The sequence below is a fragment of the Camarhynchus parvulus genome, chromosome 1A (assembly GCF_901933205.1).
Source record: "Camarhynchus parvulus chromosome 1A, STF_HiC, whole genome shotgun sequence".
Taxonomy (NCBI): Eukaryota; Metazoa; Chordata; class Aves; order Passeriformes; family Thraupidae; genus Camarhynchus; species Camarhynchus parvulus.
In genome coordinates this window covers 23,453,790-23,596,432 of record NC_044586.1, presented here as the reverse complement: position 1 = coordinate 23,596,432, position 142,643 = coordinate 23,453,790, and the positions used below count along the sequence as shown (strand labels likewise).

At 43.6% G+C, this 142,643-nt stretch overlaps 4 protein-coding genes across 7 annotated transcripts in view; 2 read left to right on the top strand and 2 right to left on the bottom strand.

Annotated features, from left to right (window-relative positions):
- Positions 1-19,788, top strand: part of RANGAP1 (Ran GTPase activating protein 1) — a 23,199-nt gene extending 3,411 nt beyond the window's left edge. For both annotated transcript variants that reach the window (XM_030960730.1, XM_030960729.1), the window contains 14 exons: positions 671-798; positions 1,717-1,776; positions 2,436-2,615; positions 3,454-3,588; positions 4,783-4,941; positions 5,115-5,228; positions 6,717-6,816; positions 7,530-7,614; positions 8,007-8,154; positions 8,625-8,738; positions 9,060-9,162; positions 10,769-10,857; positions 12,680-12,801; positions 18,715-19,788. In XM_030960730.1, the coding sequence (XP_030816590.1) occupies positions 671-798; positions 1,717-1,776; positions 2,436-2,615; positions 3,454-3,588; positions 4,783-4,941; positions 5,115-5,228; positions 6,717-6,816; positions 7,530-7,614; positions 8,007-8,154; positions 8,625-8,738; positions 9,060-9,162; positions 10,769-10,857; positions 12,680-12,801; positions 18,715-18,784 (1,607 nt within the window). In that variant the 3' untranslated portion in view covers positions 18,785-19,788. The remainder of the gene's footprint in view (positions 1-670; positions 799-1,716; positions 1,777-2,435; positions 2,616-3,453; positions 3,589-4,782; positions 4,942-5,114; positions 5,229-6,716; positions 6,817-7,529; positions 7,615-8,006; positions 8,155-8,624; positions 8,739-9,059; positions 9,163-10,768; positions 10,858-12,679; positions 12,802-18,714) is intronic.
- Positions 19,789-41,630: 21,842 nt separating this feature from the next.
- On the top strand, positions 41,631-46,124 carry CHADL (chondroadherin like). The gene is made up of 5 exons (XM_030960676.1): positions 41,631-41,824; positions 42,807-42,977; positions 43,069-44,730; positions 45,394-45,560; positions 45,899-46,124. Exons 2-5 carry the CDS (start codon positions 42,825-42,827, stop codon positions 46,122-46,124), a joined length of 2,208 nt encoding a protein of 735 aa, XP_030816536.1. The 5' UTR covers positions 41,631-41,824; positions 42,807-42,824.
- A 2,131-nt stretch (positions 46,125-48,255) lies between these two features.
- Positions 48,256-66,333, bottom strand: L3MBTL2 (L3MBTL histone methyl-lysine binding protein 2). 3 transcript variants are annotated; one of them, XM_030960677.1, is made up of 17 exons: positions 66,261-66,333; positions 64,573-64,840; positions 64,229-64,362; positions 63,394-63,517; positions 62,363-62,442; positions 60,993-61,110; positions 60,529-60,663; positions 59,770-59,858; positions 57,955-58,186; positions 57,170-57,249; positions 56,484-56,588; positions 54,528-54,675; positions 53,630-53,712; positions 51,729-51,963; positions 50,969-51,034; positions 49,917-50,039; positions 48,256-49,098 (listed from the first exon to the last, which is right to left on the bottom strand). In XM_030960677.1, the coding sequence occupies exons 1-17, from the start codon at positions 66,309-66,311 to the stop codon at positions 48,989-48,991; spliced, it is 2,181 nt and encodes a 726-aa protein (XP_030816537.1). In that variant the 5' UTR covers positions 66,312-66,333; the 3' UTR covers positions 48,256-48,988. The 3 variants fall into 3 exon arrangements, with proteins under 3 accessions (XP_030816537.1, XP_030816538.1, XP_030816539.1); XM_030960678.1 differs by having other exon boundaries at positions 63,403-63,517; XM_030960679.1 differs by lacking the exon at positions 50,969-51,034.
- Positions 66,334-73,940: 7,607 nt separating this feature from the next.
- EP300 (E1A binding protein p300) lies at positions 73,941-135,450 on the bottom strand. Its single transcript, XM_030961078.1, has 31 exons — positions 133,555-135,450; positions 119,119-119,774; positions 110,240-110,416; positions 107,826-108,087; positions 106,957-107,070; positions 105,806-106,042; positions 103,257-103,350; positions 102,793-102,927; positions 102,274-102,391; positions 101,598-101,772; positions 101,124-101,201; positions 100,195-100,304; positions 99,488-99,643; positions 97,982-98,425; positions 97,300-97,488; positions 96,247-96,403; positions 95,585-95,703; positions 94,137-94,376; positions 93,499-93,587; positions 90,962-91,042; positions 88,786-88,842; positions 87,282-87,359; positions 86,203-86,270; positions 85,391-85,541; positions 84,719-84,865; positions 84,173-84,286; positions 82,385-82,550; positions 81,616-81,780; positions 79,386-79,547; positions 78,646-78,927; positions 73,941-77,328 (listed from the first exon to the last, which is right to left on the bottom strand). Exons 1-31 carry the CDS (start codon positions 133,646-133,648, stop codon positions 75,103-75,105), a joined length of 7,341 nt encoding a protein of 2,446 aa, XP_030816938.1. The 5' UTR covers positions 133,649-135,450; the 3' UTR covers positions 73,941-75,102.
- Between the last annotated feature and the right edge of the window lie 7,193 nt (positions 135,451-142,643).

The following is a 142,643-nucleotide window of genomic DNA, read 5'->3' as shown; positions in this document are numbered from 1 at the left end:
TATAGCAAATAATGTATATAGCATATATACTATATAGTTTTTAGTTTTTTGGGTTTTTTTGCTAATGCCAAAGGTGGAGCTTTTTTGTAGATTGGTTTAGTAGTTCAAAGGCACTGAACTATGGGGAAAGGCCTTGGAGCTTGGGAACAATAGCAAATGCCCATTGGCAGGAGAGGCTGCAGCTTGCTCCTTTGCCTTGCATAGGATTACTGCAGAGCTAAATTGTTCCACTCTGACATGTTTGCTAAACAGACATTACTTCTACCAGTCAGTGGAAGCTTTATCCTGTTGATGTGACACCAATGCTCATCAGCTTTTAACTTAGTCTCTGCACTTCTACAGGGACATTCACTCTAGCTTTTAAAGCATGTGCTGAATGGCAGAAGAATTTTATTTGGGAAGTAAAGAAACTGACTTTTGCAAATTGGAGGATGGCTATCAGGATAGAACATAGAATGTAATAGAACAGTAGAATTATGAAAAGGCAGGGTAGGGAGTGGAGAGTGTCCTTTCTGGTGAGCTGACACTTCAGCTCTATTCCCATTGCTGTTTCAGGTGTTGTTTTAGCTGTTTTTGCTAGAGGTTGAGCAAGTTTTACTGGATTTCAGAGGGTTACTGTGGTAACCAAGACAATGGTTAAAAGACCAACTAGATTATCTGCTTCTTGCAGCTGAAGAAGTGATCAAGCAAATTGAGGAATTTGATGGCCTGGAAGCCTTGCGCCTGGAAGGCAACACAGTGGGAGTGGAGGCAGCAAAAGTTATTGCCAAGGCCTTGGAGAAGAAAAGTGAGCTCAAGGTGAGATTCTTAAGTTGGGGGGTAGTCAAGGGGAAGAAATAATGTGGAAATACTGAAGGCCTGTCTAGGCTCTTCTTGCAGAAACCTGCCTTGAGTTACCTCTGAAGCTTGCTTGGTGGCTCTTCCAGGAAGAAAAGCAATCTTAGGAAAATACAGCCTAACTTGGAGACTTTAGGATAATGGGAATACCTTTGGCATCCTTAACCTCCTGTGGAGAAGGCTTCCAATCTTAAAGCTGGGAAGCTGTGTGAGGAAGGGTCTCTATTGAAGGCAGCATCTGTAAACAAAGCCATGGCAACAAAATACTCAGTTCAAAGGAAGTTCTCTGAAAAACTGAGTAGAATCTTCTGGAGAGTGAGTCTTCAGGGAATGTCTGAGTAGGGGGGAAATAATGGAGGAAATGCAGCAGGAGGATCATCTTTGCTCAAGCTGTTTTCCTACTGTTGCTCTAGCCTAATGTTAAGGAGATGCTGTGCTACTAGAGGCACTGCACTATCCCCTGAAGGAGAGTGGTATGAGACATTGATAGGCATTAATCACCCAAATGTGGTTTTTCAAGTAAGTTCAGATTGTTGTGCTTCATACCTTAGTAAAATCTGCATTGCTAATGTATTCTGTTTCCTGTTGGTTTTTTCAGTGGCAAATTTTCTCAGCAGAAAATAATTGAAGCTTGAACACAAACAAGAATTCTTGTATAATGTTTGTAGTGTGAATTTCAGTTACTTTGTCCTTGCAAGTGAAGTGATTGTAACAGTGATTCTTGCAGCTCTTTAGTACAATCAAATGACAACCCAAGGGAAGAGAAACAGCATTAAGCTGTCTCCAGTAATGTAAAGCATCTTGTATGTGTAAATGTTTATTACAGCTGAGTTGACCTAAATATTTTAGTGGGTTTTATCTGTATGCTTCTTATTTTAGAGGTGTCATTGGAGTGACATGTTCACAGGCAGGCTAAGGTCTGAGATCCCTCCTGCTTTGGTAAGTAAAAACTAGATCTGAGACTTCTAACCAATATAACCTCTTTTCTCACCTGTCATGCTTTTTGTGGGAGTCTATGTTTTGGTACAGAGCTGATCCTTCTCTGTGCTGGTAGTGCTAAATGTCTCAGAATAGGTGAGTGGTTCTCTTCTGCTCTTTCTGTATGAGATAGAGAGGAGTCAATTAAAGCTTAAATGTGAGTCCATTCTGGTGAAGGAGCTTTTCACTGGGAAAAACCATCTTCGTGACCCAACAGATAAAGTGAGAGCTAAGCTTTCTAAGTAAATCATATGGCTGTGTCTTCTAAGACTATTACAGAGCTTCTTGTCTCCTTGGGTCCTGTGAAACCAGAACATAGCTCAACATGGATGAAAACAGTATTTCTTTCAGCAGTGTAGAGCAGGAAATTCACTTTGAAAAGTATTTGACCTAAAGGGATGGGATAGTGTCTTGGTAACTGCTTAATGGTTATCTTTAGCTTAATTTGTGCACCTTCCTGTCTGGATTTAGCAGTAAACTTTTATTTCCCCATGCAGCTTTGCAGAATGTCTTCAAAGGGGAATTTTTTTTTGCAGCATCACTGTCATACCTAGCCACTGCAGTGATGCTGTCACTGTTAATCCATTCCCTCCCTCCCACTGCCATCTGTTTCCTTACAGATCTCTCTGGGGGATGCACTCATTGCTGCTGGAGCCCAGCTGGTGGAGCTGGACCTGAGTGACAATGCCTTTGGGCCCGACGGTGTGCGGGGCTTTGAGGCTCTGCTGAAGAGCCCTGCCTGCTACACCCTGCAGGAACTCAAGCTCAATAACTGTGGCATGGGCATTGGTGGTGGCAAGGTAAGGGTTATCTCCTCTTTGGGAATGAAGTTGGAAGCAATCTTTGGTGATGGCCAACTCCCCTGCTTAAGGCACCTACAAGTACACCAGGTTCTTCAAGCTTGGTCTAGTCAGGTTTTGAATATGGAGACTTCACAAGCTCTGTGAATAGCCTAGCCCAGTTATTGAACAACCCTCACAGTAAAAAAGGGGAGTTTATGTTAAAATGGTGTTTTCCCTGCACTTTGTGTGCAGTTATCTGATTCTGCCTTCTTTATACCGCCTTCTCTCCTTATCTTGTTGTTCTGGCTATTTTTACACATGGTTAATATGTCCCCCACAGCCTTTTCTTCTTCAGCATTAATCTCAGGGGTCAGTATTATCCTAGTGAGTAAAATTCTCCAGTTCTTCAATTGTCCTTGGCACCCTTTGCTGGACTTGCCCCAGTAAATCAATGTAGGAGCCTGGACACTGTGCTTGGATGCATTTCACAGGGCTAAGTAGAGAAGGATCTCTACTACTCTCTGAGAGTGCTTTTTCCGAGGGCAATCCAGTAGAATTCCTTTGCTTCAAGTGTGTATTGGTAGCTCATGGTCAACTTCCTACCCATATACACTTGCCTGATTAGAAGCAAAATGTTCTTGATGGCTCACTGTGTTTGTATTGCAAAATTATCATTTCTTGCCTGAGACCAGGGTGCAAGTGTTGCAGGCAGAGAGTTTTATTGTATACCTGTTGTAGAAACAGGTACCTGTCAGTGATGTCCAGAGTACGTCTCAAGAGGTGGGTCTATGAAACACAGTAGGATTCCTGTAGAGTGATATGCTGGGGGAGTGTAAGCTGCTTGTTTTATCTTTAGATATTGGCAGCTGCTCTGAAAGAGTGTCACAGGAAATCAAGTGCCCAGGGCAAGCCTCTTGCTTTAAAAATATTTGTGGCTGGCAGAAATCGTCTGGAGAATGATGGTGCCACTGCCCTGGCTGAAGCCTTCGGGGTGAGTATCCAACCAGAGCTGCTTTGACAGCAAATTGGAGCAAGGTATGATTCAGTGCTGGTGTTAAAGATGATGCACAGAGCATTTTCCTCAGCTAGGAGGCAGGAGCTGCTGGTCTGTTCACTAAAGTCACCACGTTTTTTGCTGCTGAAACTGGAGTCTTCAAGTGGAATTAGAGTTGCTGACTGAGTGTTTTTGTGACCTGAATTTCCAAACACATAGCTAGTTGCTGTGTAAAGTAGTTACCTGAGGGAGAAATAGTCATCTCCTGGGTAATTTAATAGTCCTGTTCCTTTTCCTCTCTCTGTGCTAATGGTTGTTGACTGGCACTGGGGTGGGTATCCCAGCATGTTCTCATGAGTGCTGCTTTGCTCAGTCCTCTGGCAAAAGCAGCCTGGTGTTTTTGCTAAGATCATCTGGTCAGAGCTTGAAGTGTTGTCTGGATTTCTCCAGCTGTCACTGGTCCGCTTGCACTTTTGTGGGAGGAAGACAATTCACTGTGATTGAGGCTACCTAATTCCCTCTTCATACCTCAGTTGTTGCTAGAAGTGATTCTGAATTACAATGCATATTGTCAGGTATACTAACAATGATATTGCAGGTTAAAGGTTGACTTTTTTCATAAAGAACTGCCTAGATGTGATTTTGATTAATCAGTAGTCATGGCAAAAATAAGACTTTTTGAATACTAGAGTTGTATAACAATGTGATTTGTGAGATTCAAGATTGAATGGCACTACCAAAATGGGGTTAATTACTGTGTTATGTGACATGCTGTTTAGTCCATAAACAATATTTGTACTAGGTTTCTTACATGTTTGCTTCTGTCGTCAGGGCAAAATGTAGATTGTAATTAGAAAATTAAAGTGGTGTGTGGTCTATTTCAGTGTTCTTGAACCACAGGTGAAGAACTCTAAGTTATTTAGAGTAGGCATATAGGACAATGATACTTGTGTCTCTTTGAATCAGGGCTTTTTATTTATCTGACACTTGCCATGTGTCTGTGATTTCACTTAGATTTGTGACAGAATTGCTGGTAAATAATTCACTGTAGAAGAACCAATGGAGTTTTGAAACTCAAAACAATTTTAAGTAAATCTAAGAGTGGAGCAGCATACTCTTGAGCTGAAGTTGAATTGAAGCTGAATGCTTTCTAAAAGCTTTTTTTTTTTTTTTGTCTGCATCCTTTCCCAGATCATTGGGACTCTAGAAGAGGTTCATATGCCACAGAATGGAATCAACCATCCTGGCATAACAGCACTGGCACAGGCCTTTGCTATCAACCCACTGCTTAAGGTTATAAACTTGAATGACAACACCTTCACAGAGAAAGGAGCGGTGGCCATGGCAGACGTGAGTTGTTTGAAGCAGTTGTTTCGGGTTTTGTCTCGAGTCTGGCTGGCATGAGCACCTTTGGGTTGGTGGAACCATGTCATGTTGCAGTAGGAAAGATGACATTTCAGAAGGAATAGGATGTTCACTTACTCGCATGTCCACTTTCACATCTGTGCTGTTTTGCTCTGCAGACTCTGAAGGCACTCCGTCAGATTGAGGTGATCAACTTTGGGGACTGCCTGGTGCGTTCCAAGGGCGCTGTTGCTATTGCTGATGCTGTTAAAGAAGGGCTGCATAAATTAAAGGTATTATCTGCTTGCTCTTCTGCTCTTTGCAAAAGTGCCAAGTTTTCCATTTCATGTTTCTCTGTTCATTCTCCTACTGCTACTGATTACTTTAAGATAGGATTCAGTCCCATTCAGGCTGTGTGCTCACAGCTGAAACCAACAGGCTGTGCTATGGGTCAGTGGCATCCCACCATCCAGTGAGGGCCGTGCTATGTGGAGGTGTACCAGTGAACTCTTCAGGCTTTGCTTGATCTTTTTGCTGCTGTTGGCTCAACTCAGTGAGTGCTACTCAAGAAATCTGATCATAGAAGTACCTGCTATTAGAACTTCCCAGAGCTTCAAGAGTGGGGACTGACATGAAGGGGACTTCATGAGCAGCTTGTCTTTTCAGCATTTCATAGCTCATGCAGTTAATGCTTTTTCTTTGTTAGAGCATCAATCAAGGGTCCGAGTATTTTTAGTTTTTTGGTGATGCCACAGCCTCCTACATCAGTATTTGCACAGGACTTGAATCTGACAACATTCTGGATAGACTGAAGTCAAATTTGATAACATAAGCAAACTAGGATCTTTAGAAACACCTGCCATGAGTCATAACTACCCTGAGACAGGTGTTGAACATGTGATTTCCTAATCTTGCAGTCAAAGACAAAAATTAACCTAATACCTACTTGTGTGTATGAACCTGGTATAGAAAGAAGTAGGTTCTTTGTGGTATGTGATCCCTTGCTTGGGCTTCTGCTGGTTCTATTGGAACTTGTCTGAATCTCTCAAGCAAACTTAAATAATGGGGTATTGAAATGAACAGACAGAAGTTAAGTCATTTTTCCCAGAGCAGAAATGGTTAAGGGAAGGTAGCATGAAGCAATTGCAGCTGATTCATTCTGTTCAAGGACTGCTTCCCTTCTCCTGTTAATATTCAATCCCTTCTCAGGAAGGGATTGATTGAGCACAATGTGGAATGGTGGGGGATGGTGTCTGGCTGTTGAATTCCTTTACTCTTACTAGTCCACATGGTTTCTCTGCTGGCTGGCTCTGTCAGAAGTAGTACCACTCATGGCTTTTTTTTTGAAGGCCTTAACTTGCAACTGAGGTGTCAAAGGAAATGTGCAATCTGTTTAGTACAGCAGCTGCCCTTCTTCTGTTAGGCTTACCAGAGTGGGAGTTTTGGAGTGCTCTTGAGACCCTTGATAAGTGAAGATCTCCATTCAGCTGACTGCTAAGGACTGAAATGTCTGCTACCTTTTAGGTGAGCAGTGATTTGTAGGTATTTTAAAATTGCCACCTTTAATAGTGCTGCTCTTAGCCACCAGTATGTTTCAAAATTCCCCTTTCAAGTATATGAGGTAGGAATATGTCAGGCTTTATTTTCAATTAATAACACTTTTTTTTTCTGGGAGCCTTTTCAGTTGAGTCTTTATAGGACACTTGTGAGGACATGAAATTTATGGATACGATAAATCTTCATAGGAATTCTGCAGACAAAATGTTCTTTTGCATTTTTAGGAACTGAATTTGTCTTTCTGTGAGATCAAGCGAGATGCTGCTCTGACTGTTGCTGAAGCTATTGAAGATAAGACAGAGTTGGAGAAGTTGGATCTCAATGGTATGTAGGTTTGCTGGATCAAAGTATGTATAGTTTGATTCTGATCAGAAGCCACTAGGAAGAATGTTGACAGAACCATATATTCTATTCTTGGAATCGTCAGCATATAAAAAACAATACTCAGTAGCTGAACTTGCATGACCTTGGGACAGGAAATGGTTAGATCTTGAAAATTTTCTTAAACCATGAACTCAGTTAATTGGTAAGCACTTTTGGTACACCTGATAAGGTGGAGAGATTAGGCTCGTACCTATACCTGTTTTCAGTAAAGCTTAATTATTCAGTTCTAGCTCAGATATGTCATACCTGTAAACAAAAACCTTTGTGTGCAGCTCTGCAGAAGATGTGAGAACTTTGACTTTGTTGGCTTTTGCTGTTCATACCTTGGGTCACCGCATTTCACTGGTGCTGTGTGTCCTTGTTTTAGAATCACTAAGAACAAGACCTGTTTAGAGAAATAACAAACTTCTCAAACTCTGAAGCATTAGGGGATTTTCATCTCCAGCCATTGTGTAATGCTGCTGAAATTTGTTTAACTGTTTGATTCTGTCTGAGAAGTGCAGTTTGTGTTGCTGCCTCTAAGGTGTTGTGCAGAAATGGCATGTAACTGTTTGATTTCAGAAACAAGAGATAGACAAGAATATACAGCTAAGTCCTCAAGAACAAACTTGTGTGCATCTGTCAAGTCCACTCCCTTTCCTCTGTCAACCTAGGTAACTGTCTGGGAGAAGAGGTGTGTGAGCAGCTCCATGAGATCCTTGAAGGCTTCAATATGGCGTCAGTACTGGGATCTTTGAGGTAGGCATGGTACCAGAGTTGAAATCAGAAGTTTTCTGACTATTTTCATCAACTCTTTCATTGACCTATCTCATTTTAAAATAAGAACTCTCTCATTGCTGGTGGATGTTGATCTGAGTGTGGAGCACAGCCAAGGATGTGTCTTAAACTTGTCTTGTTTTCATTGATGGACTTACCTCAACATAAGTAACTGATGGTGTTTGTTGATCTTTTCTTGCTGTTCTCAGCTGGGTGACTGATGGCTGAGTGTCCTCTTGGTGTGTTGTAGGTGAGATGTGCCTCTTGCAGTAGGACTTTGAGGAGAGGCTCTTTTGTTCTGGAAAAGTTTTGAGTTCCAGTGTACAGGAATTCCAGGTGTGTAATTAATGGAATGTGTAACATTCTAACCTTAGTGATGATGAAGGGGAGGAGGATGATGATGAGGAGGAGGAGGAAGATGAAGATGAGGAGGAGGAAGAGGAGGAGGAACAGCAACAGCTGAAGGAGAGAGGAGCAGAAGAGCAGGAGTCACTGACTCCTAAGAAGATAATTGATTCACAGGTAAGCTTACTGCCAGATGGATTTTGGTTTCATCAGCTGGAGAAGAGTAAAGAAGGAAATGAGATTGTGGAGTCTGAACTTGAAGTGCTGACAGGCAATCACATTCCTGCATGGGCTGGCACTGTTGTACCAGGGAGATAACATTCAGGAAATAAAATGGATTAGTTGAAAAATGTGTTTTGTTAAGGTGGGCATGTTGTACGTATGCGTGGAGGGAAAGGCTGAGTAGTGGTTGTAGTAAAAGTCTTCCATGTTCAGGAGGTGGTGGGGACCTTGTACATGCTGTGCCATGCCCTCGTGCTAGCACATCCTGGCCACTGCAGCTCTGGGCTTAGGTCAGCCTCAGGCTGTTTTCAAACAGAACAGGTTCTGGCCTGGTATAGCTGTGCCCTGAGCTGTCCCATCTGCTCTTGCTGAACCAATTTATTTACTTCCAAGAATAAACTTGAGATGGATTCCACCTGTTTCAGGCTTCAACTCCAGTGCCATCTCCTCCTGTGGATGTTGCCACATTCCTTGCTTTCCCATCACCAGAGAAGCTGCTGCGACTAGGACCAAAGTGCTCTGTGCTCATAGCTCAGCAGGTGGGTGAGCTGGTGTTTGTCTGGGCTTGATTTTTTTCTCAAACTTGTTTAATTGCCAGAGGTGATAACTTGACCTAGATTTGCATCTTTTCTCCAGTGATCCCAAAGAACCTTATGGAAGCAGATGATGCAGCTAATGCTTAAACTGGCATCAGAGCTTCTACATAAAATAATTGTGTTTGTGTTGCTGTGCCTTGTGATATGGCCAAGGCAAAGCTGATGTCAGTCAGCTGAAGAGTAATTCTTTCCACAGCCCTAGCAGAGACCCATGTTGTGTAGCTGTCTAGCAGTTAACTGATCTCTATTTTTCTCCTCTTTCAGACAGATACATCTGATGTAGAGAAAGTAGTTACAACCCTCCTAAGGATATCCTCCGTCTTCAAAGATGAGGCCCCAGTGAAAACAGCGGTGCATGAAACAACAGGTGATTGGGCCTTTCTTCACTTTGTTGTGTGAGCTGGTTCAGTGCCACAGACACCCCTTCAAGGTGGACAAGGCCCCTGTGAGCCAGGCCATTGGGCCTTTTTGTCCCTGGCAGATAACAAAGTGCCAAGCTGTGCCCTCCTGTTGTGTAGAGTGGAAGATTCATTCTGAACCTGGCATATTTTGTGGTGCCAAAGCCTGTCTCTGTTGTAGTGGCCCAATGCTGCCCTTACTGCATCTTCTTGATGCTGGGCTGTCCATAGCCAGTAGTTCTGTGTTTTAAGGCCAGTTACCTTTACAAGGCTGTTTGTTTAAAAAGTGTTTTGCAGGAAGTGCCTCCCTAGTGTAGTGTTACAAGATTGTGAAGAGAGAACTCCTAGTTGATGTCTCTTTTCTTTAATTTCTTCAGGAAGCAGAGATTTCCAGCACAGGGCAAGACACAGAAACCAACCTTCAAAGGGACCATTTCTCACACTATATTGGAGTAGTAGTTTGGGTTAGGTCTGATTAGTCTGTGGACTACTACTGTATCCCTTCATGGTTTTGTTTGGAAATAGGAATTTCCAAACAGTCCTGGGCATCTGGCCATTGCCTTTCATCTTTTTCCAATTCCCTAGCAGTTCAATTCTCCTACACCATATTGTGCAAAGGAATTGGATCAATTATTTTGAAGACCACTTAAAGTGGTGTACTGTGCATTTCCCTAGTTTGGAATTCACAGACATGGTGAAACTGTTTTACAAACAGTAACACAACAGCTCTCTGCAGTTGCTTAAGGGTTGAATCAGTGAAAAATACCTTGGCTCATACCTGTTATGAGTTGTCTCCAGTAAAAAGTGGAACAAAGGCTATTACCATCATCTCAAGTGTTTGTTTACCTATTTATTCCTGCTTCTTCAGGAAAGGTAGAACCTGGCAATTACTTCCCTTCCATAAAAGCAGCCATCAGCTGACAGTGAGGGCCCTGGTTAATGTCTGGTGCTGTTCTACAGCCACTCTAGTGAATTCTGCCCATTCTAAGAAAACAGAATTGTCAGAGGTCAGAAATGGGTTGCCACCTTGTACACATGAGAGATTAAAGCACTGGTTTGCCCATTGTTTGTGGCATAGTATTGGTCCTGAGGGAGCCCAGAAAACAGCTGAACAAACTCTCATTGTGTTCTCTCATTGTTTGTGGTTTCAAATGAAAGGTGAATTGTTGCTGGCCTTAAAGAAGTCAATGCTCTGCCTCTTGATGAGCTCTAGCTCATCTGCTTATGTTTGTATGCATGTATACACAGCATGCATGCTCAAATGCACTGAGCAGGGCAGCTGGTGGTGCATAGGACTGGGGGTATTGCATATGAAACTTGGCAGTGTGGGAATTCTCATGTGGCCTTTGTGGTTTTGCTGGATGTTTTAAAATGTTTTTCCTCCTTTATACTTAAGGGGTTTTACCTGTCTTAATGTTTCAGAGCTTATAGCTACAGAGACAAATGAAATCTTAACAGATACCGTGTCACAAAACCCATTTAACAGCTGAGTTTCTGTATGATCCATTTTAATCTTAAAATCCATAAATGTCCTTTTTCTGTGTTGATTAAACTAATGTGCTTATCTCTTTTTAGATGCCTTGATGAAAAAAGCCTTCAGTTCTGCCACATTTAATTCAGATGCATTCATCTCAAACCTCTTGGTCCACATGGGACTACTGAAGGTGAGGAACCAGGAAAGAGTTAAGTCATGGTCTGTTTAGGCTGTTGAAGGCCAGACTGGCAGGATTTTGGGTCATTATGTTGCCATGGAAGCAGCTGGGTGCCTCTGCATGCCTGATGTCCAGGGACAATGGAAGTCTGCAATTTGCAGTTTCTGCTGGACCTGCAAGGTTGCATTAGGATGAAAGATGTGTCTCCTTTTTGTACATGTCCTGCTTAATGTGCTCTGCATTCTCAGTCATTCCCTGAAGGTAGGCAGGCTCAGGTAGGGCAGTAATGCTGCTGCTGGGCTGTGGTGTCTACAAAAGCTGTGCCAATGTTAGTAGTTATTGGGGTCCTTTAGGGCATTTCTTGAGAGCGTGTTCCCAAAAATGTGTATCATCTGCTTATGCCAGATCAATGGCATTCAACTTCCATGCTTTGGGGACTCTTTGTCAAATGCTAGTGTTAAGTAATTAGTTGCAAGGAATAAACTTACTGTGAGAAGATGGAGGGTCAGTAGGAAGCCTGTGATTTTCATAGAATTAGTGGCTTTATTTTCAGTGAGGTGACTGTGGAGGGCTTCTGTCTGCAAAGCCTTAAATGCCTTTGCCTGCTTGTACTGCAAGGGTTAGTGTTTCTCACTGCCTCAAGACCTGGAAGCTGAGAATGTAAACTTGGACTAAGACTATTCTAACCTACAGAAAAGCCATAATCTGTTATAGCAGCCTGCAGGTTTATGAATGTCCTTCTGGTAGTATCCACCTTGGCATTCAGACCGTCATTGGCATGTGTGGATATGACTTCATTTCCTAAAAATCAGTTTTGCCTCTCCCTGCATTCATTGTATACTGGACCAGCACTGAGCTTCCCACTTCGCAGAAAGGTCAGTGGAACCCAAGGTGGTATTCAGTTCTGCAGAATGTCGGTTTTGGGGACTGCCATCTACCTCTTGCCCATATGGAAAATAGCAATATGCATGAGGCACAAAGCACAAAGCTGTGCTCCTGAAGAATTCTTTCAGGCCAGGAAGTGGCACTGATGATAAAGCCCAGGAGGATCAGCTTGCTGATTCACATCTGTGATGTGCCCAGTTCATCCCCAGTCCCCTGCCTGTGGAGAAGGGGCATACTCCATTTTCAGTCCTGTGTAGTAGGAAGCATGTGAGCAACAGATACGCTTAATGCTGTGAACTCCTAGGTCATACAGCAGGAACACAGGTCTGGGTCCTGTCTGCAGAGTGAAGAGTTTTGTTGAAATGCCAGTAGAGAAATAAATGAAAACAATGTAAGAGTTGGGATATGCAGGATAGCATCACATTAGGAGTAAGAATAACTTACGCATCATGTAAGTAAGGAAGTGACTGTTGGCCTTACCTTGCACGTAACTGTGAGACCAGTTCTGGGAACACTGCATCAGGTTCTGGAGGGAGCCTGTCAAAGAGCTGGAGGTGGTATAAAAATGAGCTACAGAATAATACAATAAAAATTGTTAAGGCAACTGAATTAGTTATGGACTGAAGGCTGGTGAAATTCCTCAGGAGAACACTTAGACACAGAGCCTCTGAGAAGATTTGGCTGTTTCACTTGCAGGTTCACTACTTCCCTTTCCCTGTTAGTACTACTGTCAGTTGATGTTGATAAGTACTAGAATGTTCTTGATGCATTATTTCAGGTGCTGGGAGACTATGGAATTGGCTACCTTTGTCTTGTACTTAATCTAGTGACCTTCTCTCCTTCGTTGTGTGGGAGCACCTCATTCAGCAGAGAATTCCTTGTCTGTGAATTGCAGTGGGTTAAATCAAATCCCAGTTGTCTGATGTCTGATTTCTTGTCCATTTCTCAGAGTGAAGAGAAGATCAAAACTGTACCAAGCCTCTATGGAATTCTTATGACCTTGAACCATATGGTCCAGCAGGATTATTTCCCTAAATCCCTGGCCCCAGTTCTCTCAGCTTTTGTTACAAAGTGAGTATTGTATTTGCCATGCAGTCTTCTCTGTGGGAGCTTGTGCAACTGTTTGAGGGTTAATAGCTACATGTAAGCTGTTGTGAAAGCCCACTGAATGTCTGTTCTGAAAGTGAGAATTAACAGCTTAATAGGCCTCTATTTTATCTTGTTTACTGCACTATGTGAGGTTCAGAGTTTAAAAAGTCCTAAAGAGGGAAAAGTGGAAAGTTGGCTTTGCAAGGAAGTGGCTCTGAAGGAGAGACTGCTAATGCCTCTCACAGAAGAGCTGTTTTGAGCTTAAGGAAACCTGCTGGGTTTCTGGCCACTGCATGAGTGAACTGTGCATACACTGGATCTAACTATGCCCTCCAAGTCTTCCTTCAGAGTTCAGTGGGTCAGCAGAGCTCTGCCAGAGTTGTCATGCTGTGTGACACTGAACACCAGCAGATGAAAACTGCAAAACACAAAGACTGAATTTACTTTTAAATTAAACTTCCAACTGTGACAGCAACAAAGTTAGTGATTTTTCTGAGAACTGAATGGGGAGCATAAGTACTGAAGAAGCTGCTTTTACTGACTGCCTGTACTGAATGTTGTTACTTCCACAATAGGTATAGAACCAACCCCTGCCCCCACCAGCTTTAGCTTTTTTAATATCTTAAATGGCTATGGAAACCATATCTCTACTGAATTAAATCAGTGTCAACTTCAGCATTGATGAGATTTAGGGGGGAAAACCCCACCAAATAGATTTACAATAGGATTGCATACTACTGTTCAACAGTCAGAGGAGAAGCAGTCCAAAAATGTCACTCCAGGCAAAACAGCAGAGGCCTGAAATCTGTTTGGAGCTTGGTGGCTGGCTCAGCATGGACCATGTGCTGTGTAGGGTGAGAGCAGCTTTTTAGCAGGCTCCAGAATGAGGTTTAAGCCTTCCTGAATTTCATGGTATAAGGGTTGGCAGCAGCTGCTTAGGATCCCTTGCTGGTGAAAGGTGGAGGCATTAGATAGTTGTGGTCAGTATGAAACATTGTCTTGGTTTGGAAAGACAGGAGTCTGCTAAGGAAGGCAGGAGCCTCCCCTGAAATGGAGAATGTAAACCCTCCCCACCCCTCCGAATTGCTATAATTTTAAGTTAAGGGTCTCTCAGGCAAAAATATGGGAGCAGGAAATAACAGTTCTTTAATAGGGAAGAAATAAAAAGAATAAAATAAACAATGCAGTACACTAAAACAACACTGACAGAGTCAGAACCCAACCTGACACCCTGTTGGTCAGGGTGTGGGTGGTAGTCGGATTGAAAATGTGGCTGCAGTCCTCTGAAGTATCAGGTGTGGTTCTGTTGGAGCAAGGAGGATCTGCAGAGAAGGATGTATTCTTTCCTCTGAAGATCCAGTGGAGGAAGAGGCAGCTGCTGTTCCTCTGGGGAATCTTGTGGAGAAAACCCGCTGGAGTTTTAGAATCTCAGACTATATCGGGGTAGCAGTGCTTGGCTCCTCCCTCTGGGTGGAGCATCTCACAATGGGATGTTATAGTTCTTATCAGTCATGCACTGATATTCAATAGTCTGTTATCAGCAGAGGTCCCCTCCCAGGGAGGTGTGAATGTGGTCACTCAAAGAGAGAGATAAGGCAAACTGCCCACTTGACAAGGTAATCAGCCATACAGATGGTAATGGAAAACATCTTGCATTGCAATCTTCAACAAACATGGACAGTAGGAATGCAGTCAGATACTGCTAGTCTGTCTTGGTCCTACTGGGCTTGGAAGCTGGCCAGCTGTGATGGGGGGAAGGAATTTTTCCAAGCATTGGTGTGGCTGAAGCTGTCAAAACTGATATGGACACAAACCATACTAATGTCAGTTTTGGAAAATAAAGCATCTTGTTTACACATGTGCTAACTGGAGGCCCTTCTTGTGGATCACTTTGCCTGCTGCCTTCTCTCTATGTGTTGATCAGGTTAAGGCACTTACAAGCCAGTGACCATGTGCTTTACCAACTGAACAAATATTCCTCCAACTCAATCAATATAGGTTTAAGCAAGAAGTACCAGGACTTGCCATATCACTGAATTTCTGCTGTTTCCTACACTGCTGCCTTGCTCTTATTGGTCAAGTCCCAGCCCTCAAAATGGAATTTAATTGCTGGAAGCTGAGAGTACAGGAGAAAGACTTTAGTTCAGGGCATTTGACTGTCCTAATTGTTTATGTCAAGTAGCAATGCCCAGAGTAGCCTCTTAATTCTAAGTGTCCTAGCACATTTTGTTCAGAAAAGACACTTGTCTCCCCTCTTCCTGTACATGTGCATGTAGACTTTTCTCAAAAAATGTTTTTAAGCTGTAGCTGATAAAATAAATAGTAAAATTTTGGTCTTCATGAATTCATCAACAACAACCCTATTGAAGCCAGAGCCAGCATTTCACTACAAGAATAAGAGGGGGAGAGTCTTGTTGGAAGTATGGGACTGTTCATAGGCTCTGTAGAAGCTGAGTGAGAGCCGAGAGCCTCCCTTAGTGGAAGGCAGATCTTCCTGCATTCCTATGGTATGGGCCAGTGCCAATCTAAGCCTCCACTGGCCCTGATGCTATGAAATGCTCGGAGCTGAAGTCTTCTGCTTTACAAACTTGTTGCAAGCTGTGATTTTGTCCTGTGCTGCATAATGAAGTCTATACTAGATACAAGCAATCTAGCTCTGTTAGACCTTTCTTACAATTCTCTTTCCCTTAAGGGAACAATGGCAGCAGCTCTTAAATCTGTGCCTGGGTAAATGTAAACAGTTCAAGAACCCCCCCAGTCCAGTTAAAACAGCCTGGTGTGGTTTCACCCCAGCTGCCACCAAAGCCCCACACAGCCATTTACTCTCAACCCAGTGGGCTGGGGAAGAGCAGGGGAAGACTGAAAGTGAGCAAACTTGGGGGTTGATGTGAAGGTGGGTTAATAGGTAAAGCAAAAACTGCATCTGCAAGCAAGACAAAACAAGGAATTAATTTACCACTTCCACCATTTCCAGGAAAGCTCCATCATAGGTTCTTCCTTCTGCTTTATCTGATGAGCATGATGCCATGTGCTATGGACTATCCCTTTGGACAGCTGGGGTCAGCTGTCCTGGCTGTGTCCCCTCTGCCTTCTTGTGCACCCCGGGCCTACTTGCTGCTGGGGGAGGTGAGAAACAAAGTGCCTTGATGCTGTGAGCCCTGCTCAGCAGCAACTGAAACATCCCTGTGTTAGCAGCACTGCTTCCAGCACAAATCCAAAACAGCCCCTCCTGTGAAGAAAATTATCCCAGCCAACACCAACACACAGCTTCTCAATTAACCTCTATCCCTTGTCTCTACTTGGAATTCAGTCAGAGTAAAATTGCAATCTCAAAATTAAACCTTTGCCTGGTTAACCTAATAACATTCAGAACTCATCTGGCTTCCATTTCTGCAACAAATCCAATTCTACTCTGTCAAACCTGTGATTCTTTCACTTGCAGAAAACTAATATGCATTTTTGTGATATTTTCTTCTTTTTTTCTCCTTTTGGTTTGCAGTTAGCTCTTCTGGGCTTTTAGAGCTGTAAAGTTCTTGTAGCTGCCTAGGCCAGAGCTCTGCTGTGTTTCACTGCAAGGGGCTTCTGGAACAGGTGCTTACCTCCTTCCTTTTGTGACAATTTGTTGTTGTAGGCAGTGTTCTCTGTTCAATAATAATTGCAGAATTTTGGATACAGACTGTAAACAGCATCCATCTTACTCTGCTTGCTGTCAAGCCTTATTTGGGTTTTTTGGACGCAAGAGGGTGCTGTGAATCCACATGTGCTTTTCCATAATTTTTTAAGTGGAAATACTGAAAGTATGTGGATGTCTGCCTGCCCACCTGTGACTTGCTGGAGGTGATGGGTTTGTGTTTGGTTGGTTTTTTGGGGTATTTTTTTTAATATTGCTCTTTGCTGTTGAATTGCATCACATTGCTGGTCTCTTCCAACAGTCTGTAGCCTAGAGGGGCAGGCAGGTAACTCCACAGCAAATAAGGAGAATTTTATGGCTAGAGGAGGCTTAGTGTCAGGAGAGGGGGCTGAGGGATCTTGTCTGTGATCAACATCAGTGGTCCAGGTTCTCCAGTTCCAAAAATGGGCAGCTGCCTGGATGGAACCAGCTCCCTCATTGCAAACAGGGCTGGGTCTTCCAGAGATGAGGGCTGAAATATATCTCCAGCACTTGGAAGATCAGCTCCAAGCTGTGGTTCTGTGACACTGTGTGTTCAGTATGAGGCATTGAATGGTCTTGGGGGGAATAAAATTAAGCCTTCTCCAGGATGTGCTTCTATTAAACAGCAGCTGCCATGGAGTGAAGTACCAAACAACCTCTGCAGCTCTTGGTCTGTGCTCTACACCTGGAGGTGAATTCCTTGCTCCTTCCTAGAAATTCCTCTCTTTATTTCAGCTCACCCCTTACCCCAGATTGAGTAGGCTTCACAGCTGTGCATTGTTAAAGGTTATTTTGCTGAGGTGAAGTGGGAGAGAGGTAAAATTAATGATTTCTATTCTCAGAACAGTGGAAAATATTGGATTAAAGTTCTTTGGAGGAAGTTCCCTAATGGATGGATTGAGACTGGTAAAAGTTTCAGTGATGCTGAGCCAGCAATTAGCCTGCAGAAACAGAAATATACATTACTGGGAGGCAATGGGAACGTTACAGAAATTTAGCCTCGTGTTAACCCTGCTGTGAGTGTATTTCCATGGTTTAATTTCAGGGAACAGGTTATTTTGTGTAAATCTGACTTAGCTATTGCAACCTCTGTCTTGGGCACTTTCAGGTGATGTTCTGCATGTTCTGTGGGCTGTGTGTAAGGCACCCTGAAAGGTGACCCTGTTGCATTTTTCCCAACCTAGAAATGAAACTTGAGATAATTTTAGTAAGGAGGTAATAGAAAAGGGGATCTTTATTTGAAGACCTCCAGAGGCAGTTATGGAAAGATGTCCACAAAAGTCCACCCCCCCCAAGGGTGAGTACATTTTATAGGTTTTAGAAAACTAGCATATTTGATAAGAAGCACCAATTAGGAGGACAAGTGGTGCTGCAATTCCCCCCAGGTTAAGCTCCTTCTCTGGAGCCTCCCCCTTCAGCACTAGCTGTACTTTGTCCATGAAAATGTATCTTGGTTCCCAGGAAGAACCAAGGTAGTATGGAGCCTTGTACCTCCTGAGGCTTGGAGCTCTGGAATTTGTTTTGTCTTTCTGCTTAAGGAAAGGCTATGGAAAAGTATTGGGGAAACCAGTCACTAATACAGTAGACTACAGAGCTGCAAATGCATGTGTGAAGATTACAGAGAACATTAAAAGAAAAAAAGGCAGAACCTAAACGGTGTCAGCCCAGCAAAGCCAGTCAGGTGTTACTTGACATCAGGGAAGAGTAACAGGAGGTTATGCTGCCTCTTTTAAAGACTTTTAAAAGTCCTGAGACCAAACTCGTCGTCTGATAGCTAGCAGATGACTTGGTGAGAAAAGATTGGAGTGCTCACAGGATCATCTCCTGTGTTTTGGGGCTCTAAACAGTGAAACTTTATGGGAAAACCCTTTGCCGGAAGACAGGGAAGGGGGTTTCCACCTCGATCATTCTACCCAGAATGAGACACTGGGCTGCAGAGATAAAAGTCAGTAGCAGATTGTTTATAGTTATGGAAATAAATGGTCTAATTCTTGGCCATTGTCTTCCTGACTTGGGCTCTCAGGAGAGAGTTTTCCACAGCAGACTCTGAATGGGAAGCAGCGATCTGGGCAGCAGTGATGGAATGGTATTGGAAAAGATAACTGAGGGCAAAATCTGTAGGTTTTGGGGCATACACATCCAATGCATTGGAAACAGTCTTTATTTGCTTAGTCAAAGGCAGACCCAAAGCCATTCTTAAATTTGGTATTTTAAATCTCTGTCTCTCTCCCTTCTTTCCACAGACCCAACCGTGCTCTTGACTCCTGTTCATTTGCTCGCCACATGCTCTTACAGACCCTCCACCAGCTGTAGGAGATCAGAGCTGCCCTTCCTTCCTTCCTTCCCCATGGGACTGCCATCAGCAGAGAACTCGGAGCTGCATAGTGGGAGAGGATCCCAGAGCCCATACAGACATGCTGTCCTTTTTTTCCCCCTGTAGGAAATCTGTCCTTCCTTCTGCTTTCATAAACTTGAACAAATCCTGCTGAATTGTCTTCCTACTCCTCTTGAAGTGATTCCCTGGTCTGTAGGGCAGGTGCTTACGCTAAAATAAGTCTGTACTGCTGTGAGCTCAGCATGAATTGAAGAGTTCTCCATTTTGGTTGCATTGCCAAGGATGCCAAGACTAACATGGGGCCCAGAAGAGCTCTCATCTGGATCAACCCAGTTGGGCATTCTGTTTTACTGGACTTGGACTCCTGCCTTATAGCATTTAGCACTGTGCCAGAGAGAGGCTGTGCTGCTGCTGCTGCCCTGCTTCTCTGAGCCAGAGGGGTGAGGTGTGATCCCCTTTGGTTCTTCTTTCAAGTCTGTTGTCAAAGGCAGTGTGTGGCTGATTTTTATTTTAATATTCCCCTTCTGCTGTGGCTTGGAGTATTTGTGTAGTGTGGCTGATCCTGGTGGCCATTGCTTAAAGGAGTGAACATATTTTATTGTAAATTTTTTTTGCCATTGCCTGTGTTGTTTATTCTTCCTGCCCTTTTCCTTCTCACCCTAATTAAATAGGCTTGGTTTGGAAATGAATACAATCCATGAAATCCCTGTGGAATGTGTCCCTTTCTCTTCCCTTTGACAAAACACTGGGTCTGTGTGCACTGTTCACATGTTTGAAAGCCAAGCACATGTAAAAATATGGAGAGAGAAGGTTGTGCTTTTCTCTTGCACTGAACAAGTAGCAGCAGATGTCCCTAAATCTGTCTGGAGGATTGTCCATGTGTCCATACAGCCCTTTGAGCCACCATGCCATTCCTCCATACAACTTAGAAATGTTTATGTCAATTGCCTGAAATGTTAGGTAAATAAAAATTAACTCCACAGCCTTATCATAATTTATGAAACCTACCCTGGGATTTGGAAGCCTGTTTTGCAGCTTTATGTGATTGCAGAGTTTGCAGTGGAACACAGAATGGGACTGGAATGGAGCCTGGTTTGTGTGAGGAGAGAGGCGCCAGTAAAGTGACCAGCCAAGCTATGGAGTCACAAACCTTGTTTGTGCAGCACCCCGTCTCTTTTCTTGGTGGTCTCCTGCTCCTGTCCAAAACAGGAACGTGGCAGAGGAGCACATTTTCCTCCAGGCATCTTCAAATTCCTATTTAGCACAGTCTAAATAGGAAAAGCAGTGCCAACACTTATTAGCCGTAGCCTGTTACTTGGCTGTAAGTAGTGTGAGGCAAACACTGAGCTTGTTACTGTCCCACATTCCCAGGATGAGGTAAATTTAAGCACTTCATCTCATTGGCTAAAAAACCAGGCTGTAATTCACAGGAATTTGGAAGTGTTGAGAATGACTGGGTTAAAAACTCCAGCACAAGTCTTTCTGGTGTGACCTCATGCATAGCCAAGATTTAGCCAGCCCATGTCTTGCTGGATTTCCTTCTGGAAAACTGTGACTTGATGCTCTGACCATTTGAATGCTGATTTTTTTCTCTGCCTCTTATCAAATTGCATGGTGTAGTTCTTGAATTTTGCAGTGGTTGTGAGAAAATACCTGTAATCAAAGGGCCACATCTGTTAGGCAGAGCTCCGTGGGCTTGCTAAGGTTGTACTGCCCCTGCATTCATAGAGGTCAGATGCTTGCAGACTCATGAGAGCAACATGACATTTAGGGCTTTGGCCAGACTCCAAATTGGTGTGGTCAGTATTGCTTTTCTTCAGAATTTGGGGCTTATTAGCTTATATCTACTAGCCCTTTGTAAATATGCAAAATAATATTTTAAATGTAGCCTACCTTGCAGACCAGAACACATGGCCTGCCAAAATGTGTCTGTGCTTTGCTCTTACAGCACAGTGGCTTTGTATGGAGTCCTCCCTCAGTGATTTTGCACATCTACAACTTTTATAATGTACTGTGGTTCTGGGTGCAAAGCTCACAAGCAGGTGAGGAAAATGGAAGCTCCAGCTCAGATTCTCAGCCACAGTTCTCAGACTGCAGATAAGGATTTCTCTCCAAACAAATAGTTAGGATGTTGTGATGTGTTCTATAGGACAGCAACACCTCTCTTACGGGCCTCATTTTCTTGAAGATGAGAAGAAAATCATTTTAGATTAATTTTGGCTTGTTAGAACTGTCAGAGTCCCTCACTCTTCCACAATTTCACCTTCCTGAGGAAAGAAGCCTTTGGATCCAGCAGCTGACAAGAAACACAACTAATGATGATTATTTGTATAATCTAGAAGTACTTTCTCTTCCTTTCATTTGGGAGCACTTGCACTCTCTCCCTGTGTCCCTGAGTTCAGCTGAGCAGCAGCCAAATGACATCACTCAGTTACTTCAATAGTCTTTTAGAAGAGCAAGACAAGCAAGAGAGCAAGGATGAAGTAAGAAGGACTTCTCTGTGATAGAGTTGGAAAACCTGAATTTCAAATTAATCTAAGAAATACAAGAAAAAAAATATTTAATCTTCCTGACTGTAGGATGAGCAGGAGCAAAAGAAGAAAAAAAATATGCATAGAATTCTTTAAGCTCATTAATACCTTTGGAGGAAAGTTTGCTGTAAAACATCATCTCTGACTTCTTGCAGCCTGTGAAACTAACAGGTTCCGGGTCCTAAAATACAACAAATGCTGAAGAGAAGGCATAAATGGGAAATCCAATTTCATCAAACTTTCTAAAATCATGCTCTCAGTTAATTATTCAGTCTTTTCATTAAATCTCAGAATCCCAGCGTGGTTTGGGTGGAAGGGACATTAAAGCTCATCTCATTCCCCTCATGGGCAGGGGCACCTTCCACTATCCCAGGCTGCTCCAAGAGCCATCCAGCCTGGCCTTGGACACTTCCAGGGATCCAGGGGCAGCCACAGCTTCTCCAAGCAACCTGTGCCAGGGCCTCACCACCCTCACAGGGAAGGAACTTTTTCTTCAAGAAAAATTACATGGCTGATCAAAGTTTTTCACAATTCCCCTTTTTAAAGCAACAGGAAAAAGCTCACCTAGGAAATTAAAAATGTATCAATTTATACTTTCCAAGTGAATGGAGGATCTGTGACAATGCCACACTTCTTTTCACAAATGACTGATTTTTTTATTTTCAGGGAAAGATTCCTATATGTGATCCCCCCTAAAAGAAATAGAAAATTAGATAACAAAAATATGCAGTTATAAATCAGTTAGGGTTATTCTACCTAAAATTTATATTCATGAGCTATGAAATAATGAACTTGAACATCATCCTATACTCATCTACCCCCCAAAAAGTTATTTACCATTAGCAGCCATCAAATCCCATCTCAGAGTTCTGCTGGGAGGGATGCCCCTTCTTCAGAAGTCTGCTGCAATCCAGAACTGCCCACATGGTGTGATTCAGCTTTTAAAGGTAATAACAACCTGGTTTTGTCTGTCTTCAAAGAAAAGATCTTTTTTGGGGGGATGTGGTGTTGGTAGTATTTGGATTTTTCTGATGGGTGGCAGTGACAGATTTTTTATATTGATTGTGGGTGCTGATTCTCATTGTTTCTGAAGAAAAAACCCCATATTCTAGATCTCCCATTTAGATCTCAAAGTGCTGAACAAAGGTTGATTCCACTTTGGTTTAGATCTGGCTTTGCCTGTTGCTTTCAGGGAACATAAAATGTTTCTCATTTTAGGTTTTACTAACTCCTTCCAGAGCTGATTTATGTAAATAAAATGTATTTCTCCTTCCCTGGACTTGCTGGCTGCCTCTGTTTTGCTGCTGGTTTTAATTCAGGGTGTTAACTCTTCAATTCAAGAGCCTGTTTGCTTGAGGGTCAGTAGAGCTCCCCATGAGCACAATCACCCTTAAACTTTGCCTCTTGGCACTCCTGTAATCTGGGGATAAAGGCGAGTAAAGTTCTGATTTGAGACCTTGGATTCTTTAAATTGCTAATACATACTCCCAGGTACAGCCTGAAAGGCTGGGTTTATGAGTTCTCTTTGCTCCTTGTATTTGTTGGGATTGAAATTTGTTCCTTGCATTTGTTGGGCCTTTGAAAAGGCTGGATAAACTCCTGAAGTGGGCACTGTGGAATTTTTGTCAACATCAGCTCCTCTGATCTCAAACTGATGAGATTTGGGGTTTTTCCAAGCTCAGCTAAACCTGTTCAATAACTGCTGCCACAAGCTGCTACTCCAGTGGGCTCTGGGAATGCAGGGATTGCTCAGACTTCTGGTGGGATAGCAAAGGCCAGAAATGACAGTGGCTCCATCCCCTGAGGCAAATTCAAGCCTAGATTCCTCTGATACCAATGGGGTAACTCCTTTGCTTATGTAAAATGTCTGTGAAAGTTAATACACTTTTGCCCATCATGAAATTTATCCTGCATTTTTCCAAAATGTAATTATTTACCAAAGTGGGCTGTCCTGGTGTTGGATTTTTTGAGCCTCTGTGCCTTAAGTCCTGAAATATTTGGAGTTTATTTTACTGAAAAGAATACTGATGGTGTATGGTGAAAGCATTGGCTTCTGCCAGCTCTCATTCCACCAGTTCAATCATGAGGTGGTTAAGGGTTATTTATAGCTCTTAGACATTCCTTAGGGATGAACTCATCCACTGAAAAAGCAAGCAGCCATGGCGTTCATGGGTAATTTGTAGCAATTTTTAAGTTGGGAGAAAACTGTGATCTCATACCTCAGGCTGAAAACACGGCATGGCAATGGGATTTGGTTGGGATGCTGACATACTCTGAGGAAACTGAGATCCACAGCATGCAGGTACCTCTGAGCTGGGAAAGGCTGAGCTACCTGCACCTGTCTTAAGGAATTATGTAACTTTTTCTTCTCTCATCCTCTAATAGCACAGACACAAACTGAGTCAAAAATAATTTTTTTCCAGTACTCTCCACTTGTTCTTGAATTTAATTAAAATAATTAATTCCACCAGGGTTGGAATACATCATTTTGCAGGAAGCAGAAACTCAGGGTCTACTTTCAGCAAGATGTTTCTAAATTTTAAATCAAATATTTGAATTAGATGGGTTTTTTATATATACCACACTTTGTTGCCTTTAATTAAAGTGCACATTTACCTCACTCTGGGTGTACAGTGAAATGCAGCCTGGGTGTGATGTCACTACAAGACAGAGAACCCATCACCTGTCCTGTGAAGTTGTGTGACTGCTGAGATCTTCCTTGGCCTCAGGATCAGTGCTGGGTTCAGTACATGTCTACTAATTTTAAATAGACCTTTCCTCACATAAAACTGAGTCCTGCCACTGTAGGTTATAGAGAATGGGAGTGAACCTCTGTGAGCAGCCTGTCTGGCTCTAGATATGTACTGCTATGCCATCCAAGAGCCATAGATTTGCAGGGGAGGCAAGGGACACACCTTTATGGACCTCATGGAAATACCTTTATGACCTCATATAGTCCATTTATACTCTGGTCATTAAAATGGTTTCTTCTTATAACTGTTATCTTTGCTAGCAGAGGAATATTTGGGCAAATGCTCCCTCTGACAATCAGTGTGCTTTGGATCAGACTTAAACCACACATATTATTCCAACTTAACTTTCCTTGACTCCTACTGAATGATTTGCCCCCAAAAGAAATAATCTGACTCTCCATAAAACTGCAAGTGATGGTGAAATTCCTGTGAAGCACTGGAGGTCCAGTGTGCTCCTCAGCTTCATTGTAAATTACTCTGGAACCTGCTATGCAAAAATGAGATTTTGTTCCACCTGTGGCCCACCAGTGCATTTGGAACAAGAATCTACTGCCAGTAGATCAGATTTATTGCACAGTGTCCTTCCCATCAATGGAAAAAGTTAGGGGATCTATAAATCAAAAAAAGATTTGACAACACTGCACTGTGTCCAAACATTCAACATCTAAACAAGTTGGCTTTCAATTTGTCAGTTTTCGTTATAGAGTAACTTAGAGTTGGCTGTAAGGCATTTTCTGTGAGTGTTAAGGGACTTACTGAAGGAAAATGAGGAGCAATGGAAGGGCAGAATGAGGACAGATGAATTTCATAAAGCTGTGGTTCAACTCATGCACACTTGTTTAGCTTTTCTTTCAATGGAAGTGAAGTTACAGGAGGGGATGATTCAGAGCAGATCTCGCTCTGATGTGGCAGTAAGGACTGAAGTCCCAGATCAAGGAAGTAGGAATTGCTCTTAGGTCCTGCAGTTTAAATTAGAATAAAATGTATCTTGCTGTAGCAGTTAAGACAGCAAACTCCACCAGTTCCTCCAGTTAAATCCACTTTTGCTCAAGCATCCTGGAGGCTAATGCAATTCAGACCGTGTGTCATTGTTTTTCTCAATCATTTTATTTCATTTAGCCACATTTTGCTAGTCAGCATTTGTTTTTGCAACCATAGTGATGAAATGTATTTGTTGGCTACATAGCAGGTGCCTGGCTTGGTCAAATTTCAATAATTAGAACATCTCCTGTCCATAATACTAATAATTGAAATTTAAACAAATTTTGTTCTGTAATCAAATCTCTAAATTTGGGATTCACTAAGAAGATATGAGACTATTTATCCACAGTTCAATATTTCTGCCAGTATCTTGCTAATAATTTTGTCTGATTTTTTAGGTTATTGTCATTTGGTAACTAGTTCACATTTCCATTGTGTTTGCATCTTCTGCTGTAGAACAATGCAAGTTTAATCTGTTTTTTATATTGTTATGACAGTGATACCACATACTTATTGCACTGACAATTGATATTTAGAATATATTTATTGGCTAATCTTTAAGCTGGCATTGTCCTTCAGTGCTGTAGGAAATATCCTTGTAACCAAAGAATTCTCAGATTCAGAGCAAGTTGTTTTCATTACAAAATCCAATCACCCTGTATCTTTTATTGTAGGAGACATCAAATCTTATTTGGTTTTTATCTCTGGGTTTAAATTCTTTTTCATCATTATTTTATTATTTTTTTTAATTCCCTTCACTTTTTTACAAATAATCACAGACTCATGAAAACTCACTAAATTTTACATTTGTCTCAGCTATTTCAGTGTTGCAAAATGCTGTATAAAATATACTCTTAAAAACCCTGATAAGGAACTTTAATACTTTTAAACTGTGTTGCAGCAGACAGAACATTTTATCCTCTGTTCTTCATACAACTTAATTCCCTTTTAATCCATAAACAATTACAGACAATTACAAATGTCTTCAACTACCTCAAGGGAAAATGTCCATATGATCAAAATTCAGGATATTTAAAATCAGTAGCCTTATGATGACAGAAATGTATCCAGAAATAGATGCTGAATTCTCAGGAGGAAATTGGTATTAAAAAGGAAGAAGTTTTGCTGATATATTTATGTATTGATGTAATTTTAATATATTATCAGTCTGAAAATGCCACGATCCTAAGAACATGTTTGAAAAGAGAGATGTGCTTGATCACACCAATATTAATATTGATTAATTATTTGATATGGCTGAATATTCAGCCATAGAAATGACACAGTGGAAATCAAAATGGCAATAATTTGTAGGACTGTCTGATATGTCAGTGGCAAAAGGAAGATTTTTAACCAGGTGGGAAGAAGTGAGAGGTAGTCTCTAGTTTTTGTCTAAGTATTTTTGCAGTGGGTACCCACAGCTGGCACTCTTGAGTCTTCTCAGGTCCTTCACCTTCCTCCCTCCAGCTCTGTTTGCAGCTGTTTTATTTGTCCTTTCCTAAGGAGATATTTAAATGGAGTCAGACTTGGAAGAGGGCCTGAATATAATTTCAGCTTGGTTTCAGTTTTTGGCAGCTGAACCTGAAGACTTCTGGAAACCTTGGAAAATATATATGCAAGGGAGGTTACTAAAGCCATTAGTCAATTGGGAAACTCCCCCTTTTCCCAACCACACAGAGTGGAATAATGAATAATATGGACACAGCTACTAGTGATGTCAATTGTTGTCACTGCATTGAAGTTGGTGATGAGACAATTATTCAAATTTATTATCTGAACTCTTGTTCCTTTCCATTTCCCATAAGCAGATGTATTAAAAATCTTAGTAGAGGACATGGAATTTAAAACAGGAATGACATGTGCCCATGGAATTAACTGAAGCACATTGAAGGAACTCCATTTGTTATTAAAATTTAATTGGAAAGATAAGATGCCAGCAAAATGACTGGAAAAATGTAATGTTTTTTCTCCCCAGAAATGTTATTAAATACTAACAGCATAACAGTGTCCATGTGCCAGATTCCTAAAGGATAATTTCCTTTCTCTGCCTCCCTATAGCTTCTTCCATTCTAAGTACTGGAGGTATCTTTTATTTATTTTCCTTTTATACCATAAAACTCCCCTGTCACTCACTATATTTTGTTAAGATACAAAACAGCCCACTCAGCAATTGTTTTGCATTCACACCTTAAATTTGAAAAGAGGAAAAAAAAAGGTGCAGTACAAAGTGCAGCTGAGGACAGGCAATATAATCGGCCTTACTGGTGTTTCACTCTAAGAAAAATAACTGGCACTATTAATGAAGTCAACTGCACTTCATCCTAAGCAAAGATGGAAGAGCTCAAGTGCTTTTAAGGAAGAGAGAAAAGAAACTGTATAGATTTTAATTGTGAACACAGGAAAAGGTTAAAGAAGAATTTTTCCCTCTAGTTTTGAAAAATGTTTAGCCTGGAAAGTACAATAGACACAAGACTGCCTGTCTCAGGGAGTGCCACCCTTAAGGCTTTTATGTCCCTGGATCATGAAGATGTCATTGTATAAGAATATAAGAATATTTCAGCTTAGACATCAAAATGAGGAGATTGCCATCATCCCTATGTACCTTTTATCTAAAGCAGATCTTACACACCTTTTTCATTTTCTACTGAGCAGTTACCAAGAAATCATTGATTATATTGTTCTGAAGGACTAATAGTGATGTCTTTATAGAGAACTTCTTACTGACTGTTGCCTGTTTTCTGAAATCACTGACCTTTGCAGCTGAAAATACAAAGTGTAGAAATGATAGAAATGATGCAGATTGATGGGGGGATATGGGACACTGACCATTGCCACCTGTGATTCCATAGCTCTCAGAACCTCTGGAAAGTCACTGGAGAGCCTAAATTAGTGCCAAAGTGACAAACCCAGGCAGAGAGGCCCAGAACTGCTCTGTTCTTCCCCATATAATTCTCCTCTAATTCTTTATGGGAATTCTCCTTCTCATAGAAGTCTTTTTTTCATCCTTGAACAAAGAATGCTCTGTAATGTCCTTCTTTAAGTTTGGAGCACCTTCCATCCATCCTGCTCTGAGTTGCAGCTATGTTTTGGCATTGTTTAAAATGATACCAATCTATTGTTGTGATCCTTGGCAGGGCCAGCTGTTCTTTATTACACAGAGAGAAGCAGCAATTCAAATGGTTATTCTGTCATTGATCTGTAGCTTAGTTTTAGAGGTGTTTCATTCACCTCACCAGTTCACTTACTCCTTAATTAGTTAGCTCAAACCATCAACAAAGGATTTAGCTTATTAATAATTTCATAGGTGAGATTTATGGCCAATGTTGCTATCACAGCCATGGAGATAAAGGTTAAATCTGTCTTCTATGGATGTTTTGCTTCATCCATTTTACTACAGCTTTTATTTTTTCATGGTATTTTTGTTCCCCACATTTGATATAATTATATCAGCATCAACTCATATTGCAGTAAAACAAGAGAATTAGCTTTAACCAATAGAGTGTCCACAATTAAAAATTAAATACTACATTAAAAAACACAAATAGTGAATTGAAATAGGGGAGGAAAAGAGGCCTGAAATAGAGGCTGGATGTGAGAGATGATGTATTCTTCTATCAGCTTCGGGAGATCTGCCCAGTGTGGAAGGCTCTTCTATTTAAATGCCAGGTTTATTTTATACATTGTGACCAAGTATTTTGAAAACGGAAGTGAAATAACAGCTTCAATCACAGATCAGAATTCAGGAAGTCCCACTCTTGTGCTTGGTCTCTTTCCATCTTGGCGTCTCTTGGCCTCTGTGGATTTAAATGAGATGGTACAAGATTGGAGCTTGCCTGGGAGTTAGGATAAGATTCAGATAAAAACCCATTTTTAGTTATTTGTTCTAACAGAAGTGATAGGTTACCAGTTCACCAATTGCTGAAATGCTTTATGTGAAGATCAAAAAATAAACATTTCCTTCGTGGGTGGGGGAAATCTTTCTGTGTGAATATCTGGGGCTTTTTTCTGATGTAAAATGATATATTTTTAAAATGGAATTTCTAGAACTCTCTTCTGAATGAACCAATATCTCTTATATTTTTTTAATGTTTCAGAAATGAAAGACAAGCCAGGTTGTTATGCTGGCTCTGTGTTTGCCCTCTGTTTATAAACAGTGTTGGGGATCATCCCTCATCTGCCCTGGACTTCAAATGGATGACAACTGAGCTTCATCCTCACAATGCTCTAGCACTGAGACTTCAAACAAACTCAGAAAATGCTACAAAGAAGAGCACTACTTACAACCATTCCACAGGCATAATATCTGTATGCAAGCAAAAAGCTAAAAGACTTGTTTTGCTGGAAATAATTAAAGTTTCAGGGTTTTCTTGGTATTGATTTGGGGTTTTCCCCTCTCTTCCTGGCTTCCCCCTTTTCCTGGCTTTAACTTATTGAACTTTTTAGTTAAGGCAGCCCTAAGGCACAAAATTACAGATGGTGCTCACTCACCCTAAAGTTGAAAACTTCCTCTTTCCAAAGGTAATTTTTTCCAGTTGGTACTTGCCACTTGAAGGGGCAATCATTTCTAGAATGAAAATAGTTCTTATATTCCTGAGAAGGGAAATTCCCTGAAAAGGTCTGTCCTTGGAAAAGAGATTGCATGTTCCTTCCTTCACCTGTGATCTAACTTTAAGTGTCAAATCCCCACACAGAAGCTTTGGCAGAAACAGGTAAAAGTTGCAAGAGTTCCTTGCTATTAATAGTCTATGAGTTCAAAAAGAAAAAGTAGAAAAAGTAGAATATATATTTGAAAATACTCAATATTTCAAAACTTACAAAGGCCAGTGTTACAAATTTAGATTCTGTAGCCTTTTTGAGATTTGGAGCATTTTGAACAGCAGATCATGGAATAACTGCAAGAATATGTCAGAATATACCATTTACAGTGTGCTTGGTTATGTATCTAATGCAGACTGAAAAAAAATCCTGAATAATAATATCTATTTAGATAAACACTTTTATAGTCAGAAATATAAATTAGTTTTTTTTCTGTGGCTTTTGATAAGCTTCTTGAGGGCATGCTTGCTAATAAGGTTGTTCTAATTATTTAGCAGCTCCATATCTGGAGTAGGAATCTCTGGTTTTTGTCTTTACTGCTCAGCACAGATGTGAGCCCAGAGCTTAGAGGGAAATGAACTGTGCCTTTTCTCACTGGGTTTAATAAATACATACAGACAGTAAAGGGCTGCTGAATTTTAGGATTCAAGCACTTATTTCAGCTCTGAAGAATATTTCCTTTAGGGTTACAAATGCCTTTTCCTCTGAAAAATCCCCTTTTCAGTTTCCTCTCACTACCTTTTTCTCCCAGCCTCTTCTCTCTGACCGTTACCCCAGGCTTGTATTGTCCCTGTTTGCCCTCTTGTAAACAAACAAACAAATGAACAATGGACAACTTCTAATTGTGTCTTTCGAACACAAATTTGACAGCTTTTACTTGTGTCTTTGAGCAACCTCTGAGCTATTTCTCTCTTCTGACACGCAGAAAACTGCCATAAATGCTTATTTGTAAGTGATACATGCAGCTTTGCATGCAAGCTCTCAGAAAAGTTTCTGTTACTGAGATCTGAACATCAAGACCTGAATCTTGTGCTTAATTCAAGTCATCACAGTGGGCTGGACTTAGTCAATAGTTGCCTTTGCTTATGCAGGAACAAACACACTCCAGGTTATCCCTGTTCCTGTCAAAACAAGGCTATTGCCTACTGTCTGTCTGCACCTTGATTTACTTCAGCTGAATCTGATAAGGGTTGCATTTTAGGACGTGAAATTAGCAGCAGCTACCTGAAATTTGTGTTTTCTCAGGGAAAAATTTGTGTTTTCTCTGGGTGCTTGTATGTCCTACTTATGACTCATTTTTTTAAGGCGAGCCAGGAGGAATTAGTTATGATATGAGTTGGGCCCAAAGTACAGATTTGTAAAATTATTATAAAATGTTCAAGGGAAGGCATAAGAGCTGTCTTTCTAGTAAAAGGGAGGGAGAGAATAGGAAAAAACCACCCAAAACATAGGAAAAAATCCAATCTTGCACCACCTCATTTAAATCCACACAGGCCAAGAGATGCCAGTGGGAAAGACACCAAGCACAAGAGTGGGACTTTATGAATTCTCATCTGTGATTGAACTGCAGGACTTGCTCCAGTAATGTGGGAGAGAAGGACTGAAGCTCCTGTACACACAAAATCTCCAGGTCCATGGAACATCCTGGGGCTCCCAAGGTATTACAAGATCTGTCTCAACGCTTGGTGCAGTAAAACTCAACTGAAAAACTCCTTGTGCTCATCAGAACTTCTGTGTTGGAATTGAGGAAGGGTTTGCAGGCTGGAAATCTTTACCATGTTTTCTTTCTCCCACTGTGCCAGCTGCTCTAGGAAAAGTCGTGATCTCCTGAAAATCTTTCTCCTCAAAAAAAAAAAAAAAAGGTTTTTTATGTTGTTTGTTTTGCTTGGGTTTTTTTCTACCTTCAGGACAAGTAAAAGTCTCATTTCTGTTTTTATAGAACTCCGAGGGATATAAAACCATTTGTAAATCCCTGTACTTTCTGGAAAAGGAGTTAGGGGCTAACAAAGTTAAAGAGGCCACTTTAAAAAGAAAATAAAAGATAAAGAACAGCATGTGCCTAAGCATTTTGCTGATTATGATGAAATTAGGCATATTGTTAAGTGAAACAGGGCCAAAACATTCTCGTTCTCCCTGCTGAAAGGTTCAGGGGGGATGGCGGTGCCAAAGGAAGGCTTTTAAACAAAGCTGTGTTAAATGAGTAATTCCAGTTTCCAGTCACAGTCTATTTATGAGAGAGGGAGGCTGGCCCATGATAAACACACTGCAGAGGAACCCTTTGGAATTATTTCAGGCTTCCATTGCAAACTTTGTGAAGAATATAAATTAAAACCATCCTGCCCTATAGATCCCCTGTGCCCCAAGGATTCTGTCTGCCCCAGAGATCCTGAAATCTGAGTGTTAAGAAATTACACGTAGCCATCATTATCTTCATAATATAATTTTAAGTGTTCTTTTAATTAAAGTTTCTTGATGCTGAAACTAAAAGCATAAAGTTTAACATTATTTAAGTTCAAAGCTGAAGACAAAAACCTGAGAGTTTTATCTTTTGTGCCTCCAGTTCTGCTCTCCATCCCACCCAGGGTGGTTTTACTGGGAGCACTAAATTGGAGAATATCATTCCTAAACCATGATAAAACTAAAAAAGAGATGACTAAAATATTGTTTTTTCTGTCTGTGGTTGAAGACAGAAAAAGAAGCAGAACTGAATTACCTGAGCAGAGACTCTTTGTTCTTTGTGGAAATTGGTGGTTTCAAAAGCATACAAGGAGTAGGTAGGCAGTGGAATTAAGCAATATATAGAAAATTTGCCCATGAATCACGGAATATTTGCAAAGGGATTCAAAATCCGTTTCAAAGAATCAAATTTAAACAGTTGTGGTAATGAGCACCTTGGCACTGAGCATCTGTGGAAAGCAGATCTTTCTCACCACATAGCTTTATTTAGTCATTGTTCTTATGCTGAGAAAGAGAAAATTAACAGTAAAAATGGCACTAAAATCAGTCTGGCAGCTTAAAAAAGCAGCCCAGTTCAAGGCAGCGAGGGTGGTGAGTGGAGAGAAGGTGATCTCATTAACAAAACAAAACCTGGAGTGTCTTTACAGAAGGATGAATTATGTTGACAATCAAGTGAAGGATGCACTTGAAAGGCAAAGGTGCACTGGGATATTCCACCGTGGTGCTCTGAGACAAAACTTGATTAAAAAACTGAGAGAACAGTCAATCCTTCAGAAATGCAGGACTGTGTCCTGCTGCTGCCCACACAATGGCTCCTTTATGGGCTGCCTCCTGCTCTCTGTGCTGAGCCCCAGCTCTGACAGGACAGGTATGTCTTGGACACTTGAATATTTGAAATGTTGGGTTGTTTGGTTTTTTAAACACACTTGAGATCTCCTGAGCAACACAAAAGCTCAGCTTGTTCTAAACCCAGGATTTTAAAATTCCCCTCAAGTATACAGAGGAAAAATTAGTAGTTTACTACCTGATATACAAATAAAGCATCCTTTGACTACAATTATTGAGCCCTGGCAAAATATTAAGATGGGTAATCTGATGCTATTTCCATGCTAAACAGCACTCAAGCCCTACTACAGTAATGTGGAAAACTGTGGGCTGAAGCAGGGGGTGTGTGAGGGGGAATTACTGCTCAGGATAAAAGCAAAGGAGTGCAGTCAAGCAGCAAAACAGGAAAACATGAAATTAATGCATTTCCCTTTTTGTTTTAACAAAGCCTGTTTACTGTGGAAGAAGGAAGGTCTTCATATTAGAAAATCTCACTTCTGGATTAGGAAACAGCCTCCATCACATCCAGCAGCTTTTGCCAAGATATATTGTTAGATTTTGCCTGAATTCTTCTCTTCTGTTATGAAAGAACTGCTGTCTTAAATGAAAAAATACTACAATGTTTCAGTTTCCAAGGTACAGAAGTTTTATTGTTTCTGTGACATTGTTGCTTTGGTCTCTGCCAGACACTTGAGTTGTCTGCACACCTGATGCCTGCACTTGCAGTGTCTCTCCCTTCAGACATCTGGCAGAGCTCCCTCGTCAGCTGAAGCCACCAGAGTTCCACACTGTTAGGAAAATTAATCCACAAACATCAGAGGTTAATGTCCAAAAAGGAGACAGAGGAGTCCTTTTACTTTATTAGATTAAAGGGACATGCCATGGGGCGTTCCCCTGGGATTTTGGAGGATGCAGCTTCCCTTTTTATCCTAATTTCCTGGCTGCATTTCTCTTCTTTCTTTCCCCATTGGCTGAGGTACTTGAGAGGTACAGACTTCCCAATACGCCTGATACCAAAGATTTCCCTGGATATGTAAAACAGGGATTGGAAACCTGTGGGGTGGGAATGAAAGAACTATAAGAAATGTCACATTGGGGAGAAATGGTTGTGAACAATTGAAAAACCAAGAACGGGATTTTATGGTAAAAAATGAATGGACCTGCACCATCACAGGATTGCACGGTGTTTCAGTTTGTGAGGGGAAACACAGGTAACTCAGAGGCGACAGCAAGAACTTCAGAGGGAAGGAATGCTGCAATTCCCTAGCATCACCTGGACGGTGTGGAATGAACATTTTGGGGGTAAAGTTGAGGAGTTTTATTCCCACTGGACTGTGGCAACAAAATATGCAGTAATCTGTGCAGGACATCTTTGGCGGGAAAATTTGAGGCAATCTCTAGAGGGGAAAATCGTTTGTGGGAAACGGCGGGAATAGTCTGAGGTAACTTGGGGAAGACAGGCAGAAGAAATTTTGTGATAAAACCCGAGGAAATTTTTAAGGGCCTGAAAGAAATTTTTGAGATAAAATCTCAGGTAATCTGCAAGGGACTGAATGAATATTTTTGAGGCAAAATCCAAGGTAATCTGTACAGGAAACATAGGGAAAATTTGTGAGGGAAAATCTGAGGGAAATCAGTAGGGGACAAAAAGGACATTTTGGAGGTAAAATCGGAGATAATCAGTAGATGGCATTTTGGGGCTTAAATGAGAGGTAATGTATAGGTGCAGATGGGGACATTATGAAGGGAAAATCTGAGGTAATCTCAATGGAATAGAACATTTTGGAAGGAAAATCTGAGGTAATCTGTAGGGACCACAATAAACATTGAGGGAGAGGTGGGTGCTCCAAGTGATGCTGAGGAGATGTGAGGGTCAGTGAGGGAATATGAGTGTCACTGAGGGGACAGACAGGTGTCCCTGTGTGAGTGGCAGGTGCCCCGTGTGTCACTGAGGGCATAACAGGTCACGGAAGGAATGGCCGATTCCCCGTGTGCTGCCAAGGGGCCATGGAGGTCCCTGAAGGGAGGTGCCATTTGTGTTGCTGAGTGGCACCGCAGGGGCGCGTTTCCCGCCCAGGCGTGGCGGCCCTGCCCCACCGCTCCCCTCAGCCGCGGCGGCGGCGGCAACTCGGACCCGCCGTGTCCGCCTCTCTCGGCGAGGCGCCGGCCGGGCTCTGTGGGCGGGCTGGGAGCCACCCAGAGGCACTCCCTGCGCTGAGACACTGAGGAGGAACGGACAGCGCCCGTCACAGGACTGCGCGGTATTCCAGTTTGTGAGAGAAAATGTTCACGTAAGTCAAAGGGGACGGTAAGGTCTTCATAGGGGAGGAATGCTGGAGTTTCCTGGTGTCACCTGTGGGGCAAAGAATGAACATTTTGGGTTAAAATTGAGCAGTGTGGGATCAAAAGCTGCGGTAATGTGTGGAGGACACGCAGCGGGCATTTTTGGCGGGAAAATCTGAGGCGGTTTCTAAGGGAGAAAATTGTTTTTGGGGAAAAGTCTGAGGTAATTTGGTGAAGAGAGGTGGAGAAAATTTTGTGATAAAGCCTGAGGTAATTTTAAAGGGCCAGAAGGAGCATTTTTTGGGAGGTAAAATCTAAGGTAATCTGCAGGGGACTGAATGAATTTTTTAAAAGAAGAATATGAGGTAATATGTAAGGACCGGAATGAACCCTGAGGGAGAGGTGGGCGCCCTAAGTGATGCTGAGGCGATGTGAGTGTCACTCAGGGAATATGAGTGTCACTGAGGGGACAGGTGTCCCTAAGTGAGTGGCAGTGTCACTGAGAGTCTAATAGGTCATGGAAGGAATAGCCAATTTCCCATGTGTTGCTGAGGGGCGGTAAATGCGAAGATCAAAACTGGGCAAGAAAATAACTGTTGTCAGACAGCTACAGAGCAGGTATTTGTTTATTCAGTGCTGGGAGTGAGGTGGATCTCTCCACCAAAACCTCACTCAATCTTCTTTAGCCTTCAGTTACATTTTAAAAGTCCTTCCATGCAACATCACAATTTCACAATATCATTAATAAATTCATATTTGCATAAAGCTGTGTCATCAGTTTGTTGCTTTTGTACATGTGTCAGTTCCTTCTGTGGTGGACGTCAGTCTTCTGGTAGACTCTTGATGAAAACTTCTGTAGTCTTCCTCGCGTTTGAACCTTTTACCTCTACAGTGCATGCCTGGTGCTTCTTTTTGGTCAGTGTAATTTGTTTTTTGCTAATTTTGCCTTTTGGAAGTTCAGTTAGGACTTGCTATCTTGCTCTTGAGGGCGCTTGGTGTCCCACTGGCTTTGCTATTTTGCTTGTTTTACCTGCATATCTTGTTACAATATTACTGATGGTTAACCTTTTGTTACATACCACTTAGGATTCAGATACCACTTGCGTTCCTCTGAGGAGGAATATGAGGGTCAATTGAGGGGAGGCAAGTGCCCCGTGTTCCCCTGAGGAGGCATGAGGGTCACTGAAGGGGTGGCAAAAGCTCTGTGTGCTGCTGAGAGGCCACGAGGGTCACTGAAGGAATGGTGTGTGCCCTGCGTGTTGCTGAGGGGACACAATGGTCATTTGAGGGGGAGGTGCCCCGAGTCTCTCTCTGTGGAACAGTGAGGGTGTCTGAGTGGCTTACCGGCACCCTGCATGTAACTGAGGGGGTGGCAGATGCCCTGCGTGCCACTGAGGGCAATGTGGCTTTGCCTTGTGTCGCTGAGGCTCGCTGAGGGGGATGCGGGTGCACCCTGAGGGGCACGGGAGGGACGGGCGGGTTTGCCGAGGGTCGCTGATGGCAGGCGAGGCTCGCTGAGGGGGATGCGAGTGCTCCCTGAGGGACACGGGAGGGACGGGCGGGCTTTGCCGTCGTGAGGCCGCCGCCTCCTGACAGGCAGCGCAGGGCCGCGTTTCCCGCCCGGCTGCGGCGGCCCCGCCCCGCCGCTCCCCTCAGCCGCGGCGGCGGCGGGAACGCCAACCCCTTGCGTCCGCCTCTCTTGGCGAGGCGCCGGGCAGGGCTCCGTGAGCGGGCTGGGAGCCACCCAGAGGCACTCCCTGGGCTGAGACACGGAGGAGGTAATTTGGGGCGGACAGGCAGAGGAAATGTTGTGATAAAACATGAGGTACTTTTAAAAGGCCTGAAGGAATATCACTGGGCTGAAATCTCAGGAAATCTGCAAGGAATGAATGAAAGTAAAATGTGAAGTAATCTCTATGGTATAGAACATTTTAGGAGCAAAACCTGAGGTAGTCTGTAGGAGATATTTTGGAGGGGAAATCTAAAGAAATCTGTGGGGGACAGGATGGATCTTTTGGGAGCAGAATCTGAGGCAACCTGTAGGGGACATTTTGGAGGGAAAACCTGAGATAATCTATATGGGACAGGAAAAATATTTTTGAGATAGGTGACTTATAGGATACAGCTAGGGGATGTATTTTTTTGGAGGGAAAATCAGAGGTAATCTTTTGAGGTGTCCGAAATAACTTTCTTGTCAAAAAACTTGAGATAAATTATATTAAACAAATCAGTGCATTTTTGACGGGTGAATTTGGGGTAATTTAGGGAGGAAAAAGGGGCATTTCTGAGGGGGAGAGTCTGTTTTAACGCAGCATTCCAATGCAGCATCTTTGACAGAAAATCTGAGATACCTTAGGAGGGAAAGAATTGACATTTTTAGCTGAAAACCTGTGATACTTTAGAAGGGTACTGTCACAGGCAGAATGGGAGCTGCAGAAAAAATCTGTCAGAAAAACCCTCCTGCTCAGTCATGAGATGCAGAAACGATCCCCTTGCTTTCTAAATTCCTCACAGAGGAACCTGGGTGTGGCATAATCCAGTCTCAGCCCCAGATCTGTCAATGGTTTATGCCTAAAAGATTTTATAGAAGTGAACCTTTATACAATTTTGTCCTTCAGGATAAAGGATTGCAAACCAAATATATTCATATAAATTTATATGATTTATTATTATAATAACTAGACAGAAGTATCTTAGTCAAAATTGTTTACACAATAAAGGCACTATAGAAACCAGTGTGGTGTAATGCACTGTTCTGAACAAAGACTGAAGTGATTATATTAAAACTAGCAAAAAAAAAGTTATTCTATTAATGTTAGTTTAACTTAGCCATGCAAAAAATAGTGGCAAATATCATTTGGAACTGGGTGGCTGGAGGCTCAGCCTGTGGGGCTACTAGTTTAGGGCAAATTTGGGAGAGAACTTCTGAAGGTTGTTTTTTTTTAAAATAGATTTAAGTGGCTTTTTTAAAATTGGTTTGGGAAAATATTTGTTTGGTGTAAAGTGGCAAAATTATTTAATTGGCAAAGCATTTACTAGTATAAAAAATGAATAATAATAAACAATAAAAAATTTTGTTACTCTAAAAGAGATGACAAATTTAGAGAGTCTTTTTTGTGGGTTGTAGTTAAGTTTACTCAGTCCCTTATTAGTTTCTCTGGTGCTGAAAATGCTGCGGACCAGGCCTGGCCGGGTGGGCTACAGGTGTGAGCTGCTGGTGCTCTTCTGGGTGCTCAGTCTAGAACAGATCTAAGGAAAAGAAAAACTACAGTCTAGGGAAGTTGTCTGCCTTAAATAGCTAAAAACTAACTAAAAGCGAAGCAGAGTCTTGTTTTGCTGTTTGTCTGTCTGCAGACAACACAGTCTAGGAGTAGGAAGGTGGAGGAGCGAGTGCAGTTTCTGAAAGCAAACTGCGAGCTTCTTTTTCTGTTCTCTTTGCTCTTAGAACTAGTCTTAAAGATGTAAAATTTATTCTGGGCTAAAGAGATAAATGGGGATATGAGCATTATAAAGTCGCTCTAAGAACCTGGCATGGCCAGAGCACCTTCCTGGTGCCGTGGCTGCCTCTGCGCTGGGCGACCTCCCTGGAAGCAGGGCTGGATCTTTGCTGTCCTTGGTCTTCTGCCGCTGTGCTCCTTTGGCTGCCCAGACAGAGGGGCAACTCTGTAAGGAGGGTGAGAGCCCCTTTTCCCCCTCTGAGGTGGGAAATGGAGCGCTCCCGGTCCCCAGCCCAGCCACCCACCCTGTCAGCAGGGTGGGGCCTTTTGCCCAGCCCCGGCACATTCTGCCAGCCGCTGGGCCCTGGCCAGCGTGACCTCCTGTACTCGGGCCGCGTCACAGCCTTTGTCCCTGTGCCACCCCTGAAGCGACGCAGCGCGTCGAGGCCCCCGTGCCCTCCCTGCAGTGCTGCAAGGGCAGGTCTGGTGCTTTCCTCTCCCACTCAGTGGTAGGGATGGCTCCCTAGAGCAGGTTGGCCACACAGAACTTGCTCCCTCTTCTGGGAGTGTCTTCCCCTCCCTCGGTGTGAGTGAGCAAGTGCATTTGTCCCGCATTTAGCCCCCCTTTAGAAATAGAGCAGGGTAGCTTGGACTTCCCAGGAGGGAAAGAGGAGCTCTGTGTGGTCACAGGGAGGTCCCTAAAAATGCACGGGTGGGGAATGTGTCCGGCCTTACCCCTGCCATCTGAGGACAGTGCAGAGCCCCTTAGCGGTAGCGTGGGCACTGTGACCCACCTGTAGCCAGGGCCTGGGTCTGTGCCTCAGCTGCCGGTCCTGCTGGTGACTGCCAGCACGCGGGCCCTGTACCCGGGGCATGTGTCACAACCTTGTGGAACCATTTGTCCCCAGGAGCAGCCCCAGATCCCTGTAAGCAGGGCTGGGGAGTCTGCTTTAGCCAGGTGACAGGAATGAGCATTCCCGGGCCCTTGTGAGAGCACAGGTTGAAGAAGTGCTGTGCCTTTGGCGCTGCTTTGGGCTGGTGTCTTCGGTGCTGGTGCCCGGGCTGGTGAGGAGGCTCCCGGGGCTCCTGCAGACGGCTGTGTTGCTGTGCTGCCCTGCAGCCAGGCTCCTACCGGCCCCTAAGTTGGGTGCAGGCCAGAGCCTGTGCTCCATGGTGCTTGTTGGGGGGTGCCAGGCTGCGGAGGTGCAGGGTGCCAGCCCTGTAAATGACGTTGTGTGTGTCCCCTGCCCTCAGCAGGCGGTTGGAGGGATCCTCTGTAACCTGGTGGGTGTCCCTGGCCCCAGCCTTTCAGAGGTGTGGGGTCAGGAGTCATGGGGCCAGGCGCGTGCCCTCGCTGTCATCGGGGCTGGGCCCCGGCCCCTCGGCTTCAGGCCGTGAGCCTGACTGTAGTCTTGTTCCTGTTGTCCTGGGGATAGGCTGAGCTCTGTGGCTCCCTGGGTGTGGACCAGCCTGTAAGCAGGCTGTGGGTCTGGGAGCCTTTGTGCTCCCTTCCACTGGCAGCCAGCATAGGGCGGCCACCCCGTTAGTGGGGAGTGCTCCGGAATTGGAGAGAAGGAGCCTGCATAGGCCTTGGGGACCAGGGCCACCCTGTAAGTCAGGGCCAGTGCTCTGGGATCCCAGGCACTTTTCAGTCCAGACAGCAGCTTGAGCCCCCTGTAAGCAGGGGTGCAGCCTCTTGGCCCCAGCTTTGCATGCCCAGCTTCATTTGCCCAGAGGGCCTGTCTCCTGGCACCGCATGGGACTTCACCAGACGAGCTCCTTAGTAGAATGGGAAGATAAGAGCAGCAGCTTGGAGCTGAAGTTGGAGGATTTCGGGCAGCTGGGGGTCTGTGGGTGGCTGCTTGAGGGTCTGGCTGTGGGGCTGTCGGGTCACGGTTCCCTTCAGGAGCTGGAGCTTCTCAGGCCCGACTGTATCGTCGTCCATTGGCAGAAGCTGTGGGACAACGAGGTTGAGTGAGCAGGAGCAGGTGCGGCTTCAAAGTGCAGCATTGATTGATCGGTGAGGTAAGAGCAGCAGGGATGTGTGGCAGGTTTTAGAAGATGCCAGCGTTTCTATTGGGACAACTGGTTCTGGCAGCTGAGATTGCTGCTGGGAGACAGCCACTCTTTGCCCTCCCTGATGGGGCACGGGACATGAAGGTAGCACACCTGAATTTCCACTCTGGCTGCTGTCCAGCCTACCCTGCTGCCCTCCACCTGGCCTTTCCATCATCTACTGTGTCCAGGAGCCCCCTTCCCTGGCTTTTCAACAGCCTGTAGAGCAAAACCTCCCTGGTGGTGGCCTGGCCTCTGCTGGAGAACCATAGAGAGGGTAAGGTCTTGTTCCAGACACTGAATGTCACATCTGGCCCTTCCTCAGCCTCACCCCAGCCTTATTTTGCTCATTTACCCAGCAATGATCTCAGCTGCTTCAGCTTCTACCAAGGCTGCTGCATAGGAAAAGGGCTTGAAGTAGAATGAGATACTAATATCAAATCTTCCAATATTTTTGTAAGGCTGCAGATCTATTCCTATTCCCTGGGAGAGTAAAACAACAGTCTGGGAGGAAAATGAACACCTTCATGTCCTTCTGTAAGCTAATGATATGTCATGCAGGCAATGCCAATCCAGCCTCTTCTAAACAAGCTAAAAAGCAAAATCAGGAGAGTGGAGGGCAGTAAACGTGGCAGGACTGGTCAGCTGCCTCTCCCTTTGCTCAGGCTTATGACTGCCATTGCAATTCATCTTTGAATTTGGCTGGATGTCATCTTTCTGCCCTGCAGCTCTGTAGCTCCTGTGACTAACAGAGCCTGGAAAATGAAGGCAGAGCTCTGGAAACAGTGAATGCAAGCCCCACATGGGCTTTGCCGGGTTGGTGCTCTCAGCCCCCGGTGAATCGAGGGGGAGGTAATGTCTGGGTTGCTGCCCTCTCTCCAGGGGTGGCTTACCCTTCCTCCCCCCGTCCTTTTCCTCCTCCCACGTTTGTGGCTCTGCCTGGTGAGAGCTGCTGGGAAAGCAACACAACGGGGCCCATTCAGTTCTCACTTCTGCAAGGAGAGCAAACAGCAGTGCCGGAGCTCAGCAGCTGCTAGACAGGGCAGGGGACACTTTCCTCTCTTCGACACATCTTGAAGTCCAGGTACTCCAAATTCCAGGTGTGTGAACTCTCCAGGTGTGAGGGAGGGGAGTGATGGCACGATGTCTGGCATGTGGCAGTGCTCCAGGCACAGCATGGGGACTGAGTTTAGGGACATTACACTGGTGGCACTGGGCAGTGGGTGTGCAGGAGAGGGCTGTCCCAGTGTGTGTGTGTGTGTGCTGCAGCAGGACTAGATGGGTTGACAGCAGGAGAGCAGTGTTGGTGTATGGGATCACAGGGGACAATGAGCTACAGTGGGCATGAGGCTGTGCACTACAGTGGCTCCACAAATTTAAGCCTTGCAGACCCCACTGATGCTGTCTCAGAGCTTAGCAGGATGCATTGGTCATATCTGCAGCCTGCTGCCTCCTCTGTGTTTCTCCCAGCCTTGGCCTCTCTCTGATACCTTCACCCCAGGGGCTCACTCCTGCCCAGCCAAAACCAACCTTTCCTTCCTGCAGCTAAACAGTGGAGTTCTATTCCAAACACTGCTATGAATAGCTTAGGAGGGAAGCAGGGAGCTTGCAGGGAGAGAGGCAGATGACCAGGATGGTGGAGACATGGGGCATTTGCCATTTAAAGAAGGGTAGCAGCTCAGAAGCCTGTGTGATCACTTTCTCTGGATGGCTACACCTGCTTCTCTTACAAAAATAATTGTAGGAGAGATATTGATAGCTTGCACTATCCAAGGCAATCTTAAGTTAGTGATATTTGAAGAAAATGCAGGGCTGGGGTAGGTGTCTGTTTAAAGCCAGCTCCTTGTGAGTGACCTGCTAGCTGTGACCTTCACTTTCATTGCAAGAATTCCTCCTCTTTTTTTCTACTCATCTTCATTTATAACTTGTGAAATCATAGTGTGAGAGCAAGAGAAAGTGAGCCCTGACCCACTAGGTGACAGCAGCAGCCCTCTTGGCACATGGGGTTCCAAGCAGGCAATGCTGTTTGGGGATGCATGTGAGCCTCGCCTCTCCCCTGGCCTTACATCTGTCTCTCCCCAGCCACAGGTGCCCTCCAATATGGGGCCATCCTGGGGGCTCCTCCTGCTTGCAGCGGCCTTGGGGGTGACGGCTGCTGCCCGCTGCCCCGCACCCTGTGTCTGCGATAACCTCCGTGCCCATGTCCTGTGTCTCAATGGGAGCCTGACTGCCATCCCTGACACCATCCCAGAGGTGGGAAGGGGAAGAAAGGTCAAGGGATGGGGAGAGAAGATAGGTATGGCAGCTCTGGGGTAATTCAGTTTTTTATTTGTGTGACTGACAGCTCACCAGAAAACTAGACCTTCGGGGCAACAGTTTCATGGTCATCCCAGCGGGAGCCTTCCTTGCTACCCCCTACCTGACACACTTAGACCTGCAGCATTGCAAGGTGGAGAGGCTGGAGGAAGGGGCTTTCCGGGGTCTGGGGAGGCTTGTCTACCTCAACCTGGCCTCCAACGGCATAGCCCTCCTCTACCAGGAGTCCCTGGATGGGCTCTTCTCCCTCCAGCAGCTCATTCTGGAGGGGAATCGCATTGAGGAGATACAGCCGGGTGCTTTTGGCCATCTGGCATCCCTCACTGTCCTCGACCTGAGAGCAAATGCTTTGGTCTACCTCCCAGACATGATCTTCCAGGGTCTGCAGGTTCTTAGATGGCTCCGGCTGTCTCACAATGCCCTCCACGTGCTGGGCACTGAGGCCTTTGCTGCTCTGCCTGCCCTGCGCAGGCTGAGCCTGGACCACAACGAGCTGCAGGCACTGCCTGGCGAGGCCCTTGCCCAGTTGGATGGGGCTACCCGGCTAGACCTGGGCCACAACCCCATCACCTACGTGGCCGAGGAAGCCCTGGCCATGGCCTCGCTGAGGCACCTCTTCCTGGACCACGCCTCCCTCCAGGATGTGGCACGCGATGCCTTTGCCCGCAGTCCCCAGCTCCGTATTCTGGACCTCCGGGAAAACCAGCTGCAGGGGCTGCCACCCCTGGCTGGGGCAGGGGGGCTGGTAAGGGTCAGCCTGGATGGGAACCCTCTTCTCTGCTCCTGCCTCCTGCGCCCCTTCCACAAATGGCTGGCAAGGGCACGAGTGCAGGCTGAGGGTGCCTGTGCTGCACCCCCTGCCCTCCGTGGCCGGTCCCTCAACTCCCTGAAGTCCCCTGAGATGAGATGCAGTCGCCTCCGGCTACCCCCTAGCCCCACCACACCGCCAGAGCAGCCAAGTTCAGCCAGCAGCAGGCAGTGTCCCCGGGGATGTGTGTGCTCCCCTGATTTCCATCATGGGTCCTGTGAGAATAGGGACCTGCGGGAGATCCCTCGGGACTTCCCTGAGGACACGCGCCTTCTCGACCTGCGCCGAAACCCCTTCAGGACAGTGCCACCGGATGCCTTTTATGGCCTGAAGGAGCTGGTGTCGCTCCACCTGCAGAGGTGCAGCATCAGGGAGCTGCAGCCCGGGGCACTCCGGGGGCTGGAGAGCCTGGTCTACCTGTACCTCACCAACAACCACCTCTCCACGCTGGCAGCTGCTGCCTTTGAGGGGGCCCCGCAGCTGGCCTACCTCGACCTGGACCACAACGCCTTCACCCGTGTACCTGCGGGCACCTTCCGGCTCTTGCCCAACCTCATCTCCCTCCATCTGCAGCACAACACCATCGGGGAACTGGTGGAGGGCGACCTGGCTGGAGCCAGCGGGCTCCGCTGGCTCTACCTAGCTGGGAATGCCATCAGGCGCATTGCCCCGGCTGCCCTGGCTCCCACCAAGATGCTGGAAAAGCTGCAGCTGGAGGGAAACCACTTGTCAGAGGTGCCCACAGCAGCCCTGCGGGGCCTGCCTGCCCTGAGTGAGTTGAAGCTGTCCCGAAACCCTATCAAGCACATGGGGGATGGTGTCTTCCTGCCAGTGGCCTCCAGCCTGCAGCACCTCTACCTGGACAACATGGGCCTGGAGCAGGTGAGTGTCTTATGGGACTCCCAGGGGACAATGGCACCACACTGTGCCATTACACTGCCCAGGGCTGGTGGCCCCTATAGGGTCATCCAAACAGACATCCTCAAATTCCCAAGCCTTCAGGAGGTATTCCATAGCCTGGCCGGGAAGCCAGATATTTTCAGGCTCATCTGTAGCATTCCCTTGCTTCAACCTTGCTCCTGGCTTCCTTGGGAGAAGCTTACTCCCTCCAGTCCTTAAACACCCAATTTCATTGAGATCCACACTATTCTTTAAATCACCTCCTTCCCCCGGCTCTGGCCAGATTTCTCTTTCTCTTATTACAGGCTGTCCTGCAGGCCTCTCCACTGCTATTATTCTGAATATTTCCATTCTCTCAAGGAAGTGGTATTAGCAGCACCCTCATAAAAACTGTGTATCTTAACAGCACCCAGAGATCACTCTGAGACCTCCTTTCTAAGAAGACTGAACTAATGAGTTCCAAAATGTGATTGAAACTGCTTGAATTAATTAACAGTTCCCCCCCTATTTAAAGCAGCTCTTTTGTGGGGCCACCAGCTTCAGGACAGGTTGTCAGGCCCCCCAAGATGATCAGAAGTGCAGGGGCAGAGATCTGCTCCCCTGCCTTGATTAGCATGCCCCTGAGTTACCCTTCTTCCATTGCAGATTTCCCCCCATGCCTTCACTGGCCTCGGTCCCAAGATCAGAAGCCTCTACCTGGAGAGCAACAAAATGAGTAACATACCCGACATGAGCAACTTCACGGGGCTGGAGATCCTCAACCTGCAGGATGTGCCTTTCCACTGTGACTGCCATCTCCTTCCGCTGCACACGTGAGTGCCACAAGGGGGGAGCAGCCTCGGGGATCTGCCTGGGGGGCAGCTGCACCTCCTATGGTAAAGGCACAAACTCACAGCCCACTGGCCATTTTTGGTCTTTGCCTGTGGTGGTGAGATGTAGCACACATCTGTGTGCAAGGATGGAAGTTGCCTGGGTTTTCTGGGTGTAGGGAAAACAACCACAAGCTGGGGCAGGCAAATATTGAGATATTCAGAGGTCACCCAGGTTACCTGGCCTTACTTTGAAGTGATCATCCACTTATGGGCATAGACTTTTGCCCTTTCTTTCACCCTTCCTCATTTCTTTCCCTGATCTTCTACCACATTTCCAGGTGGATCAACAAACTCAACCTCTGCGTAGGGGCCACCTGTGGTTCCCCTGCAGAAGCCCAGGGGCTGAAGGTGAAGCTTTCCACCACTTTCCAAACTTGTCCTGGCTGGGGACAAGGTGAGGCTGGGGAAACCAATCCTAACAAGACTAAAGCTGCAAGCAAGCTCAGCAAGAAAAAGAGGTTGGGAAAATCTCCAGCCAAAGGCTTCAGTAAGAGCAGAGCTTAGGGTTTCTAAAGGTGTGTAGGACATGTGCTGGACACAATAGGGCCATACCTACAGTCTGGCTAGACCCGTTTTCCTAGACTTGTCCCTACCATGGAGACATGAATATTGCCCAAGGTGCACAGGAGAGCCTAGTGCCACCAAAACAATGCTGATTTGCCAAAGATGAAGGGTTTGCTTTTGCAGGACACAAAGGTACATTCCATAGAGTCTGCAGCATGCTTTGGTGATGCAAACAATGAAACCAAATACTTGCCACTTCTTTCCAAGGCTTCATCCAGCCATGTGAAAAAACTGCTATCCAGAAGTTTGGTTTTGTTTCTGAAAGCACTTTCACAGCTGCCAAAATCATAGAAGAACCCAGTGTGGGACTGCAACCAGCACCATCCATTAAGGTCCTGCACTGGCACAAATCTTATTTTGAAAGCTTAAAAATTATTAGTGAAAATGTTGTCTTAATTCCCAGAAGTTCCTCAGAATTAAAACATATGCACATGGAAGCCTTTTTATTTCCTGCAGAATTGGATCAGTGATCTGTAAGTGATCCCATGATAAACAATGTGCTCAACCTATTCCCCATGACTGCATAGGTTGGGACCCCAGACCCCAGCAGTCTGCTGAAATTGAAAAGGCTCTGAAAGATAAATGTACAGATAAAGATATGTTTTGACTAACTCTGGATTTTGGTGGCCTGGAAGGCAATATGCAAGCCTTGGGTCTCTTCCTGAAGTTGGTCACAGGGCTTTAGGGTACCAATCGTACACCAAATTTACAGTACAACTGTTAAAAAAATTAAAAACTCAAACCATACTCAAAGTCCTCTGCAATTCTGGGTTCAAAAGCATGAAATTACAGAATCGGACACATAGTGCAGATGAATATCTGGTTTTGAGGCCAGTGCCATGGAGAAGGTTTTGGCTTTTGTGACAATAGTGTGTGCTTCAATGATTGTAACATATTAGGGTGGGTGTGCTTTAATGATTGTAACATGTTAGATGGATGGGATCCACCTGTCTATAAAGGGTAAGAGAATGTTTGGCAGCAGCCTGCCTAATTTGGTGAGATGGGCCTTAAACTAAAGAACTCGGTGTAAGTGAGGTCTGAAGTCCCATGGCTTCCTCTGGGGAGAAGATCACACCAATCAGTGCAGTGAAAGATGTTCCTTGACTGTCCCTCACAGTAAGCATCAAAGAGCTGCCATCGAAGGTTTTTATGGTTGTGGGTGAATCCTCCTAAACTCCTTCTCGGGTAATCAAATTCCTTGCTTAAACTAGATGTGAGTGAGACAATTTCAGGTTCTTCCCTGGCAAGCTGTAGGATGGCATGAAAAGGTTAGAGGGACAGGGTAGTACTGAGTCCCTCTGCAGGTGACTTGAAGAGGTAGTAGATACAGGGGAGCACACTTGGAGTCTTAGAGAGGTGAGCCAGGGACTCCTGAGGTAACAGAAGCCAACAGGGATACCAGCAGGAAAATATCTCAAAGGAATTAAGGGGTGTTCCTCTGGGAAGGTAAGGCAGCCAACAGCCTGGCCAAGGTGCCTTTACACCAAAGCACACAGAATGGGCAACAAACCAAAGGAGGGGCTGGATGCCACCATGCTGCTGGAAAGTCATGACCTTGTTGCATCACTGAAACTTGGTGGGACAAATTGTGTGACTGGTGTGTGACTATCAATGGCTGTGAGCTGTTCAGGAGACAGAAGGAGGGAGAGGTGGAAGGGTTGCCTTCTATGTCAAGAGGTGCATTGAGTGTGAAGAGCTGCCTCTGAAGAACAGCCATGAGCAGGCTTGAAAGACTGTGGGTAAAAATCAGACACTGAGGCAACAAAAGGAACCTTGCGGCCGGGGTCTGCTACAGCTGCCTGACCAAGGGGAGCCCACTGACAAAGCCTTTCGCCCCAGTTACAGGAGGCCTCATGCTCACACGCTCCAGTCCTGCTGGGGGACTTCAGCCACCTTGACAGCTACTGGGAAAGTACCAAGGTAACTGCAGGCAATGCAGGAGACTCCTGCAATGCATGGAAGATAGCTTCTGGAGCAAGATGAGACAAGACCATTTACAAGAGCATGTAGTGACAGCACAAGGAGGAATGGGTTCAAACTGAAAGACAGTAGTTTTAGATTATGTATTAGGAAAAAATTCTTTACTGTGAGGGTGGTGAGGCACTGGAACAGGTTGCCCAGGAAGGTTGTGGATTCTTCATCCCTGGAAGTGTTCAAGGCCAGGTCGGATGGGGATCTGGGCAACCTGGTCTAGTGGTAGGTGTCCCTGCCCACAGCAGGGCTACTGAAACTAGATGAGGATCTTGAGATCTTTAAGGTCCTCTTCCAACCCAAATCATTCTATGAAAAAAGGTCTCATTTCTTCAGCAGGCATCATCATCTCCTTTTGTTTCTTCACCTCTTTCCACTCCTCCTGTCCTGATTTTCTTGGGGTTCGCAGCACTTAGACCAGAGAGCACAGCACCAAAGTCCTACAGGGGCAGCTCCTTTCCTGATACGTACTGCACTTGTCACCTCCAGCCAAAGCTAAGAACCCAAACTGGCCTTTTGTGCTCTGGTAGCCTCTTTCCTTGTTTCAAGCTCCTGATCCAAAAAGGTGCCTTTAAAATCAGGCATGCACAACTACAGCAGCCACCCTGGTCATGCTCTGCAGCACGCCTGCAGTCTTCCTGCTGTTTCCTAGGGCTTAATATTACAAGTCTGGAGGAAATTTTCTTGCACACCAGGAAAGCAGAGTTACAATGCCACAGGGTGATCTGCTTTAAAAAAGGAAGGCCCTTTTCATCCTCTGCTTCCCTTTGTCAGGACCTTCCCTAAAGAGCCACAAGGTGAAGCTGCTGTGGGCAGCTGTGGAATGCTCCAGATCAGTCTGTGTCCTCCTGCTTTATGCTGCTGATAGGAACAGGAAGCTCTGTCTGTCCAAATTCTGCATCTGAAGGGTCAATGGTTTCTTCTTTCACCCGCACAGCAATGACTAGCAAGAGAGAAAGAGAGAGGGAAAAATAAGTAAATAAAATCAACCCATGTTGACTAGCATTACCTGCAGCACCTCCAAACCAGCTCTGTCCATGCAGGAACTTAAAATGCCCCAGGCCCTGGGGCCAGCCCACTCCCTGAGGGTACCTCACCACAGGCAGCCCTGTCATGCCACTTCAAATCTATCCATGGTCATAACAGCAGTCAGGATGGGACTAAACCCTGGCAGCATTCAGCTGCTGGCTCCCAAGAACAACTCCTAAGGGATGATGACATCCAAAGCTGATGTCATCCATTTTCAATCTGCCTGGGCTCACACAGGGGAACTTAAATGAACAGGAGGGACCCTTCATGACCCTCCAATCCCCATGTGCACAAGACACCTCACCCACTCTCCTTCCCCCTACCCACTAGGGTTGGCAGGTGACCCAACTGCTCTTCTGGTCACCACAGCATGAGAGGCTGTGTTCACATGCTGCCACAGCCCTGATAGGGATTGGGATATGACAGCCACCCCTGACATATCCACTTTGTCTCTCCTCCCTGACCTCACACAACCAGGCCCCCAGCAGGCATTAGCAGCATTGAGATTTTGAGCAGTACTGGTCCCACCAAACCTTCTCAGGAGGCAAACCTTTCCAGGGAAAGCAGCAAATGCTTTCCTCTACTCTCTGGAGTGTCTCTGGTGGAGGAGTACAGAAGGACATTTGACATGCTGCTGCCTTCTCCTGCCTGGGGGTGCCCATGAATATTGGCCAAGAGGGTATATGGGGAGAGGTGGATGTGGCTGCAGGGTAGAATAACTCATTCTCTTACTCTCATCAGGTGCTGGCTCTGGCAAAGCCTGGCTGGCAGTTTTTGCTTCTCGTTTTGAGTTCATGGCAGAAGGCTTCTTGACAGGCTGCTTGACACTGCGGGCTTTGGCAGGTAACTTTTTTCCTTAAAGAGATAACAGAGTATGAGCAAAAGTGTATTTCTTTTCCCCTGAAAATTCAGCAACCCTGCTCCTCTGAGAAACCACAGGCCAGGGACCAGCACAACTGAACAGAAAGCTACATTGGTCATTAGCTGCCAACTGGTTATGCAACAGAAATGGCCTACTGGAGAAAAATTCTATAGTCATCATCTCAAAATATGCTCCTTCATGTTGTCCTTCATTAAAGGCAAGGCACTTCAGCATGTGTTTAACTTCCAAGGAGCAGGTCCTCTTGGAATCAGTGTGGAGTCAGCTTTGCTTACCTGTCTGAGTCTAGTCCTAGGCAATGAGCGTATTTGCTGCAAGGTGCAGACATTGTAACCGTAATGTTCTGGTTTTTAACTGACCTTTTTATTTAAGTTGAAAATCTTTATAGTCTTTGGATGTACTTTCCCCCCTCCACCCCCCAAGAAGTAATTTCTTGTCTGTCTACATGATTTGCCACAGCTACTGCAACAATGACAACAACAATGACAAGACGAAACAATAGAAGTATTTCTACTGGCCTCTTCAGCCATCTTAAGGCTTTCTTTCCCTCAGCACAAAGCAGGGTTGCTCTCCAGCTACCCTCCAGCTGCAGCAAACATCTCCCTCCAACCATGGACACAGTAGTGAAAGCAGCACAACCTCACACCTGGAAGCAAGTGCCATATATACCTCGGCCAACAGAAAACAGACTGCAAAACAGATCCTTCCCGCACACAGCTCTCTGCTCTTTAGGTAACAGGGCAGGTAAGAAGGGTGAAGATGTGTTGGTAAAACCACAGCCAAATGAGGGCATCCACAGCAAGACAAGGCCTCTCTCTCCTGCTCTGATGGGACATGGACAGGGTTCCTCTAACTGGGCCCAGCCTGCGAGCGAGCGGGAGGGCACTAATCAAACATCACTCACTCTTCTTTCCATAGGGTTTCTTCCTCTTCTTGGGCACCTCCTTGGCCTTCGCTGGAGCTGTGGGCTCTGTCATGGAGACGAGAGGGAAACGAAAGCCAAGTCCCATAACCAGTAGGTAACTGGGATGAAGTGACATAAGCGAGAAACAGATATACCCGTCCCCCCAAGCCAAAGCCCTCTTCCCAAGATAACCAGCTGAGGGGAAAGCAAGGCTCTAATGCAGTTGGTGTCTGTGCTTCCAGGTGAGGGCCCAGAGCGGCAGGCTGGGGCAGCACAGGGGAGAGAGGCCCAATATAGACTTGGTAGGGGCAGTAAAGAAACAAGATTCGTAGTTTGAAACAAGAAGGAAAACATCTGCAAAGGTGAGGCAGTGGCCTCCCTGTGACAAGGGGAGGAACGAACTCTTGAGAGGATGCTCTTACCTTTTATAGACAGAGTCAAAGAGTTGATGAGGAAAGGGAGCATGGGACGAGTTCCTGCTGCTATCTGGCTAAGGTTATAGCTATTCTTAATGAAAGGGAGCTGTGCAGGGATAGGACCACCTGGAACTCTACCCAACTTCCTCAGGAGCAATTCTCTGTTGGTGTGGGGGAACAGAGCCAATCGCAAAACTCAGGCTGTTTTCTCCCTATCAAGGCTCCTCCCTCTGCCAGCTGCTAGAACGTGGCAACAGAGGAAGATTTCTGGTATCCAGTGCAAATCAAGGAGGAAGGAAATCTTTATCTCTAACATTAGAAACCACAGTAAAATCTTCACTCACCTGGAACCACTGGTGGTTGAAGCTGGTAGCCTGTCAGCTCACACCACCCCACAGGATAAATGTCTGGAGACTCGCAGTCCACCCACTGGTCATACTCGTTGTCCCAGCCATCAAAATGGATGCTAAGGAGACGTTGGACTACACGCTTCACTGTGGCCACACAGATGAGCCGGGGTTCCATCAGGTCCACTGCCTCCACCTTCATGCCTGCCTTGAAGCCATGGTTGGGACAGTCCTGGGTGCATTAAAATTGAAAAATTAAAAAAGAAAAGCCAAGGCCATTGCATTCAGTCCAAATCTGTATTTGGCCAACACCACTCTCACACAGGCTGGCCTCTAGCCTAAAGCGAGCAGACAACAAGCCCATAGATTCAAAAACATATCCAAGGCCAGCTGTGTCCTCAGTCAATTTCAGCCCAGCCTTTAGAAGCAAGATCCTGATGTGGGGGGACCAGCAGTTCAGGAACACAGTCAAACGATTACCTGACATACTCCTGGGAAATCAGAAAGACCAGCATAGGCCCAGGTGCTGCAGCATTTTGTTGATGTAAAGCAGCTCCCACCCTCCACCCAACATGCCAGCCACACATCCACAGGCAATGAGCAATGCAGAGCCCACCAGGAGCCTGGAGCTCACAGAAACACTACAGAATCACAGGTGACACTCAGAGGGACCCACAAAAGGCAGGACACTGATGTCCCAACTTGGACAGTACATACTCCTGGGCCTTTGAGCTCTCCTTAAAGTGCTGTCAGCAAACTGCAGCCCACTAGAGACTGCATATCTTTTGTGTACTGCATATTGTCTGTCCTCACTTCAGGAAGACCTTTAACACTGTCTGCCATAAGAACCTCATAGAGAAGATGATTGAACTATACAGGCTGGGTGCAGATGCAGCAAGACAGACTGAAAACTGGCTGAGTGACTGGGCCAGGAGGATGGTTATTAGTGGCATGAAGTCTAGTTGGAGGCTGGTAAACAACAGTGTACCCCAGGGGTCAATACTGGATCCACTTCTCTTGAACATCTTAATTATCCAGATGACATGTCAGAGTATCATGTCAAACCAAGCAAGCTTGCCTGTAGTAGAAAACCGGGAGCAGAGACAGAATATACTAGATGGTTGTGCTGCCCTCCAGAGGCACCTTGACAAGCTGGAATCCCACATCTGCAGAGGAAGAACCCCAGGCACCAGCACAAGCTAGGGGCAGATTGACTGGAAAGAGTGTGGCAGAAAAGGGCCTGGGAATCCCAGTGGACGTGAAGTTGAATGTGGGCCAGGGATGCGCCCCTGGGACAAAGAAGGCTAATGGTAAGCTGTTCTCAGCAGGTCAGTGGAAATGATCCTTCCCCTCTGCTCAGCACTGACAACGCCACACCTGAATTGTTCCTGAATGGTACAAGGGAGATAGTGGAGAGAGTCCAGCAAAGGGCCAGGAAGATGATGAGGGAACTGGAGCATCTTTTGTATGAGGAAAGGCTGACAGAGTTGTGACTGTTCATCCTAGAGGAGAAAAGGCTCAGGGGGTACCTTATTTATGTGTGTAAATGCCTAAAATGAGGGTGCAAAGATGGAGCCAGATTCCTCTCAGTGGCTCCCAGTGCCTGGACCAGAGTTAACAGGCACAAACTGAAACACAGGAGTTTCCTTGTGAACATCAGGAGACAAGTTCTACCACGAGTGCCAATGAGCGCCGACACAGGCTGCCCACACGGTTGTGGAGTCTCCATCCACCTGGACATGGTTCTGAGCAACATGCTACAGGTGACCCTGCTGTAGCAGGGGTGTTGGACAAGAAGTCACTTCCATCTCTGTGATCTCGTGACAGCCAGAGCTATTGCTCTCCTCCTTGCTTACTCCAAGCATCCCTACACATCATTTCTTCCTGGCAGCACTCACTGTGTTGAAGAGCCGTGATGGAGCAGGTCTTGATTTGGTCTCTTCCAGGTAACGTTCCCAGCTGAATGTCTTTGCTTCATACCCTGCAGAAGGAAGAAACACTAAGAGGTAAAAAGGCAGTCACTGGGTAGACCAGCTGGGACAAAAAGCAGAGTGGGCAGGAAGGAGGCAGAGCAACCGGTTGCAGAGCAGGTCAATGAACCTGCATGTACAGCCTGATCTTGGACATGAACCTAGTGCATGGATTCCATGGGAGTCCAGCACCCCTATCTGCAGGCAAATACAGGAAAAAAGTAAGTTGCAGCTCTGAACATCTGTGTCAGCCATAGACCCAGAAAAAGGGGAGGACCAGCAGCAAGAAGGAAGTAGTATGTTCAAAACACGCCACTTAGACCAATCTTTCTTTCTCCCATCAGCAGGAACATCAAATGAAGATGGAACAGCACTGCAACACAGAAATTTAGAGCAGTCCTTTATGGGTATGGCTAGATGAGGCAGCAAAAACACATCTAGGGTGATTGTCTCTTAGGAGTTTGAAGAAGTACTCATGTCAGATCTATTAATACAGAAAAGAATAGAGATGACTGTGGACACTTAAGTACTGATTCTGGCAGCAATGGCTCTACTTATCCCTTCCCATCCTCCTTGTCCTTTAAAAGCTTTTATTCTGTTCAGTTTGGGGATCATACACCTCTGCCACTGATCTGCCAGGAGCTAACCAAGACTTGGTATATGGGCAAAGCTTAAACAGCCTGGCTCTCTGAACTAGCCATCTCCCTGAAAAACAAGCAGTCTGGGACCTTGTTTTGATTTATCTGAACCTGACCCCTCTCAGAAACGCACCCCCCATCAAATTCTGTGTGCAGGTTTGTACCACAGGGCAGAGTGCAAATCTCACCTTTTGGAGGGGTCAGTTCGATGTTGTTCCTCTTACAGAAGTTGGCAGGGAAGATGGCATGTGAGGAGGCATGATAGCAGAACCAGTCAGAGCCATCATCAGCCGTTGCTCCATCAATGCTGATCATGAGATACCCATCCAAAAGAACCTGAGATGGGAGTGAAGGCATGCGTGTAGAGCTCTACTTGCTCAAAAGCCTTTCCTCCTCACAAAAGATTCTCTCAAGAGTCCCCACATATTAATCACAATTGCCACTAGATAATAAAATCCAATGTTATATGCCCCAAGCTTCTCCCAATATGTTAGTCAACACAAGCTAATCCCCAAAGTAGCCAGCAAGTTCTGCAGGACTGGGACCAACATTAAGAGCCTTGTGAAAGGACTATGTGAAAAGCCTTAAATGGTCAGCTGTTTCGGTTCAAATTTATTTTATTGATTCCTTGTTAAGTGATTGGTTCTGCGGTACCCCCATGTTCTCCCCAAGTTAGCTTACCCCTTACTTTACCCCTCGGTTTTACCCTCCCTCAAAGCTGTCCCTCATGCCATTCCCCGCCCCTTGTTCCAGCTCTTTCCCTGCCTGTCAAGGCAACCCAGCCCCTCTTGTTGCCGAACCTTCTCTGCCACTTTAACCTCAGGCCAATCCCTGACTGCAACACCCTTTTGGAATTCCCCTACTCCTCAAAGCCCCATTGGTCCATGTGACCCATCCTCTCCACCCTCCTACCCCAACTGGCCCCAGACACTTGATGTAATCCCCTCGCTCCTCCCCTGAGGATTCCCTATTGGTTAGCTGTTTATATCCATGCCTGACTTGCATCTGTACAAAACGCCTTGCAGAAGGGCGACCGGGGCTCCTTGTTTCTGATCTCTTTCCTTGCAATACGTGCTTCCTTCAAGACAAGAGCCTCCTCCTTTGCCCTCTGCCTGGTCACTGTCATGGCTTGTGTCTGGCACCATAGAACAAGTGGCTCTAAAGGTTCTGCCTCTGGTAAATCCTCGTACCAAGGCAGTTCCCCACTCCTGGCATGGCGCCAGAGTTCTAAGAGTTAGCCCATGCTCTCTTAGTAACACGCCAGTCAGGAGCTCTCCCGCAGAAACACTTCACTAGCAGCCCAAAAGCCCGCTCCACCGGCCAGATCACAAATTTGTTACTGGGTAGAAAGGAAGGAGCACCACCCTTGGATTTGCTACTTCATACAGCAACAAGATTTGTTCCTTCCTGTCACTCACTGGTAATTAGTGCCTACTAAAGCTAAGAGGCATGCCTGTCCCAAACTCTTCCATTTCCAAACTGTGGCTGAAGGGAACATTTTATAAGACACAAACAGCTCTCATAGCATCCCACTGCCAAACTCCCAAGTGTCAAAGTCCTCAGCTTGGGTTCTGTGAGGGCAAACAGCTTCCTGAAGAAGCAGGAAAAGCCCAGATGAATGCTATACTTTAAACATTCAACACACTTCACTGAGGAAACCTGGGCATGGAATTTACTTCTTAACACTAGCACAAGAGTAGAGCTTACAACCACCTCGTCAAGAGAGACTGAAGGTGACATGTCCATCCTCATGCCATTCTCCACATGGAGGTCACCTCACAAGTCTTCACTTCTTTCCACAGGGACCTCTCTATGCACTCTCAGAAATGGAGAACAAATCTTCCCTACTGCAAGCCTAGTGGTGGAAAGAGGGTGGTTGCCAGTCACACACACTGGGCACTAGCCTGCAGACCAAGCAGGCTCATCTTCATGCTGTCTGTTTAAGTACACATGGGTAACAGCTTGTCAGAACTCTGAGGTAACTCCCCAGTTCCCTCCACACATCAGCTGTCCACCTCTCTTGACAGCCTTCTCTGCTCCCCCATGCAAAATCCTACCTGGTCTTATTAATCTGAAAAGAGCTGAGGAGAAGCTGCATTATGCCAAGCAAACACAGCAGATCCCCTTAGGCTCATTGAACTTACCTTGCAAACAGTGGCCACACAGATGTTGCCCAGATTCAGGGGGTCAATGGCTTCCAGTTTCATGCCTCGCTCAAACCATCCACCTTCGGAGTAGACAGCTCGTACCTAAGGGAGACTCTGGTATACCATGTGCTGCCAGGGGTGTGGGACAGTCCCATCCTGACACCAAGCACAGCAAGTGCAAATAGGATTAGAACTTCTTCACTTGGCTCAGCTTGGGAGGGGAAACCAAAAATATTACAAGAAACACAAAGGGGCAGCCAAACCAACACTATGTTTGTGTCGGCAACCTTTGCCATGACTTTGGTCAGTCAGAGCCAAGCCAAGCCCAACTGCTGCTCCACAACAAAGCAAGCTTCCTTCTCATCTCAGTCCTTACCAGCATGATCCAGTTCCTTGTCAGAACTGGTCTCTCCCATGCAGTCCTCTTCCCCCTCCAACTCAAAGCTCCCTTGCTTGCCCTTCGATTGAGTGCCTCAGTCTGTCACTGTCCTTTAATTCTTTCAGCTTTCTAGTTCGACCTGCTTCTTCTTAAAAACAGCCTTGACACCCCAAAGACCTTACTGCCCTTAGGTGTAAGAAAGACCACCCTCAACAACCCACATGGCAGCATGTATGCCCAAGCAAGGAAGTGCTATCACTGCTTCCTTCTTTGTGACCCCCACAGAAAGGCAGACTTGTCCTACCTTCTTAAACAGATAGGGCACAGCATCACAGTAAATCTTCCTGAAGGTGGGATGGTTTGCCATGTCATTACGTTTTTCATCTGTGAGGAATGGAAGAAACATAGAGAAGTAAAAAACCCACAGCAACTGCAGTAAGGAAACAGACTGGTCATTAATTTTCCTGTGAGAGCTTAGCTGCTATAAACTCCCTCAATATGAGACTATTTAATAAAAAGAACAAGTCAGTCCCTCTACACTTCTTATAAAATGGGCTGTGATGAAGGGCTTGTTCAAAAGCAGATGGCTCAGCTTCCTGAGAACTATTGGTAACACATGCAGTTATAGTCACCAGGGAGAGGCAGGAATAGAGACGCAGTCAAAAGGATCAGCAGAGCTCAAATCTTGCTTTTTTGTCTTTTACTTTGCCAGAGTAAGCTAATCAACAATTCCTCTTGGTAAAGTCCAGAAAAACGCAACCTGATGGCATCCAGTGTTACAGAAGCCAGCATGACTTTCCTCAAAAGACTACAAACATCTGTCATGTTGCAAAGTCTGCATTCTCACACTAAGGGGATAGACTGTGCTTCAGGTAAGAAACCCTACAGTCCCCTGTTGTGACCTGTGATCACAGGGCTTTTATCTATCCTGATAAAAAACCAGCAGACACAAAACTAAGCAGACTTCACCTGCTAGGTCTTGAGGCAACTGCCTCGCTCCCAGCATGTCAAGACTGGTGTCAACAGTAGGGTGCAGGCAGTTCCCAGCAAATCAGAAGATGGCTGCAGTGGCTGACGGCTGATCCTTACCTGTCTTCTTTATGTCATGGCCGACTCTCCGTGACCAGCCCACAGGATGGATGAGGGGACTCCACATGTGGCACCAGAAGTCATCATCACTGTCACCATCCTCATAGAGGAGTCTCAGTCTGCCCCCAATCACTGTGTCCACCACCGCCATACGTGTCTGGGACACGTGGTTCTTATCCACCACCTCGACCCGCATGCCCTGCCGGAATGGGTACTTCATGCTCTCTGCCATCTGGCAACAACCAAGAGAGGAGGTGAGATCAAGCACAGTTCTCCAAACACCTCAGAGAACAGCTTTCCCCACAGACATGCACCCTGGCACTGCCCAAAGCTGACTAGGAAGGGATGCATAGGAATGGGTTCTTTTGGTGGGACAGGTAGCTGGCAGCCCTAGACATGACAGTGTGGTTGGGCGCACACACACGCTGGGTCTCCCTTTTGTCATGTGGCCTCATAAGAGCTGCCCCACTACAGCCCAGCAGCAATGCCCAGCCACCACCTTGTGTGAATGTTCCCAGTGAGAACTTCTGTTCACAAGGGACTGAGTATAGAATTGTGAGTGCCTTTTTCAGTCATGAAAGAGATCACAAGGGTTTTGAGGCTGCAGTTAGTTAGAGGTGTAGCTTCCCAAAGTGCAACAGGATTTTCAGTCAACTTCAAAAGAGGTCAGGTTCTTATTTTCATCGTTTTTTCTGATCAGAAGTTGAACTACATGATGATCTATCTCCCAACTCCATATCCAAAACCAGTTACTCTGCAGACTGACCCAAAGGCACAGAGGAGTCACTGGCTGCTTTCTGACTTTCTTTGAGACCTTTGGTTTGCTCATGCAGCCTTGTCCTACTCATCCACAAATGCTCAATGGGGTTTATGGAACCCCTGACATTTTGGAACTGTGATCCCAAGATGCCATGCAGCAACTAGGAAACAAAATAGATACCCAAACCAGCCTACACCTGAATCCAGAAGAACTTTAAGTCTTTCCTTTCTACTTCCTGTTTATTAGGTGGGAGTGGAGACGCTAAGGGGAGAAAGACAAAATCAATGTCTGTTTCTCTCCACCACTTGCCTTTCAGCTACAAGCTGGGGCCCAGGAACAAGCAGCTACAAACACCCTCCTAACTTTTTGAGAAGTCACATGGGAAGCACTAACTACATCCAGATCTCCAGCTCAGTGTCACCACTTACCTTGCACACAAAAACCCCTATCACCTGCCTTCCTGCCTGCTGTCTCTGGGACTGTCTTCCTTATCTGCCATTTCCAAAGCTCCTAGCCACAGGAGACCCTCTTCCCTCTAACAAGGTCTAATCTCAGTGCAGGCTACACAAAAACAATCGTGAGAGCTATAGAGATGCCAAGGCCACGGCACTTAAAGAAGCCTGTGCCCTTCTCACTCCCTGCAGGCTGCTTTGCTTCCAACACTGAAGGCAAACCTTTTTGACTCTCAGAGCTATTCCCTGGCACTGAAACAGGGCAGGGAAAGGCCAGGTTGGAGCTGCACTGGCCTCTCCCTTCAGCAAAATGCCAAAATTCATCCCCAGTATTTCCCAGCAGACCGACCATGTGACAACAGCTTTAAAGCCTGCCTATGACCCAACGCAGAAACTGTTGTGCTGAGAGGGCATGGAGGCTGTGCCATCCATTACCCACAGCATCATGACAGGTATCTTAGGAGCATGTGGAAGCACTCTGCCCCGCCCAGGTTTCAAGGCACACAAAAGTTGCACAGAGCAGAACCAGAAGAGACATGTTGAGCACATGTCTTGACTTCAGTTTCATTTCCCCCATGCAAAACAACAGCCTCCCATGGTTACCTTTATGTGGAAATCCACTGGGATGGTCCTAGCTCCCACCAGTTTTTTCATCAGGTAACTTCTCCAGTCAGTGTACTTAGCATGGATAGCTACATATAAGCAGGGAAAAAGTCCATCTTTATGACCAGAATAATTACAGCACCACACCTTTCATCTCTCTAACAGCCCATTAGCACTAAAAGGCCTTCTTCACACTCAGATTCTGTACTCTGTTTTGCCAGCTTGCCCCCACATCTGGCTGAAGGGATCACCATTACAGAATGAACTGGGCCAAGCAGACAACTCCACTGATCTAGATGAGGAAGTGGTAATAGAGCAAAACACACGAGCCATACCAAGCAAATCTCAGTTTGCCAGAATTCCACTAAACCGGCATCCCTCTCTGAACTGCTAGCTGTGCAAGGACTGGAGTCACTGCACTTACCAGAGATGTTGCCCAGGATGTAGGACCAAAAAAGTTCCCTCAAAGTTCAAGTCCAGCCACCACGTGGATTAGAAGGAGGAAAAGCCACCTGCATTAGCCCCCACAGGCCTGACATCAGCTCTGCATTCAGCATCCCCAGGTCAATAATAGGGAGATGCAGAGGGACCAATCCAAGCAGTCTCCAGCTTCCCAAACTCAAATTGCTGCTTGTAACTCAAAACACAAATCGAGCTGCAGTCCTACATGCAGTGGGAACACCTGTCCCTCTGTGCTAGGCATAAACCAAAGCTTCTCCATGCCCAGGCATATGCTGACCCCTCTTACCCCATACTCACTTTGTGGTGGTACCAGGATTTTACTGTTGGTGGCACACCAGCCAATGGGGTGAATATCCACTGTGCCCAAATTGCACCAGAAGTCATGACCAGCATCATTCTCAAAGCCCTCATATCGCAGAAGGGCCCTGTATCCTGCCAGGACAGAGCAAACAAACAAAGGCATTAGAGGCCAAGAATTTGGCACCACAGGCTTAGTACCCACAGCACAGCCTTCAGCACTCTGCATAGGTCACCAGAGCTTCTCCAGCAACTATTCCTGCAAACTGACCAGCAACCAGAAGAGGAACCACGTGCTGGTTTCCTCTCACTCCCTCACCATGGTATTTTGTGTTCCAAAATCTCTCAGCACTTGTAGAGCTCCAAAGAGCTGCTGTTTTGCTTGACCAGCTACCCTCAGCTCTCTAAAGCATCCCTCAGAGCTTAGCTATGCCCAGCTGTCAAAGATTACTTTGGAGACTTACCTACAATCTGGATGACAGATGCAATCCAGTACACACGACTGGGGAGCACAGCATCACTGTTCAGCACTTCCACTTTCATACCTTTCACCACGTCATCCCACTGATCGAAGAGCGGCACCTGAAAGATTGAGGCAGCCATTGAGGCAGGGAGAGGGATGTGGAAATCAGAGCAGGGTTTAGGCCCTTCCAGCTTTCAGAGACATGTCCTAGGCAGCTACACCTTCACCTTAGACACAGGCTTGCATGCCTTACCCCTCCTAGATTTGCCAGCATCTTGAAATACAGTTGAACTGTCCCAAACATCTCACGGGGATGTTCACTGAGGACCCCAAAAGGCAGAATACCATATAACACTACTTAACTGTTTCACTGCCAGATATCCTATTATTCCAAAGTAGCTGCTGCCATTCCTCTAAGGCATAAAGATACCTAACAATGAGGATACCTAACATGTCTGCCTAACCTCAAGAAAAAGAAAATGTTGTCAGTACTATCAGACAACAACTCAAAAGGAATATAACAAGTCTTATAAAAATTGGACATGTTGGAGGTGCAGCTACTGCCAGGCTCACATAAATTGAATTCCTCTCTGCACATCACCCTGGGCTGTACTCAGTCATACAAACTGCAAAATTAGCTTCCCACTATCATCTCCAGTCAGAACTAATTCTGTTCCCAGTCAGCACTAAGCCATCACTACTGATGCCTGGAAAATAGAATAGATCTTCCCAACAATGTTAGAGTCAATATAAAAGCAAACCTTTACTTGAAAGCTTTCAGGTTCACAATATGGCAAAAATCACATGTGGTAAAGTAATTCTCCAATTTTGATAAGATTAGTCGATTAGCATACTTATCATATACTGTCCAGTTAAAATGTTAGTTGGTTAGGTAGTAATTCCTGGGGTTCTGACCCACTGGAAGCAGTCCAGAGGTTTTGTTTGCCCCACTTTTGTTACATCTGGTTCAGATTCTGGTTGGAAAACAGTTGGTTCTGTTCTTGGAATAAGACTACGATATTTCTGAATGTGTTTAAACGTTAGCTTATTGTTCCTACATGTAGGGAAGAAAAATAGGAAAAATACTAGAAGCTACAGCCATGCTTTAGCAATTTACAAAGCTACAAATATATGAAAAACATAAAAAGCTAAAAATCATAGGCATCACTACCAGCAGTGTTTCTACCAAGTTCTGGACCCTTTGTGAGACTCCCATTCTCAGCTGCCAGAACCGCCAACCTCTTTCCTTGCATCACCAGTTCTCAATAACCCCCTGCTGGGCCTCTGCTCACCCCCATCACAGGAGCACGGGGGGCCCATGCATAGGACATGCCCTGTGTGCCCTGCCATGCCCAGCAAAGTAGAACTCACGTGTTTGAAGCAGCTGACAGGAGCTGCCTTGTAGCCGTGCTCCTGCAGGTACTTTCCCCAGTCAAAGCCCAGGACGAGTGCTGCAAGCAGACATGAGAGCAGAAAAGCAGATGAGATCACAGAACAGGCACAGAGATCAGTTACCTCTGGACTACAGCCTGCAGCCTCCAGGCACTAGGACACAACACACAGGGATTACACACTCCACTGCATTTTCTCTGGTGGGAAACTAGATCCTATGTGAGTACATGGTCACTAACCCCCACAAGAGGCAAAATATATTATTAATCAATATTTGCTGTCACTTGCTTTTGGGGGAGCAGAAAGGGCAATAAAAGAGGTCAAATCCAGCCCAGGGCTAAAGCATTCCAGGGAGAGTGCATTCTTCCAGTGTTAAACCACTTCACATTTTGCCTGTCAGCTGCAACACTGCAGGGTCATAGCAGCAGCATTTGCTTTCCCCAAGGGTGCTGGGAAAATCAGAGATACTAATTTGAGAGATTAATCCCACAGTCCCTCCTGGTTGCAGGCTACAGCTCTGCTCCAGCAGCGGTCTTTTCAGAGATCACTCCCTGCTGCTGCCATGCCCCAGCTCTCCCCTTTTCCCTAACACAGTAAGTTGCTGCTTCTTCAGCTGCAGTGACTGGTTATTGCTCAGAGTGACCAGTGAGTGACTTGGGGCAAATGTAACTCCCCATGGGCAGTGGGGCAGCAAATGGCTGGGGCAAGCAGGACACCTTTAAGTCACCTTTGCCAGCAGAAGTCAGCACCTCATGGGACTGGGACCACAGAGCTTAAACTCCATGTCAAGTCATACAAGGAGTGAGGATGAGGCTACAATAGTGGATGGGCAGGAAGAGGAAAAAAGACATGGCCTGTGTTCTGCCAGCTTGTGTCAGAGCGATCCACACACATCGTACAAGGCAGTGTACCAGAGAGGAGGAGGAGGACTGCAGAGCTTACAGCCCTCAAGCTGTCCCCATTTCTGTGACTCCAGCAGCAGCACCTCCTCACACCTCACCTACACTCACCATCCTGACCTGTCAGTGTCCCATCTGCCAGCTGTCCCGTGCCCTGCGAATGGAGGAAGGCCCCGATCTTGGCTGACCAGGATGCCTTGTGCAGAACTTTAGCTTTCTTTGTTGGTGGTTTCCCCTACAAAAGAAGGAACATTAGAAACATTAATGGCACAGGAGACTAAGCCACCCCCTGCAACTGGGTATTCATCTCTTCCTTGGGACAATTTTCAGGCTACTACAATATTTATTAACACTCATAGCAACAAGAAACAGCAGGTAAAATACCAGTGTGTCCTTTCTCAGCTATTAGGGAGCACCACCTTTAAGCTGTCATGCCTTCTCTGGGGACTTTAGGCAGGAAGAACAAGCCACTGGGAAAGTCAGTCTGATTTAATTAGAGAGCAACCACCTACCCCTACATACAAGCACATCCTGCTTCATCCCCAGGAAATCTCACAGAATTACAGACTCTCTCTGAAGCACTGGAAGTCTGCCTTCCTAAAGTTTAGGAGCATGACTTTACTCCTTAGCAGACCTATACTCCTCAAGATTGCAAATTCCACCGATGCATGACCACTGCAACTGGAACCACTGCCTCCAGTCTTCACATCCCAAATTAGTTCACTTACCTTGGTGACCATCAAATCTACTGTTGCATTCCCGCTGCTACAGCTGTCTATTCCCTGGCTTAAAAAATTATCCCCCATGCATTCCAGGAGTCTCCTGGATTACCTACAGCTTGCCATGCTACTTTTTGCAGGTATAGGGGTGGTTGAAGTCCCCCAGCATGAGAAGAGCCTGCGAGCACGATGGAGCCTGAGAGCCAGCTGGAAAGGTTTTAACGCACCTGCAGCCTGGCCAGGATGCTGGCCTTTTTGGAATTTGAGGAGTAGCTTCTGGAGCAGGAGACACTGCAGAAACGTTTGGTCTTGGAGAAGAAAGCCTCCCTGGTGCCCACAATCCCACACATTTCGCACACAGCTGTGAGAAGGAAGGCCAAAAACATGAGGATTTAACAGTCAATTCACTACAATGACAGAGCTGAGACCAGCTAACTGTCGTTACACAGAGCAGATCCCCCACATAACCCAGAAAATGCAGTGTGAATCCAAAGCTGCTCCCAAAGCATCCCCAAGGTGCAGCCACACACCCTTCAGTGCCCCTGAATGTTTCAGGCAGCACAGGCAGTACCTGGCTCGGAGCCACTGTCTTCTGTGAGCCGGCCTGTGGATGGCTGGTGCATGGGAGAGGCTGAGAACTCTCCAGCTTCCCGCTCTGCCACCTCATCATCGCTGGACTCCTCCAGGCAGGAGCTGCTGTCACTGCCCATGCTGCTGTTGTAGCATGTGAGGCTGTCGTAACCCCCAAAGATGTCCAGTTCATCATCCTCCTCATCGTCATCACCTTCCTCCTCCACACGCTCCAAAGATGAAGATTTGTGGCAGAAGGCAGACACCAGCTAGAAAAAGAGCCATTTTGCTTTAAAACAGACATTTTACATGCCACTGCACAATAAACCTGCCTTTGCTGCTGGGGGAGGCCCTCTTGGGCCAGGGAGTGGCCTCAGGGCAGGCAAGGAGTCCACATAACCCCAAAGGCAGGACTCCGAATGCCTTCCTCCAGACAGGTCCCTTTACTGGTATTCCACATGCTGCATTCTGCTTCCCAAGAGGAAAGTGCCACGGGGCTGTTGCTAGATAGAAAGCAGCTTGAGGAACATAGAAAAATACAGGGCAAAGCACTGCCTTGCTGATGAAGGACAGATGAGACTGTGTCCTTCCAGGCAATGTTCCTCCCAACACAGTAGCACAGCAGCACAGACACTGTGACAGTAAAGCCAGCACATTTTACCAGAACAGAGCACAGGCTGCACGTTCCTGCCACCACAGCTCACAAGACCAGCACAGCCTGGAAGTCAGCACGGCCAAAGTCAGTCCTGGAGACAGCTCATGTCCTCTGGAAACTGCACAGCCCACAGCTGACCTCGGTTTAGAAACTACACCAGCAGGAGGCAGAACATTTACTACCGGTTTTTGCCTAAACCCAGATGCCCCCATAGCTAAACATCTTCACTGGCTCTTTGTACCTGCTGTTACAGCAGGAGAGCTGCAAGGCAGAGACTGAAGAAAGAGCACAGAAAAACAGTGTGTCTCAGACTAGAACAATCTTGAACCAGGCTCCAAATAAGCATAATAGAAGCTGGGAAAATATGTTAGCAACTCATGAAAGAGCAGTAAGCACTCAGCACTAGCACAGGAAGTGATGGAACAGAAAGGCAGATACAAACAGTTACACGAGGCAGGAAGATACCATTGTTCCTCCAAGTGGGCAACAACAAAAGATCAGCAGCAAGCCCATCGCCTTCCAGCGCCAAATTCCCTCTGATCCCTGGCTCCTAGCTATCATTACAGACACGTGGACAGGAAGATCAGACTTCACTCACTGCTGTCTCCCCGCATCTTCCCTGGCTTTCAGACAAAACAGACCCAAGGTTCCCAGGTTACTCCCTGAACAAAGAGTTGCTCTCCTGTGAATCCAGGCCCTCAGACAGCATTCTGAAAGGCCTGAACTTCTCTAAAAAAGAAAGATTTTCATCGCCTTCTAGTCCCTGTGTGGGTGCATTTTACAGCAGCTCGTAGGACGTGAGCACCATTGCACCGTTACTCTTCCACGACAGGTGAGTGAAACTTGCGGACACCTCACAATCCCCAGGGCTGCCAAGCAAGGGCGGCATCACCCGGAGCCTCCTCGGGAAGCTGGTGGGGACGCAGGGGCCCATCCCGCCGGGATCAGACGGACCCACCGCCGCCCCCAGGAGCACCCCAGCCTGGGCCCCAGAGGAACCCCTGTCCCGCCCCGTCCCGTCCCGTCCCGCTCACCTCTGCCCGGTCCCGCTCCATCGCTCCCAGAACGCCGCCAGCCCGCCTCATGCGCGTGCAGAGCGTCCCCCGTGAGCTGTGCATCTGATTGGCGAGAGCAGCGGAAAGCACAGCCAATCAGCGGGGAGTTTGTTCCCGCCGCGGGGCACGACGGGAGCTGTAGTTCTTTTCCCGCAGCCATGGCGCCCCGTGGCGGGCCCGCCCAGGAAAAGGCTGGGCCCTGCTGCCGTCTCCCGGCTCCGTTCCGGCTTGTGGTTCGAGATTAGGCCGCTGGGTCCCAGAATGGCTTGGGTTGGACGCTACCCTAAAAATCATCTAATTCGAACCCCCTGCGGAGGGCAGGACATTTTTCACTAGAGCAGGTTGCCCAGAGCCCCATCCAGCCTGGCCTTGAACACTCCCTGGGATGGGACATCCACAGTTTCTCTATGCGGCCTGTGCCAGTGCCTCACCGCCCTCACAGTAAAGAATTTATTCCTGTATCTAATCTCAATCTGCCCTCCTTCAGTCTAAAACCACTACCCCTTGTTCTGTCACTACCTGCTCGTATAAAAAGTCCTTTTCCTCCTATAAAAAGTCATTTTCCTCCTTTTCATAATCCCCCTCTGGGTACTGGAAGGCTGCAGTGAGGTCTCTCCAGAGCCTTCTCTTCTCCAGGCTGAACAACCCCACCTCTATCAGCCTGTTAAGAAGCTTATGCAAAGGTAGGCCCCTGGAGGCAGTTCTATTTTCCACCCTTTTATTTTGTTGTCACTGTCAATGTGTTGACATCGTAGGAAAAAAAAAAGAAAAAGTAAAGAAAAAAGGGCTGTACTGAGCATTCCTAGTCTGTATGGGCTTTGTAGTGAGTGGCTGAACAAAGAATGTGTGAAGCACAACTGTACCGTCTTAGCTGCAGGTGGGAGTAAAGCAGCATGAAAAAGGTTCATTCCAAAGGCTCACCTTATACATGGATTGCTCTTCCAGACAATCCAAAGGCTCTAACATGAGGTTACAGCCTGTTATAAACACAAAGGAGTGTCACTATCCATAAAACACACTGAGAATCCAGGGTGGTGGTCACAGCCTAATTACACAGGGACAGTGTTGGGGAGCTGGCAAAGCCAGTCTGCAGCTTGATCAAAAAAATTCCACAGCATCAGGAATCCTCCACCTTCAGGTTTTCCAAACAGTCCTCCAGCAATGTTAAAAATAGAAAATTGCTTTAAAATAATATAATTAATAATGAAATAAATCATAATGATTGTTATTCCCTAGTAAATACTGCTAGACATTGCACGGCATGGCAGACAGCAAAGCCATTTCCAGAAAAGCCACAATCCAAAATTAAAGGCTCATTAAGTCTTTCTACTGCAATAATCTTTCATGGAACACATTGTGAGCTATAACTGGTGTGCATCCCCTGCTCCCTTCCCAGGGTGGAACAAGCAGCACTGCTGCCTTAGGTCATACACAGGCTGCTCAAGGCTTCTTGAAGGCTTCTGTAGAAATGAGTCCTGTGCTGACACAGAGCAAGCTTAAAAGGCAGTCCCTACACCACAGCTGTTCACTGGTCATTGCAGTTGGAAATAAGCCTTTTCAATAAATAATAGTATTTAAATAAATTAATTTTAATGTGAATCAATTCATCTTGATTGAGGAATACTTATGTTCTTTTCAATAATAAAAACTCTGTTATGTAACAATAATCATAATAGTTCTGTAAAGCTAACTCCTTTTTTTAGGGAGAGAACAGCACTGACAATCTCAGGTAACTAAAACCCAACACTTAGATTAAACTTCACTTTTCCCATCTCCTTCCCTACTGCTGTTCTGGCCTTGGTCTGTGTTTTAACATAATCTGCAATAAAAATTTTAGCAAGATCAGTATCAAAGGGCTGCTGTCAGGTGCAATGACAGAAGGAGCCCTGGCTGCAGTGGGAGGGGTTATTGCTGCAGGACAGGGGGCAGGCTGCTTCCTCAGGCACTCAGCTGCAAGGTGGGCAGCTCTTGTAGTTCAGCAGCTGCTCTGTCCCTCAGCACCACAACTTCTTGGAGGAGCCCTGTCTCACTGGCTCTTTGAGCTTGTACTGGGACTGTCCTCTCCCCCATGCTCTGGGATGCAGAGCTCATGTTCCACGTCCCCAGGCTTCATAAATTCATCTGCTGCTTTTCCAGAGCCTCCTTCTTCAGTTTTCTACTCTGTTATTTCAAAGAGCTCATGAGAGTGCTGGTGCTCCAGGGGCCTTTTTTCACTTCCAGCACTAAGTGGCAGCCATTTGGTTACAGGCCTTCCAAATTCCTGTGTGCAGTGGGAAGTTGTCGTCGGTTGGACACAAGGTTTTCGGGGTGAAGGAAGAGACGAGATGGGCTCCATGATCAGAAGGCTTGATTTATTATGTTATGATATATATATATATATTATACTATACTAAAAAGAAAAGAAAAGGAGAGTTTCCAGAAGCTGCTAACTACCTAAGAATAGAAAGTATGGAATGATCAACAAACCTTGCTCTCTCGGACTGTGTCCAAGAGAGCTCAGTTCTGGATTGGCCATTATTTCCAAACACTCAATCTGGGCCAATCCAGGCAGACCTGTTACATTTCACAGCAGCAGATAACCTATTGTTTATGTCTGGTTGCTGAACTTCTCAGCTTCAGCAGGAAAATCCTAAGAGAGGATTTTTCATAAAAGAAATGTCTGTGACAGGAAGTGGCACATGGCTTTCATAAGGCTCCTCCTAGCTGGCACTGTGAAAAACCAAAAGATTTTAAGGGTTTAATTTTTGTCATGAGCACTGGGAAGGGTACCATTTTGAAGAAAAAGTATTTATAGATATGTAAGCCTTGGCTATACATTCATGGTACTGTCTTTGGAAAAGGAAAATAGGGGAGATGAGCTGGGAAAACCAACAAGGAAACAGATGAAATAATATAATAAAACATATTCTGCTTAGCCTTTGGCACAATAATTTTACCAAGGTAACCATGAAATGAAGAGAGGTGTGTCCTGCACTATGTAAGAACAGGCAACAGCCTACTTGCAGGTGGGAGATTTGAGCACTTGCTGTTTTCTAGATCTCTCTCATGGGCTGAGGAGCTTGCAGAAAACCCTTGTCAGATCATCCTTAATGCTACACTAAAGTTCTTCCACATTTACAGCCACTTGTCACTGTCACATAATGGAACAGTTTGTATAGTGAACAAATAATCCATCCCCAGACCCCACAGGTGACCCAGTTAAGGGCACAAATACTAAGTTAGCCTGTCCTTACTTGCTATTTTACTACCACATTAAATCTGTCAATATATGTCAACACAACTCTACATACAAATACTAATGAAACAGTAAATAATTTTTGTCCAAATTAAAAAAACTCAAGCAAACAAAAACACCCAAACCTGAACAAACCCCCCAAAAGCAGCTACAGCCAGCTACTATCCTGACAAGGAGAGGGAAGAGTTAACTGCCTAGGAAATAAATCTCAGTTTGAAGTGCTTATCCCATCCCAGACCGTCAAGAAATCTGGCTTTTGAGAGCTGAGCTGTGCTGCCTCTCGATCCCTCTGCAAGCTTTTCAAGGAAGACATGGGGCACCACCATGTCCTGCCAGGTCACCTTCCCCAGCAGAAAGGGCAGCCTGGAGCAGTAAGTCCAGCTAACGGCAGAAGATGATGCCACACCATCCACAAGGCCTGACACATAATATGCAGTTTGCCAAGGTGGAAATCCCTTTATATATATTTTCCCAAGTCACAATTAAGGACTCCGTTTGTGGTGACACAGGACAGCTGGGCTCACTTGACTGTACAAAAGGCTTGAAATCCTTCAATACAAGCTCAAACTGAGATAAGAGCAAGCAAAAAAAAGAGCACCTGTGGTGTTTTTCCCTTTTTTTTAAAAATTTTTTTTCTAACTCATGAGTTTGAAGTTCTGACTTCTGGTGGCTATAACTCGGGCTATGTGGTTACAAGCCTGCTGGCAGTGTGGGTGGCAGCAGACCCAGGTCACATCTCAGACTGCCCTGGCTTTCCATCAGCAGGCCTGGTGAGATACCCACTGTATGGTGTATGGCTCCCAATGCTTTGGTCACCACAACATTGTACTGGGAGCTCATTTCAGTGCCACACTGCTGTGGGACAGCACAGACAATGAAAAGCAAAAGTGAAGAGGAAACAGAATGAGAGACTCCTTGCTTTTCAGGGCAGCAGAAGCTCTGCACTTTCAGCGCAAGGATCAGGGTTGGCAAAGAGCTTTCTTCTGGTAATGACCTTTCAATTCCTGCTATTGCCATGGGGACTGCAGGGACATGAAGAGAAGCAAAATACCCACTGCCAGTGCTTGTGATTGCATCCCACATAGCTCTGTGCTACCAAGATACACCAGAGCCTGCCACCAGCCAGCACACCTGGGAAAAACCATAGTCTGAGCTGTGCCAACTTCACCAGGAGCTAGGAAGGGCTTTAAAGATGGCTGAGGGAGATGGTGTCAACAGTAATTCCTCCACCCTCCCCAAATCCACCACACTCCCTACAACAGGGAAAGTAGACTGGAGCCATGGCTGACTGCCCATCAGCTACTCACAGCAGCAGTCACAGAACCGGTTTCCCTTCCAAACATCCAATATCCCTTCCTGGAGAGTTGAAACCAAGACCCTGTTCTAAGGGAGTGCAACTGAAGCAACTTGAGCATACCAAAATGCCAGAGCACAGACAGGCAGGCAAATGCTGATGCACGTGCCACACCTGCAAGGCTGACAGAGCAGCTCAGTAGCTCTCCAGCCATGAAGCAAGCATAGATGCTGCTGCAATCCCTGTGGATGGAGTGTGTTGTGCTTTTACACTTTCAGGGGCCAGGCTAGGCTGTGTCTCAGGCTGGGATCTATGGCACACAATCTGCTTTGACAAGCTGAAGGAAGAAATGGCTCCTTGGGCAAACTGGCAGATACCCCAGCGTTGTATTGTAGGAAGGCAGCTGCTGAGAGGGTTTGTAAAAATAAACATTCCCCAGACAGAGCACTCTGTGGTTGGTCTTCAAATAAAAGCTCATTTTTAGGGTAGGAAGCCTCATCACACACTTAGGCAGAACTGGTCATTAGGAGCAGACTCTTCTGACTGCTGCTGTCTTTCACTACAAGATCTGTTCCAGACTGCCCAGACAGGATGGGCTGGAGTCCTTGAGTTTGGCTGAAACTGGAAGCAGCAAAACCACCATGTTGGGAAACAGGAGGTGGAGTTTCTTGCAGAGAAATTGTGTATCATATACTGGAAAAATGACACAAAAGCTGGAATGGCTGTCACTGTCACATCATCTACCTCAGCCTTGTCATGGTGCTGCCACTGCCAGTAAGAGGCCACAAGCTCTGCATTATGTGAGGCTCTGTCAGGCTTTGCCTGGGCTTGTCTTGGCCTGCCAGGAGCTGCTGTAGCTCGTTTTGCTGTTACAACAGCTGTCTAATGACCAGGTGACTGCACCAACATTGTCTTGGGTTTTGCGCAATTATCTGATGTTTGGGCTACCCAGTACAAGAGAGACATGGGCATAGTGAATCCAGCAAATGGGCAGCACGGTGATGAGAAGACTAGAGCCTCTGTCAGATGGGGAGAGGCTGAGGAAGCTGGGATATTGGAAGGTCAGACATTAGAAAGTTTACATCAGTGAACTGCACATCATTTGACTACAACCATTAGCATTGTTTTAACTGGACAATCAATATCTGACTGGATTGCTAGAACTTCAGGTGTGAATTCTTTTTGCTGGTCCAAGAGTCTAATGAATAGGAGTGAAACAGCCTAACTCAGACACAACTGAATGGCAAGATACAGATGACACCCTCATTTTGTTGTCACCATGAAATCCTCACACTACTTGGGCCATAGTAGTGCCCCAAATGGTGGGTTCTGGTTCTCCAGTAGAACCAGAGAAAGCAGAAGTAGAGGGATGTCAGGAAAAGAAACTGTATGCAAATTTTAGACTATTGATCATCCACATCACCTCAAAAACTGAACTTGGCTCAAGAGTCAGCACCTACAAAGAGGGACAGAGCAGCTGTGCTGTCACATAGAATGCATCATGGCATCTTTCAAGCAAGTCTCTATGTTGGCATTTGAAGTTGGAAGATCTGTAGTGTGCTCTGCAAGGTCCCATGACTGCCCCACTTCAGCTGCTTTGATGCAGGTCAGGACAAATTCTAACCATGGTTTGTGTGCTAACTCAGCGGCACAAATGAAAGCCGTTTGCACTAAAAGCATCTAAGTCAGAAGGCTGGGAACACTTTTCACTTTGCTAGTCTGTACGTGGTCAGAAGGAATTTTATTTATGCTCCATCCTGAGAAGTCCCCCAAGGCTGAAAGCAAAACTAGGCTTTGCTTGGTGGCAGGGAAGGAAGAGGAGATTTTACTGTGCAGAGCACAAATCAAAACAATCCCAGGGCTGCTGTCCTGCCATTCAATACATGAGGTTTTTGCCTTCTGCTCTCCTTTAGGTCAGGAGCAGTCCCTCCCGGTGCACCAGGGTAATTGTGGGCTTGGTGCAGAGCTGGTCTGCACAGTGCCAGGGTGAGCAGTATGAGGTTCAGCCAAGGCTGAATACCAAAGCCCAGGGCTGCTTTCCTTAAGCCTGCCACAAAGTTTCTACTATCTTGCTGAAGGCTTGCCACCAACCCCTTTTTAAATACAAGATTCATTGTCCTAATTGTGTTTATATCCAAAACCCAAGCATTTTACTCCCACTTCTGAAGATCTCTAACATCCATTCACATTGTAATACACCATTACTTTTATTTGGCACTTACCCCCTCCATCATCTTCCTCCAGCAGTTTCCTGAGGTCAGCTTGCTTGTTTTATCTATCGGGGATCTGTGGATACACTGATACTCCCAACACAGCTGGCATTGCACAGCTGTGCTCTGGTCACATCCTTGGTACCATCTGGATCTTCCAAGTGGGTGAGTTATTCCCTAGGCAGCCAGCACTGTGTGCACATGCACACCATGAGGCTGGATTCTGGGAAGCCCTTAATGAACCAGCCACATCCAGCACAACCAGCTTGAGCACAACATGCGACACGACCGGATTAACTCCACGTGAGCACAGCTGGGGGCAGCACAAGCCTGGGGTCACTGCCAGCGTGCTCCATGGTGACAGCACCTCTCTTCTGGAATGCCTCTGCGTCCAGCAGGTCACCAGATGTGACACAGGTGACTGGGCACCCACGCACCATCCCGGTGCAGCACCTGCCTGCAGGACATCCACAGAAGCTTACCTCATGCTCACGCTTCAGTGCCAAAAGGCGCACAATATACTCCAAGTGAAATAGGATCTTTTAATATCACATATCCAAACAAATAGTTCTCATTTCAAAATGCAAAATAGGTCCTTTGAAGATCAGCTGCTCCCAGGCCGTGTGAGCAGGGTGGGGCACAGCTGACTGGCACAACTGTTGAGGTCAGACCTCGTTTCTTTGGTAAGATACATGCCGGGAACAACACGAATGTAGAGTTGTACCAAAAGAGTCCATTTAGAAGACTAATTATTACTCCACACCCCTTATTAGAGATTTGCATTTTAAAACAGTCAAATACATTAAATAGCTTTCCGACGTCTAGATAGCAAACATTTGAAGTAGCACATATTCCGCTACCCCCACCATTTTAAGAACAAGCAACACATGTGGGAGAGAAGGGAAACATTAAAAACAGGCTGTCTGTCTCACACAGTTTATTTAACAATAGGTAATAAGAAATCAATTTTAACAGTCTATACAGTGATCGAAAGTTCTTATTTATAAGTAACCAACTTTAATTGCATGATATACAACATTTGAGGGTTTTTTGCTTTCTATTTTCAAGTTTTACAGAAAATGGAAGAGGGTGGGAAAGGGGCATGGGAGAGAGAAAGCAAGCATAAAGAAGAAACCCCAGGGACTTTTTCTCAGGTTGAAATAATCCCGTTGGAATTGTTTCTTACCCTCTTTTTTATGTTTTTTTTTCCTTTGTTAGATGTAAAAATAACAAAAAAATTCTTTCAAGAAAACAGAAACCACAATATATATACTACATCCATTTGGCAGCTGCCCCTGTGTATTTCCAAAAATGTTGTCTTCTCTCTACATGTACAAATTACTTTAATACTTGAAGTTTTTTTAAGCTCAGACTCTTGTATAGAAAATTCTTGGAGGACAAAAGTAGACTTCAGGAGGGGGACTGAGTTATTTAATATTTTTACATTTTTCAAAGAATTGATGTATTTCCAACCAAAGAGGAAAAGATTGGTATTTATTTTTATATATATATATTTATATATGTAATGTAGTTTTAAAGCAACATTAACCCCTTTTGTCCTCCGGTTTTAGGAAAGGTTCTCCTGTGTTTTTCTGTTTTTGTGGTGTTTTTTTTCGCAGTGACATCAAGAAAAACCAGAATAGGGAAAATGTTTACCATCTGCCTCAGTAAATAATAACTATCAATATTACATATTTTCATTAATTTAAAAAAAAATAAAACCTATTGGAGGCATGAGCAGGGCATCCTTTGGTGAGCAACCAAAAGACCGCCTTACACCCCCGACCTCCCCAACGCACACGAGGAAAAAAAAAGCCAAGAAAAAGGACTGGTTATGATTCCAGCCATAACAAAAATATATTCTTTGTACTCTACTGTCCCTCAGGTTCGTTGTCGGTTTGTTTTTAAAACCACAAACTACTGCTGCAGAGTTCAGATGTGTTCCAGGGAAAAATGTTGTTTTAGCTAAGAAAGATTCAAAAAAATTTGTCTTCAGTACAAAAAGTCTTGCGAAAATAAGTTTTTTTTAATTTTCTTTGTTTTTTTAATTTTTTTTTTTGCTCCCAAAATGCTACAACGTGTCTAGTGTATGTCTAGTGTACTCTGTGAAAGGTTTGAATTCAAGTCTGAGTTCTCGGAGCTGAGCCCCAGTTCCGTGGCGCTTGTACCATGGAGGCCTGCCATGCCGGCATTGCTAGCAAGCTGGGAAAGCATTGCACTCTGGTCTGGGCTGGCAAAGTGCCCTTGATCCATGGGGTTAGCCTGGGCAGCTACCAGTCCTGGATGTGGAGAGCTGGTCTGCGGGGACACGTGGTGTGGAGAAGGCTGAGGCTGCATCCGAGGGGATGGGCTGGAATGAGGGGGCTGGGACTGGGGCCGCGGTGAGGGTACAGGCTGTGGAGAACGCACTTGATTGGTGAGTGATGAAGGGAGCTGCTGGCCCTGGAGGTGCGGGGACTGGGCCTGATTGGGGAGCATGTGCTGTTGGGGGCTCATAGGATTGGGCTGAGCTGGGGATCCCATCTGCTGCTGAAGCAGCCTTTGCTGGAAAGCCTGTTGCAAACTGGCTCCTGTCTCTGCACTCATGGCCTGTGGAAGCTGGCTTATTTGTCCCATGTTTCCTTGCTGCATCTGCTGCATGTGATGCTGCATTCGCTGCTGTTGCTGCTGGGGATACCCGACGCCCTGGGGCTGCTGAAACTGGTTGTGGTTGGCCATCCCTGGCCCCAGCGCCGGTCCCGCTCCCTGCTGCTGCTGCTGCTGCTGGTGGCGCTGCTGCTCCATCATCTGGTGCCGTCTCATCAGGAGATCTCGGAACTGGGGAGCCATCCCCGAGTGATTCATATTCATCTGCTGTGCCTGAGGACTCATCCCAGCCATGGCCTGCTGTGGCTGCTGCTGTGGCTGCTGCTGGGGCATGCTGGGTCTCTGCACTCCTGCTTGCATGGGGTTCATGTTCTGCATGGCGGGGTTGGGGTGCACCCCTCCTTGCTGCCCTTGCATGGCCTGCTGCGGCTGGAGCCCCGGCTGCCCCTGCGGGAGGCCAGGCTGCCCCGCCATGGCCTGCGGGTTCTGTGAGCCCGCGTACTTGGCCGCCCGCTGCTTGATGAAAGCGGCCAGCAGCTGAGGGTTGGAGTGAAGGATGTTAAGCACCTGCTGCTGTTGCATGGGTGAGCTGGGAGACCTGAGAGTCCGCAGTAGGTTTTGTAAGGCCGCCTGGGGCAGAGGTTGCTTGGGCTGAGCAGTGCCAGGTACCTGACCCATCCCTGGCTGAGGGGCCATATTCATCGGCTGACCTGGCTGAGCTACTGACATCATGGATGGCCTCTGCATTCCTGGCTGCAGCTGAGCTTGGGGTAAGGCCCCCTGCACCCACGGTGGCTGCTGCTGAATTCCTGCCGGCCCCATTCCTTGATCTATATGGCCACCAGGACCTCTGCCTATCTGTGGAGGGTTCATTCCCATCGGTGGCATCTGGGGCATCTGGTGCTGAATCGGCCTTTGGAAGATCTGAACCTGTGCCATCTGGCGCTGGGTCTCTGCTGCCCGCTGGATCTGCATGGCCATTTCCACCGCTGCTGGAGGAGGACCCTGAACTGGCGGCTGCGGCGGCTGAGGTGGAGTCGGAGGCGTCACCTGTCCGCCTGCCTTGCCCTGGGACACGGCGCCAGGGGGCTGAGTTCTTGGCATGGTGTAGGGCGGCATGCTGTTGGGAGGCGCGGGCTGAGGCTGTGACACGGGCTGGGGCGGAGGCTGGGGCTGCGGGGTTTGCGGCGTTGGGGGCTGCTGGCCCGTCGGAGTCGTCGGTGTGGCCGGTGTGGGCGAGGGCAGTCCTTGCTGCTGGCCTGCCACACCTGTGCGCTGCATGCTTGCCATCCTCCTTCGGAGCATCTGTGCCTGCTGCAGGCGGTGCTGGAGCTGCTGCTGACGAAGCTTGTGTTTGATGTTGAGGCAGAAGGGCACGGGGCACTTGTTCTCCTGGCAGTGCTTTGCGTGGTAGCAGCAGAGAGCAATGAGTTGCTTGCAGATGGGGCACCCTCCATTGGTCTTGCGTTTGCAGCCTTTGGTGTGTTGGACGACCCGTTTCATCTTCTGACAGGACGGCAGCGAGCAGTTGGCGTTGCGGCACTGGCAGGCGTGCACCAGAGACTGGATGCAGCGCTGGATGCTCAGGCGGCGCGAGTCGCCGGGGCTCTGCGTCGTGGCTGTCTGCTGATTGTTGCTCTCGTCGTCCAGACCGAGGCCTAATTTTTCCATCTTGTGGTCATGGTTTTTAGTGTTATAGCAGGTGATGCACAGGTCATAATCCTGAAAAGACAACAAAGGATGAGTTATCGGTGTTCCTGAAACTCCATACGATAAATGAATAAATGATGTCCTGCCACCTCAACAATTACTCCCGGTCTGTTCCAGGCAAATTGTTGCTCTAGGGAAAAATTCAATCTTTCATGCCATGTTGAGGTACTAGAGAAGGAATAAATCCAAATTATAGCCAGGGAAAGTGTGTGGGTGTAAGGGTGTCTGAAAGCTACACAAATATATAAACCTTGAAAAACAAGTTGGCTCTGAGCTAGTAAGTCACACATTATTCAGAAAAATCCCAAAAGGAAAGAAGAAGAAATAGGCAGGGACAAATAGCTGCTCATCTGCTCCCATTTCAAAAGAAGAGAGCAGGAGTGGCAGAAGAGGTACCAGCTTTCAAAAAAGAATGAAAGCTGCATTTTCTGTTTGCAGATGTGAGTTAAACAACAGAGTGCTGAAAGAACAGAACGTGTTCTGTGAGAGCAACAGCACAAGTTTGGGCTCAGTAATTGATCTTTAAGAAAAAGACCTAAGTTCTTAGGATTGACTAAACCATAGGAAATTTAGAATTTACTTTCTGGTATATACCAAAAAGGTAAAAGCACATGTGTGTGCATGTATACGTATACATATATATATATATATTTGTAACCAGAGGAAATGGAAGTATCAAATTGTAATTAAGATCAAATCTGAGTCAGTCATTCACTTCCAGCAGGCTGGAAAACTAAGTCAGACACAATGATAATCCAGCTTCCAGTGGGCACTGAACCAAAGTCCTGGACTCGATCTTCAAGCACACTGGTTTTGCAAACACTTCTGAAGACACAAATGCTGTTTGCAGCATTCTACAGAGACACAACAGAATAGTGAAGGAGTCACAGGGGTATTGGGGTCTGACTTGCAGCACAGCAAAACCTCTGTGCCAGCAAACCAACGGAGAGCCCTCTACAGAAATACTGCTGCCCCACACTTCTGACTCTGGAAGGAAAATGTACGCATTGCTCTTCAGAAAAACCAGCTGATCCTACCATTCCAGCTCAAGCCATGGCTACAGTTCCCAATTTCTTAGGCAGCAGCACCTTAAATAAACTACAGAAAACACAACTCTATTTCAGCTCTCCACAAGGCAGAAATCACACCAAGCAGCACATTAGCAGAACCACTTGTTAAAGAAAATGTTTTCCCTCCTTTCTGAACTGCCAGCAGATGAGCTGCACAGATCTTTTTCCATCAGTTAATAATGAGAAATCAGTTCAGACAAAAAGCACTCTGGGCACAAAGACACAGGGGCAGAAGCAGGGAAAACTTCACCAAACACACCTCACAGACAGTGCAATGCCATCTGGTCTCCACATGATGCTTGCACTCATTGCAGGTGTAAACAAAGCGGTCTTGGCTCTGGGTGTGCAGCTCCACCAGCATGCACATGGTTGACCACTGAGCCCTTCGTAGCGAGGAGAACTCCAGGTGCTTGTCTCTAGCAAGGGTCAGGAAAGCATCGCGCCCATCCATCAGGTCACATGGAATGAGCGGGTCAGGCTCAATGATGGGGGGCAGGGAGTTGGCTGCAGGGCCAGCAATGAGACGGATGACAAAGAAGACCTGAAAAATAAAAAGGTTTAATATGTTAGCACTTATCAAGATGTTTTGGTCACCAAACCTCATTATAGAGTCTACAGTTCCAGGATCAGTTAACATTTGAATGACCTGCTGTCAGGTGGGATGCTTGTGAGGCCTGGGAAATCTCAGACCTCTGGGTGCCCTGCAGGTTCACTTTCCTCTGAAGAAATAGGAAAGGGGCACTGGACTGAACAGAAACAGTAGAACTGCTGTGGCAATCTAGACTGCTACAAAGTTCTGCATGAGCACAGCTGCATTTATTCCCACTGCCCTTGCAGCAAAAAGCACCCAGACTTAATGGTACTGGTCTGTCTGGGTGAGCCACTCAATTCTCCAGCCAAACCTGTATAATTTACAGGGCATGACTCTGTTTGAAGTATCAAACCTTTATACACTTCTTTACTGAAGTAAAAAATATTCCTCATTCAATCAACTCTTACCTCCTTGTGCTTCTCCATAGTGGCATACAGCTTTTGGGAGAGGTCATTGGACACATTGGGCATGCCAGGCTTCTTCTTATTGCCACGACTCAAGCTGCTCTTGTTTTTACTTGTCTTCTTATTGTTCTTCTTTTTGGCATTTTTGCTGTCTCCCTTGCTCACCTAGCAATTTTAAAGACATTTTATGTCAGGTATCTAAGCAACACCACATCACAATTTTATTATTTTTATATATTCTACAACTGCAGGACAAACCACACTTCACAATCATTTACTCTGAAGACACATACTAGTGTCCCCAGAAATATTAAATTAACTCCATTAGAATTACTCCAAAAGCTATCAAGTTCAGCAATACATACCTCCAAAAATATTAAAAACATAGATGCTCAGGACATACAAGCAAAAAAATATATATAATGAAACTTGTTTGTCCATTACAGCTACACACTCTTGGACAATCAAGGGGTTCAGTAGATGAACTCTTGATGTAATTCAAAAGTAAAAATAACTGCAAAGTGCAATTGATATCGCACTGAACAAAGGTAAGGAAGACTTAAACCACTTAGATTTAGTTTGCTACAGCTCTGACAGATTTACTTTTAACAGACTGCATTAAACTGATTTTGGTATGAAGCTGTTGTTCTGAGTCCAAAATGCATTAGTAGTGCAACTTCTGGCATGCACCTGTCATACCCTGCAACACTCAAACAAAACAGGTCAGCTTAATTTCAGCTATATTCTGTTAGCAGTGAACAGTTTCTTGCTCTCTGGGATGCTTAGAGAGCCCCTCAAAACCTCACAGCATAAGATGATCAAGGATCAAAGTAATTGTTAGCCAAACCAGCATTTTTCCTAAGCTTAAAATAACTTTGAAGAATGGAAATTCCCAGCAAACATGGATGACTATTACATCACTTGACAGTACAGTTTATTACTGCCCCTTCTTCGAGTATGAAACATAGGATCAATAAAGAGTTACAAATATTTGTAATAATAATAATGATAATAAAGTTAAATAGTAATGTACTGGAAGTTGGCCCTATGACAGGATTTTGGGGCCAAACTGCTGTGAAGAGTCAACTAAATATTGACCAATCTCACACAGAGAGCTAAATGATCCTTCACAAGTGGTTTCTGAGTATACTAGAGAGATGAGAACTTAAGCTATACCTTATGGAAAGCAAACAAATAACTTCCTAAGCATTTTCCTAAGAAAGGTGTTACTTAAAGCAAATTTGATATCATGTTGCCTAATTTCCTGCACTTTGATTAAATAAAATCCTTGAAAGAAGGTATTGCAAAGAGCAGCTGGCAGCAGAATCACAATTTTTAACTGGAACATTAAACCTAACTTTTTTTGATCCAAAGATTTTCCAGAAAAAATTCTAATCCCCCCCCCCGCCCCCAAAATCTAGTCTCTGATAAGGTGATGAAGCAGCAATGTTTAAAGAGTTAACTAACAAGTACTACTGCATGAGCAAAACTACTACCCTTATCCTAGATTCACCACTTCCATAAAAGTTCAGAGCATCCAAGGATAGACAGATGCATAAATTCTGCATCTGCTCACTTTCAAACTTATTGTTGCATTAAGAGGCATCTCTTTTATTTTTGAGGTTTTTTTGTTGGACTTGATAACACAGTTGTACATTCTCCAAAAAAATGCACAAGACACCAGCAAGAAATTTCTCTAGTTTAATGTAACCCAACAACAGTTCAGCAGTAATTTGTGCTTCAGATCCTCAATGCCTTAAAGCTACTAAACAAACTTAATGAGAGTCAAGTACTAACTCACAGCATTCCATTACTTTCTCAGAACATTCTGCTAAGACTGGTGTTATATCATCTAAGTTAGGAAGAAAAGAGTGAGCCACTATTTAAAAGCTAATGCTTAAGGAACAAATTTCCAAATCAGACTGAGGTAGCAATATAGTCATTCATAAACAACTGGATTTCAGCAACAAAATTTTCAACTAGCAGCTGTTTCAATAGAACTACCTTTGGTAATTAGATAGTTTATAACCCTGTGAACACCCACTGTTCATCCAGATGTACCTTAGTGGTATTTTACCAGCTCTAGTTTATAAACTGTAAAATTGAAATTTATTTTAGACTGAAAAGTGAAAACCCCAGTTAACTGAAGTGCCTTGTGCTCCTCTTTTTTTATAATTAGCCTTATCTAATCAGAACTTTTACATTAGACCATGAAAAGCAGAAGCATTCTTACATCTGTGCTTTCATTACTAGTGTTTTCTTCTCTCTTCCGTTCTTCTTCCTCTTGCTCTAGTTCCTTAATGCTCTCCTCCAGAACATTAGGCCAGAAGTCCCCCTCAAAGTAAGGGAGCTCCTTTGCACTGGTTAGACGGTCTTCTGTTGCCTGCTTAAATATATCCTAAAAGAGAGCAAGCCCACCTTTGGTTATCACTATTACAAGTCACATAAGGAAAAGCAACATTCTCAATGAGTGACAAGAAAAGGCATCAGCAGACTAAACAAATGAAAGCTTAATATTATAATTCATTTTACTAGAACACATTCTAAGTGCAAATTTAACACTGTATCTGTTACAGTTTGTCAAATACACTTCAAGTATTCCCACTCAGAAGAAAGAAATTATTGTGTGCTAGACTTCAATATGCATTCTTACCAACTGGGACACTGTTATCACCATAATCTCAACGTTCATTTAAATCCTTATAATTCCAAAGATTTTAATACTTCTAACTGCATCAGCATCCTAACCCTGCAATTTGATCTGACACAAGAAGATTTAAGATTCCATATATGCTTCTTAGCTTGTTCTAAGGAACCATTTCAAGTCTTTTGCTAGAATGATTTCAGAAGCTACATGTTGTGAAGAGAGTATGTTTTAACTCTAAACTTCTGGTGCTCAATTCACTTAAAACTAACGCAGTAAACACCAAGAATCAGGCACAATGCAAGGAAGAAATGAAGACAAGATTGACCAATCTCCCCTAAGCACACACTTCACACACCTTGTAATCATGGACAATGCGCTCCGACACAGACTTGTCCAGCATCTTTTTGTACCACTCTTGCAGTCGCTTGGGTTTGGGTATCTTTTGGTCAGGAGGATGGCAGTGGAAGATGTAATCATCTCCTTCACTGGGCGGGCACGCCCAGATGTGTCCAGTAGTATACCTGCCGTGGCGACACAAACCGGGACATGTGGGCGCTGACAATGATCTCGCGCGCTCTCCTCTCTGACACCAGGTGGCGCCACCACCGAGGCTGGCAGCTGATCCCGGACCTAATGCGTCCATCTTTTCACTCATTTCCTAAAATCCAGCGCTATATATGGAGCACTTATATGTAAAGGGTGCACATTTTACAGCCTAAAAAACAAAGTCTGACACAAACCTGCAACTACTATCTCCCAATTAACTAATGGGAGAAAGACAGAGTCTAGGTATTTCAGTAGTGAAATCTTGAGATAGAGCAGCAGCAATATTTTATCTAGCAACATTTTTAAAACAGATTTACTTAAAGAAAGAATTCATCTTTCTATTGTAAATCCTCTGGTTTTTGAGAATCACTTTGAAAAACTTTTAGAATTACATCTGGAAATAAACAGGCACTGCCAACCTGTGGTATTGGGTGCACAATCTAGAGTACTATTAAGACAGATGACAGCCAATTAGTAGCAGCTGCAGGAAATATAACACCTAAGATCACTTCTTTATCATCAGTTCTTCTCTATTAGTTTTTGAAGAGAACTCTAGTAGGAGGAATAATCAGTTAGAGAAAAATAACCATCCTTGCCCTGTTGAGAAACAGCTCTGCAGAACCCCCCCCAAGCCCTGGGAGCTGCAGCCAGCTGTCATTCCTTCTGCCTGAGAATGGAGAGATGATACAGCAAGACCAAGATTGTTCTCCCAAAATGAGAACCTGATGTTACCCATTCGCACAGAAAATAGCATTAAGTAAAGCTGAGGCTTGAGCTCTATGCAGCAAATGTACAGACTCACAGATTAGAAAACAGACAATAAAAAAAGCAGAAAGAAGCCTAGTGTATGCTTTTGAAGTAATAAAGAACACACCACCTCACTGAGGTACTGAAGATAGTACTGCTTACCTCCACTTCAACTCCCTTAACTTTTCTCATCAACTGCTTTAAACATAGTCCCTAACAATTTCTCCACAAATAACTTCACCAGCCTACACTGAGTACCTTGACAATAGAGTGATGGTTACTCCACTGGCCTTTCTACTTCAGTAATCAGGGTAATTTAATTTCCACCTTTCTTGTTACTGCAGTTGTTCTGTGTTCGTTTGTGCTGTCCAAATATATTTTCCTCTTTCTTTCCTAACTCTTCAGTTTCTCACATTTCCAACTACTCAAGATTTCTTAATGGCCATCTACAACTGTTACAGAGTTAACCAGTACAGACAAAACCCACAACTTTCTCCTTATACACAACGGTAAGAGCTTACTTGCTAGCTCAAAGGAATGACCTAATTAAAGGCATTACACAATGACAACAACATTTTATGGACTGGAGAAGGGGCTCACTGTTTCTACTTAGACTTAAGAAAGTTTTACATAAATTTGGAAACATCAAAATAGTTGAAGCAGAGCCCTCCCCTGAAAAGCCTGCAATTCCTTCTTCTCTTCTTCTTTTCAACTGTACACAGTTGTTGTCAAGTTATTCTATCACAGGCTGATACTTAGGCACCATATTTACTATAGGATGCAGTAATTTAATTTGCAGCAAGAACTACTCAGCACAAATGCTGTACAGAAGAAATTATAAGATACTCACCCTAGTTTCTTAACATATTCTAGATATCCAATCAATATTTCATGATAGACAGCAGTCCTCAAGCATTTAGGGCGGAAGAAATGAACACTGTCAAGGTATGATATATACACTCGCCTAAAAAAAAAACCAAAACAATACAAAAAAAAAAGCATAAGAAAGAGGAGAGATTTTGAAGTTATTCTACAAGTTTATTAATGCTATTTTATACATGTGAAGCATCCATTACAACAGCAATTTGCAAAGCATCTGATCCTAATTTACCTCCAGAAACTTGGCCGCCTTCTGATATCCTAGCCTCATCTCCCTAGAAGTGTTCAACCCCTTCCTTGAAAACACAGATCAGTGATCCTTAAGGCAACTCTGTCTTCCACCCAGCATCCCCAGTAAGAAACAATTCTGACATTACAGAAGCTACTTTGTTTCTAGAACCCAACAGCACTAAGGCACATAAGCAACAGAGAAGCTCTATGCTCTATGCAGAACCACAGGAGGTTCATCCAAGGGAGAGAGCATCAAGGTAAAACAGACTTTTGTGGGGTTCCTCACCTTTGATTGGGTGGAGGGCAGTCTGAGCCATACTCCTGCACGTGCATCCCAAAGAAGCACAAGTCTACACCATCGATCTCCTCAAAGGCAAAAAGCGCTTTTGTTCGGTACGGGAAGGACTCTGCCATCTCGCCACTGTCTACGAACCTGCAGAGCAGAGGGTAAAGTGGAACACCAAATATATTCACACATTAGAGACTGCATGTTACTAGGTGAAGGCTACTCTAAGTGTAATTTTAGTGTCATTTGAAAGTTTAATGTTTACAGACTACTCAAGTATGAGGCACCCACTTTTTACTGTGAAAAAGACACTCATCCAAAAAATTATGATGCTGCTGTTTGTCACTATTTGGCTGGTGATGAGGTTTTAAATACAACAGTCTTTTTGACTGGATATTAGAAAAAAATTCCTCATGAAAAGGACTGTCAAGTATTGAAACACTTCCCTGGGCAGCCTGTTTGAGTCACCATCCCTGGAGATACTTAGAAGATGTGTAGATGTAGCACTTGGAGACATAGTTTAGCAGTGGCCTTGGCAGTGCTAGGGTAACAGCTGGACTCAAGTTTGGAACTATTTTCCAACCTAAATGATTGTATTTAATCAAGTGTATCATGTAAGCACAAACAGCTCCCACTTCCACAAAAAGAAAGCAAAATTAGAAATGAACATACCTTGCTTTCATTCCCGGCTTTACTTCAACAGTTTTGTCAGATGCATGTACCACCCTAACTGTGACCTCTCCTGCCTCAGGGTGATTCTGTCGTCTTAGGAAATCATTGACTCTGCTCTCCAGGAAGGTACCAAGTCTTGTAGCTGGTAATCCTGCAGGAGGAAAATACAGCTCTAAACATATACAAAACTGAACTGTTCATATGTGACTTCTCTACTCAGATGTTAGATGAAGAATGACTTTTATCACATGCAGTATGCTAACATAAATTAAAGCTTCATCTTCAAACCCTACCACTTCTAGATGGGGTGAGCTGCTTTTTCCCTGCAGGCACATTTATGGTTTATACATTATTTAAATGAATAAAGAATCTGTATTTCAACCCAATTTCTATCTTGTCTTAAAAGTCAATCACAATTAAGGTTTCTCCTGAACAGATGTTATTAATTACTTAAACTGGATTACACAACACTGCTTTCAGACACATCTTCACAAGCAGACATTGCATGTGGAAGTATATTCTGTCTATAAAGCCATACTAGCCAAGTTAGTATCTCCACTTACCAAAAGAATATATTTCAATATTGGAAGGGCTCTAAAACAGTTTGTTAGCCCCCTAAAACAGAATGTTAACTAACACTACCACCTGTGAATGCAAACACTCTGAACACTACAAAACTGATGGTCAAAACTGACCAAAAGTATCCTCCTTGAGCTCTTAAAAAACTTAAATAAAACACAAGCATAAAAGCCACCTCTTCCCCATTCTCAACATATTATTTAAATTTTTTGGTGCAAATGTGAGAATCTTACTTTTAGCAGAGAATTTGTTCTCTTTCCTGGTTCGTCCTGTTTTCTTTAGGCAGCCATCACAGACAAAGCTGAAGCAAAAAAAAAGAGAAAGTGAAGTCACCCCAAGTCAGACCACCACGTTCTCTAGCATCCTACCATTAGAAGCAAAACCTTTCACCAGATCTTATCTGATCTGGAAAATACCTTAAGTAAATTTGAAATAAAAGCACAAAGAACAGCTCAACAGTCTCAGAGCTGCAGAGGAGGATCTAAGCTCCAGGTGCTGCATGCCCTATCAGTTGCTCACATCACCACTGGAAAGCCCAGGGAAGTCTCCACTGGCAGGTCTGACAATATCAGCTCAAAGTATTCTTGGTGCAAATAGGCTCAAACTGCTGTCTCTGATGATAAGACACTGCAGCACAAAGCATAAGGCTGATTTTTTTTCTAAATGCCCAAATACACTGTAGATTGAAATGATTCTATGATTATTCTTCACTTACAGGACATCCACCCTCTTCTGCAGCAGTGTGGATGGGACAACAGAATGCTAAACTGACACTCTTTGGACAAGAAATGGGACATTTAAGCTGTTATAAAGTATAATTCATCATTATTTTAAAAGTTTTAAAATCAATCAGAAGAAAACATATGTTGATCAAGAACTGTGGAGCATTTAAAGAAAATGATATTTTTTAAATTTAAATTTAATCTGATCACTGAGGTCAAAAAAGTTGATTCACCTGTTAAATCCTTGTTAAAAATTTTTTGAAGATGATGAAGCACTATGATTTGTAAAGAAAACAGATCAATCGGAAACTGTTACCAGAATTAAAAACCATCTTTTCATGAAGGGCTAGCATTTCTAAACATAAAAGGCTGAAATGCTCTTTCCACACAAAGAATAGAAAACTTGACACACAACACTGTAAGATGTACTGTCTAAATTTGATATTACCCTCTAGATTGTATAAAATTTCCAGGGAATATAATTTCTTCCATTAAACAGTCTTTTAAATATAACCAATATAAGGAAGTTTATACATGAGTTCTACCCAATAGTAAATATGCTATGTACTTAATAAGGAGAAATTCCTCACCCAGAAGGCCAGATTATCTCATTATGAAGAACACAGATCTGGTGCATTTTTCGTCCACACTCTATACATTCAACAAATCTGTACAACACAAAAAAGGCAAAGGGAAGCAAAGGTTAGTAGTATCATTGCTTGCTTGTGTATTTTGTAGTACTTTATTAGAGCACTTCTAGCATTTAGGCTTTTGAGTCTCTTTAACACAGAGAGAATATCTATGCTAAGAACAGCCTTCAGAACAAATCAAGAACCTGCCAGCTCAAGTTGGGCAGACTATGCAGGGACACTTTATTACCATTTGCTTGTCTTACCACCATCCACTCATTTTTTTCAAGTGAAGCCCTTTTAAGGATAAGACCTGTAAACTGCTTGTTGCTATTGACAGTAGAGGAAAATGGATTCAGCCATGTCAGAAAGAAAGAACCAGGTGAAATACTTGGCTGTTACTTGCCCCACTATGCTTGAACCCTGGGGTATATTGCAAATACACTGCAGAAAGGCGAGAAAGAAGAACCAGAAGCAAATACCAAAGTCACTTTCAGAAAATTAGCAGAGATTTAAGGACAACTGAGATATGTCACATGGTTTAGTTCCCAGATGTTGGTGAACATAATTATCCAAAATACCTAATGTTCCTTCAGGTATTGGGACAATCTGACTCCTTCTGAACATGCCTGTCTAAAAGTTTGAGACTTTGAATGAATAGTTGTAATCTATGTAGAGCATGTGGTATCACACTGTAAGTTAGGCTTATATTCTATCTTCACTTTAACAAAGGGAAAGAAAAGTTATGAATCAAGCTACTATTCTCTCCTTCCCACAACCCTTGTAAAACAGAACTGGCTGACCCTTGTGCCTTTAGAATGATGGTGTGGGAACAATAAATATCCTTTTTCCTCATTCATTTGAGAACTGAGATAATGTTCACAAAATAGCAGCATAGGTATATGATGCAGGACCATGTAAAGCAGCTTCAAAAACCTGCTCAGGAATATCAAGAAAAGCAGCTGAGTCACCATCATCTTCATATTACTGAATGACTACAGTTCTGCTTTCAGAGCAGTACAGAATAACTGGCTGATTCAAAATATAGCAGCTTTTCCTTCTACTACAGCTGCCTGTAAAATGCAGCAACTAGAAACAGCAACAGCACTAAGAGCTGCTGCCAAATGACTCAAATCAGTTGTGAGACTTGACCATTCACCACAACCAAGTTTCAAAGCAGAGCTATCTGCATGCATCGTTCTGTTGAATCTACGTGCAAGACAAGAAAATGGAGTCATTTCAGCCCATATATCCATGTTAGTGTTTCTCAAGCACCGCCACAGTGATTTGTGTTCTCAGCACTGAATGTCAGATCTGCTGATTACTGAGCAGCCCCTACTAACTAGCAGAGCTACATGAAATTGAAAACATTCAAAGACAAAGCTGGTGGTGAATGAATAAAATGTTTCTTACAAAGTATTTATAATAAAATGAGGATCATTCCAAGAGTGACAGCAATACTTACAGCTCAGGATCCAGTGTATCATTTTTCCTTTTTGAAAACTGTTCTTTGTTTATCGTGCTATGGAGAAACAGGCAATAAAACTCAGTTTTAACACAAGACAATAAACATTCACGCAATACCACACCTATCCACAAACCAAGACAAAACTTAAAGCAGAGGTTTTATACACTCACTGGCACTACAAGGAAAGTAATTATATTTTACACAGTGACAGACAACTGAAGTGTATGCCACTCCACTTTGTCTATGGAAACCATTATTTTTCTCTTGTAGAGAGTAATATTGTTCCCTTATTCAGTTTTACTACAGGATAAATACTAAAGCTTGCTGACAATTCAAGTTTTGGATAGGTCTGATCAGTGTTTAATGGTGAAAAGACTACTTGATATGCCTCTCATATTATGTAGGCAGAATTCCAATTATCTTTGATTACTGAGAAAGGTAGGTTATCTTTTTTCAGATTCTCCTAGCCCTCCTCCTCCATCAACTTCAAAGGATAAATTTCAGCTTCCAAGCCCTGCAACCCCAGCCCAGCCACTACTATACATTATTTCTACTTTCTCTACACCAGTTTCAAGACCTAAAATTTCAACTTTTTGACAGAAGTTTTAAATGACCTGGTTCAGAACATACAATATTCAAATCTGTGAGAATTTACCCACAAAGAATGTTCTGCATAACACGAGAAGATCAGTACGTCCCTCCCTGAGAAGTAATGACACAGACTCACTCCAACTTGCACGAGATTAATTAACCTTCCTATCTCCTCTAATTTCAGTATTTATTCTGAATTGTGCCACCTGCAGAATAAATACTTGAAGCTCCTTATAAAATAAATGATGAAGTTAAATATCTCAATTACTTCAAATTATTCTTATAATATGGTGCATGGAACTTAAACAGGACCCACCATGCATATTCCTATGATGTACTCTATGACTCTATATTGAATAAATTTTGGATCTTGGCTTCTACTAGAATAGCAATCCATCTACTCACAGGGACATGAAATGGTCCATTGTACTGACCAGCACACATTATTTCTTCCTTTTTCCTCCCAGAAAGGTAGGTCAGAGAATCCTAGGATAGTTTGAGCTGGCAGGGACCTTAAGAGATCATCACCCCCTGCCACTGTCAGGAACACCTTCCACTAGACCAAGGAGCTCAGAGCTCCATCCAACCTGTCCTTTAACACTTCCAGCGATGGGGCATCCAGAACTTCTTTGTGCCATCTGTTCCAGTGCCTCACCACCCTCATAGTGAAGAACTTCCTCTTTCTACCTAAGCTCCATCTACCTTCTTTCAGTACACTTCAGTACATCATCCCAAGCCCAAACAGATACTCCCAGTACTGTTCTGTATGCATCCATTAGTGCATCCAGGATCTGGTTCCAAATGAAAGTTAACTCAGTTTGGCCAATTACCAACTTCAACAACTCTGCCTCTGGCTTCAGACTTTTCCTGAATTCCTCATGTTGTTCTATCTGAAGGGTTGTTGCACTGCTTTCCGCCACAGGGATTTCTTGAACAGCTCAAAGAGTAACTGCTTGGCACTCATTTGTCCCTCCAGGACTTCCTTAGTCTCAAAAAATTCTGTTTCAAGATCTTTTTGAGGTATGAGAAGGGTACAGCAAAATAAGAGAGTGCAACAACAGTTTGCCACCAACATGGTAAAATCCATGCACAGCCTTTTATTGTGTCCTCAACTACTGCACAGCCTCTCTCATAGGTAGATGGCATTCCTGCAGTGAAATATTTGTATGGCAAAAGGAGGTTGCCTGCTTCTGGTTTGGATGAAAAACAACCTGATGTTGAATACAAGTTTAATGGCATAGCTAGGGTATAAAGAATATGGAATGTTTGCGATTTCAAGCTATGTCTGTCACACACTTGCCTGCAGGCATGGTTATTTTTCTGCAGTAGAATACTTCCACTTTTTTTTTCAGGGAAAAAGCCATTTTCTTCTTTCCCTTCTATTCGTACAGTTGCAATTCTAAGCACTAAGTGCTTCTTTTTCACTAGTTTAAGTCAGTGCAGGTTTGAAAGATAAGCATATGAAGGATGTATCATCCACCTTCTACTAGGCTAAAAACCTAGAGCTGAACCCCCCTTCCCTACAGAAAGCACCATGATAGAGCTCAGGAAAGCACAGCACAAGCAAACACAAAGAACTCACGTTTGAGGTTGTGATGGGTCATCTCCCAGAGAAACGCTCTCCCCTTGGATTTCGTTGAAGCACTTCTCACAGAAATGATACCTGTCAGCAAGAAGGCCATATTTGGGTGAACTGCTCCGTCCACACAACACAGCCCAAGGCAAGCAACGGAGCCACCAATCACAGCAGGCCAAGGAAGGGACAGGAGCAGAGAGCAGGTCATCAACGGCGACAAGGATATTCAATGATGCGGATTTATGGGCCCCACATTGGGTTTGGTTGGTTTGGTTTTTTGGTTTGGATTTTTTTTTTTTGCGCAATCAAAGCCAAGCGCAGACAATGACAAGCATGAAGGAGAAATTAAAAAAAATAACACACACACGAACAAAGAAATGGGGGTTTGCAGGACAAAAACAAAAACACAGAAGCAAGACAAGACAACACAAAGCAGAAAGCCAAGGCAAAGCACAGATTAGCATTAAATCTCTCAAATGGGTTCACAAGCAGCAAACGATAAAAACAAATTAAACAAGAGTATTCCATTTTAGCATACCCATACCCTCTTCATTTTAATAATCCATGCCACGTACAGCAAAGAATTAAAATGAGACAGGGGAAAGAGCAGAAGGAAGGAGGAACTGCTACTCTGACTTGTACATCAGCACAGCAGTTCTGTTGGGAGGAGGATCTGCAGGAGATCAATGGAAGAGAGGTAGTCTTCCATCTTAAATGTATAAATGCTAAAAGGTCACAATATTCTCTCCCAGTTGAAAGGAAAAACTAAATACCAGAAACTTTAGGAACAATAAAATTTGTCCTTAAAATTCTTACAGACTAATAGAACTGTCAAACCCCATGTTAACTAACATGAACTAGACACATAATGCTCTACATGGATATGACTCTGCCATAGCCCAGTCTGCACATAGAACAGTCCAGCCATCACTACAGCAAGCATTACAGAAAAAGATTTCATTTGTACTTAGATAAAATAGAGATAAATTCAAGATTCTACCCTAGCCTTCAAAAATGTTCTAAAGCTGTGGCTTCTCCATTATAAGGCATGCTAACTGAGTGCACAGGGCAGCTAAAAATAAAAATAAAAAATCCAAACAAATTCATTATAAAGCCATACTAATCTATGTTTTTAGCAACTGTTAGGCTGAAAAGACAAGTCTCAACCTCCTTTCCCAGTTTTCATCTGAGATAGTGCAGAGAACAGTACTTCTGGAATAAAACATTTCAATCTATAGATATATGCATCTGTATATATGATGCAATCTACAAGTCACATGTAGGCACCTGTTACAATGCAAACATTCCCTTCTAACATTTGCAAACATGTCAAATGTCAGATTTCTGAGCAATAGTATTTTGGTTCATCTAGTACTTGCCTATGGACAAACATAAGCAGAACATACTGACAGGACATGACAAGCTCTACTCTACATGCAAGTCTAAAACTACAACACCTATTGTGGGGTATTATAAGACTAAAGAAGTAGGAGAAGCTTAAAAACCACCATTTTCTGCTATAAACCTTTATGAAGTTTTACAAGGTTAAGATGTAACTTATATAATCTTTGACTGCTTTCATCTGACCAGGTGCTTAAGGAAACTACAATTCTTGGAAAATTTTGGCTTTCAGGCAAAATCCTTTGTGTTTTTGTCGTTATGGTTTGTTTTGGGGCTGGTTCTTTCATTTGTTTGAAGTTTTGGAATGAACGGAGAGCAGGAACTAAATAAATTGATGGATCTTGGACTTAAGCAGTTCTCTGCTCTAATAGGTTCACTCTGATGACAGGCAAGGGAATATGGGAATGTTAAAGCATGTGTTTGCCTGTTTCTTCCTGCCTCACTTTCCCAGAGATGACCTTCAGAGATGACTAGCAAGAAACCTCCTTTCAGAAGTCAAGTTACTTTAAATCCTTTAATAAACCCCAATTAAAAAAGGATACTCAAAAGAGCTGTAGAAGGGACAGCATTTTACAGAGCTACTGATAGCTACTGCCAAGACAATTCCCTTTAAGAAACTTTGTGAGAAAAAGCAAACATCAATCTGCTGAAGATCTGAATACACACATCTTCCAGTTAAGATGTGCAATACAGAAGTAAGTTTGCTCTTCAGCATTAAAATCACAAGAAAAACCAAAGACTTGCCAAAACCACTATGTATTATGAGCATTAATACACTTCCTGCATAGTCTACTCAGTGTTCTGCATGAAAAATACTGCTGCACAGTAGGAAGTAAAAGCAACAGACTTGTATATATGATTTGTAGGTAATTGGAGATTTAATTAAATGCAGGATCAAAATGTAGTAAGACATCGCATTTCTGCAAACAAAGGAGGGAAGAGCAAAGGCTGCAGTGAACTTTTGCTCAAAGAAATCATTATTAGCACACAAGGCAAACTATTCAAGAGCACTTCCAGGAAAAAATTTTACCTTAAAACATAAAGGTGTACACATATAAAGAAGGTGTCTATGTAAATACATGCATGCCTATAACAGATTGATTGCAGCATGCACAAAACTGCACCGGCTGAGTTTTCCTTACCTGTTCTGGTAACTGTAGTAAGTGGCATCTCGAGGGATTGTGCATAGCTGTTTGCCATAGCAACACAAAGTCTGTGGTGAGAACTCCAGCTGCAAAGAGGAATGGGTCACCTTAGTACTCACACGTTTGCACTTGCTCTCCATAGAAAGCAAGTGTGACCCAGCGAACACTTCCACATTACTCTGTGCACAGATCTCTCTGTACAGCAAAGTGTACAAAGTGCTGGTCACAAAAGACATTGCGTGGGCTGTTATTCTCAAATAAACTCTTCTCCAAAGACAGAAAGCACATCAAAACAAGGGAAACAGAATTTCAATATACAGTGAAATACGGAACTTCTGAATTAATAAAAACACATCTGTTTCATTTGCAATAGCAAAAGTTTGTCCTAAAGAAAATAAGCCTTCTGTTGCTGACTCTTTCCCCCCAGAAAGGCTTACATACAAATAGATTATTTAAGAACTAGATAGAATTAGAAGATTCACGAAATGCTCAAATTCAGATTATTCAGGATTGCTAAATCCTGGTAAACTTCAGAAATTTTTGACACACCATAACTGATAACAACTTCAACTGCTATATTCTACCCCTTCAATTCAAGGAAGCAAGAAATAGACTAAAGATATTTACTTTCTTACCTTTCTTCCACAGCAATAACCAAGGCTCTGCATAACTGGGTCAATTTCTTGCTCAAACACCTCTGCCAGTTTGGAGCAGTACTTGTATACCCGGGATGTTTTGCGGTTATACAACCAGGCATTATTGAACATGAGCCAGATGTCATCTACATACTGCCACGGCTCCTGATACTGTCCTGTGTCCAGCTTTCTCTTGATAGTAGAAAGATCCATGGGGTTCTTCACTATGTCAAAATAATCCTGCAAGAAAACACAGCACATCAAAACCCTCCTAGAGAACTATGTTGTAACATGACAGCATGTGCATTCTCAGCCTGTAAATTCTCATCAAGAAAAACAGGTTCCTCCCTGACTTGATTGTCAAACTGCTTGTGACACACAGAATGCAACCTCTAAGTAATAGCACGTAATTCCCCAGTGCTTTCTTTTCATTATTCCTTTATTTCTCAGGTTCTATTGCTCATTCACAACTAATGAAATCAAGTCACTCTAATTTTAATCAGCAAAACAAGTATTAAAAATAGTAGAAAATTCCAATGTTTTTGCAGCCATAGTGATCCAAAGACTTACACAAGAACATTAATATAAAGCAACTGTCTTCAGTAGCCCAGAAAACCTACCAAAAATAAATAACTTTATTCTCTGATAAAACTTGTGTCCTCTAAAGAATGTCCTTTTCCAATCCACCATTGATTATGGTGCAACATCTACAAAAGTCTGCAGAATGACAGTCAATTGAAAGTTTGTTAAAAATATTAGCAAGTGTATAAATGCTTGTAATACAGCAGGCCTTGAAATTTTGCAGCATCTGCCTTAAAAAAAAACCCTCATCAATAGCAAATAAAAAAACTTTCAGGGAAAAAACATCACCTGAAGCACCTATAAAGGACTTCTACATCTATGTATTTGTTTATATTTTGTAAACTTGTGTGGTCAGTTCAGAGTTTAAAAACACAGATCCTTGGATGATAGTTGTCTTCTCAAAACAATTCTAAAACAAGCAGAAAATTTAACATAAACAAACCTCTAACTTGTTTCTTCCTTTCCTATAACAAATAACAATCATTAATGGACATTTTAAGTGGGCTTTTTCTGCCTAATTTCCCACATCTTCAGAAAAGATTTATACGTGATGAGAAACAGCTATGAAATTCAGCAATAAGAGCATCACAACATGAAGCAACAACCATAAAAAGGCCATACAGCACTGGGGTTCTGTTGGTAAATCATTCCAGTGCATGCTATATCTGCTTATTTAGTGAAAGGAACACAGAACCAAACAAACTTCCCTAAGTCACACCTTCTATGTTCCACTGCCTAAACTAACCTCCCCAAACACATCAATGTGAAGATGTTAAGAAGACAGATGTGAGCTGTTCTCGGACAGGTATGTCAGAATACAGTAGTTTTGAATGAAAACCAGGAAATTATCTTGCTAAGACACTCACAGGAATTCCTAGTAGCTGGGGATCCACAGGCTGTCGAAATGGAAGAGACTCAGGATCCTGACGGTAAAGTGCCTCCAGTGTTGGCATAAGTGCCTGCCGCAACTCTTCTGGCTTGAAAACTGTGGAAAACAATCAACGTTAGAAAGATGGCAGAAACTGCTGGAAGGAAGAACCTGCTAGAAAATGTGATGTCTGTGGAAAAAGACAGACAATGAATGGGTTTATGGTACTTAAGCATGGCTTGTTTATCCTCTGCAACACTGAGTCCCGAGGAGGATATTAAAATGATCACCTGAAGAAAAGGCAACCATAAGATGACATTGATAAGGAGAGATAGTTCACATTCCAGATACATCCCCTCTTGGAGGCCCTGAGAAAAAAAATTGTCTACAGAATCTGTAACTGAGTATTTCAAATCTCCATTGTATTGACAATTTTACTAGGGCTTAGTGTCTAATTCTAAAGGCTTAAAGAACTTGCCCAAAGCCAATTATAAGCACATGTATTATTAGATATTTTTGTCCAAAAGCCACAAGGAACAATCCATATAAGTACCACATAATCCACTAAGTACCAAAAAGGAAAGCCCAGTTTTTTTTCCTCTGCAGAGATTTCTCTAGGGAGATGCAGTGAATTTAAGTAAAAACAGTCTTTCTGCTTACTTTTTTTCTTAGACTGCCCAGCTGCTGGAGAAGACTGAGTTGCTGGAGTAGTAGGTCTTTCTTCCCCCTCTGGTACTTCAGTCTTAATTTCAGGTTTCTTCTCTTCTTGCTCCATTGGGTCTGGTTTACATTCCTCCACGACTGGTTCTACTTTAGCCTGGAAAGCAGTTTGGAGTCTGTCACTTAAATCTTTTGGCCACCCATCCACATTTCTGTCCTTTAAACCTATCTGTCATGCTGCCCACCCACTCTTTTAGCTCCTTTGTAGTCAAAACTTGCCTAAAACTTGAGCAAATGTGTTGGAATACATCTTTAAATACTGCACAGCAGCACTGACGAGCTGCTAACGAGTTCTGAGCTGCAAGCAGACACACACCTCTTCAGGCAGTTCTAACAGCCTCTCATACAGCAGAGCTGCCAGGATGATGTGACGGGCAGCCACACTCCTGGCTGTCCTCAGTGACAAGCTGTCAAAGCCCAGTAAAGCAGCCCATCATGTACATATAGAATCATTTAGGTTGGAAAAGACCTTTAAGATTAAGTCCAATATTAATGTGTCACTGCCCAGTCCACTGCTATGCCACATCCTAAAGTGCCACCTCTACACATCATCTAAATACCTCCAGGAATGGTGACTCAACCACTTTCCTGGGCAGCCTGTTCCAATGCTTGATAACCCTTTCAGTGAAGAAACTTTTCCTAATATCCAATCTAAAACCTTCCGTGGCACAACCTGAAGCCATTTCCCCTCATCCTGGTATCTGCTATTTTAGCAGCTGTAGGACTGACCCAAGTGCATCCTCCACTGGCATTTACCAAAGCAAAGCTTCATAGCAACCACATTATAATGGTTCTTCCTGTGGCCACTGACTTCTACTACCACAATTTCACCAGAAAACAGACCCTTCTTTAGGAATAAGACAAAAGACAACAATCAAAACTGCAGCAGCAGGTAGCACCTACAGCTCTCACCAAATTCTGAGAGGAATGACAGAAAGCATCCTGCAGTACAAGATTAAGGTATTCTACCCAACATCTGGTCAACAATCTCACCTCAGATTTCTCCTCCATTTGCATCTCTGTTTGTTCTGGTTCCCCTTCATCTGTTTTAATCTCCATTTTCACTTCCTGCAAGGGTGGCTGCTGCTGCTCTGGAACAGTCTGCTGAGAGTTCACCTCTGTGCTGCTGGTGGATGGGGGGTTGGATACCTGCCCATCAATGCTCACAGCTGGCTGTGAAAGCTGAGGGAACAAAACACATCACAAACGGGCTTCTAACGAACCTATTTTCCTTTTCTAATCTGTTTTACCTATGCTACATTTCCACTGAGTTTAAAAGCACTCTAGTCCTTCTATTTGTTTTCACTGAAGAATACAGCAGTCCCACAACCTCAACTATTGGAAAACATGTATCAGAGGCATGCACTAGAAGGCCTTGCCTACAGAAAATGGCATTGTTTCCCCTATTGTATAAGTCCTATGCATATGTTTAAGTAACCAAAAACCTCACCCAAGTTTCAAAGTGAATTTCAAAACATGTAAAAGAATTCTGTAAAATACTTCCTCTCTGGAAACAGCAGATGATCTAGAGACTTGTCTTGATGGAAGAAGTTTACTTCCCAAATACAAAAAACCCCACCTATTTTAATATGAAACATGCCAGGAGCACACAACTGAAAATGAAACCTTGCACACAAACATTAGCAGGGAAAGCACAATTAAAGTTTTTCCTTACAGGTGTTGTGGGGTGCTGAGGTTGCAGCGGTGCTGTTGGCGTGGGAACAGATGCAGTGGTGCTCTGCTGTGACAAGGGCTGCTGCTGCTGCTCTGCAGAAGGGGTAACTGGAACTGGAGGCTGCACTTGTGGAGGCAGCTGTGCCTGTGGAGGCGTTGGAGTCTGCCTCTGAGGGGGGTGCATAGTTTGGGACTGCGGTCCGGGCGGCATTGCCTGAGGAGCAGGAGTGGGGGCAGCGGTGGCAGCAGCTGCTGCTGCCTGCTGCTGCTGTGATCCCAAGCCTGGGGGCGTGTGGTGAGGTGTTGGGGTTCGGCTGGGTACTGGAGAAGGAGAATTTTGGTGCATGGGAGGCTGTGGAAGAGGTGGGCAGTGAATATGGCTCCCTTGAGAACCTGGAGCCATTGCAGGAGAGTTCACAGGACAGGAAGCGCTGGTCATTTGTGCCTGTGGGAAAACAGGTACACATTTGCAGTGACTTGGAATAGAAAAGCAAGAGAAATTACTGTCAAATGTCTGCTTTCCCACAGTGTACTTTAAAAACGTGAGAAACCATCTGCTTTACTTTTAAAAACTCTTTCAAGAGCAGAAATGGTCTACTTGACTTATTTTGTTCTACACAAACATAAGGCTGTTTTATAAGTTATTCATCTCCCTTAGAAGTTTCAATAGAATAACTTATACTTGTTGATACACTTAAAGAATGGCACACCTACACTCCAGTTTGCAAAACATTTCTTTCTAAAACTGCAGATTTGTACATCCTGAATATGGGACAATGCACCACAGTGAAAAACTGCATTCAAATACACTTTGTGTGCCCATGCCTCCACCCCCAAGATTAGAAACTGAATTTATCATCACAAGTACGTACAGCTGTAACTCTACCATTACAAAATTACAAAAGAAATTGTATTGGTCAAGATAAAAAACTGTAACTCCACAATAATCTTGCCTGCAAACTAGGAAGAAGCATCAATGAGAAGCAAACTGACGTTCCCTACTTCTTCCTGGCCTGAAAGGTTCTTGCTGAAAAGGGAGAGGGAGAGGACAGAAAGGAAACTGCTAGACTGTAAGTTCAGATCTTCAGTAGTGATAACCCTCTTAATCCCCCAAAGCCAGCAACACACAGGCCTGGATAGACATGCCTTTTTATGACTTATTCTGCCACCTCTTAATTTCTCAGGCTCTGCAGTTTCGCTGTTCAGCAAGAGAATCTTAACTACTGCATGCTGAGTCACAATTTCTTCTTTGCTCCATAAAAACAAACAAAAAAAAATTCCTCTCTAACACCTAAATTTAAGCCTGAGAACAAGTCAACAATATTTCACCCTTGCCATTCCCAGTGCTACACCAGGAAAACGAAAAGTCTCGATAAATGAATTTGGTTGATTATAATTCCAAAAGTCTCTCAAGGAAACAAGTTGTTCTCCATTACTACAAACTGAACAATCATAACCAGTTTATGACAAAGGTCACTGACAGCACATCAAGAAATCAGAAACTTACTTGAGATACTGGTGTCTGATTGCCAGGCTGAGTCATAGGCATGCTCGCTGTGTTCATTCCCGGGGAAGAAGCAGGGAACTGAGTCTGTTGTAGAAATTGATTCTGACCAGAAGGCTGGCCAACTCCTGGCTGCTGCATACGTGAAGGAAATCCCATCTGGTGGAAAAGAAAGCAACTCATTTCACACAATGTGCACACACCTTCATAACATTTTCCAAAAAAAGAGGAAACAATACAAAACAAAAAAATAAAAACATTTATCTTGTTGCAGAAATTGATGCTTGCCACTTATCTGTAGGATACAACATGAAAGCCTGTTTATAGCTCCTCTCAAAAGACAGAATTTATGATGATTTCTCTTAAAAGCTAAGTAAAAAGATATTGATTTCAGATTGGGACTGTGACTTAAGATTTATTTTGGCTCCTTGTTTTAAGAATGCAACAAAAAGCCACTTCGACTTAAATTTTTAGGCAATTCTTACCACAAATATTCAAAGATTTACTATATATATATATATAATATATATAAATAATATATATCAGGCAGATCTTAGAGAAGAAGCAAAAAGACAGAAACCAAAGGGCTAAGAGAATGAAGAAGTGATGCTTGATTTATTTTCAAATTTCTTTTATTTATTGATTTTATGGAAACCACAGACAAGAGAAGCAAATCTGTGAACTCAAGCCTGGAGGGAAGGAGCACTGACCTGGCTCATGGCCCCAGCCTGACTTAGCTGTCCAGGGTGCTGAAGAGGAGGGGTTTGTCGGGGTCCCATCGGTGACAGCTGCATGTTCATCTGCCCAAACTGATTCATTCCTGTGAATTTGTGCCAAAAAAACACATGTAAACAAAGACCTGAAATCTTCTTTAGGCACCACTCAACATTTGGAGAAGAAATGCTATTTCTTTAATTTTGCTTTCTGGCAACCAGCTTTCAATCAAATATTGCCTTCTATTAACTAGTTACATGGAATAATTTTAAATGTAGTGATTGAGCTACCTACTCTTTCAGAATACAGACCAGCTTTTCCCCCCTCAAGACATCTGTTTCCACTGCTATTAAAACTCATTAAGTTTGAGGACTACTGTAACACATGACAAATACTGATTGTCACAGCTGCTGCTGAAGATCAACTTTCCACAGAAAGTTGCATTATTTAATTAATTATTAGAAATTCATTTATTGAATCTCAAACTGTATCTTCACTTCAAGTACTTTGCACGTTGGCTACAACACATTTTGAATTTGTAACAAAGCTTCTGCCCTTTTTTTCTGAGCAATAATTCTCACCACATTCCCTCTGCCACCAACATGTCCTCACCATGTTTGTCTAATCCCACCATCCTATGCACATACAATGAGAAATTCCAAAAGCATCAAGCTCTTTATTTAACAAAGCAAGCAACTAATATGCAGCTCAAAATCACATGACAAAATGCTACTAGAGATAGTATTTTATATTTATTATATAGTTATGTAAGAATTATGCAATACAGATAGCTATTTTCTTAACCAAATGTAAAAACTGCACATGATACAAGGTCTCTGATGCTTCAGAGCTGTCCAAATCCAAGATTCCTTTAAAAATTCCTTTAAAAACTTTTAAAAGTAGCAAATTTTCTTCAAATATTTACCTGGCTGTGCCTGCATGCGATTCATCATCTGGTTTGGCACATTGGCACGTATCAGGGTTGGGTCAGGAAGTGGACCATCTGCAAAAAGAAACCATTGAAATAAGATAGTGTTATTCAGAAGACCACCAGAATTCATCCACCAAACATTTTAGTGAGAATTACACATTAAAACTCATGTACAAAAAAGTAAGTGTATACAGTAACTAAACATTATTAAAGAGTCCTCAAAATTGTGAGGCAAACTCAAGAACTTCCTTGAAAATAGAAATACATTCCAGTGACAGAACTATCCTCTGACTTAGAATCAGCTTTCAGAAATGGGGAACATATTTGAAGCATGTTATCAAGGAACAACAATGAACAGTAGCTCACAAACAAGTCAGGCACCCATGAACAGCTAAATGGTCACCAGACTACTGAAATGACAGTACAGGATTTCCTGCACCAGGTGATCAGTAACCCAAAGGTTCTTACTTGCAGACATTCCTGGCTGTGGCTGTCCCATATTGGGCCCTTGATTCATGGGAGCTTGTGGCATGCCTGGAGCATTTGGGATCATATTTTGCTTCTGCAGCCTGGTTCTTCGTTTCTCCTCCAGCTCCTTCTGAATCTTGTAGATCTTCTCTGCTAGCAAGTGATAGTACTCAGCCTGTTGGGGAGGAATAAAAGCCAAGAAAGGAGATGAGACACATATTAAGAAAAGGCAACTGGTGCCAGCGATTCAAACTTGCAAAGCAGCCTTACAGACACACATTTTGGTTTCGGGTGGGAGGTGGTCTTCCCCTTTGCAGGGACTGTCAGATAGGAGGGGAAAAAAGGGCAATGCTAAGGGCACTGCTCTCAATTATTAGACCAACACCAGATATTTATCTTCTTGTGTCCAACACTGCTCTGAGACAATCACAGTGAAGAGCTTCAACATGGCCTTTAGAGGACTGTGACAAGTCTCAGGCACAGCACATCTCAACTCCTGGCACACCCAGGCAGCAGCCTTCAACTGGTTGGTTTCTAGACCCCAACCAGCAGCCCCTAAACACTTGGTTTCCTCAGCTTGGAAGTCCCATCTGTGCTTTCATTCCTCTCCCTCCCCAGTCAGCACAGGATCAAGGTAGAAATACACAGAACTAGACAACAGGAGATGGCATCTCACCCTGCTATTTGCTGATTCATACATATCCCCTTCCACTTTCCGAGCATATGCCACCAGATTCTCCATACGTCGATCCTTCAGTGCTGCAGGGTCAGGAGTAGGAAATATGGCTTGGACTCTGAGTAGGAAGAAAAAAATATTAAAGAAAAAAATATTAAGGAGACAAATAATATAAATATTATCTGTTCCCAGACTAGCATTAAGCCCAGTGGTTTGAACACAAAGCAGCAAGCAAATCTGCTGACAGACTGCAGCTACTGCTACTTCTTCCAGGGGCAGTAGATGTTTGTCCATGGCTCAAGCCCTTGTAAATGGCTTGAGCATGGAGTGGGAAACTTCCAAGACAACAGCCCCAAAGCAGCAGATGCAGCTCCATCTTCTGGCTTCTGTTTTCCCTTCTCCATGCATCCTGACAAAATTCATTCCTGGGCCCTCTAGTTCTGCAAGTCAGGCTTCCTTTTGAAACCCCTCTGCCTCCAATACACCTAACAGGAGATTGTTTTGATATTGGCTACTCACAATTTATGAACAAGGTGGTTTCGGAGATCCTGAGTAATGTCTTCATGCCACTGCTTTCGAATTCCGGTATTGGATGGTTGAGCTGTTGGCATGGCTCCCAAACTGGCAACATTGGTGCTTTCACTCATCATGGGGCTTCAAAAACAGAGCAAGAATTGAGTGCAAAAGTTTAGCCCCAGCTTAATCATCTTACAGTCATAGCCTCTTTTAGAATAATGTTAGGACAAAGTGCTAGTTCAGCCATTCCCTAATCAATGGACAAACTGCAGAAATAGTTGCACACACACACCAAACGACGCAGTGAAAGAGTACATGCTGTTCTACCCAAGGACTTGGAAAACTGCAACAAAAGCTACAAAATCCAAAGGGAGAGATAGCCATCAATGGCATTTACTCCACTGTTTATGCAAGAAGTGCCATGAGATCAAAACAAAATCATTGGGGTACAAAGGATTCAAACTTACTTTTGAGAATTCATGGTTGAATGTAACATTGAGTCAGGCAGCAGATTAGGAGGTTGAACCCCTACTCCTCCATTCACTCCCATTGGATTTGCACCTAGAAAACAGAAGAATACAGAAAAAATGAAGAGCCCATTTACCACACAAAATCAGTAACTGTTCAGCAATAACAAGGGTTTAGATTTTCAAGTACTTGGACTTTTGTGCAGGGAATTTAATTACCCATTGCTCTCTTCACCCCTCTTTCTTTTACAAACTTACCAACTTCAAGGCACAACACTGGTGACTCCAAGTGAAGCATCAACTCTATTACTCCTCTGCACATCTTCCTGAACTTATCAACAAACAAGTGATTTCAATTTGCCACAAATATTATGTTCCAGAGTCCTTTCCTGTGACTCTCTAATGAAAGAGTCCAACCACTTCTGCTTTTTTGTTTAGAAGCAGTCAGGTATTTTTTCATTCAGAATCTTAGGATACTCACAAAGGCTTCAAAAACTTAAAATATCGGCTACCACCTACATCAGACAAGGTCCCTTCTCATCCACTCCATAACTTAATGATCCTACAACTAACTCAAATGCTTGAAAGAAGGAAAATCTCACAGTCCTTTGCAGGAAACACCTCTAATTTGTTTCATAACAAAATCTGGTTTTCTGAATCATACCTTAATTACCATAAAAATTGCCTGTTTTCTTCACACACTACAGTTACCTCTAAATTAGTAAAGAAAAATGCAGTATATTTCTGTCTGGAGCTTCCAAACAGATCATTTTTTGACACCACAAGTAGCATGAAAACCATTACCAAGCTTCACGTGTATTTAGGACATTTGAATCCCACAGAATCTGTACTTCAAGCATAATTACACACTGCATACAGGAGAAGCCCACTGAAATTAGGTATATCAAGCCTAATACATACCCCTAATATCACAACCAAGTACTTAACCAATTTTTCATAAATCTGATCCAAATCTCCTTTTCTTTAGTCTTTTTCCTCTTGCCAAATCCACTTTGCCATCTGAAAGCACACTGGCATGCAAGACAATAGTCAACCTTTACCTAAACTCTCCCTTTTTCAACTGTCAAAACCCATCATTTGTTTGAGCTACTTAAGACTGCATCTTTTCACATACCAGTCCTCATCAAATCCTGCTATTTCTCCTAAACTAGCCCTGTTGTCCTGTAGGCCACGACCTGATAATTCCTATCTCACCTGTTGTAATTCCCTCCTTAGTTACCCACTCCTAAAAAGGAAGCAACAGTCAAATGTCTACACTCTCCATGCTTATCCTTTCTACATTAAGCTGCAGTTCTTCACACTCCCAAGAGCCTTTTCAATCCCATTTCATTGGATTTTCTTACAATTGCACAAAGAATGCTCACTGTTCTGCAAGGAATGCACAGGCAAAACACTGTCTCTAATTACATACATTAAAAAATAAGAATAATTTTGCTACAGAAAAGACTCTAAGGCATAACAGAAAATCATATTATTGTAATCTAATTGTTTTAAGACTAAGCTCTCAGGACCCTTGCCCTTTCCTCTGTTTTCACACACTAGAAGGTAAAGTTTTAGTAAGTCACATGCAATCTGTAAGGGCCAGTCATCTCATTAACAATTCTACTCTACCCAGCAGCCTTTTCCTGAGTAACTCAGGAGCAGCATTCCCTTTGCAGAGCAGAGTAGCAGCTGATTGCAGGCTGCAGTTTGTGTGTTTCTGCACCAGTCTCATTCTGTACACAAGCTTCTCATGGGACACACAGGCACGATCACTACAATCCCATACAGGCTTGTGATAAATCACTACCAGCTCTTCTTTCCTCTTTGCCGCTAAAAAAGCCACATCTGCTTATGCAACTCAAGCAAGCAGCTAAGAGTGAGAAAAACTCCTGTGATGTAATCTCAAACTATGAAACTTAAATTTGGTGATTAAAGATGACTTCATTTGACACCATTGATAGCCAGGTTCTGATTAACTGCACTTTGCATTTAAATTGTTATCTAGTTCTATGATGTTGCTATAAGCCACTTAGGCAACTTGGAGCTATGTGAGATCACATGACAGGATTCAGGGAGGATGTCAGTTATTTACTATTTTTCATTTTTTAAACAAACTACATATCTGAGATACAAATGTACAAATGTAAAATGCTGCACTCTGAGTGACAGGGAAGTACCCCTGAATGATGGCATTCCAATGCCTGCATATCCAATTAAAAACTCCCCAATAGTCTGAAAATTGCATTACAGTACAATTATAAAAAAAAAAAAAAAAAAAAAAAAGAAAAAAAAGCCTTGAAAAATTATCATTTTTACAAAGAAACTAGTTTTTCCAGAGAATTTGTTTTCCAGGAGAAGGGCACCTGGGCCCTCTAATGTTCCTGTTCCACTGAGTAAGTTGCTATTTCAAGCCTAAAATATCGCAAAGCCCCACCTTTTGCAAATTAACTAGCAGTATTAAGCTAGTAGGTTGAGAAAATTTGCATTACATGTAGCATGGGGAAGTTGCCTGTAGTTTGCATTTTAGCACTAACAGATAAACTTACTCATAGGATTCATAGGGCGCAGACTCTGGGGTGACTGTCCTTGTTGCTGATTCTTCACTTGAGCCTGGGGCTGTGTCTGCATCTGGTTCCCTTGATAGGTCAGTCCGAGGGCTGCGTAGGCTCTCTCGATGGAGCTGGGGTCGATCTGACTGGTAGTGTTAATGCTGGGCGTTGTCTGCTGCCCCACGCCCACAGAGCCGGTATTGGCAAGTCCCACCGCAGCTCCGCCCAGCAGCGCTGCGGAGAGAGAGACACTCCCGAGTTAGAGAGGAAAGCAGAGGGCAGCCTGAGAGGCCCAGCGATACAGGGACAGACACGGTGCACTGCCTGCTCAGAACTAACATATCTCCTTCTGGAAACATGCAGGGAACAGATCTGAAAAACCTGTCACGAAACAGAGAGACAAGTTCTGACCCAACCAGCCACTCCAACATGCTGTTCTCCCTTTGGGCTGCTCAGAGGAAATCCCACTCTTAGGTATTTAGGACACATCTGCTTGCCTCAAAGTGAAAACAGAGGCATGGCATGTCACAAAGGTTAAAGGCAGAAATGTACATACAGTTTTCCACCAGCCATTGCAACAACTTTTCTGCCCTTTTTTTTTTTTTTTTTTAAGTTTTCTTAAACCAAGAAATAGCTCACATTAGTCATGAGAAGAGGATACAGTAACATTAAAGTAGGGAGGAAAAATCCCCATACAGATAACACAATGACAAAAATCTTGCCAAACATTTTGTCAGGGAGACACAAAGAGAAAGGGGAAGTGACATCTGATGCAAACAAAGAATGAAGACAGAACCAAGAATCAGGGCTGAAATGACAACGTGCGTGCATGCGCACATCTGTCTCCAGAAACCAACCAGCTGGAAGAAGCAGCAATGAAAACCCAAACATTTAGTTGAGAGAGCTAAGATTTGTTCACTCTTACTCTTACCTTTCTTCTTGATAGAAAAATACAATAAAGTTAGAAAGCTTCCATAAACACTAGCAATCAGAGCCAGAAAAATACTGAGATTAAAACAAGAGAAAAATCCCATTAACATGTTCCCAGGTTTGAAAGCATCACCACTACCATCTGGGTGCAGGAAAGTTTAATTCCCAACATGCATTTTATGGTTTATTCAATACACAGAATTCCCCAGTAGACTTACATTGCTGATTTCTTTTGTCCCCAGCATTTTTGAGAGGCAAACATACAGGACAATCATGTCTTGTACAATTCTTCCAGTGTGAGATGATTTGTCGGGAAGATGCGCAATGTGCCACTGACAAAGAGAAGAAATTAAAAGCATTTACAAACTGCTCCCAGTATCTCCACATGGTCGTAACAAACTGGGTAGAGAGCATAATTTTCTCTCAGGGCACACACCTATATCAACAGAAGACAATATAGTATTATTTGAAATAGTTCAGCACTAACTAGCCCTGAAAATGTAGCCAGATTTCTTCTAGTACCATTGGCTCAACCAAAGCCCACTCAAAAACCCCATGTGATACACCCAAGCCTATGTCTCCATGGCTTGAAGGATAACTCCATCTAGCTCAGCTATCAGGCAGACTGTGCCAAGCAACTGAGATGTCAACAACTGACACAATCCAGATGAGCCAAGGCTATCAAAAAGGGAGATTATATTTCAGTAAGACAGAGAGAGTTGCAAGTGCCAGTAGCAGTCAAATTCATGGCTTGGTACTGCTCAAGATTCATCTCTTCAGTTTAAGGAAGACAGGTAGACTCCTATTGGCAGATTCCTGGTTTATGTTCTATCTTTTAAAAGAGGCAGAATCCAAAAGATTTTACCATGAGTTACAAAGTTAGGCAAAAGATTTTTACTCATCTTAGTTGTATCTTGTCCCCTCTAACTTGCCTAAACTTTAGAGGCTCAGAAGTTGCTTACAATTCCCTATCTTAGGCAAATAAGACAGAATTTCTTTAATTTCTCAAGTCACCCACTAGTCCACCTCTTTCTAGGAGCCCTTCTCCTCCCTAAAACCACATTTACATAACCACTCCCCCACTTACCTTGGCAAGATTTGCCAGCCTGACAGTGTGTCATGTGGTTCAAGACATTCTTCATGGTGCGGCAGTGCGGGAGGTTGCACTGCCGCACCTCCCCGTTGGCCTGCTCTCGCCGCTGACACTTGTGAGCATGCAAAAGGAGAACCAGCTGCTGCTGAATGAGTTTGCGTTTCTCTGGATCTGCTGTCGGTGCTCCAGACCCCATTCCTTGAGAAGCTGCTGGCCCCATCCCAGCTTGCTGCACCTGGGGAGCCTGCTGCTGGCCCTGAAGAAGGTGAAAAAGAAATTCCTGGAAATAAATCTATTTTTGAAAAGAATTCATTTAGCGAGTAAACGGCAATATAAGAGAAAGTCCAATAAGAGGAACAACTACTACTAGATTCTCTGATTGAGGAAACAGCCCACTTATGTGTAGTTCTGGAGGACTCATTAAAAATGCCCCTTAGCAACAGTCCTAGCAATTCTCTTGCCAGCCACAATTTCCTCCTCATATCACTCTATTAGTCCTAGCTCTTGCCTTATCAATAGCCAGCAGACCTTTGCACATGCTCACAGGTTAATTTGCAGTGCTAGACCAACCAGAAAATATTAATAGCATTTAGATCTCAAATCTCATTCTGGATGCTAAAAGTTGCATCCACAATTCTTGCATTAATGGAAGAAAGTACATTTTAGAATGAATAGGGTTTTCCTTCACAGTAGAAGGTATCTCAAGTTGACTGCTCCTAGATAAGGAGAATGAAAGGCAAGTTTTGGGAAGCTTTTAACCTTTTTCCATCAGCAAATTTGCACATAAGCATTCAAAACAAGCATCTCCTAATCTCTGCTAAAGATGAAGCACAGCTTCAGGATAATAAACACTACAGAACTAATGTCAGGTACAGCAACATCTAGCTTGTCTTCTCTGCTTCTGTTTATTTGTTCAGAACTCTCTGTATTCCTTTCAGGTGACATTTGAGAAATACTCAAATAGTAGAGCCTCAGGTACTCTATATTGCTTGTATCACTACAGTTTAACAGACTTTAGCTTCTAATTGACTCTTCAGGTTCTACAGGACATTTCTGGAGATCTCCAGATCTTTAGACCCCAGCTACCTGTATTTCTAAACCCCAGCTCCCCTATAGCTCTTGACTACTAGTATTAACCTTTCATTTGACAAGGTGACTTCACCAATTAGTCAGGCTCTCAGGGTCTGTGCATATTCCAATATCACTGTAACTCCCTTGTTTGCAGCCTGGCATTCTGAACGACAGCTGAGACAGCAACAACTAAGTTCCTACATTCAGCTGGGTACCAGCTTCAAAAGTTGTATGCTCTGCACTGAACACAAACTTCACAGCTGGGGTTCTGAACAAGTTTTGGCTGCTTTTTTATTGATTCACACAACCAACTGGTTTGTTTGTCTTCCAATGTTTCATGCTCAACTTAAAAAACCATTAAATAAAACTTACAGGATGGAGCTCTTCCTAATTTAAAGATATTAAAGTTAACTGGAAATGTTTTTTCAGCAACAGTTAGTAAGAGCAATAGATGGACCCTCCCAGGGGGTGTGTGGGAGTGAAATTCCAAGCAGGGAGAAACACAAACTATATTCAGAAAAATGAATTTATTTCCTAAATTTAAAAAAAATAATAATATATATACGTGGAAAAACAACCCCTCCATTAAGACATGTTGCATGTCATACCCCTAACCAATTTAAGCTTTAAAAATGAGGCATCAGCTTTAAGCTCAAGCCAGGGAATCTAACGTTAAGGCATGTGGTGAGGCACTGGCTTTACAAGCTTGGGTCGTCCACTTTGTCCACCATTCTTGCTTCCCCTTTGCTTAAGTCCTGCTGCAATAAGAGTGGAGGCAAAAGGGAAAGGTACCAAGGCTATTACAGTTGCCAGGGAAACACCTCCAGCACCAGGACTGTTGTGCATGTTCCTGTAATTCACAAGAAGGAACTCACAGCTGGGGTTTCTAAGCCCTATCACAGGTAATACCTGTTTGAAAAGGGACACCTCTTTACCAAAAGCATCAGCAAGTGCAAGCAGGAAAAAACTCTCCAGACAGAGATACCCTGAGAAGAAGGGGCCCAATACAGGAACAGTAAAGAAAGGATGGGACAGGAGAGCAGAGGTGTCCAAACAGGTTGCAAAGCTCATTTCAATTAAGGAGCTTCATTCCATTTTCCCTGTTAACAGGGTTTGAAAGCCAAAAAGTGGAGGTGCAGTTTATCAATATAGAAAGCACAACTCAGCCCTCTCCCTCATATCAGTCCCAGGGGTTGAAACAAGTGCATTCTGTGTGGATTCCAAGCACATATTCACCCTGCATAATACACCTGCAAAATCTCACAATGTGGCAAGACCAGAGCATATTGCTCCTCTTTGCCACAACATATTCTGAATACACCTTTCGTTTTACTTACCATGTTAGGCATTCCTGCCCCAGGAACTGGCTTCTTGTCCATTGGAAACTGTGGTAAGCTATTCTGCAGTCCAGCTTTATTCTGCATCTGAGGGCCAAGTCCACTGGCTCCAATCTGCTGCCCAGTATTTTGACTATATGGCTGACCATAAGGGCTGGGATTGCTCATCATTCCCATCTAGGAATTAAAATGGTAAGGTGTTCAAGTAAGACAGTTTAAGTTCTCAATGTATAAGGCAAATTTATACTTCAGAGAAACAAGAGTGATCACAGCCATGAGCTGGCTGCAATGCAACACTGCTCCTGCATGTTCACAGAGTTACCCATCACACAACATTACCTTCTCAACTAGACAGTTCCTGTAAACACAACAAAGTCAACTTCACAACCTTTGAGATCTGACTGGATGGAAGTGGCCTGATTATTTCTTTACAAAATTACTTTCAACAGATTTCTCATTTCACCTTTGTGAATTCTACAATTTCGCAAATTTGTAGAATGGACTACATAATTCTTCCAGACTTGAGCTCTCCTCCCTGCAGTTGTGCACTCCAAATGGAGACAAATACCATCTTCATTCATATCAGCACAGTTTATCCCAAAAACATTCTATCCAACTGCTAGCACTCCCACAGCTTGTCTCCAGACAGGCATAACAATGCATGTCTGCATTATCAGTACACACACATTTTCAATTTAAGAACACACCACAGTCATAGGTAGCACCTCACAGTCACCAATTCATTTGCAGTACTAGAGGTCAAAAGAGAGGACAGGTAGAAATTCTGCAAACAAAACAAATCTACTGAACCATTCACCCACAGGGGAAAGATTCATGTTTCATACAAGCCATATGCATATTCAACAGTTCTAGTACACCAGAATATATCATTTGTTGTCTTGGAACACCCAGAACCTAAAGGACAAGAAGCAATCTTGCCAATAAAGTTGTTTGTCATTTGACATTTTTTTCCCATTCCTTGCATCCCCATTTATTTTCCATGAGAAATTTGGCCTTCTAGGACCAAAAAAACTAGACATAGAGGACCAGAAAAATGGGAGATTTTTCTTAAGATTACCAAGTTCTCACTATTACTCAGGCAGGATCTTCAAGGAGCCATAACTCAAAAACAATGGCACAAAAATACTTTAAAGAGCTGTTGCTTCAATTCACATTAGCATTTGACTAGACAATGTCCAGTCTCCTTGATGCTCATTGATTGAAAGCATTTTTCTGCAATCAAAGAAGAACATAACTCCATGGTAGGCCCGTTTCTAATCACTTCTACATTTATTCTCAAAGCATCCTCCCCGAGCAGAAACACCTTGTTTCTCTCACCAAGCTTCTTCAACCTGCACTAGAAGTAACCAACATGCTCTGAGATTACCTGCAATTAGTCACACTTCTTTTTCAGGCTGTAACAACCTTCAATCCATTATAATAGCCTTCAGTTTGCATTTACAAAATAAGGCAGGATCAAACTCAAGCTACAGGAAAAGGAATACAAAACCCACTAAAGAACCTGCCACTTCAGACATCTGATATGCACAAGTGAATTCACTTGAGGACAGCCCCCCTCCTCCACACATAAGCAATAACCATAATCACACAGCAGTAATTCATTAGAGAGCAATGAAAAGAATCTCTACACATGGCAGAAAAACAAACTATGTAATGATCAAGCAGAACTAAAAGCCTTCCTTCCCACTGCCACGTCTCGACCACAATGAATACATCTATGGTGACCAATGAAGCAGCTGCTGCCAAAACCAGGACAGGTAAGACCCAAAGCTTCCTTCTTCTCCCTCAGACTAGTAAGATCTTATGTGCAAGTTAAGATGAAGGCAAAGGGAGAAGAAAAGCATAAGGAGTCAGCAAACACACTTTGAGAAATATCCCCCATCGTCACTGCCGCCTCAAACTGACGAGCAGGTTTTCAAGGCTTAGTGAAGGCCTGAGAGTGAGAATTAGTGCCTTAAGAAAACAAGCTGAGTTTGCCTGTAAGATAGCCTTATCCCTTTGAGGGACTCTCAGAACTCCAGAGAGAGTTTTGAAAGCAAGGACATCCCCAAAACCATAAATTTCTGAGCAAAGCTTTCAAGTTCATTAACAATCACAGCTCCCAAAGTCAGTTGACATCTGAGAGCACACCAAAGCTGTACTGGTGTACAGCTGTACACCAAGCTGGCTATTACTATCACCAGCCCCATTTGACTTCTGCAACTTATGCTGCTATCAGCCTTAAAAAACAAAAAACAAACTAAACATTCAGAATTAAAGGCTGAAGGCACATTTTCACGACTTGGTGTCACAGGGAGAAATCAAGACACCCAACTCAGACAACTGGAGACTTCACACACTAATTTCAAAGGGTTCAGAAAAACTGTGGCCTTGTGAGCCAGCTCTGTCCTGACGGCAGGGTAAGAAACTCAAACCTAGACTTAAGAAGGACACTTTTGCTATGTCACCCAAAACAACTTTCTAATGAAACTCACAGATGAGGTTTCACCAAGCCAATCAACATTTATATTTGCAACAAAGCTGAACATAAGCTTTATGTGAAGCTGCTGACTTTTTCAAATTACTCATCAAGTTGGCTCAGCACAAGGATCTCTGATGCTTTCTCAAGCATCAGCCACTGGCACTGTTTGGGTGCAAGACCAGGCCCCTCCAACAAGGCTCTCTCCATGGCAGAAACAGGGCTCCCCTCCACCCTGCTCTGCCAAGGGACCTGGCAGAGGAACACCACACGCTCAGCTCAGCCTAGCGGAGCAGCTCCGTACAGGGATAATACTTTCCCATTTCAGGTTACAGGAGAGGCAAAGACCTGAGGAGCTCAGGCCAGGTTGACAGGCAAGCACACCAAACTGACTCAAAGCCAGACACTCAAGCAACACTTAAAATGGTAAAAACCAAATTCCTCAAGGTCTCCCTGAACAAATCAGCAGCCATTACTTGATCCAGGTGAGACTGACATCTGCCAGATCCTCAGGTGAACCTCACAGCAAAGCTCCCCAGTTCTGCCATCACAGACTAACCTGACACCAACCACCTGCATGCAACCCTAGACTGAGTCAAGAGAAACATCATTTGGGGGATTCTCCACCTGCACAAGGTGGCCTTGTGAGCCTGCACAAGAAGAAGGCACATGCTCATGTTATTTGCTGTGCCATGTTGCGAAACATGAATAAAAGAAAACATTTAACAGGAAGAAATGTATGGCCTGATGACTACAGAAGGAAGATAAAAATCCTGTATAATTGTATCAGTAGGCAACAACCAGAAAGATGGACACACGGTTCATCAGCACATTAATGTTCTTTGGGAGGGGACAGATAAACAAGTGCACAAGAACCAGCCAAAGGAAGGAAGAAAGGTGGTGTTAGTACCACTGCATAAGAGAAGTACAAAGATTCATCTGCAATACAATGCAAAAACATACATGGCTTAGTCATAGCTACAAATCAGCAAGTACAGCCTGTACTTACTCTTCCTGGCCACCACTTTCTTTCACTGCCTTTCCTACTTCTCTTCATATTCATCTAAAGTTTTTCTTCCTCTCTTCACCTCACAGCTTCCACTTAATTTCATCACATATGCAAGCGCTTGGGAAGGAAGAACAGACACAAGTGCAATTCACAGTAAAGAAGAGGAAAACAAGGAAGATCATAACATGATGAAAATAGAAAGCAAAGGTCATCTCAAATGATTCTACCTTTTACACACACAATAGAAAACGACTTTTCTGCATCCAGGGGAAGCAGGGGCTGTCAATACCAAAATGGTGAAAAGTGTGTATCTCTCACCATGGATGACATGAGTTCAGGAAACATTCTAGTTCACAAGTAGCATCAGACAGGGCTGTTCAGGTACTCCCCCCATCTAAGAGGAGTAACTACAAAAGCAGAGGAAATTCCCCAAGGTTTTATTCTAATGCCATGAAACGCATGCATCTTCAGTTCAGAAGAAGGTCAAGTGACTAACTCTGCTTCTAGTTTCACTGTTAATAGCAAAGAACACAAGTTGAAAAGGAATACCTGCTATATAAGTAGCTATATAAGTATGGACACAGACATTGCAAATATTCTACTGTTTCTCTGTAAGAACAACTGCATCAACACTCTAATATTTGAAAGACAGCTAGATATCAGCATTAGTATTGAACTGTGACCAGCTTTAAGATTTGCAAAGATAACTATAAGCATGGAGAAGTAAACAAACAGAACTAAGTTTTAGTAACATTCTTTCAAAGAATCCAGAATTCACAGTATCAACTACGTCTGTCTCTACCAGGGAAACTGCAGTGCATGGTCTAGTTTAAGGCTATACTGACGATATCTAGTATCTTTCCATATCCACAAGTTCACAAGTGAAAGTTAATTAACTCTGCCCAAACAGGAAATTCAGTTTAAGAATTCCAGCTAGGTCTTTAAAAACAAGAATTTACTGTACAACACTTCCTAGTGCCATTCTACTGACTGGTAGAGCATTACTGAACTCAAGCATACCCAAATTACATTTTGCCAGTGGTGTCTGCTGCATTCTTTCCGAGGACTGTTATTGATTATTTTTCTTTGCACTTAACTGCATAGTATTTTAAGATGCCTATTTCAAGACACCATCATTATGCCGCTGCTATTTCTGCAAGAAACTCCCCATGCCACTCCAGAAACTTAGACTCACTGCTTCATTTTTCCCTCATAAACAAACATCCCTCTCTTACTCTGGTATAAAGAGAGTAATTATTCTTTTTTTTCCACCTTAGTTTACCAAAGAAGAGAAAGGGAAGGACTGGAACTCACACGACCCTTTGAATGGATTAATGTACTTGATCATATGGTATGCTCAGTCACAGACTGAACAGTATGGATACAACTACCTGGTGAATCAAATAGCTACTGAAAAACAGAAAGCCAACCAAGAACACTGACCACCTATTTAAAATTAGAGACTGAACATTCTAACACTAAGAAATATATGATGCTTTTATTTTCTTAATCTAATTTCACAATTTGACAGTGACATCTTCAATCTCTTCAAATTTGAACAGAAATTTATCATTATGAAACTTCTTATTGTTCTACTTAGAGGAAGTTAAAGAGATTCTGACAAATTATGTTTGTCTTTGTAAAATATTGCCATTGAATCTTCTTCACAGAGGTTAAACTGATAAAGCCAATAGTAGCAGAGAGCTTTGCACTTACTGAAAGTGTAAACCAAGTGACAAAGAATTACTACTGGAACTAAATGTTTCAAGTGAAATGCTCACATAGCAGAGGTAGTAGGAATGCCCTTACTAATCTGAACTGCCTACACATCCACTGCATCAGTGGAGTAAGGGAACACTTCTTGAATCAGACAGGAAACATAAGTGACCTGAAGGTCAGGTCTCTCACTCTTTGGTAGAGCACTGCTATGACAGAAATGCCTAGAGCAACCTACACACAAAATACCCTCTTTTCCTCCTATGAGGCTGGACAGGTAAGACCCTGATGGGGCACTCTCAACAGAACCCCATGGAAGAACAAAACAAAGGTTTTAACTAGATAAAATTCCAAATGAAGAATGGTTCAAAACCAGAAACATGAATCAGCTTTTAGCAATTCAAGCTTTGTAATAAGTTACCTGTTTACATTTAAATCAAAGCTGTAAAACTATCTAGTGAAGTAAAACGCATGAAAAATACTTCAATCATGACAGAACCCAAGCATTACAAACAATTTCCAAAACACTACTTCAAGAGTAAAAGGCACGCCTGTTATCCTCTTAACTTGCACAAAACCAAGCACATAGAAAACAAAAAACTATTCAAGAACACAAAACTTGTCACAATTCCTTTCCCTCCAAACTCCCAACACTTCCTTTCAGGGCAGACTTTCACAGGCGTTTTTACATCTGTACTGTCACCAAAGTAGGATTCACACCCTCCTCTGACAGGCAAGATCAACTCCTTTAAAAAAATCCCCTCCCTAATATAGGGATACTAGCCTTCCAAACGATGAGTATAAACTGGACCCGAAAAACAATTCAAATTAATTCTTTTTTTAATGACCACCTGAGTTTCAATTTCAGTCAGGTTTAGTTTCTCCACACAGCCTGTCATGCAACTGGCACAGAGACAGCATCCTGACAGAACTGCTTCTTCATAAGTGGGTGACTGCTACCATCAGGACAGAAAACTACAGGATGGAAGCATCAGATTGTGACAGAACAAATTTATGAACAGAAATAATTTACAGAGGCATTTGGGATTTCAATTGCTAAAAGTAACATGCACGACTAGAGAAGGTCGGAAGTACATAGATAACAAGCAAATCAAGTGTTCCACTCTATTTCTAGTCAATGTTTTGGGAAGAGAGGACGAAAACTTCAGTAACTACGCAGGATAACAGAACAAAGCAGAAACATAACCAATTTCACTTTCCAAACCGACTAGCCCCTTAGAGTTAATCTTTGCTGTTAGAAGAGCATAACATTCTCCCTCCCAATTACTCAATGTCACAGGAAACCTAAGCTATTCCCTACAAAGCATTGCACAAAACACGTCCATTTCACTGAGAGAGAACTCTCTGAATCAACCCTCCCATTACCTAAAGGGGCTGCCTTTGGCAAGCTAACATGATGAAGTTGAACAATCATAACCAAAGCATCTCATCTGATTTTTTTTTCTTCCTACTGAAGGAGAGCTTCTGGATAATGTGCATTTTTTGCAGCAATGAAGGAAACCTACAGAAGTTATTACACCAACTCCCACTTTAACAGCAACATGCTACTAAATTTACCAATTAGAAAAACTGGCTTTTAAAAACAACTGCTTAAGGTCCTCTGTTTTCATCTACTTATTGAAGATTTGTAGGTGGGAAAACCCAAAAGCAGGTGGGTGGGGAAATAAAATGGTCAGACATTACTGTTGTCAGACTTCGCTAAGTCTACTGTATGAAGTGAAACACAGGCTCCCTGCCAACAACCAAACCAATTGAAGACATTCCGGAATTTCAGCCTCCATTTCAGACTGTTCTCTCTCATCCGACAGTTTCAACTCCCTTATGAGGACTATATCCACTATACTTAACACAAAAAGCCTCAAGATTGTTCTATCAGCAATTAAAGAACCTCAAGTATTTTTAAGCAGTCTGGGACTATGAACGAAATCCAGAAGTTATTGTGTATTTGGTCTGAATATTCTCAAAAGCATAAGGTGTTCTTAATTTACATGTACGGAACTTTTGGAATTTAAGTAAAGAAAGGAGACAATTTAATTTTAGACTAAATAGGCCAAAAGCTTGATTTTATGTCCTTTCTTTACTTTTAGACAAATGAGTTTATTATAGTGCATAACTCTACTTTAGCGCTGATAAGTAAGGATGAAGTTGCATTCTATCCAAAGACTCAATACATCGATTTTTGACCTCTGAAGACAGCTTTCTGAAGATTTTTTTTTACAGCCAAGGAATAATGAATGAGGTGTTATGTAATTCCAATGCAAGAATACTTCAAGCAGCTACATACCTCTTACCACTGTAAACTGCACATAAATTTTCTACAGTAGTAATTAATCAAGCTTTCTATCAATTTTCCTATCAGGCAAAAATATCTGAAATGACCAGACCATGGAATCAACTCATTACTTAACAAACATATATATACATATATACATGTATATATACACAAATATATATATATATACAAATATATATATACGAACACACCCCCCCAGAAGTTAGCACACTGAGCTTAAGACCAAAGAATTTTGTAATTAATGTTCACAAAACACAAAAATAATTTCACTTAATATATTAAAGCATGACAAAACCATTAATACACAGCATATTTTTTACGAATGCTTCAAATACTTTTATAGACTGTTACTTATCATTCCAAGTCCTCCAAGTGGATTGACTTTAGGCATTCAGAGATAGATTTAGGTATTGCAAAGCATCTTAAAAAAACTCTCAGTAGCCAAGAAACACAAAATACTCACAAAGTGAACTAAAATACCGAAGTATTTTCTAGGCTTTTGATCAAAACATTAAAAAAATGAAGAATATTCAAGTGGCTCCTACTGTAAGCTGGCTAATTGTGCGCAACAAAAATTAAAGACATCCTTTTATCCTTAGTCGAACCAGTAGGTCTCCTCTCATCTTTTTGGTGACTTATGACAACTTTTTTCCAACCTCCTGGATTACAAAAGCACATTTATTTCCCACTCAATATTAAAAATAATTTTTTTAAGCTTTCTGGTTTACTCTCCAATAGACAAAGCCACGGCAAACTCTAAAACTAGAACTGAGTCAGATTAACAGTTTTAACAACCCAACATTGTCTTCAGACATCTACACAAGCGTTCATTCTCCACCATTAACTCAAATACCCAGCACACACAGTGAGAGAGCAGTCAACTCAAACCTGTGTGCGGCTCTCAGCATCTGCTACAGCACAAACACTCAGTTGATCTCAGACAACCAATATCTGCATTAACTGTCATACAGAAAAAAGCACCACAGCACCTAAAAGGTCCTGATGGATTCCCATCACACTTGCAATACCAGCATCACATTAGATGGAAAAATACAGTTGCAGAGAAAGCATAAAACAGAATACAATTAAATCAAGTTACTTTTTAGTGTAATGGATAATCTGTACTGCCACAAGATTTCCAAAATAGGCTTTTTAATCTAGTCATAGTCTTGCTTGTTGTGCAAGATTCAATTTTTGCTTCCTATGACCATCACAAATTCCCCTTTAGCAGCATATAAACTATTTAATCTATCATACAGGATTCTTAAAGAAAAGTTCCTATAGAATCCAGAGTGCAAAAGATTAATTTTACAAAACAAAGTCAACAATGAGGAAAAGTAATGAAGTTTAGCTTGTCTTACCTTGTTCATGGCTCCAGGCTGTGGCCCTCTTAGTCCAGCCTGCCCTCCCATCTGTGGAGTGCCTTGTTGCAGTGTCTCAGCCAACAAGTTGCCAGTGCCCATTCCTGGGTTTGGGTAGGGCATATTGGGTCTTCCTCTGCCTGCTCCAATGGAACCGTTCATGACTTGCCCCTGCATCATCCCCTGTCCGTTGCCTGCTGCCAACATGCCAGGATTCATGCCAGCATTCATCCCTGTGTTCATTCCCATGCCAGGCTGGTTCACTGGGCTGTTCACTGTTGGCATCATTGCTGCTGTGGGTTGAGCAGAAGGACCCTGGTTTGGCCCACTTGCACCCATCGCCATATTGGGAGAAGTCAACCCAGCCTGTGCCATGGGGCTCTTCACCATGCTATTTAACATTCCCATTCCAGGACTGTTTTGTTGGGCTTGACTGGCCATGCCTTGGCCAGGGCCACCGACCCCCATATTGAGATTTGGGGAGCTACCAGCCCGTAGAAGTTCAGACAGCTGCTTGTGTTTAGAGGCAGCATCTTGTGCCAGGCCAAGGCTGGTCTGCAGCTGGTTAATGTCACCACCATTGGTGAGTCCAAGTTCTGTGGAGCTGATCAGTTCATCTGGCAAGTCATGTTCCAGATCAAAGAGTGATCCAAAATCTGAAAAACAAAACAGATTGTGTATGAGGTCAGAGCAATTAATAGCATCTTGAAGTTTCTACTTTTTAATTTCCAGCAAAACTTGATTTTTTTGTATTTGAGCTAAATTCCCTTATCAGTTGTTACTGAAAGCTATATAATGCAAAGGATAAAAGTGATTTTAAACTTTACGAGGTCTAAACTACAGAAAACCACTCCACTTCAGCTTTTTACAATTTGTGTTGAAAGGTCACTGGATATCTCAGCCTATGATCGCTCAACTTGAGAATTTTGACAAGGGAGGAGTGAAAAATACATACTGAAATCTTCCAGAGTTAGCCAGTGGAATTAAAGAGCAATTACAAAAAATAATTAGCAGATTGTTGGGAAAACACTGTCTTTAAATTTTTTTCTAAACTTGTCGCTTTTGGAATAGCAATAATTAATACAACAATATAACTTTTAAAATGTTTACTACTTATTAAATAATAAATAGAGGTTTGGCTATAGGGTTTTATGTTGAATTGAGTTTTCCGGCATTTGGTTTGGTTGGTTGTTTTGGTTTCTCTTTTGGGTAGCTCTTTGGGTTTTTTATTCTTCCACATTCAGCCATTACCAGCATTGCGTTGCCAAATTTCATTGAACTTCACTGGACAGCCAGTATCTTCCCACAACAAATACTGTCAGAAAACAAAGTACCCCTGGAGGGTCCTTGCCACAAAACCGCGAAGAACATTACCATGAAAAAACAAATTCCCATCTCAACAGCCCATGCAAAGCAATCCCCAAGGTAACTAAGGGGCCAAAGATTGCTACTTGGAATATATCGATACAAGAATACTACATAGTACCCAACACTGACTTGCTCAGGAGAATAAATTCTTATGCCTGCACTAAAAAAGGTACCTTGGTCTATTTAATCTCTGGTAGTTAAACCCAAACTAACTTGGAAAGCTTATGGTTTCTGACATGCATTAATGACAACTTCTGTCTCCAAATGAGAGAGGAGCTGGTGTGCTGTTCTCACCAACAATGAGTGTCTGGTGAGGAATGCAAAGCTCAAATGCAGCCTTGGCTGCTGCAGTGACCAAAAAAGGTGGAGCTCAAGATGCAAATAATCCAAATATTAGTGGGAAAAGACTACAGTTGAACAGCATGTAAGTCAGAAAAGTTCATCAGCATTATGGATCTGTTTAAAATGTTTCACATGATACTATACACAAATTGCCAAACACCTGGACTAACAGGGTTTCGACAACTGTTATCACAGGTAAGATTGTGACTTAAGAATTCTGAAAATACGGCACGAGATTGGCAAGAATGCAGGTACACCAGAATAAGGATTTTAACACTCCTTTTACACACTCTACATTACTACAAACCACCAGAGACAGAAAATTTCCATTAAAGAACTTCTAAACTATTACAATGAGGTAGCATATTTTTCATTAACATATATCTTGTGCTAGAAGTTATGCTTTGCAGACACACTAAGGACTGATCATTCATTTGCATGACTGGTATTTCTGAAGATTCAAAAGTGAAGGTACAATCAGAAGAGTAAGTCTTTGTCCAAGTTCTCTTTCATCTAAAATTATGAACCTGATGTTGTGTGTCAGTAGATTCATCTAAAAACACACCACACACACCCCTATCCCCACAAAAAACCCGAAACAAAAAACTGAAACCAAAACCAACTTGCAATGCTCAGTGTTTAACTTAAGAATTACATTACTGTGAACATGGGAAGAGTTAGTGGAAGAGACCCTAAAATTAGAGATCAAGGAAATGGAAAAGGCAATAAAAAAAATTGATGACAGCTTAAATCAGCTTCTATTGCCACCTTAAGAAGCCTGTTAGGACAACAAGCAATTGTTGAAACATTACATCCTGAATGCTAATAACCTGACAAAGAGCCCATGAGTGAGGAAGGAGTAAAAGATACAATCAGGAACTCACAACTTAGTCTGTTGTCCTCAAAGATGAGGAAACAAAACTGAAAACAAAATTAAGTGGCTGGCAAAAACATGACCCAGTACAAAGCCTGTACCTACAACATAACCATCATGGCAGCCCAGACATCTCTCACCAGCAGCCACACAGTCCAAAGCCCATGTTTTTGACTGTTTCTAGTCGGGCAAAGAATTTCTGCTCTTGAACAAACAACTCCCACTACAGGGCAAGTCCCACACCAAAAATCCTTGGTTCATCTTTTTTGTGTTCAGACCATTGCATATAAAGCCCTTCACAAAACCAACTGTAAAGTGAATATGAAAAACTGATTTGTTTTTCAAAGTACCACATAGTATTTTCTCAGGAAGACCCATATAGATGATTTCAGATGTAACACCACAGAGGGGCAGTGCAATTCTTGTTTGAAGAGACAAAGATTTGGTCATCTTGACTCGCAAGAAAATATTAATCTGCTTCTCTGAAGACCTCACTTCCTTAAATTCTCCCTCCCCATAAACGAGGAGATAACTCCAGCTTTAAGGTTTACTGCCCATTACTAACTGGAGCATCCAGGTACAAGCCATCTGAGCTCCTTGGCCTGGTCATTCTGTGACATCAGTGAATGGGAAGAAAAATGTCATAAAAACTGTAAGTGGCATTAATTCTTTTTATTAATACCTTAAAACACAACACAGCACCAGCTACATTAACAAAACCCACCCCCAACCTGAATGGTTGTGAAATAATCCTAATTGTATTTGTTCTTTACATCAAAACAACTAAGACATTCAATACAAAAGTTTCACATAAAACTAACTTGCTAGGATTTTTAATCCTAGAGTATATACTAGAGACAATTCATTGCAAAAGAATACTGTCCACTATTAACCAGAATTGTAAGTAGTAACTACCAAGAATGCAATATTCTGGTATGAGTTTGCTTTTTTTAAAAGTCTTTTCCAAAAATAAACCTTCAAAGTCTTCTTTAGCCAGTAAATATAGGGGGAAAAAAAACTTCCAATCATCCAGTCAGCTATGAAAATTACATTTCTAGTCAACTTCTGGGAGGCAGAAATTTTCTCATACAGGACTGAAACAAAACTTCAAATGACCATAAAGACAAATAGGACCTTGTGTATCAGTTGCAATCCATTTCAGTCTTCTCCACAGAACTGGTGCCCTAAAGGCCACCATAGAGAGTACTAACTATGATCAAGCCAAAGACTGTCAAGGCTGGGCCAGGCAGCTCACCAACCATGTAAAAACAAGATCATATATACTCACACAAGAGACAAAGGCATAGCTTAAGAGAATGGTGAGAAGTATGCAGAGAACTGATTGACTTTCCAGTACACTGAGCTCACTGCTACTCTTGCAATCTGTTTCATTAAGGATATGCACAATGATTTCTCGCTAACAAAATCAAGCTTGTGGGAAGGCAGAGGAGGAAGATTAGTCCTGCAATGGTTTGTCCACCTGATTCATCATCTCTAGAGATCCTAACACAGAAAAATAGGGATGTAACAGAACTGACAGTATCTGGCCTAAAGCCCAAAACCATCCAGTAATGCGCTGGTAGAAAGTGGCAGTGGTGGACCTGAATGCTGATCTCAATAGAGCAGCACAGAGTGATTCCCCACTATGCTGTTTATGGTATTATTGGTGTATTTCTTTCTACAGGTAACAAGAACATACAGAATAGATTGCTGCTGCCAACCAAGAGGCAAATAAAACCTCAAAACAACATCTAAGTAGTAGATCTGAAAGTCTTAATCTGTGATCATCTCAACATGCAAAAGCATATCATAATTTCCTTTTAGGAATTGTACCACTACTGAGCACATAGCAAGTCTTCAGGAAAAAAAACAAAATGTTCCAACAACTTATCCTGGCTACATTAGATCTGTAGTGAGAAAACCAGAAAAGATAGTAGGAACAGGTCCATCTCTATCAGTGGCAGTTCAGTTAGACTGGATTAAGCAGTATGAACTGTGCTCTAAACTGTGAGAAAGCAACTTCAGTGTACTAACCTGCATTGCATACTATGGACTGAACTCTTGATTATGGATTCTACTTCCAAAAGTCTGCCTTTGACAATGTCTGATCTGCAACATGCAAGGAAACTGCCAGCCTGGGCTGAAAAGCCACCTGGCACCAAAATGGACTTTAAACTAATACATATGCAGAGTGTGCAATCAAAATCCTTAAGTCAATAAGACTTCAATGTCTTATCAAGTGATCAATTTTCAAATTAGCTACAAAGTATTTATTTCAAGTTAGTTTTAGTGCAAGAGCACCTGGTAGCACCAGCGATGCAACAGCTCTCAAGGGAGGCAAGGCAGCAATTTATGACAGTGTTTATAAAGCAGGGAAAATATATCAATATTAACTAGTTAGCAAGGAAATCAGCACGTGTTCTGGTGGGACATACAAGTTTCTTTTACATGCTTTCTAGCCTACAGTCAGGATCCCATTATTTTCTCATTTCTGGATTAAGACAACAGACCTTTACCCACCTTTCAGAATAAAAAAGGAATTTCTGTCTATATGGAAACTATCTGATCCTAGCAAATAGGCTGCAGTGAACAATACTGGTTTTCTAGGAACATCTCCATGTGCTACAAAATAGCAACAACTTTATTCTCGCAGGAATGAGCCCTCAGACTCAAGACATTCGAGCATTCAGTCTTGAGAAGAATTGGTAGAAGCTGAAGGAAAAGCATCATGTGTGATCAGCACTGCCTCAAGAACCCTGCAGGGCAGATAGGTCAGACAGCTCCTGACTCCTGAGCCTACCTGTCAGAACAGCAGAGGTAAGAAACTCAACAGTTCCTCCCCTGTTTCCCCTTTATCATATTCCAGAGACACACCAACTTTGAAAGCTGCTAAAGTCACCTTTTTACACAAATGTTTCTGAAGCCCAGCAACCTCTTGGTGGATCCACTTACATCACAGTCATTGGGTTCACAACAAAACAAGCAGACAAGGCTTAATACAGGACACTGAATACAAAGCATGGATGTGGCAGGGTTGACAGAAACCACAGATGATGTTGGACCACATGGAAAACACAACACCTTTGCCGTGCTTTCAGACAAAGAACAACAATAAGGTGCAGAGGTCAGTATCTTCCCTGCATGGGGATACAAAAGCTACCCATAACTGAACAGGGCCTACATGTAACAGAGAAAGTGCCCAGAAGATTCCACCAGTATTCCAGAGAAATCAGCCATTCAGGCTTGCAGTTAAGCACCAGCATTACAGGCCCTAAAACACACTGTCTGAAATGCCCTCAAAAAAGAAAGAAAAAACAAAGCCAGAACTCAAAACATAAAACCAAAAAAAGGCAGGACAAGAAAAGGAGACACAATCTCATAGGATAATCCTCAAGTATCCATGAAAATGCAGAAGCAAAGGTGGAGCACAGACTTGAAACAAAGTGCTAATAAAGTCATCAATTCCCGAGGCCTCTACAATGACAGAAAATTAAGCTAGATGAGTCCAGGCAGTTTTATCAGGAAAGAAGAAAAAAAACCCACAAAAAAACCCAGCCAAAAACCCACATGCCTAAAGAAAAGGGGACACACCAACCTGGTAGGAACTGTGCTATACCACACTTCAGAGATCAGACCATCTAATCCATTAAAAGAGGGAGCTTTTCATGTAGATACTCTATGAAGCCACAAGTGCCCAACGGTAACACAAGTTCTGCCAAAATGCTCTAACTTAAAACATAGAATTAATTTAAATTCATCTACTAAGTTGATTTAAAATGAAGGGGTCAAACATCCACATCAGCCTAAGATACCAAGGTCTAGAGTCATCATTTCAGTTACTTCTTCCAAAATCCTCAGACAGCCCTCCCTGTATAGCCCTCATGGAGGGTGATTGCTTGCTCAGCAGCAACTGAGAATTTGTGTTCTGTATTTCGCTATTTGAGTAACAGCCTTCAGGTCAGACTTCAATATTAATTCTGTTCCCCATAAGAGACTGGGAAAGCACTGCCACTTTCCTTCCCTGCCAATCCAGGAAAGACCTGACTTTCTTCACTACATCAAGAAACATTGTAATTTGAGGTAAGACTGTAAACAACACAAACAGAAACCATATTAAAAAGCCTTATTCAAAACAACTGCAAAACAGCAAACACGAAGGTTCAAAATATGTTAGCACACTATGGTAGCACACAATTTCTTGCACAAATATTTTTAAAAACAATCAAACATTTATTGATCAAAGTCAAATTCATGCAGAACGCACATGATTTCAATATTAGTTGCAACAACCAGGCATAAGTGTAAGTATTTTACAAGTGTGAACAACAACAACAAAAAAATCGTTCTAAAGCAGCAACAGCATATCATTCAATATCTACTGAAGTCCAGAAAATTAGGACCTCACTCCCCCCATTTTCTAAGCTATCCTAAGCCCTATTCAAACACTGGCATCAAACACATCAACTTTTGTTTAAGGAAAATAGTCTCAGTTTTGTGAAGTCTCAATAACCTGCAAGTCTAAGTCATACTTTTCCCAAACTAATATCAACTGAAATGCCTATTTTAATAGACTCTGATTGATGTATGGTTTTTGGAGCTTCAGAAGAAAATTGTATTTATAACAAACTTTTCAGTTTCATTTTCAAAGTTCTTCAAAAAAACAGTATTTAGAGATACAGATGATAGTAGGAGTTAACCACTGAAAACCATAGTGAAAATGCAATGATTATGAGTCTGGAATATAGAACTGTAACTGCACTAGGGAAACAGAAGTGGAGTAATCATATGGAAAAGACTGGGGTCAAAATTCAGGAATAAGTTATTTTTAAAGATTTAATATTACTTAAAGAGGAATTTCAGAGACATTTTTATTTATATACCTGTTTATTCATGCTGTTATACAAAGCCACTAGTCTTGCCATCACTGATAAACCACGTAGGTGAAGTTTTGATACTTTAATTCCAAAATGCTGAAGTCACACCATTAGTAATTTCCTTGTGAACATGTTGCATAAATTTCACTGGGCTACCTTTAACTTGAGTTCAAAGTCTCTAAATTAGTATCATTATTCCCAGTGGCATCTGTGTATGCACACAGGTCTAAAAAGTTAGAGAAGCTGGTGGACAAAAACTGGGTACATGCAGATAGAATGGGAACACCCATATGTGCATAGAACACACTGATTCATTTTAGAAGCAATTACAAATCAGTTTCAAGAAAAGAGTAAAGTTCATTTCATTGTCAAGTTAACAACGACTTTGAAATTATGCAATCTGCATATACAATTACCAAAAAGTCAAGTCACTTTTCTGAGTTCATTCAACACTACTCCAGAGTAAAAAGCAAAAAGCAATGCTGAATTTATGTACAAAATAAAATACAAGTAAACAAAATAACATAAGTCAGCAGATGAGGCTTCATTATTTTAAACCAGTAATACTCCAGATTTCCTAGAATTACACTCCGTAACATGTAAAAGGCAGTTTACCTTCAGCAAAATTTGTACTGAGCAAGCCACACAGCAGCATTTTGCTGGACTTCTACTTTTTATTAGGATTCCAAGAAGGAAAAAAACCCTGAAAATATGTGTCTTTTCACCTATTAAAACAGTAGGAGTATGTTACAATCTCTCTTAAAACAAGAGAAATTGTCTATTCAGTGGTATTTGGAAGTCCTACAAAGAAGGAAATAGCAAATCCTGATTCTGCAAGCAGAGACCATTCAAAACTCCTGTCCTTAGATCTCTTACGGGAATACAGCAAAAGATGCAGTACTGAGGTGTTCCACACCATCAAATGGGGAAGAGCTAAATCGTTATCTGCCCTATCTCATAATGACCATTAATAGAAAATAACCTGTTTTTCAACGTTCTGTACCTAACTTGCACTTTTTATTAAAAATCTTAGACTGGTCTTCAATTTGACATGCCTGATGTCAGGTGTGTTTACAGGAACAGCACCAAGTGAGCAACAAGTTACTGTGGTTTTGAGTCCATCAGAATTCAACACTCCTTCTGCTAATTTTCTTCAAAAAGATTTAGAAGAAATAAGTGCTTGAAGGAAAATATTGTGCATCAAGTTTTTAAGAGACCTTTAAACACATTCATATGCTAGTCCATTTAAAGAAAACTTGTTGCTATTTAGGAAGAGAATGACAGGTTGACAGATACTGTGCAGGGGGAGGATCTCTGCCCTAGCTGAAGTTCTACTTAAAGTTCTACAAATTCAAGGCAGCCACAGAAGTTTTTTTATCAGGCACACCACCATATGCAGAGACAGATGTATTTTACTTCAGCCTGCTGCTACAGTTTAAGTAAAGACAGAAAAACAAAATCCTTGGAGACAGGTGTGCATTGTTTAGTTGTCAGTGAAATCTACACAGCAAAATTACTTCATTTGTCAAATAATAAATCTAAGTGATTTTTGGGCAAACCCTCTCAGAAGGAGCACAAAATCAAGCGATGAGAAAGGGTGAAGCAGTATCTTCACACAGTTGGAACAAACACTGAAAGGCTGTTCCTACTAAGCAAGACTCTGAGGTGACACACTGGAGATGATCAAAGAGCCTACAGAGAAGATGCAGGAAATATACACTAAATCACACAAAATTGAAAGATAATAATAAAGTGGTTTGCTCCAAGTTATAAAGGTATAAAAAACCAGAACTCCTACACCAGAAGTTCAGTATTTAGCCCCAGTATCTTATTAGACCCACACTCCCCAAATACATATACAAAAACCTAGTATAGGGTCTAGTATATTTAATATATTTAGAAGAGTCTGATAGACCATTCCCAGATAAAATTTGGTTTTCTACAAATGCACAAGCGACAAATAATCTGAACTCAAGGCAAGCCTTACTCCAGGACTGTGAGGAACAAGATGGAAAAATTAGTTGGTTTTTTTTTTAATGTAAGATTTAAATTCCTAAGGATTTTCCCAAACAAAGGTTTTTCCCTGCAACATTAAACTTGTGAATCTAGTTTTAAATTGCAATTGTAAACTGGTTTTCCAGTCTCAAAGGCTTTTTATCAGTACGTGCTCGACACCCAGTTTTACACCATGGTATGTATGGTCCTCGTGTTGGAGTGAGTACTTATTTTTTTTTTAAATAGGTTCTTTTTCTGAGCAGTGTTAGAAAGCTACCTAATCTCAGAGTCTACATGGTGAAAGACACAAAGAACAGACACAGCAGTTTGGAACTTACAAGGTACAAAAGTACACATGCTTTTCTTTAAAAAAAATCACTAAGCACTATACGAATGATTGGTTTACTTTTTAAAGAAGTCTCACAGACTTAAATTTTCTTAAATTATATTTATTCCTAATAGAGTTATTTTGAGAGCCTGTTTAGCTACGCAGCAAAGACACTCAGTTTTGCCACACAAGCATCCACCACTGCAATATTTGACTTACAGTATAATCAAATGACATTTTACGGCAAAATCAGCAAGAAATATGGCTTTTAAGAAAAAGGGATGAAAACATTTAACTGATGGCTCTAAGTTAAAATGTAGCTAATCATTTGGTCTTTAATGTTAGCTAGAAAACAGATTGATGAGAAGCTGATCGTTTAAAATGTAATATGTACAAACACCAGCAAAAACCACACAGCTCTCAGAAAATAGAATTTAAAAGAGCAGTGGGGTAAGATTAATAGAACTCATTTTGAGAAAAGAAACATCCTGATCCATTCGGAAGGAATGAAAGACGAGTATCAGTCAAAACTGCAGCAGTCCAGAAGAGAAGTTTCTTACAAAAGATGGATACTTCGAGGGAGATGGAAGATGTGCTATTGCACAGAAAAACGTGACTTTTGGATATAGGAAACTGAAGGATGTTAAGCACACACCACAAAATACATTCTCTGTTCTTTGATATAACACACATGCCAAATAATTGTAGAAAACTGACTTCCAGTGTCCCAGCAAGCCTGAAACACTAAGCACCTAAAATCTTTCTTTCAGATCTAGCAGCCTAAAGACGTGATACTATACAAACTCACCGCAGCATGGGGCGTACTCCACTTTTATTCTGTGAAGAAACACAGCGGTTCTGAATCCAGAGCCCAAAACACTTTCCCAGTTCACAGAAAACTGCTTCTTTCTAAGCAGCAGGAGGAGTGCATGTGGGGCGGTGTAAAATACAATTAAACTCTCCTGCCCTGAATATACCACATAGAAATCTGTAGATAGCAATTTCAATTTCAGCACACCTGCATTGCTGCAGGTAAAGTTGAGGGATCCACAAATAAAAAGACACCTCTCAAACACACACACCTCCCCCCCAATACCAAAACGAGTGGTTTAAAGCATCCAATTAAAAATCTATCTTTATGAACAACTTTCACTCATTTTACTCCAAGAGGGAATTCCTCAGGATGCACTCTGGTTATTCTGTTACAGTAGGAGGACTAATATGCACCAGTTTGCTAAGGTAATGTTTAAGAAAGTCTTGCTAGAGTAGGTACAACATATCAAAAATGTTGCTACCATTAAGAAAGATGAGCAAAGGTGCTACATTGGCAATGTAGTCAGTGTCATCTTCTGTCAGTGTAGCCGCGCTGGTACTGAAGTGTAACAAAATCACTGTTGTCACCAAAAAATGACCCCACTGTCGAATTGTAATGGCCCTCAGAAAACTTAAGGCCCGGACAAGATACATAGATCATTATCATTCTTCTTTGCAACAAATTTAACACTTAAATAGAGAAATGGAGAAAAAAAATTGTAGGGAAACCTGTGTAGTTCAAGGGAATCCCATACAGTTCTGTCTCTGAAATTATTCTAGAGCTACACAACATTAAAGAAAAAGTGAGACCATTCAAAAATTCTAACATATTAGAGGATGCTGAAAGTACCAAGACGTTCTAAACTACTGTTACAGGCTGCGCTACAAACATTTCAGTTTGCATCCTTAAGGTTGAACTGGCATTAATAAAGCAACTTAAAAGCACACTAACACAGTATGTTCCATGGCAAAGCAAATTCTAAGCAGGGAACACATGACCCATCTATAACTTTTAAGACAGAAGATGAAGCACTGCAACAAAAGTGGGAAATGCAGCTATATTTGGCTGCTGCCAATAAATCAAGCATATTAGAACAATCTCTGCTTACTTCTTTTCAGAAGAAAGCCATCAACATTAGAGTTTAGTACATTCCAGGCCCAGAATATGAGTATCATCCAGGTCTACAGTGAAAACATGAGTTAGACACTCAAACATCTGCAAGTTTGGGAATAATGTAACATGAGTCAGTCATCATTTTTACATATCTAGCAAACTAAAATGTTTCAGATTAAAAAAACGAATCAAAAAGTTAGCAGCAAAAACAGCACTATGCACAGCTGCTGCAAAAAGTTTCATCAACACTGTCCTGCATTTCTCCTTCTCTGATAGTGCTGAGAATCTAACAGTTTTAAAAAGAGTGCTTGAGTAAGTACATAAGTACCATGTTACTTATTTCCTATAATTAACTGAGGAGTGGGGACAATAGAAGATTCTATAAGTGAAATTTACTTCATGACAGCTGCTTGCACTATTTCAAAGCAAATTTAACCAGCAGATAGTTTAAAAACTTGTAAACTTCAAAGCAGTTTCCCACAACAGAAGTATGACAAAAACTGCAGTCTCAAGCAGCAAATGAAAAAATATAACCCTCAAAATACATTCACTGGTTCATTTTTTTCTGTGAAAAAATGAACCAATGAATGTATTTTGAGGGTTACTAAAACCAATGATTTTATTCACAGAAATAGATATTATATGTCATGTTAAAAAACACAGAAAATAAAACGGTCCCGTAATTACTTGGCAATTAAAAAAAAAAGTCACAAGATTAAGAACTCTTTAATAGGTCTTATGGAGCATATATGAAGTGTTTGCACCACTATAAACTTCAGCACAGCTATCAGGTGATGACAGTCCCAATCACTTTGGGAAAAATTGAAACTGACTGAAAAGTACTGAAACTGCCCAGTCCCCAGTGTTTCACCAAAACTGTAACATGTTCATTTACAAACGATAAAAAGCTGCCCAGTAAGTTAACTAAAACTAAGTATTCTGTGAGAGTCTGCACCTGTTAAACTGAAATACATTCACAAATTATCCAACCTTTATTTGATCACAAATGTCTGAACTTAGATGTGCATTCATTTGAATAAAATATGCCTTTAACTTTAAAAATATGAAAGTACCAGAACTTTTCTCACAAAGTATTTTTATTTCACCTCTCTAAACAGAGTAAAATAACCACTTCCAAGGCAAATTTAAAATGGTTACTATTGAATTAACCACTGTTTTCCAAATCTAGCACAAAAACAGGCAACAACTAGTTCTAGCCAAAGAGTAGCTTCTCCAACCCTCTTCTACTCTCTCACTAGAGACCTGTTGATATTAGGAAGAGTCATGTCCTCCACTAACAACACAACATTGGCTGTATTTAATATGCACTAAAAGTCACACACAAACTTTTCAAAACTAAAACGTCATTTGCTGAGAACAGAAAAGGCAAAATGAAAATTTTGGAGATGATCCCAAATAGAATCACATCCACTGCTCAAAGACCTGTTATTAAAATCTGGTGTTAATCGTCAAAGAGCTTTTCAGAACAGAAAACCAAACCAAAGACCCCAAAAACCAACAACAAGAAAACGACTCTTCCCTTTTCTTGCCAGTTGTTAACTGCATTGAACAAGAGCACTGGTGCCTTCAGAAATGCCACCACTCACCAGACTGGCAGGAGGAGGCCTCCTCCATATCCCATAGATTAATAGGATCTGAGTTCAAAGAAACTCCTGTGGGACAGGTAACAGAGTATTCTCATAGCAAAATGACACCAAATACTCACCTGCTTCGCAAAAAGCATTAAAAGGCTGAACAGCCCTTTGTTACTTCCTCCCCCCTCCCAGTACAACCAGTTCATATTTGCTAGGGATTGGGACACCTAAAATTTCCATGCTCTAGCTTGCCTTCCCGGCATCACCAAAGACCTTTGCAGGACTGAAGAGAAGCCCCTTTTCTCTTCACAGCTCTTAAGTCTACAGGGGAATTTCAGACATTTTGGTCTCGCAGCAAAGAAACAGGAGATGCAAGATTAACTACACTCCATATTGATTCTTAATGCAAATAAGGTGAAATAAAATTTCATCTCTAAGAATACAAAAGTCTCAATAAACCTTATGCCACAAGCGTGGCATCTGGATTTTGGTTTTAGCCGTTTTTTCTAAAGCCGATGGTCTATTTGAATCAGAAAAGGAGTATTTTGATACACTTCTGCAGAAAGAAGAACGGAGGATTGTAAAAAGTAAATCGTATAAGCAGACTGCACATAAGAAGGAAAAAGGAAAAATAGCAGAGAAATAAAATCTCTCGTTTCTAAACAAGCTGTAAAAGAATCCCGTATATGCAAAATAAAATACAAAAACAAGAAACTCGTACACGTAATTCCACAATAAAGTGTACAAAAGCATTGTCTTTAGCACTACTTCGTATTTCTGCAACTGGCATTATGCTTAGCAAGGAGCTCGTAATCGCTACTATTGTGAAAGACACGAGAATGACGAACTGTTAAGTCCTATCTGCAGCTGATCAAAAGCACAATAAACTGAACAGCTTTGCCTTCAATCACTTCCAAAAAACCAGAAGGGCAAAACCATCAGAACACCCTCCCTGTGCCATTAACGCAAATAGCTTCAAACGGAGCGAGAACAGGCGAAACAGACGGGAAGGAGAAGAGCAGGCTCGAGCTAACAGCAGCAAAAGGGAGGAGGAGATTTAGGCAAAAGAGGGGAGAAAAGGGCAGTAATTGCGGTACCGAGAAGCGGGGAGGCTCTGGGGCCCGGAGACTGACCTGTGCCGTCGCTGGCGGACACGGAGAGCGCCGGTGAGGAGAGTTTAGGCCGCTTGGCTGAAGGCGGGCCCGGCTCCACCACATTCTCGGCCATTTTTAATTTTTTAGACAATCACTCAGAGCAGAGAGAAGGTGGGGGGTGAACCCCAAAACCTTCACGTTCTTCTGGGGCCCCGAGTCAGCTGAAGAACAACAATAAGGCCGAGAGCGAGGAGGAAGATCTGGCGGAGAAGGGGGCCAAGTTCCCCTTTTTCTGCTCCTCGGGCTCTGGGAGGGCGGCAGTGGAGAAGCTGGGAGAGGTGGGAGCTGGGGCGGGCGGGGGTGAGGCCTCTTCCCCCAGGCGAAAGGGCTGAACGAAGATGGGAAGAGCAGGTAAAGCCCCCGCCACAAAAAAAAAAAAAATTTAAAAAAATGGAGGCTGGTGAATATTTAAATTTTTTTTTAGTAAAATTAATCCCGGCTGTTGTACTGGTGCTTCCTCGCCGCCGCCACCATAATCATCTTCATCCTTCGGGGGGTCTCCTCCTCCTGCTGCCTCCTCACCGCCGCCATCAGCCTCTTCCTCCTCGGCGCCGTCCTCCTCCTCCTCATCGCCACAAGGAGGCGGGCGAAGGAGGGGAGAGGAGGAGGAAAAAAGAAAAAAAGATCACCGTCCTCTAGCAGCGGCTCCTTCCCCCTCCAACACCACCCTGCGAAAAAATACCCACCGCCAGCGACAGGGCTGGGGGGGAGGCGGCGGGGGGAGTGGCACGGCGTGCGCGGGGTCCCCAGCTCCACTCGCTTCTTCCTCGCCCGTCGCTAATGGCTGCAGAAAGGGGAGCTGTAAGGATGAGGAGGGTGAGGATAAGTCCCAGGAGTCTCCGCTTCACATCTTGTTGTGCAGGGAAGGAGGAGGGGTTGTTGTCCTGATGGAGGCAGCACCGATCGCGGGATGGGAAGGTGGGGGGCGGGTTTCAACACCCTTTCTGCCCCCCCTTTTTCTCTTCTTTCCCCTTCCTCTTTCTCTCGTTCGCAGTAGCAGGCTGCACCCCCTCCGGCGCAGGCAGAGGGGCCGATCTCACAGCAGCGGCAGGAGGAGGAGGAGGAGGAGGAGGAAGAAGCCGGCCCCTCCCGCCCTCTCTGCCTACCTTCCCCCTTCCCGGGCGGCCGAGGATGGTGGCAGGGAGGGGGCCGCCTGTCTCAGCTCTCCCGGACCCACGGGCGATGCGGGGCGCGATGAGCGAGGGAGGAGACCCTCGGCCGCTGTTCGGGCGCGGGGGACTCCCCCTTCACCTCTGCGAGGGTGGGGAAGGGAGCGAAGAGGTTGGAAGTCGGGGTGGGAGGGGAGGCCGCGCAGCGACCCCTCCGAGAAGAGGATCGAGAGGTAAAATTAAAATAATAAAGCAGGAGAAAAATCACGGCGAGGAAGGCCGGGGGATTCGCCCCGGAATGGCCGGGCGGGGGAAGGGGTCCCCGGCGCTGCCTGGCGCGGGGGGGGGCCGGGGCGGGACGGCGGCAGCGCGGGGGCCGAGCGCAGGCTCCCTACTGCCCCTGCCTGGCGCTCCGGGGGCGTGTGTGCGGAGCGGGCAAAGCGGGGGCGGAGGGCAGTGCGGGGAGAGAGAATTCCGGGAAAAGGAGAAGAGAGAAAAGGAAACAGAAACAGAGGGAATAGCGAGGGGACGGGTAGGCTGGGGTTGGGGGGGCGTCTGGGTTCCTCGCTTCTCTCCCCGTCCCCTTTCCGAGCCCCTGGTTCTCTGTGCGCTGCCCTCCCCCTGGCTCGCCCCGTCCGGCTCGGCCTCTCGCTCCCTTCTCCTCCCTCCGTCGCTCACACACAAACAAAATGGCGGCTGTTGTTCCTTCGCTCTCCCGAGCCCTCGGAGGGAAGCGGCGGTGGCGGCGGCGGCCGGAAATGAGCCAAGAGAACACGGGGGGCGGGGCCGCTGCCGGGGGCGTGGTCACTCCCGCGGGCGGGGACACGGCGGGGCGGGGCCCGGCGGCGCTAGCGCACACAATGGAACGCGGGGCGCCGGCGGGGTGGGGGGACCGGCACCGCCCCGGGCGCCGTCACGAGACCGCGCTTATCCAATCAGCGCTCGCATTTCTCCGGCCTCTTCCGCAAACTCCTGTGGCCCCGCCCCTTAAAGGCGAAGGGTTTTTCCCTTAAAAAAAAAAAAAGGCTCCTTCCTGCCCCGCCCCACACGCCCTTATCTGTCGGCCCAAAAGTGCGCGGCGTAGGCCCAAAGGTGCCTGGCCGGAGCCTGTGGCCGCCCGGGTCTGCTGCACTACCCGGTGCCTGCTGCCCGGCCCGGTGGGCTGAGGCGCCGGCGGGAAGAGCGTGGTTCTTTTGCCGCCGCCCTCCCCCCTCCCTCCCTCCCTCCCTCCTTCCTTCCTTCCCTCCCGGCCTGTTCCTCCGGCGGGGGGCCTCTGCCGCCGGTCGCGGGCCGTGCTGCGCCACAGACATGGCAGCCCGGGCCAGCGGCCCCCGGCTAGCGAGCAAAGGGGCCAGGAAACGGGGCCCGCACCCCGAGGTCCCCAAGGTGGGCGAGTGGATGTGCGAATCACACAATCGCAGAATAAATTAGATTAGAAGAGCACCTCTGAGATCATCGAGTCCAACCTGTGACCGAACGCCACCATGTCAGCCAGCCCATGGCACTGAGTGCCACGTCCAGTCTTTCGTTAAACACCTCCAGGGACGGAGACTCCACCACCTCCCCGGGCAGCTCCCAATGCTGAATTGCCCTTTCCGTGCATGAATTCCTCCTCATCTGGGGGCGCTCTCTACTGCCCACCCCGGGGGTGCCCAGAGCTGCCTCAGGCTCCCGTCGGCGTTACAAAACAAACAAAAACCCCCAAACGCCAAACGGTAAATAAGCCCCGCGCTGTCTGCCAGAGCCCCGCGTGTGCCGGGGATGGCGCAGGGCACGGTGTGAGGGATCGCAGAGTCCTGACAGCGCTCCCGCCCCTCAGAGGGGCTGTCGCAGGCACAGGTGACACTGGCGCGATCCTTCGCCAGCCCTCTCAGCCCCCGAGCCGTCCCAGAGGTTACGGGCCCTCCACGAGTTTTCCTCAAATCTCTGAGGGCTCATCCGTGAGGAAATGCCCCATCCCGGCATTTCCCTTCGGTGCGTTTGGACTCAGTCGGGCCGCGCACCATTACGAGCTAGGAGTGGAAGGGAAATGCAGGCACGTGCATGTTTTTGACGGAGAATCAGGGGGGTGTTGATCCAAAGCCGGACATTTGCGAGGAGGACTTCCCTTGCCGCTCACCCTCAGGGCCTAGCTCTCTGCAATCCACGTAAGAGCCGCAGCAGGTATTTGGGAAGAGCCCAGACTAAACACAGAATCCATACTGCAGCCTACAAGAGGAGCCTACAGACAGGAGGAGATTCACAGCCCTGTAAGTTATCCACCAGCTCCCTCACATACTCCCACTCTTCAGCTTCCCTTGTTTGGGTTTTGTTTTAAGCAAGATTGTTCTTGTCTCCCCCAGCACAAAAAGGGAAACACAAACCACTCCAAAAATGCCCAAAGATTGGATTAGCCTTCCTGAAAAGTCTGGGAGGCATGGGCAACACCCTAAGAGAGGTGGAGGGAGCCTTGCAAATGACAAATAAGCCTCAAGAAAATAATCTGAGAGAGAAGAAAGTATCAGAACTAAAGTTGTCAGGGCTAACAGCCTAAAACTTAACAGTGACACCTTAGAAACTATGTTAGTGGTTCTCACAGGTTTTTTGCCTTCTATGGTTTCTAAATTTCCCAAAATATTCCAGTTATAGAGGTTTTATATTACCTCAATTTTTTTTTTTTCAGATTGACTGTTTCCCTTGTTTGTGAAGCAATTTTTTAACACAGCTGAGACTTCTTTTAACTTTTTGGTCTTGTTAGAATTAGAGGTTGACTGAAATAAGTCAATATAAGGTTGTCAGACTATCTGGAGACCCTTAGTCCACAGTTCAATAAGGAATTAGTGCTGGCTTTAGTGCACATAAACATGCTGAAGTGCACATAAACACCTAAATGCTTTTAGAAGTCAGGCCCTTACTAAACAGCAAGTTTGGAGTAAAGAAAATGTTTGAAATAAGAATTTTGTGACACTTGTTCCTATCTAGAAACTAGATCCTACCATTCAGTTCAAATTGTGCTGACAAACAAATTTTTTTTTTCTATTTTTTTTCTTTTGTGCAGCTTTGCCTCTGGTCTGGCTACCTGTCTATCTATCCTTGAAAAGGGTTCAGGGATGCATATCTGAACTGTGGGAAAATTAAACTCTTGGATAAATGCTACCAAACCAACATATGTCTTCTAAATGTTAATTATAAGTGATTAACTGATACTTTAGTAAAGCCATAGTTCTGCCTTGCAAGCTTCCTACCCAGTAGAACATCTTAGTTCTTTAGAAATTATAAAGTCATATTCAGTTGGCTTTCCATATGAGAGGTTTAAATGCAAGCTGAAGTATATGAAAAATAAATAGAAAATAACGTTATTTGCAGTATTTTTCTTTTAAAAAAGCATCAAAAATAAAAGAAGGAGGAAGAAAAGGAAAAGCCAGGAAAATAGGGTTATGATAAATCAAACATGTATATATTATATATAAACAATGACAAAAAACTCTTCAATGTCTGTTAAGTTTTTTGAAATCGCTGAAGTTTTCTTAAATGAACCTTAGTACACGCACACAACCCATGACAGGCAACCTTACTGGAAAGCAATAACAGAACATAAAGCATACTAAGAAGTAAATACATAAACCTATAAAAATAAAACCAGGAGGATATTATAATATTAAAAGTAAAACACACCTATTCGTGCAAAAACTTGTCCTCTTTGCTTCAGTTTCCCCATTCTTGCAGCAAGGATAGTAATATTTATCCCTTGAAAATAATAGCTTGAAGAATTGATTAGCTCATTATTGTCAGTAATTACAGTAGTTGTTATGTACTTTAAGATAACTGGATGAAAGTACCCTAAGTCCAGTTAAAATGAGAATCTGCTCAGGAAAGCAATAAGACAGGAATGCAGAGCCTTGAAGTTTTATCGTGGGATCTTGTTTGGCCTTAGCTGGTAGTTACTGAAATTTGTTAGCATGGCCAGCTGCTTTGAGGGCTACAGAGAACAAGATAAGATCCCTTTGTACTGCAAAGGTCAGTGTGATGCCCAGAGCTCAGCAGCCCAGCTTCAGTGAGATGAGCAATGATCATCTTCCTCAGCCCAGAGGGAGCTGGGACTGTGGCCTTCCCCTTCCAGCTGCTGGATGGAGAAGCAGTGTAAGATCTCAAAGTCACCCAGCCAGCCTCCCCTGCTCCCTAATGCTGCTCAGGAAATCCATTATACCAAATAAAACTTCCCTGCTTCCCCTCAGCAGGATTTGACCCACAGCCCTGTGGCCCTTTGAGTGTCTCTGAAAGATGTGGACTCTTGGAATGGAAAGCAGGAGCCAGGTACAGGGCACTCCCATTCTCTCAGTCCTGTTTCTGCTTGCAGTTTCCAGCTCTATTATCTTTTTTCCCTGAGCTTTCCAGGGCTGCTGTTCATGTCTGGCAGGTATCTTCTGTTCCCTAGCTACCTCCTGTCACCACAGCTCTGCTCACACAGCAGCTGGGGGAGGAGGAGGAATGACCCCCTTCTTTGTACCAGTGAGGAGATCTGTGCATGGAGGATCCTTCTGGCACAGGTCGGAGGGATGAGGAAATGATTTAAGGCTGCAATTTTTGCAAGTAATGCCAGGGTGCAGCTATATTTCTGGAAAGCAAGAGCCAGCTGTGCCAGAGCAGAGAACATTGCTCAGTGCAGCGTCAACATTAAAACACAGCAGTGTTTTGATACGAGACAAATTTTATTAAAACCATAAGAAGCAACCATCCAATAGTTGGTTCATTCTTGCTTTTAGTGTATACATAAAAGAAAGGGCTGGCGTTCTGACAGCAAGCAAAATGCTTTCAGTCCTCAGTCTCAGAAACACAGGCTTCCTCGGTCACACAGTTTTCAATAGCTGCAAACACAGAGTTATGTTGCTAAATGTTAAGGGCTCAGCTGTTTACCAGAAGAATGTTTCCTCCCTGGAACACATGGTTTTGCTTAAAAGAAATTCTCCCAAAAACCCCACTTTATTTAATTAGCAAATGCAACATTATAGTTCTAACAAGCATGCCATGCTGTCTTCCTTTACAAGAGCAAAATAGGAAAAGAAGACAAAAATTGACCTCTCAATTTAAGAGAGAGGCAGAAGTACATTCTGCCTAGTAAATAGTGCAGCTTTGAGGTCTGGTGATCTAGAGCCAAATCTTGTGCTTGAAATGTGTGGTACTTTGTGTGTCATTTCCATGTCCTGGTTCATGCTGAAAGCACAAATGTGGATCAGAGTGAGAGGCTTGCATGCTCTCCCAGCTTTTACCAAGGGCTGGTCAAATCTCTGCCTCTCACTTCCCAGGCTCAGCTCTACCCTCTGTAAGGGGGAGGTGATCCTACTCCTCCTTACAGAAAGCACATTCAAATCATTAAATAAAAATGTAGTACTCTTGTTGCTTCTAAATGAAATTACACTGAAATTAATTGCATTTACATCAGCAGTTGATTTATCCCAGAGTATTACCAGGATGCAAGCAAGAGCTTCTAGAATGAAAGTATTATATTTTTAATTAAGGGCCCTTGAACTTGCCACATGCTTTGAGCTTGTGGAGAGTGAAATGATGGCAAATTTCTGAACAACTCAGTCAGCTCAGCAAAGTATTTATGATTATCTGCTAAAAATGATCGTTGTGAGACAGAGCTTAAGCTAACATAGGAAATCTGTGCTGAAAGAATTACAGATATTGTAGCAACCCAAAGGAAGCATACTGTTCACATTCCTCTTACTTCTTTTGCCTCTTGTATCCAATGGAAAAGTTCTTGATAAGCTTTATTGCACTGCAGAGGGTATAAACAATGCACTTTGAAATCTGCTGAGTTTAAGCCCAAAACTTATCTTTTCATTTGTTTCCTGAATTGTCCCACAGACACAAATCCACAGCACACATGTGTTTATAAAGAACAGAATACATTTATTACTGCCATACAATCCCTTCCTTTCTGTGTTTTTTTTCCCTCAGTATTTCTTAATTTTTTTTACTTGCTGCAACATTCTCCTATATGCTGAACTGCAACACGATGTTTGATGTCTGCAATCAAAATGCAATGAGAGGGAAAAGGTAACTTTTTTTCCTGCTGTAATAGTTTTTATGTTTCAAGATTTAAAGTGATTTCTTCAGTGGGGTCAAGCAGAAATTTACTCTGTGACAGGGAAATGTACTGAATCAAGAGGTTTTTAGTATAGAGGGTATTGGCCTTCTAACAGAGCTAATGGGACCATGTTGTTCACAGGATAATACACTTAACACAAACTTAACTGGTTTTGCAGCTACCATGGAAGGAAAAAAATCCACAGGAAATATAGGTCTGGTTAGGTTGGTTTTTTTTTTTCTTTTTCTGCTTTTCTCTAAAAAGATCTTGTACATTCTTGACTTTTTGGCATGAATTTTTTCCTTCTTCATAAAGAAGTAGAAGTCAATTATTAACCACAAACATCAGAATACAATTGATTCTAATGCCACCACTGTGTGTAAAACAATAGGGTTAATCCTCAGTTCCCTACCTTCCTAATTTACACAGACTTATCACTTCTCTTCCCAGAAACTTCCTTGTGCTTATGAACCCTCACATTTAATCACCTACAAGTTGGGTTTTTTTTGGTTTGGTTTGGTTTGGTTTGGTTGGTTTGGTTTTTGTTTGTTTGTTTGTTTTTGTTTTGTTTTTTGGGGTTTTTTTTTTTTGGTCTCTTGTAGCAAGGGATGCTGACATGAGGCGGCACCAGGCATTCAGTTCTCATTCCCTGCCTGTCCCTCATGTGAGGCCTGGAAGCCTTGGAGAAAGGAGCATCACCCCTGATGGTGCATTGCTGTTAAAAGGCACCAAGAGAGCAGCCAGAATGCAGAAGCTGTGGCAGCAGCCCAGCAGCACACTTTTCCTCCTTGTGCTCCTACATTGCCTCAAGCCTTGGAAAGATCATTTTAGCAGAGCAGAGATTTATGGGCTGATTTGTGATACTTACTCCAACCTCTTTTGCCATCTCAGATGCCTTCCTGATTGCAGGACAGACATGGGAGAAGGGTGCCACAGGATGCTCCAGATTCAGTGCGTTCAGGATGCTCCAGATCCAGTGGAGGTGGTCACAAACCATGCCAGTGGGGTGTCAGGGAAAGACCAGTCACCCAGTCCAGCACAGGCACCATAGTAAAGGTGGAACCACCTGGGAGTAAAACTGAAACCTTTTGAGATGGCTGCACTGGTCATCATTTCATACATCAACAGACCCCAATGGGAAAGGAAGGTCGAGGTTGTCATGATACTCTGTTAGCAAGGACTTGTTTATCATTCTTTAGAAGTGAAGAAACATTTAAGTAGCTTTTAGGGGAAGGTAGAGAGCTTTTCTAGTGGTCAGAAAAGTAACAATTTCAAGGTTGATGTTACTCCTTTGTCCTCAGTGTTTCTGTGACTGCAATTTTGTTGCTAATTAAGAATCAGCTTCAAGAAAGCAGAACACAAAGCTGGAGGCACACAATCAGCATCACAAAAGGCCAGAAATATTGATCCTTTCACCATGTGATAAATAAGTATTTTGTGCAGATGTTTGGTCCCCGTTTGTAGGGGCTTGGCCATGGGCATTCTGCACAGTCCTGCTAGGCCAAGCACCAAGCCCAGGAGAATCTTCTCTGGGTGACCAGGACACTGAGCTCCCCTGGACAGAGAAAATTCTTTTGTCTCAGCAGGAGAAAAAAAGCTTTGTAACATCAACCACACAAAAAATCCCATTTGCTGCTGCTGCTGCTGCCCTGCATGGTGAGCATGGCCCCCATGTTTGGGAATGGACAGAGGTGACTTTGCCTGGCCGTGCTGGATGTGCTCCTAGCATGCCTGCTGCCTGCCCCCCAGGACATCCTGGGGGTGATGTTCCAAACAGCTGCTCTGGCAAAAAGGACAGAGCTGCTGGACAAGGGGAGATGCAAAACTTAAAACACCGGAGTGAGAAGCATAGTGAAAAGTCTGGCAGCTGGATGTGTCAGTTGTCTTGG

What these genes read in the sequence shown, in the direction of transcription:
- CHADL (XM_030960676.1), top strand. Translation starts at nt 42,825, where the DNA reads ATGGGGCCATCCTGGGGGCTCCTCCTGCTTGCAGCGGCCTTGGGGGTG. An exon ending in TCCCTGACACCATCCCAGAG is followed by an intron (nt 42,978 to 43,068) that starts GTGGGAAGGGGA and finishes TGTGACTGACAG; the next exon opens with CTCACCAGAAAACTAGACCT. An exon ending in CATCTCCTTCCGCTGCACAC is followed by an intron (nt 45,561 to 45,898) that starts GTGAGTGCCACA and finishes CCACATTTCCAG; the next exon opens with GTGGATCAACAAACTCAACC.
- L3MBTL2 (XM_030960677.1), bottom strand. Translation starts at nt 66,311, where the DNA reads ATGAGGCGGGCTGGCGGCGTTCTGGGAGCGATGGAGCGGGACCGGGCA. An exon ending in CTGTCAGCTGCTTCAAACAC is followed by an intron (nt 61,111 to 62,362) that starts GTGAGTTCTACT and finishes TCAATCTTTCAG; the next exon opens with GTGCCGCTCTTCGATCAGTG. An exon ending in CGAACTGACCCCTCCAAAAG is followed by an intron (nt 53,713 to 54,527) that starts GTGAGATTTGCA and finishes TTCCTTCTGCAG; the next exon opens with GGTATGAAGCAAAGACATTC.
- EP300 (XM_030961078.1), bottom strand. Translation starts at nt 133,648, where the DNA reads ATGGCCGAGAATGTGGTGGAGCCGGGCCCGCCTTCAGCCAAGCGGCCT. An exon ending in GAATATGTTAAGAAACTAGG is followed by an intron (nt 82,551 to 84,172) that starts GTGAGTATCTTA and finishes TCGCCACGGCAG; the next exon opens with GTATACTACTGGACACATCT. An exon ending in CTATGGAGAAGCACAAGGAG is followed by an intron (nt 78,928 to 79,385) that starts GTAAGAGTTGAT and finishes TTTATTTTTCAG; the next exon opens with GTCTTCTTTGTCATCCGTCT.